Raw genomic sequence first — 121,896 nt, 5'->3', positions numbered from 1 at the left:
GGTGGAAGGTCTTGCCTTCAATTTGAAAAATGCAAAATCTACGAAGTGCAATAAAGTGAAGAGCAATAAAACAAGGCATGCCTGTATATGAGAGGAAAGAGAACGGTCACAAATAATATAGGAAATAATGTAAGATGTAATATCTTGTAAGTCAGGGAGTACTGTGGAAGGTGAGTGGGTAGGAACCAAGTTTGGCCTTGTGTGCCGGGGGAGATTTTTGGAGACGAGGGGAAGAGAGGACGAGTAGAAGTTGAATTGGCTGTATAAACTCAGTAATGTGGAAATGAGCAGGAAACAGAGAATGGAGACAGCCTTGATGTTAGAAAGTGAACACTAGGTGGGGCCTGGAAAAATGAGGTTCCAAAACCTTTTAGGTGGAACATGCTACTAAAATCGTGGGGTTTCCTCAAAACCCAACAGATAACCATTCAACGGCTAACATTTGCTGGGTGCTTAGCATGTTTTGAGTTGTGCTCTGAGTGTTGCATCATTGAATCTTCACAGAAATCCTGTGAATTGTGTAATCCTCATTTTAAAGATGAAGAGACTAAGGTTTATAGAGGTTAAACATCTTGCCCAGTATTAGCCCGGGTCCTCCAGAGAAACAGAACCAATGGGTTATATGTGTGTGTATTTACATATACATTACACATACAAACACACAGATAGATAGGTGGGGGGAGGGGCTGATTTACTTTAAGGCATTAGCTCATGCAGTTGTGGAGGCTGGCTAATGCAAAATCTGATGGGGTAGGCTGGCAGGCTGAAGACTCAGGGAAGAGTTGCAGTTTGAGTCCAAAGGCAATCTGCTGGCAGAATTCCTTCTTGTTCAGAGGTGTGTCTTTGTTCTATTCATGCCTTCAACTGCCTGGGTGAGCAACCCTCCCAACCTCCTACCCCACATGCATACACTACGGAGGACAACCTGCTTTACTCATTAAAATGTTTTAATTCCAAATAAAAGCATTCCTGTACAAACATCCAGAAAAAATCTGAACAAGTATATGAGCACTCTGTAGTCCAGTAAAGTTTACACATAAAATTAACCATCACAATGATTTAAAACACATCAGGTTATTCACAATGAATTTTATAAGGATACTGACAGCAAGGATGCATTTAGTAATCCAGAGAGCAAATAGTAGACAAATATTTTTTAAAGTTCACTATACTTACAATAACAGGGCTTTAAAATAAATGTTTACAAACATGCTGGTTTCTACAGTCTATATTATTTAATATTATTCTTCATATTAATAAAGTCCAGATATCAGCTGGGGCCTTACTCTGCCCCCTTGAGGTCTAGGCAAAAATGTATCAAAACCTCCTGGTACCCAGCCTGCAGAAGTTGAAAGCCTGGTTCATTCAATATTCCTGTTTATTTCCAATGCTTATAAACTCTCCTGGCCTCTTCTGCTTCTTGAGTTCTGCTATGTTGCCCAAACCTGTGGTTCTAGACTACAGTGACCCAAACATGAGACATGCTCTTTTCCGATTTCTACAACAACAAAAAACCCACACCAAAACTGAGTCTGGTAGAATTTACTGGAAACACTGGGTTGGGGAAGGTGTCACAACATTTAGCCTTTATCAATCCTGCCACCTTTCAATTTCCCTTTTCTTTCTACCTTTCACCCTCCCCTTTTCTGAGTGCCCCAAATTCCAATTTTTTTAACTCTTTTTTATGCAAAACAATTTTAGCACCCATCTCCACAGACTTTGTCACTGTTTTTTTTGTTTTTACTTTTTCCTTTGCAAGGGATAGAAATTTAGCTCAAAATAGCTAAGGGCAAAAGGACAATTTATTGGCTCATGGAGTTAATAATTGGACAGGTTTGTAGGAAGAGGGATTTAGCTGTACTCAGAAACCACTGAACCAGGGATTTAAATCTGCTTCTCTAATTACAGCCTGGCAACAATTCCATTCTTTTTTTTAATATATTTTTATTGATTCAGAGAGGGAGAGAGAGAGAAACATCAATGATGAGAATCATTGATTGGCTGCCTCCTGCACGCCCCCTACTGGGGATCGAGCCTGAAAACAGGCATATGCCCTTGACCGGAATCGCACCTGGGACCGTTAGGTCCGCAGGCCGACGCTTTATCCACTGAGCCACACCAGCTAGGGCCAAATCCATTCTTATCTTTCAGCTTTCAACTACTTGGGAGGGGCTTCCTTAACTTCCTTACAGTTTTGAAATTCAAAAGGCTGGGCAGAGGCTTCATGGCCCAATGTGCCCAGCGGTCCATCCCTGTACCCAGTGTCTATGGTGTGTCTGCGCCTGTAAAAACACAGCACCTCCCAGGGAGGCCAAATACTTGACGAGCAGGGGCTGTTTCCAGGAGAAATGAGGGAGTTCACCGTAGACATAATACTCTGCAACAGTTTTCGCTGTCCTTTAGTAAAACATGGGCTAACCATTTCTCTAATTTCCATACCAGCAGTTTGAACAGAGTGGCATTAGAGCACAGAGGAGGGGGCGATGACTACTGCATGCCAGGTAGCAGGAGAAATACTTCCACAGGGGCCTCTTGGGGTGAGCCTGTAGGATTGAATGTGATTTGTCATCAGGCCAAGAGGGGATTCCAGGGAGACAGACTTCCAGCAAATGGATAGGAATACGTCCTCTTCCAGACCTCCCTTTGTACAGCCTGAAAAAAACGTACTGGAAGCCATCAGAAAACAAAGGATAAAAATGTACTGTTAGTGCAAGGACAGGATCAATGATCTTGACGTGGACCGAACCACAGCCGCGTGAATAAGCCAGTGACTTAACCCCGGTACATCTTGACTTTCTCATCTGTTACATGAAGACGATAACTGCCCCCCTCAGAGGGCTCAAGTGACGATTAAGTGAGATAATCCCTTCGCCTATGCTTGTACGTTGTAAGCGCTCAAATAAATGCTGGCGATTGACATCAGCAATTATTTTATACTCAAAAATGCAGCCGGAAGGTTGAATTGGATGCTAAATGCCCGCTAGATTCCATCTAGTACCTAAAGTGAGTTACATACACTACCCATCGTTAGTGCAAAATACTTAAAAAACCACTCTTTTAGTAAACTTTATAACTTAAAGTAATATGCTTTTAGTTTTGTATTCCACTTCCTTTATAAAGTTCCCCTTGATTTATCACTTTTTGAGGTTAGTTAGGTACGTACAAAACCAGGAAGTACACTTAACGACGCTTCGACTCTACTCCGAGCTGAGATGGTGCCCAAACCTGAAGGAAGCGCTTCCCAGAGGCCTTCGCAGCGCGCAGCTGACCACCCAGGGGAGCCCTAGGGCTGCGGAGGAGAGGTGCTGGGGGAGCCGCGGCGATGGCGTGCTCGACCTCGGGCGCCGCGGATGGCGCCGCCAAGAGCGAGCGCGCCAAGCGAGGCCGGCGCGGTCCCCACCACCCGCTCCGCCTCCGAACCCCGCTTCGGACAAGCAGCGAGCCGCCTCGACAGCTCCCGGGCAGGTCAGGAGCCTCCTCACCGGCTCGAACCGTCTTCCCGGCTTCCCCCGCGGCGCCCCGTGACATCACTTCCTGTCGCCGGTGAACACGTGGGCGGAAGTGCACGTGCCCGCGGCCGCCGCTCCTGTCTGTCTCAAGGGTTACGTTCGTCCACGGGCTGCGCCGCCGCCTCCAGCCAGGCGCCGTTATGGGAGTCCCGGCATTCTTCCGCTGGCTCAGCCGCAAATACCCGTCCATCATCGTCAACTGCGTAGAAGAGAAGGTGAGGGGGGCCCGGCGACCGCCGCGGAAAACCGAGAGCCCTGGCGCGCCTAGGCCGCGGCCGTCGGGCCAGTCCCTGCCCCCGGGGTCCGCGCCGCCTCGTCTGCCCCGCGGGCAGTGGCGGCCCCACACGCGGTGGGGCACCGGCACTCGAGTGGGGGTTCCCGGCGAGCGGCCCGGACTGGGCGAGGGGCCGAGCGTGGCCTGCACCCGCCGGCGAGCGGCTCGTCCCTTGCCCGCTTTTTCCGGGACCGGAAGGCCCCGCCCACGGCTTTGTTTCCTCCCGGCCCCGCGCTGTTTGGGTTTCGGAAGTGGCTCCGAGGCTGCTGGGCCTCGTCGGGCCGGTCCGCTGAAGTTAGTTAGGGATGTGCTGGCTGATCCCAGCTTTTAACTACCGTGTAAAGTAGTCGCCGGCGGCGAGCTTTTTGTTATTTCTTGGCGGAGCCTGAAACGTGTTCTAGTGTGAGCGACCATTTGTCGATCCTGCCGTAAAAGCAGCACCTGAGAGCGTCTAGGGCAGTGGTTCTCAACCTTCTGGCCCTTTAAATACAGTTCTTCATGTTGTGACCCAACCATAACATTATTTTCGTTTATGCTACTTCATAACTGTAATGTTGCTACTGTTATGAATCGTAATGTAAAATATCTGATATGCAGGATGGTCTTAGGCGACCCCTGTGAAAGGGTCGTTCCACCGCCAAAGGGGTCGCGACCCACAGGTTGAGAACCGCTGGTCTAGTGCAAGGTAGGAAGGTCCCTTCCTCTAGGTGCCCCGCCTGCTGGCCAGCATGCTCGTGGACATTGCTATAATTCCTGAGAACACTTGAACGTTACACTTTTATTTCTAGTTAATGTGTGTGTGTAGACTTTTGTCTATTCTTGAGTTTTGTATTTCTTGTTATCGTGGTTTCATCTGAGTTCGATTTTGTACTCTTAATTAGCATTTGTCGATTTTGTACTCTTAATTAGCATTTGTGGATTGGGAAGGATGGGGTGGGGGTGCATATCATGTCCCCTACCCCTTCGTTTTTTGAGGGACGTGGCCGTCTGTCACTGTGACCTGATTCCCCCCCCTTAGGTTGGTGAGGTCTTGATTTTTGTTCAGCTCCTAACCAAGGAGGAACCGGAAGCCTTGTTTTGATGGCATTCTCAGTATTCCTTGAGTTTTTCTCAAAAAGAAACTGTTCAACTCAGTGCCTGCTTCCTTTGTTTTAAAACTTAACAAACTTCATTAACTTTAAGTTATCGCATTTTTACTCTCCAGTGATAACCACTTCTAAGTGTTTTGATTTTATTTCTAAATACTGTATCATGCTTATACCTGATGTATTGGTTTTGAATCTATCTTGAATTCTAGCTATGATGAAAGAGGTTTGGTCACTTATGCAGCCCCCCTTCCTCCACCCCAAACCCTCCTAATAATAGACATTTTTAAAAATATATATATTTTATTGATTTTTTACAGAGAGGAAGGGAGAGGGATAGAGAGTCAGAAACATCGATGAGAGAGAAACATCTATCAGCTAGCTGCCTTCTGCACACTCCCCACTGGGGATGTGCCTGCAACAAAGGTACATGCCCTTGACCGGAATCGAACTTGGGACCCTTGAGTCCGCAGGCCGATGCTCTATCCACTGAGCCAAACCGGCTAGGGCATAAAAGACATTTTTATTCATATTATTGGTAAACTTTATAACTTTTAAGTAATATGCTTTTATTTTTTTATTCTACCTCCTATATAAAATAACCCTTGATTTTTTTCACTTTTTGAGGTTAGGTATTACTTTTTCTAGCCCTGTCACCCGTACTAGTCATCCAAAGCTTGCTAGCTGTACTGTTGCCCTGTTGGCATCCAATATTAAATTGCCAGGGCTTTGGCTACATAGGCTTGTTTTAAACGACGAAAAATGAAAAATAGTATTGTTGATTACTGTCATTGTGCAAATTCAGCTTATGTACTGTGATTCTGTTTCTTTCCTTGAGCTACTTTTGTCTTTTTCTTGGTATTGCCGTCGTTCTCTTTTCTTCTTGACATGTATCCCCCTCAAAACTGTATTTTATCAGATAGTCTCTCAAATCCTCTTTCTTCTTAGAGACTTCTTCTTGAGGTCTTTATTTCTGTCATACTTGGTTATTTAGACTTCCTGGAAAGTTGCTTCTTCCTTTCCTCAGTTGGAGTTACTGTTTTCTGATCATCATTTTTCCAGGCTTAAATTCGACTTTGTTTTTTATTCTCAGTTGAATCTTCAAGAAAATCTGTGTGGGATGTGACTTTTCTGAATCCATTCTACCCTTGTACACACAAATGATCATTAGCTCGGCATAGAGTTTGAGTGAAAATTAGTTTCCCTCAAAACTTTGAAAGGCCGAAACCGGTTTGGCTCAGTGGCTAGAGCGTCGGCCTGCGGACTGAAAGGTCCCGGGTTCGGTTCCGGTCAGGGGCATGTGCCTTGGTTGCGGGCACATCCCCAGTGGGGAGTGTGCAGGAGGCAGCTGGTCGATGTTTCTCTCTCATCGATGTTTCTAGCTCTCTATCTCTCTCCTTTCCTCTCTGTAAAAACTCAATAAAATATATTTAAAAAAAAAAAAAAACTTTGAAAGCATTTTTCTTTGAACTGTTGTCACCCAATATTGTTAATGAGAAGTTTATGTTAATTTGGTTTATTTATTTAACACTACTTATGTAATGTTTACCACTTACCAGGCACTGTTCTAGGCACTTTACAAGTTAATTTATTAATTTGACTACATGACTACTATGTAATAATAATAATGAGAAACAAACACGGAGGGGTTACATAATATGCTCAAGCTCACTTGTCTAATACATGTCTGAGCCATTGTCAAAACCAGGAAGAACATGCTTTTAATTTCTATGTTCTGGTTTCATTCTTTTGTAGTTGATCTATTTTTCCTTTCTGAATTTTAAAAGATCTTTATTCTCGGTATTGTAAGTTTTCATGATTTTGTGCTTAAATGTAGATTTTTTTATTACTGCTAGTTCTTGGTTGACTCTCTTGAATTTAGAGACTTATGTTCTTCAGTTCTAGGAAATACTCTTTTTTAAAAAAATTGATTTCAGAGGGGAAGGGAGATAAGATAGATAGAAACATCAATGATGAAAGAGAATCATTGATCGGCTGCCTTCTACATGCCCCACCCCTGGGGATCGTGTCCACAACTGGGCATGTGCCCCTGCTGGGAATCGAACCTCGACCTTCTGGTTCATAGATGGGTGCTCAACCACTGAACCACATAGGCTGGGTTGGAATACTCTTTATTATGTATACTAGAGGCCTGGTGCATGAAATTCGTGCACTCGGGGAGGGGGTCCCTCAGCCTGGCCTGCACCCTCGCGCAGTCTGGGAGCCCAAGGGGGATGTCCAGCTGATGTCTTAGGCCCGTTCCCACTAAGCCAGCAGTTGAACATCCTTAGCGCTGCCGCAGAGGTGGGATAGGCTCCTGCCACTGCGCTCACCAGTCATGAGCCCAGCTTCTGGCTGAGCACACTGACCACCAGGGGGCAGCTCCTGTGTTGAGCGTCTGCTCCCTGGTGGTCAGTGTGTGTTATACCGGCTGGTTGTTTTGCTGTTTGGTCAATTTGCATATTAGGGTTTTATTATTATATATAAAAATTTGTGCGCTCGGGGGGGGGGGCAGAGGGGGTCCCTCAGCCAGGCCTGTGCCCTCTCACAGTCTGGGACCCCTCAGGAGATAACGACCTGTTGGCTTAGGCCTGCTCCCAGGTGGCAGAGGGCAGGCCCAATCCCTAGGTGCAGCCCCTGGTCGGGCTCAGAGCAGGGCCAATTGGGGAGTTGGGGCACCGCCCCTGGTCATGCACAGAGCAGGGCGGATCGGGAGGTTGCGATGCCGCCTCAGTCACACTCAGGGTAGGGCCGATTGGGCTGTTGGGGCACCGCCCCCTGCCACACTCAAGGCAGGGTTGATGGGGAGGTTGCGGCGCCACCCCTTGTCACGCACAGAGCAGGGCCAATCGGGGTTGGGGCACTGCCCCCTGTAACTCACAGAGCAGGGCCCATCAGGGGGGTTGGTGCTCCGTACCCTGTCACGCACAGAGCAGGGTTGAGCAGGGGGTTGGGGAGCTCCCCCCTGTCACGCACAGAGCAGGGCCCATCGGGGGTTGGGGAGCTCCCCCCTGTCACGCACAGAGCAGGGCTGATCAGGGGGTTGAGGAGCTCCCCCCTGTCACAGAGTAGGGCTGATAGGGGAGTTGGGGCACTGCCCCCTGTCACACACAGCAGGGCGGATCAGGGGGTTGGGGCACCGCACCCTGTCACACTCAGGGCAGGGCTGATGGGGAGGTTATGGCCCTACCCCGTCACACACAGAGCAGGGCCTGTGGGGGGTGGTTGGGGCGCCGCCCTCTATCATCCACAGAGCAGGGCCGATCAGGGGTTTGGGGCGCCGCCACTGTCACACTCAGGTCAGGGCTGATGGGGAGGTTATGGCTCTACCCCGTCACACACAGAGCAGGGCCGATCAGGGGGTAGCAGGGCCGATCAGGGGGTTGCGGCGCCGCACCCTGCCACACACAGAGCCGCAGGGTGATCGGGGTTGGGGAGCTCCCCCCTATCAGGCACAGAGCAGGGCTGATCAGGGGGTTGGGGCTCCTTCCCCTGTCACGAGCAGAGCAGGGCGGATAGGGAGGTTGTGGCCCCGCCCCCTGTCACACACAGAGCTGCAGGGCGATCAGGGGGTTTGGGCGCTGCCCCTGTCACGCTGATCCCGGTACCGGGAAGCCTCTCAGCTCCGCTGATCCCGGTGCTGGGAGGCATACTACCCTTTTACTATATAGGATAGAGGCCTGGTGCACGGGTGGGGGCCGGCTGGTTTGCCCTGAAGGGTGTCCTGGATCAGGGTGGGGGTCCCGCTTGGGTGCCTGGCCAGCCTGGATGAGGGGATGATGGCTGTTTGCAGCTGGTCACACCCCCTTCAGGGTGGGGGTCCCCACTGGGGTGCCTGGCCAGTCTGGGTGAGGGGCTGAGGGCTGTTTTCAGGCTGGCAGGTGACTGAAGCTCCCAACTGCTCCTTTTTTTCTTTTTTTTTTATTCTGGGCCAGCTTTAGCTCTGAGGCTTGGCTCCAGCTCTGAGGCCTCGGCTGCTGAAAGCAGGTATCTGGTTTGTTTGGGTTCTATAATCGAAACACTGTTTCAACTCCAGCTCTGAGATCCCGGCTGGCTGAAAGCAGGTTTCTGGAGTTTTATTTACTTTCTATATTTGTAACAATGTCTCAAACTGCAAGCTCAGAGGCCGGCAGCGGCAGGTGGGGAATGTTGGAGTCCTCCGTCACTGAAGCAAGCAAGCCTCATGTTCACTTCCAGCTGCCTGGCTGCCGGCTGCCATCTTGGCTGGCAGTTAATTTGAATATCGCCCTGATTAGCCAATGGGAAGGGTAGCGGAGGTATGGCTAATTACCATGTTTCTCTTTTATTAGATAGGATAGGGTAATTGACCTACCACAAACTGCACATATTTAAAGTATACAATTTAATATATTTGATATGTGTTATTCATGAAATCATTACCATAAACAAGAGAATGAACATCAATCACTTCTAAAACTTTCCTTCTGCCTCTGTTATTCCTCCCTATTGGGGTTCAGCCCCAGCAGGTCCAGGGATTCCCAAAGGTGTGGATGTAGTCGGCGAAGAAAGAATGACCCGGAGACTAGGTTCTCTAGCCAGGTTCTCTTTTTATTCTCCTATTACATCTGTATTTATGCCATTTGATCCTATAAGCATTATTCTGTAATCACATCATGGTATGTTTTGGGTAACCTTCTACAGTTCCTTGTTTCATTTCCATAGTTTCTTATCTGACCTTTGCCAAAAATCCCATCTCCATCTAGTTGTGTTGATTTTAATCCTATCCATTCTATTCCAAAGGTGTTATCTCCATTCCAGGGCCACTACTCTACTGTTCTGTTAAGCTACAAGGGAGTAACTGAAGGAGATTATCCTAAGTAAAGATTATGTAGCCTAAGCGTGATTGTTCATAGTTAAGGTGATTAACTACCTGCCTGGCACTTAGTTAAGGGGTTTTTACTGATTTATTCCCTTCGTTAGTCCTGTTAATTCCTAACTCCAGGGAAAAATCCCCACCTGGGGAAACATCCTTTCTCGGAGAGGTGACCCTGGTTAGAACACATAGCGCTAAGAAGGGGAGCAAACATATTCAGAACAGTATGCCATATGCACCAGGTCCCTTGAAACATACGCTGTGCAGATGTTTCTTCCCTGCAGCGACTGTGTCAAGCAGCAAGGATGGACCGCTTCTGGCACCTCCCTACCACCCATCCCTGCTGCCTATCTTTAGTCAACCACTGATTTATTTCTGACTCTATAGAAATAAGTTTTCATTTTCTACAATCTATACTAATAAAAGAGTAATATTCTAATTAGACCAGACGTTTTCTGGACGTCCTTCCGGACAAAGCCACGGTGGCAGGGGCCGAGGCAGAGGCAGTTAGGGGCAATCAGGCCAGCAGGAGAGGGCAGTTAGGGGCAATCAGGCCAGCAGGGGAGGGTAGTTAGGGGTGATCAGGCCAGCTGGGGAGCAGTTAGGGGCATCAAACTGGCAGGCAGAGGTGGTTAGGGGCGATCAGGCAGGCAGGCGAGCAGTTGGGAGCCAGTGGTCCTGGATTGCAAGACATCTCCTAAACCGGCAGTCATCTTCTAAGGGGTTCCAGATTGGAGAGGGTGCAGGCCGGGCTGAGGGACCCCCCCACCCCCCGCACAAATTTTGTGCACTGGGCCTCTAGTTTTATATAAATGAAATCATAAATTTACTTTTTTTAACCCAATTCACTTTGATTCGGAATAATTATATTGAAATTCACCCATGTTGTTACATGTATCAGTAGTTTTTTTCTTTCTATTTTTGAATAGTATGCTATGTTGTACCTATATCACATTTTGTTCATTCACGAGATTGATGAACATTTGGATTGTTTTCCAGTTGGGGGCTATTTACTATTAGAGTACAAGTTTTTGTGTGTACATATGCTTTCATTTCTTTAGGGCCGTGATTTTCAGCTGGTGTGCCACAGCATACTGGTGTGCCATAAGAATTTTTAAAACATTCAATTCCTGACTAGTCAGTCAGGGGCACTGACCTCTTTTCCCTTAAATCAGTGGTTCTCAACCTTCTGGCCCTTTCAATACAGTTCCTCATGTTGTGACCCAACCATAAAATTATTTTCGTTGCTACTTCATAACTGTAATGTTGCTACTGTTATGAATCGTAATGTAAATATCTGATATGCAGGATGGTCTTAGGTGATCCCTGTGAAAGGGCCGTTAGACCGCCAAAGGGGTTGCAACCCACAGGTTGAGAACCGCCGCCTTAAATTGTCAAGAAAATGACAACAGCCAACACAATATTAACTGTCTGGTGTGAATGAATCAAAAGTATACCTATTTTTTGTCAGATTGGCAAAAAATATATTTCTTGGTATGCCATAGAAATTTAGTAATTAGTTTATGTGTGCCATGAAATGAAAAAGGTTGAAAATACCTAAGAGTTAAATAATTAAATTGCATGGTAGGTGTGTGATTATTTAAAAAAACTTGCCAGACTATTTTCCAAAGTGGTTGTACCATTTACATTGCCACAAGCAGTGTATAAGAGGTGTAATTGTTCTACTTCTTTGCTTAGTGTTTAGTCTTTTTAGTTTTAGCCATTCCAGTGTATGATTTTAAATGGCATTTCCATAGTGACAAATTATGTTAAGCATTTTTTCAGTGCTTATTTGCCTTCCATGTATCTTCTTGAGTGAGGTGTCTATTCAGATCTTTTGCCTGTTTTTAAGTTGGGTTGTTTTATTGAGTTGTAGAGTTTCTTACATTTATATATCTTTTGCAAATATTTTCTCTCAATTTGTGTTTTGCCTTTTTACTTCTTAGTCATGCAAAAAAGAACAGAAGTTTTCAGTTTTGATAAAGTCTGATTAATTTTTCTTTTATAGTCCTGCTTTTTGTGTTGTATTAAGAAATATTTACCAAAGCCAAGATCACCAAGATTTCTGTATGTTTTCTTAGAGAGATATTTTATAGTTTTAGTTCATCAGATGGTCTGCTTTTAGTTTTTTAATATGATGAATTACATAGATTTTAAAATGTTAAACTCACCTTGCATTCCTTGGGTAAATCCCACTTGGTCATTGTGTGTTATTTTTTATATTGTGTTAGATTCAATTTGGTAAAATTTCCTTGAGAATTTTTACATTTATGTTCAAAAAGGATACTTCTTTGTCTAGTTTTGGTGTCAGAGTAATGTTGGCCTCAGATTTAGTTTCGAGGTGTATACCCTCTTCAAGTTTTCTGAAAGAATTTGTGTAGAATTGATAGTATTTCTTCCGTAAATATTAGTAGAATTCACTGGTGAGGCCATTTGGATCTTATGTTTTGGGGGAAGGTTTTAGCTACAAATTCAATTCCTTTAGTAGACATAGAGCTATTCAGATTATCTGTATCTTTTTGAATGAGCTTTTATAGTTTATATCTACACAGATTTTGTCCTTTCATCTAAGTAGTTAAATTTGTTGACATATAAAGTAGGTCATAGTATTTCTTCTTATCCTTTTAATGTGGGTAAAAAATGTAGGGATGTCACTTTTCTTACTCCTGACACTAATTTTTTCATTTCTCTTTTGTTTGTTATGTATATTGTTTTCCATTATTAGTCTGGACTGATCTCAAATAAGTAGCTTTGGTTTCATGGATTTTCTCTATTTTTCTGTTTTTATTTCATTGATTTCTGCTGTTATTTTTTATTACTTATTTCTATGCTTGCATCTTTCCTCTTTGTTTCTTAAGCTGAAAGTGGAAGTCATTGCTTTGGTACATTCCTTGCCTGATACAGGTGTGGACTGCCATAAACTGATTCATAGGTACTGTTTCAGCAACATGCCACAAATATTGTATTTTCATTCAGTAACAAATACATTCTAATACTCCCTTTGACTTCTTTGGCACATCAGTTATTTAAGTGCTAATTTTTAAATATTTGGGGGATTTTGCAGACTTTTTTTCAGTACTTAAAAAGTACTCATTCAACCATCAGTTTTTTCCCTTTGTATCCGTGACTCATACAGTCCATTCATTAGCTTTGTGATCTTGGGAAAATGACTTAAGCTGTCCTCAACTCTGAAGAGCAGGAACTTACTGCATTACACTGCACTACTTCCTATTGTCTCTATGTTCTGGTCATCTGTGTATGAAAGCTGAATTAAGGCAGAGTGTCACCTTGTTAGAGTGTGTGTGTTCTTGGAGTCAGTTTTTTTTACAGCTCTGCTCATGTTTACAAATGACCTTGGGAGAGCCACAAATAATTGACTTGGATTACAGAAAATTTTAATGAGTAGGTAAATTTGTAGATTTGGAATTTGTGAATAATGAAAATCAACTATATATGTACTACATACCACATAGGTCGTTATGTAGATTAAGTCAATACAAGTGAAAGGCTTCCAACAGTGCCTGGTAAAAGTGGGTATATTATTGTATCTAACTCTTGGCAATATTGCATAGTGTAGAATTTTGCACTGTTTTCATGTAGTGACATCCAGATTTCCTACCATGTTTTTTTTTCTCTCTTCTATTTCACTGAAACCTTTTTAAAGGACAGGCACTGCTTTCAAGGCTGGGAGGATACTAATGAATTGGGGGTTGTTTGGTTCCAGACCCTGCATTTTATTTTCTTCAATATGATTTTTTTTAAGCTGGCTACTGTATTTTTAAGGCAGTTTTATTGAGATATGGTTCACATATTATACAATTCATCCATTTAAAGTCTGTAATTCATTGTTTTTCCATGTATTCACTAATGTATACAATCATCACCACAGTCAATTTTTTAACATTTTCATCATCTCAAAAAGAAACCTGTACCTTTTAAGCTACCATTCCTCTATCCCCTGCCCCCACTTCCTCTATCCCTAAGTAACAACTAGTCTACTTTCTCTCTCTGATTTTCATATGAATGGAACCATATAAATGGTTTTGGGGGGCTGGCTTCTTTCACTTGAAAACATTAGGTTTTCAAGGTTACATCTATGTTGTATCCTGTATCAGTATTTCATTTTTTTAAATGACCAAATAATGTTTCATTGTATGGATATACCACGTTTGTTCATCCATTTGTGTGTTCATGGGTATGTATTTGGGTTGTTTTACCTTTTGACTATTATGAATAGTGCTGTTACCTTTATGTACAAGTTTGTGTGTGGACATGTTTTCATTTAATCGGGTATACCTAGGAGTGGAATTGCTGAATAACATGGTAACTCTATATTTAATTATTTGAGCAATTGCCGAACTATTTTCCAAAGTGGCTGGAACACTTTACGTTCCCACCAGATATATTTGAGGGCCAGTTGCTCCACATAAGTGCTCCCTCTTTTTTTAATTCTAATTGATCTTTATTGTTGAAAGTATTATAGATGTCCCCCTTTTCCCCCCCATTGATCCCTGCCCACTACCTCCCAAGGCCTTCACCCTACTATTGTCTGTGTTCATGATTTATGCATATATGCATATAAGTTCTTTGGTTAATCACTTCCAGTCCCCCACCAACACCCCCGACCCCCTGAGAATCCTCAGTCTGTTTTATGCTTCCATGTTTCTGGATCTGTTTTGTTTGTCAGTTTCTTTTGTTCCTTAGATTCCATATATAAGTGAGATCATGTGATATTTGTCTTTCTCTGACTGATTTATTTCGATTAGCATGATACTCTCCAGATTCCTCTATGTTGTCTCAAAGGGTAAGAGATCCTTCTTTTTTTACAGCTGCATAGTATTCCATTGTGTAAATGTTCCACAGACTTTTTATCCATTCATCTACTGTTGGGTACTTGGGCTGTTTCCAGATTTTAGCTATTGTAAATTTCACTGCTATGCACATACCAGTATTTTCTTTCTGACTGGCGTTTCAGGCTTTGTAGGATATATTTCTAGAAGTGGGGATCACTGGGTTAAATGGCAGTTTCATGTTTAATTTTTTGAGGAAACTCCATATTGTTTTCCATAGTGGTTGTACCAGTCTGCATTGCCACCAGCAGTGTTTTAGGGTTGCCTTTTCTCCACAACCTTACCAGCAACTTGTTGTTTGTTGATTTATTGATGGTAGCCATTCTGGCAAGTGTGAGGTGGTACCTCATTGTCATTTTCATTTGCATCTCTCTGATTAGTGATTTTGAGCATTTTTTCATGTCTCTTGGCCAGCACTACGTCTGCTTTGGAGAAGTGTCTATTTAGATCCTTTGCCTGTTTTTTAATTGGGTTATCTTCCTTTTGTTGAGTTATAGGAGTACTTTATATATTTTGGAAATTAGTCCTTATTAGATGTATGATTGGCAAATATGTGCTCCTATACACTGGGTTCCTTTTTCATCTTGATGCTGGTTTCTTTTGCTGTTTAGCAGAAGCTTTTTATTTTGATGTAGTCTCATTTGCTTATTTTTTTCTTTGTTTCTCTTGCCCTAAGTGTTGTATCCATGAAAATCTGCTACGTGAGATGTCTGATATTTTGCTACCTACATTTTCTTTTATGGTTTCACAACCTACATTAAAGTCTTTTATCCATTTTGAGTTTATTTTTGTGTACAGTGTAAGTTGGTGGTCTAGTTTCATTCTTTTTTTTTTTTTGCATGTACCTCTAATTATCCCAACACCATTTATTCAGGAGACAGTCTTTATTATCTTCTATGCTTTGGCTCCTTTGTCAAATATTAATTTAGCACAATTTTGTGGGTCGATTTCTGGGTTCTCTGTTCTGTCCCATTGATCTGTATGCTTGTTTTTGTGTCAGTACCAGGCTGTTTTAATTACAGTAGCTTTGTAGTATTGCTTGATATCCAGTATTGTGATTCCTCCTTCTGTCTAAAGATTGCTGCAGCTATTTGGGGTCTTTTTTGGTTCCATATAAATTTTTTGTGTATTTGGTCTAGGTCTGTAAAATATGCTGATTGTATTTTAATATGGATTGCATTTAACCTATGGATTGCTTTGGGCAATATGGACATTTCAATGATGTTGATTCTACCAATCCATGGATACGGTGCATTCTTCCACTTGTTTATATCTTTTGTCTTTTTTTTTTTTTTTCCCAATGTTCTGTAGTTTCTGAGTACAGGTCTTTTACCTCCTTTATTAAGTTTATTCCCTAAGTATCTTAATTTTTTTGTTATAGTGGTAAATGGGATTCTTTAGTTTCTTTTTCTGAGAGTTCATTATTGGTGTACAAAAATGGCATTGATTTCTGGGTGTTAATTTTGTATCTTGCTACATTGCCCAATTCATGTATTAAATCTAGTAGTTTTTTGGTGAAGTCTTTAGGGTTTTCTGTGTACAATATCATGTCGTCTGCGAATAATGACAGTTTTACTTCCTTCTTTCCAATTAGAATTCCTTTTATTTCTTCTTGTCTGATTGCTGTGCTAGGATTCCCAGTACTATCCTATATAATCCTATATAATAAAATCCTAATATGCAAATCAACAGAACGGTGGAACAACTGGTGGTTATGACGTGCACTGACCACCAGGGGGCAGACGCTCAACACAGGAGCTGCCCTCTAGTGGTCAGTGTGCTCCCACAGCCAACCTCCCATGGTACCTCCCCCTGGTCGACTGGCCCCAATGGGCCCTGATCGGGACTAGGCAAGGTGGTCCTGAACGGTCTAGATAGGCCCCGATTGCTGGCCAGGCCAAGGGACCCCCCCCCCACTCGTGCATGAATTCCTGCACTGGGCCTCCATTAAATCAATAAAGCAGGAAGATAAGGAAGATAAAGAAAAAAGTTTTTTTAAAAAAGTGAAGTGGCATTTGTCAACAGAGTTTAGTGCCTGCTCTTCTCTTGACTGCAGCTGACTGTTCTGCCAATTCTGGATTTTCCGGGAGGTACTTAAATGCTAACCACTGTCAGGAACTGTCCTCCTTTGTCTCTCAGTGACATGTTTGAAGCTTCAAGCGATCCACAGTCTGTGGGTCTTGGCTATGTGAAGGAGGGGTCAAACTGTACTCAAAGGTCGATTTGTTAGCCCCGTGGGGCCCAGGGATGGGTCAGCAAAGTTCTCCAGGTTCCCCAGGCTCCCCCTCTGTCTGCCTACATCTGCCAGCCACCTGTCAATCCTAATCATTCAAAATCTTTTTCTGAAAGGGCTCTAGGTGGAATTGGAAGTATAGACCCCTGGATCTCCAGTGAGTGGGAGGTGTTCAGATTTCAAGGAAAGTGGTATGTGTGTTTTCCTGTCCCAGAACTACTCCTCTGAGAATGTCTCAGAATATTTCCCTGCCCTTGGCTGGGTGGAGATCCTCATACCAGTCCATTGGGATCAGCTGGATACTGGGAGTTTCTATCAGCTCTCCTACCCTGAGTCTAGTAACTGACAGTTCCTGAGAATGTTCAAACTTGTAGGCTTGGCCTCTGCTGAGTCTCCTCTGCAAAGTTCAAGATGCAGGATGTGGCAGGCATAGCTCCTGAGGGTGAGACCAGCTGTATCACCTAGGGCAGGAGTTTTTCCTTTTTCTGAGCTGTGGCTTCTGGGAGGGGCAGTGCCTCAAGGAAAATGGCTGTTTTGATTTGGGGTGAATAACTGAATGCCCTTCTTCTAGGCCACCACTTTTCCACGTTTTCCCCCAGTGCTTCCCACCAAAGCCTCGGGTTTTCCCATCAAAGCCTTGGGTGAGTAGCTGCAAACGAAAATCCTGTGCTTTGGGTTAAAAAAAACAAAACACAAAACTTGAGGCTTTGTCTTCAACTAGCTCCCATCTACCAGCTCGGGTCTCCTGGATGTTATGTGGGCCACTGTTCTCAGCTCTGGTGCTCCTGGCTGTGGAGCCCAGCCTAGGTTCCGGGTCTTGATCTTTTCAGGGAAATAACACTCCTGTAGCCTAGAGATCCCTCCTCACTCTTTTTTTTTTTTTTAAATACCTCACTCTTGAAGCTGGGTCAGTCCCTCTCACTACCTCACCCTTCCTACCAGTCTCCAGGTAGTTTCTATCCTTCATGATATGTCTCCTCCTCGGCTGGATCTCAGTTGGTAATTCTGGGTGAATGTTCCCCAATTTATTTTTATTTCTAGTCTGGCCCTGGGAAGAGGTGCAAGATTCGACCTCTATCTTCTCCCCCTTCACGGGTAGTTTTTTGATTACTAATTCATCCTCTTCACTTCTTACAGTTTTATTCAAATTATCTCTTGAACTTATAGTTTGTATCTTCCTAGTAATTTGTCCATTTTGTCAAATAAATACAACATTTATTTATAATATTTCTTTATAATCCTTTCTGTTTCTGTAAGAATGGTAGTAATGTCCTCTCTTTTGTTTCTGATTCTAATAATTTGAATATTCTCTTTTTTTTTGGGGGGGGGGGGGTCAGACTGAGCAAAGGTTTGTCAATCTTTCCAAAGAACCAGCTTTTGGTTTCATATAATTTTCTCTTTATTGGCTTTTTTGTTATCTGTTTCATTAATTTCTGCTCTAAAGTTTATTGTTTCCTTCCTTCTCCTTGCTTTGTGTTTGCTCTTATTTTTCTAGTGTCTTAAGGTTGAAGGCTAGGTTTAAAGGACATCTAAAACCAAGTTCTTTAGTTTTGTATCTGACTTACAAAAGTGGAACCTCTCATACCAGTGGAAATTCAGGCATGATTCATGAATTTTCAAATGCTGCTGTTTAACAAAAATACATCTACCTAGGTATTAGTAACATAGTAGTTTCTGCCTCACATTTAATGAACCAGAAAGCCTTATAACGTTGACTGTAACAGTAGGTTGGTGAGAAATTCATTTTGGAGGTTTACCATATTTTTCCGTGTATAAGACGCTATTTTTTTATAGAATTGTTAGACTGAAAATCAAGGGGCATCTTATATACAGCAGTCAGCCCAGGATGGGTCCTCGTGTGTGCGTAGCTGCCCATACCTTGTCAGACAGGCTTCCTCCAATCACGAGCCTTATTGTTACTAACGGCAGCTGATGCCGCAATTGGAGGTGGAGGTGGAGAGTGCGCAGATGCAACAGGGACCAGAGCGTTCTGAGCCCATAAAGATGTCAAAAAATAGAAAGGTAAATACCGGTAAGCGATTGTCTTACTCTGCAAAATTCAAACTGAATGTAATCAGCTATGCAAAAGAGTATGGAACTAGAGCTGCAGAGAGACAATTTGAACCTCCTCCCACTGAGTGTATGATCAGACAGTGGAGAAAACAGGAAGAACAACTCCTTAAGATGCCAAAAAAGAAGAAGCCTTAAGAGGAAAACCAGCAAAATGTTTAAAATATTGATTTCTTTTTTTTTTAAAATATATTTTATTGATCTTTTACAGAGAGGAAGGGAGAGGGATAGAGAGTCAGAAACATCGATGGGAGAGAAACATCGATCAGCTGCCTCTAGCACACCTCCCACTGGGGATGTGCCCGCAACCAAGGTACATGCCCCCGACCGGAATCAAACCTGGGACCCTCTGGTCCACAGGCCGACGCCCTATCCACTGAGCCAAACTGGTTAGGGCTAAAATATTGATTTCTTAATTTTGGGTTTGAAAAGTGGGGGGCGTCTTATATGTGGGAAAATACGGTACTTAAAAACCTGTGGAGTTTTTTGTTTTTCCAATTCAGACTATTTATATATTTGAACCATCTTTACTTCTTTAAGTACCTTCTTTGTCTTGATCCCTTGGTATTTTTTTGCACAAATAGGAAATTTCACAGCTGCCTATTTGGAATATATATATCCCTCCTTCTTCCATGAAGTGGAGGAGGATTGGGCTTCCTGCTGGGCAGAACTACCTGGACTGCCAGCCTTCTGGGTAGGCATGCTCCCTGTTCCTCTGAGGAGCTGCTAGTCAGCCAGGGCACTTCATGGCCCTTCATTCTCAAACACTCATGTTCTTTGGGAATACCTGTCTCAAGTTGCCTTGTCCATGTGGAGCCGGAGAGGAGAGTGCAGAGATGGTCCACCTGGCTGTTCCTGCTGCTGGTGCTGATGGATCATCCAGAGGCTGTCTCTTGAGCCCCCTGCCTTAGCCTCCCATTTCTTGGCAGCAGAGCTTCTCTCTGCATGTTTTAGGCTGTGCTCCATCTTGTCAGATTCACTAGTTTTCCACATTTCAAGCCACAGAGGTTCTGGTTTTCTAGCGAATTTACACAGTTGGCAGGTGTGTGTTGGTTTGTTTAGTTTTGTGGTCTTGGAGTAGAAAGAGAAAACCGCAGTATGTGGAGTAGAAAGAGAAAACCGCAGTATGTGCTCACTTTATCATTTGGAAAACCCAAAGGATTTGTTATTTGAAATTAATTGGTATAGGGTTCAGAGTGGCTTTACTTTTAGCTATCCTTTGATTGATTAAAGATCTCTCCTTAACCCAGACACACTGGCATTGTTTTTAACTGGGCTCTTGAGTGAGTTTCTTTGTTGAGCATCAAAATCTTCTCAAAGAACTTCTAGATTTACATAATTAATGTATTGAATGTATTTATAGTACTTATGAAAGGAAAATATGTATAGCTTTCTTATTGGGAATGCCTGGAGCTCTTTGGTTTTTGTTGTTGTTGTTGTTTTTTTGTTTGTTTGTTTTTTAATTAAGACCCACCTTGCCCTCTTCTGTATATTATACTTTCTACTTAGTACAAGTAGAAGTTCTCATACAGCTACACTCAGCATTCATTGAAGAACTGTAATATGCCTAGTGCTGCACTAGGCATTAGGGCAGGGGTTAGTTAGCAAGTCAGTGACCTATTTTTATAAACAAAGTTTATTGGAATACAGCCATACCCATTTATATCCATATTACTTATGGCTGCTTTCAGTCTACAAAGGCATGAGTTGAGATCACATGGCCAACAAGTCTAAAATATTTGTTAACTGGCTTGCTGGGGTGCATAAAGAAAGTGGGTCTCCATTCTCCTAAGTGTAGTCTCTGGTGTGGGGAAAAGGAAAATGTGGAGTTTGGAGTATAGACAGTAGATGAAGAGGTAGAGAGCCTCCTACCTTTGTAGACTTTATTTTTGTTTGAGGGTCATAAGATTATCTTCTTCCATAGATGCCCCCCTCCACCAAAATTGACCTGCTTTCCTTATCATTTATCCTATTCACTGTTTCCTTTTTTTTCTACTTTGTTTTATTTATTTATTTATTCTTTAAATTAAATATTGTTCAGATTATTACAGTTGTTCCTCTCCCCCCCCCCCCCATAGCTCCCCTCCACCGGTTCCCACCACACCCTCTGCCCTTACCCGGCCCCCCCACCCCACCCCCGTCCTCATCCATAGGTGTATGGTTTTTGTCCAGTCTCTTCCCGTATCCCCCACACCCCTTTCCCCCCTGAGAATAGTCAGTCTACTCCCTTTCTGTGCCCCTGATTCTATTCTATTCACCAGTTTATTCTGTTCCATCAGATTATTTATTCACTTGATTTTTAGATTCACTTGTTGATACATGTGTATTTGTATCTTTACCTTTTTCTTCTTCCTCTTCTTAAAGGACACCTTTCAGCATTTCATATAATACTGGTTTGGTGGTGATAAACTCCTTTAGCTTTTTCTTATCTGTGAAGCTCTTTATCTGACCTTCAATTCTGAATGATAGCTTTGCTGGGTAAAGTAATCTTGGTTGTAGGTTTCTGCTATTCATCACTTTGAATATTTCTTGCCTTCTGGCCTGCATAGTTTCTGTTGAGAAGTCAGCTGACAATTGTATGGGTACTCCCTTGTAGGTAACTGACTGTTTTTCTCTTGTTGCTTTTAAGATTCTCTTTGTCTTTTGCTCTTGGCATTTTAATTATGATGTGTCTTGGTGTGGTCCTCTTTGGATTCCTTTTGTTTGGGGTTCTCTGCGCTTCCTGAACTTGTAAGGCTATTTCTTTAACCAGGTAGGGGAAGTTTTCTGTCATTATTTCTTCAAATAGGTTTTCAGTATCTTGCTCTCTCTCTTCTTCTGGCACCCCCAAATTCGGATGTTGGTACACTTGAAGTTGTCCTAGAGGCTCCTTACACTATCTTAATATTTTTGGATTCTTTTTTTCTTTTTGTTTTTCCGGTTGGGTGTTTTTTACTTCTTCGTATTTCAAATCTTTGACTTGATTCTTGCGATCCTGTAGTCTGCTGTTGGAACTCTATATAATATTCTTTATTTCAGTCAGTGCATGCTTAATTTCTAGTTGGTCCTTTTTCATAACCTCGAGGGCCTCACTAGATTTCTTGAGGTCTCACTAAATTTATCGGCGGTTTCTAGAAAATTCTTGAAAAACCTTAAAAGTGTGATTTTGAACTCTATACCCAATAGTTTGCTTTCCTCTGTTTCTGTCATTTGTGACCTGTTTCTTTGTCTCTACATTTTTTATGCTTCCCTGTGTTGATAGAATGGCTTTCTGTGCTAGGTGTCCTATAGGGCCCAGTGACTCAGCCTCCCCAATTACCTGATTTGGACACTCTCGGTGCACCCCCTTGTGGGCTTTGTACACAGTCTTGTTGTAGTTAAGCCTTGATTGTTGTAGGTATCACTGGGAAGAATTGACCTCCAGGCCAATTGGCTGTGAGAATCAGCTGTGTCTGCAGTAGGAGAACTTCTATGCTGGAGACACCCCTCTGGGGCAAGACTTGCTTCAGTTGGGCTTGATGCTCACTGAGTCTGCCCCCTGAGTGTGTCCCTTATGGGTCTGAGGAGTTGTAATCTGGATGGTCCCACTCTGACCACTGGGTACACTGGCTCTTGGATCTCTAAGGAGGTGCTAATTTAGCCTCTGTCTGAGGCTACCCAGCAGGAGCTATGGAGAGATCTGCAGATTCCTCTTCTTTGGGGTTTGGAGGTGCCCAGATGAGGCCCAGCTGTGAAGCAGTGCAAGCTGCTGTTGGGCCTTGGGCCTTCTTTTGGATGTTCTGGGTGTCTCTGACGCAGCTGCAGTTTGTTAGGTAATTTTCAGATTGCAAAGGGCCAGGCCTTTCATATGCAAAAGCCTCTGCGCAGAGCTTGGGTGGTGCGGAGTCTCAGGGGATCAACAGGGTGGAGCAAGCAGCTATGGGTCCTCAGTCCTACCCTAAGAGGCCCCACATCTCAGTGTCCCGGTAATCGCTGCAAGCACCTCTGAGAGAAAGCCGCCCTCAAGTTCCGACCAATGCCAGACAGCCCAGTTTCTCCCAGTATGAGTCTGGGTCCCCAGAGACACACCCGGAACTGGAGTTCAGAGCAGTCTGGAGCTTGAGACTCCCTCCCAATTGAAAGACAACCATATCCTCAGTTGACAGCCCTTTCCACGTGCGCCTCCATACCTCTGCACTTTACTTCCGCACCTCCTCTGAGTCTCAGTGTGCTTTTCTCTTTCCTTCTAGTTGTAGAATTCCCACTCAGCCAGCCTTCCTGTGGTTCCGGATGATGACCGTTTTGTCTTTTAGTTGTATTTTTGAAGTTGTTGTGAGAGGCAGCAATTTCTGGTGTTTACCTATGCCGCCATCTTGGTTTCTCCTAAGTTTTATTTTTTAATTATAATTCATATTCAGTTTTATTTTGTATTAGTTTCCCCTGTATCACATAGTGGTTAGACAACCATATACTTGCATTCACTGCTTCAGATCAAACCCCCTTTTTTGTGATTCATAGCATGTATGTGTAGAATACTGTCTGGTAGCTTCTTCCCTGGAATGCCCTTAAATCCTTTTTTCATATCCTTTATTTCCAATTATAAATATAAATTGAAGTCCAGTTTTGTTTGTATCCTTCTCAAAGATAACCATTGTTCTGACATTGGTGTTCATTCCTTGCTTTTCTCTGTGCTTTCATCGCTTATGTAGTCATCCCTGAACAATAGCTAATACTGTTTTGTCTATTTTATACTTTCTATACTTGGTATACTATCTGTTTTTTTCTGGAACTTGCTTTTTTGGCTCAGCAGTATAGTTGTGATTATCAACTAATGTTTATTAATACATGGGATTTTTTTGCTAATTAAATTGACTATTTTTTCAGCAGCTTTATTGAGATATAATGTATATATCATAAAGTTCACCTATTTAAAGTATCAAACTCAGTGGGGGTTTTTTAGTATATAGAGAGTTGAACACAATTGCCATTATTTAATTTTAGAACATTTTTTTCACTTCCAAAAGAAATATACCCATTTGCAGTCACTTCCTATTACCCTCACCCTTCCCTTGCACTCAGATTGAAGTCAGTCTATTTCTGTTTCTGGATTTGTTTTCTGGACTACATAAATGGGACCTTTCATGGGAGTTTTTGCCTAGCGTTTACTTGGCAGGGTGTTTCTGAGGTCTATCCGGGATGTAGTATGTATATGTTGAGCTTTAAAATTGTTCACATTTTTTCTTTTTGCTATTACAAATGATGCTTTATATGTAAGGGAAAACTTATTGTTTTAAATGATTTCTATTAGTAACAGTAAAAGTCTGATCTCATAGTCTTACCATTTGCTGAATCTCTGGAAGGAAAGGGCAAAGGAAATGTTCATTACAAAAATATGTCAGTGCCTCTAGTAGTAAATAAGGCACAGTCCTTACCTTTTGAAGAACTCACAGTGTGGTTGGATTAGAATGACAGATTAACTATAAAACCATGGGAGTGCTATAAGGGAATTAACAATAATGAGGAAGTGCAGAAGGAGGAGCAGTTAGTTTTGGGGAAGAAGTATACAAAGTGTTACAAAGTGAGTGACATTTGATCTCAGTCTAGACCAGCGGTTCTCAACCTGTGGGTCGCGACCCCTTTGGCAGTCCAAGGACCCTTTCACCGGGGTCGCCTAAGACCATCCTGCATATCAGATGTTTACATTACGATTGATAACAGTAGCAACATTACAGTTATGAAGTAGCAATGAAAATAATTTTATGGTTGGGTCACAACATGAGGAACTGTATTTAAAGGGCCAGAAGGTTGAGAACCACTGGTCTAGACCCTGGAAAATTAATAAGATTTTAGGAAGTGGGTGTTGGCAGAGAGGAAGAAGGAGAAGCAGTGTGCAAAGGCATTGAGAGGTGAAAGAGCATTTTCCAGGAACTTAGAAGAGAGAGAAGGTGGGCCAGATTGATGTTGTGGTAAGATAGGATAGTAGTAAGGGTCCAGGCTTATTGGTGTGCTCCTGCTACGGGAATCATTGGAATAATTAGGCAAGATTAAGACAGCCACATTTGGATTTTAGAAAGAAAACTGATAGTAGAGAAGAGTGGGCTGGAGATAGGAGAGTCTAGTGGTGGAGCAGTGCATACAAAAACTGTTCTGATCTTTTCTTTTCTTTTTCTTTTTTTGAGATTTTTAAAGCCAATTATTACTACCCAAGGCATTTTCCTTGGCAAATTCTGTAACAGAGATAACTCATTGGATTTCAGTGGCTTTAATGTTAAAGTATTATTTTATTTTTCTTTGTTTTTTAATATATTTTTATTGATTTTAGAGAGGAGGGGGGAGGGATAGAGAGTTAGGAAAACATCAGTGATGAGAATCATTGATCAGCTGCCTCCTGCACGCCCCCTACTGAGGATCGAGCCTGCAACCCAGGCATGTGCCGTTGGTCAGAATCGAACCTGGGACCCTTCATTCCGCAGGTCGACACTCTGTCCACTGAGCCAAACCAGCTAGGGCTGTTCTGATCTTTTAGGTGATGTTGGTAATGGCAATAGGAATGACAGAAGATAGAGAGGCATTTTTCAAATTAAATTGGCAGGATTTAGAGATGATGGTGAGGGAAAAGACTTCCAAGATGATTCCCCTGGTTTCTCACTTGGACAACTGAATGAGTTGAGAATTTGACAGATATCCCCCACATAATTACGATTAATTGGTTGTGTTGGAAGCTATCATTTCCTATAGATGAAATATCTGCTTCAGTTTGTTCTAGGGCAGTGATGGCGAACCTATGACACGTGTGTCAGAGGTGACACGCGAACTCATTTTTTTGGTTGATTTTTCTTTGTTAAATGGCATTTAAATATATAAAATAAATATCAAAAATATAAATCTCTTTGTTTTACTATGGTTGCAAATATCAAAAAATTTCTATATGTGACACGGCACCAGAGTTAAGTTAGGGTTTTTCAAAATGCTGACACGCCGAGCTCAAAAGGTTCACCATCACTGTTCTAGGGAGTAAAAGAACTTATTTTATAATATAATTCAGAAGTGAAACAGGTTCATACTGAGCCTAGGATGTATTGATTTAGACTTAAACAAACTACTATTATCACTTCCTCATAGCCCAAAGAATGCAATGGTGTAAAGGTTCCTGTTGATGCCAGTAAACCTAATCCAAATGATGTGGAGTTTGATAATCTGTATTTGGACATGAATGGAATCATCCATCCCTGTACTCATCCTGAAGACAAGTACGTAACCCATTTTTGTCACTGATATCACAAGTTACAGAGGAGTACTGTATTATATTACATTGTTTGCTTGTTATTATAGACCAGCACCAAAAAACGAAGATGAAATGATGGTTGCAATTTTTGAGTATATTGACAGACTTTTCAATATTGTAAGACCACGACGACTTCTCTACATGGCAATAGATGGAGTGGTGAGTACTAAAAAAATTAACTTAGATTCCTTCATTTTTGCTTTTGTTGTGTTCCCAATGTCTACAACGAAAGTCAGCTAAATAATGAAAAATGTTGACTCTGGTCAATTTGAAAAAGTCTCATCCTTCAATCATTCATTCACACATTTTTTGTGCCTGTTTTGTGCCAGGTACTGTGAGTTGCTGGGGATATTGATGACTGCCTTTGCTTTTGAAGGGCTTTCCACTAACGGGACAGACACATAAGTAAATGAGTGAGGTTAGTTACTAATTAATGAGCTTTATAGGCACTAAATAACATATGCAGGCTATTGAGGGAAGAGAGAGTCAGTGCTACTCAGGAAGTTAGGAGATAGAGAGGAGGTGACTTCTGTCCCACTTCTTGAGGGGCAAAGTATAATTGGATATTGGTGGGCAGTAGAGGTGAATGGATTGGATAGATATGGGGAAGGAGGACCTTCCAGATTTCTCAAATGTGCTAGGTAAACACACTTCCGTGCTATTGACCATACTGACACTGATGGGTGGTGACTGCAGGTGTTTTAGATTGGAAAGGGAAGTAGAGCAAATGACTTGAGTTCACCTTGCCTGCCACATTCAGAAGTTTGGATTTTATCCTATAGGCAGCAAGTAGCTATTGAAATGACTTAAGAGAGGAATAACTTAATAACAATACCAAGTAGCTTAGGTTATAAATGACTAGCAAACTACATAGCAGGGTTCAAGGAAAATTAAGGTAAATCATTACCCTAAATTTGTTTAGCCAGGAGCAAATAGATTTTCTTTCTTTTATATTTAGTAATCCTAGTGGCTATAATGCAATGATTTTGAAAATCCAGAAAGTTCTGTGAAGTTCTATTGACTCAGTGAAAAATCTTAGCTGCCTGATATCTTGTTAAGTTACAGTTAAAGTGGAGTAAAGAATAAAAGGAACAAGAATATGTCTTATTTGGAGCATATTTCAATTCATATTCAGCTAAATTTCTTGAAGAAAATTTTTAACTTTAGTGTGCCCTTACTGCTACATCAAGTATAAAACATGTGGCTATTTGTATGTGTATGTGAATGCACATATCTGCAGGATTTTTTTGGTAAATGTAGATCATAGAACTTGGTACTTGAAAGAAATTAGGTGATCTCATTTTACAGAAACGGGAATTATTTAAAGAGAACATAAAAAAACTTATTTTAGATATGGACAGGATACTTCAGAGTCCCAACCCCAGAACTCAGTTCAGTAATTTAAAACCTTACATTCCAGCTCACTTCATTCAAGCTTATTTGGTGATTTAAATTGCATTTGATTAAAGCCTTGTTCCCTTTTTAACTGTTGTACCTTACTGTAGATAGAGCAGTCGTTGTGAACCTCATTCTGGGAAATATAAAGTAGAAGTGCCATGGGGTCTTACAGACCCAAGAAGTAGTTTTCTTTTTTCTTTTTCTTTTTTTTTCTATTGCTCTTATGGGGCGTTGTGAATCCCATTTGGAGACCATCCTTTTTAGGTTTGGACATAGGGAAGGTCTTCCTGATTCTGCTTCTGTAGAAACTATCTTTGTTTGCTGGCTGGGTCTTTGAGTAAAATGAGCTTTCCTTGTGGAGAAACCATAACCCAGTGAAACTGATGTTAGGTTGTGGGTCCTGCTGAGTGTTAAGTGCTATGGCTTCATAGGATGTTTATCCATTTGAGCTCAGCTTTTCGGTTTTTGGTCCAACTTTTAAGTTCTCAGGTCTATTGTCTGTTATGGAAGGCCTAGAGGCCTGGTGCATGAAAATTCATGCACTGGAGTGGGCGGGGGGGGGGGGGGGTGGGGGGAGGAGTCCCTCAGTCCAGCTTGCCTCTTCTCACAGTCCAGGAGTCCTCAGGGGTGAGAGACGACCTGGCGATCAGGGGAAGGCGACACCCCCATCACACCTCTGCTGCTGCCACTGCCAGCAGCGCAAGCCTCGGTCGGTCCTGGTTACCTGAGCCTCGGCCCGGCCCTGGGAGCCTGGGGGGCGGCAGGGACTGGGGGACTTCATCTTGTGGCTGTGGGTGCCACCATCTTTGAGGGCATGGCAGTCAATTAGCATATTCCCTCCTTATTGGCTGTGGGCGCTGCCACCTTTGCAACAGCGTGAGAGTCAATTAGCATCTTCCCTCTTTATTAGATAGGATTGTTAGACATATTATCTTTTCCATCTTAGTGTACTACTTTTACAAGAACAACTGATTCAAAATAATGTAGATTTAGTTGTGAATATTTTGAATGGTATTATTTGAATATGAAATACATTTTTTCAGGCACCACGCGCTAAAATGAATCAACAGCGTTCTAGGAGGTTCAGAGCATCCAAAGAAGGAATGGAAGCAGCAGTAGAGAAGCAGCGAGTCAGGGAAGAAATACTGGCAAAAGGTAAAGAATATGCTCCTTGAAGTTGGATTTTTATAAGATGTATGGAGAAGGGGATAGGGTGACAGCGTTTTCTTATGAGTAGGCAGAGCTTTAATTTAATGAGGATCCCAGGATATGCAAGGAAGATTTATGTTCACTGTTGAAGAAAAGTAGTACATGGAACCCTTTACTGCCATTAATAAGCTTGTTCATTTCCACACTATAGTTAAAGGGAAACTTGGAAATAAAAGGAGGGAATTCTGATTTCATTGCCTTTCAGGGCACATGCAGCTCTTCAGCTAACTTTTTATAAAAAATATATGTTTTTATTGATTTCAGAGTGAGAGAGAAAGAGAGAGAGAGAGAGAGAGAGAAAGAAACCCTGATGAGAGAAATATCAATCAGCTGCCTCCTGCACTCTTCCTACTGGGAATTGAGCCCACAAACTGGGCATGTGCCCTGACTAGGAATCGGACTGGCGACCTCTGGTGCATGGAACGACATTCAACCAACTGAGCCGCATTGGCCAGGCTTCAGCTAACTTTTATACATCTGTAAAATAGAAATAAATTAAGAGTGTTTCTTTTTCCTCTGGGGATTGTTAGAAAGCTACATTTCTGGAAATATTTTCCTCATCAGTCTTGGTGGCCTGCTTATTGCTTCCCTTAAGAACTCAGAGGTCTGTATGAGGAAGCCTGGGAGAAACACTTTGAATTTAGATTGATACCAGATGCTGAGGCAATGAGGTACCCAGGGTTTTCCCATTTGAGGGGCGAGTAGAATGGAGGACAGTCATCTTTGTAGTCCCCCAAAGACTTGACATTCCTGATGGGAATATAGGTAGGAGTTGACTAAGTCTCAGAGAGCAAGAAGATCAGGAGTGCTGATGTCCACTGGGACTGGTTCTCTCCCAAGGCACCTGTGTATGAGATGGGAAGTGTTGTAGCAGGATCATTTGTTTGTTATTTTGTTACATAAGGCAGTATGCTAGACCAGGAAAGCCATAATTTATTGGCTGGAGAGAGTGTTCTTGGCAGTTAAAAAAATAAATATCGTAGTGTAGTCAGCTCAGGCCTGTAGCTATGATAAATTTTTACGTTATTTTGATTTGCTGGAAATATACAGGTATATATTTATTTGGCTGCAGCTTTTAATTAATACTCTAAAACTTGTTTGTATTTGCAACAGATTGTCTTTGATTTTAGACATGTCTCCTTTCTTGAAGATATTATGAAGAAGCTAATCAGTGATATAGAGGAAAAATGGGATTTTTTTAATGTCTAGTTGACAATTTTATTTCTTTTTTTTTTTTTAAATATATTTTATTGATTTTTTACAGAGAGGAAGGGAGAGAGATAGAGAGTTAGAAACATCGATGAGAGAGAAACATCGGTCAGCTGCCTCCTGCACATCTCCTACTGGGGAGGTGCCCGCAACCCAGGTACATGCCCTTGACCGGAATCAAACCTGGGACCTTTCAGTCCGCAAGCCGATGCTCCATCCACTGAGCCAAACCGGTTTGGCTACAATTTTATTTCTTATATAAAGCTGTGATAGAATCAGCATTTTAATTTGTTTTACTAAGGCACCTTTATTTAGAGAATATATCAGAATTAAAACTCCAAACCCCATGTGTGAGAGTATGTGAGAGAGAGAGCTGTTATAGAGGTCATTAGAAAGAACGTCAGCATTTTAATATTTTTATATAACAACATAGTATCTTTTGTTTACTGTATATTGTTTGACAGTCATTTTAAGCTTAATTTAAATTTCAGGGAGGAATCTTATTTTCCTCCCCAAAGGGAAAAATTGTTCCTCAGGTGACAATACTTCTCTTTCTTTTGTTCTTGAACTTTTTGCTATTGTTGTTCTGGCTTAATATTGAGTAATTTACCTCACTTTTTATGGGGAGAACAAAATATTGCCTCTTTTTCTTTAGGTGGCTTTCTTCCTCCAGAGGAAATAAAAGAAAGATTTGATAGCAACTGTATTACACCAGTAAGTAATCGCATACTTTGCTAGCTATTGCTGACTCTTAAGTGATCAGTTAATTTATTTTCTTCTATCATTTTAGGGAACTGAATTCATGGACAATCTTGCTAAATGTCTTCGCTATTACATAGCTGATCGTTTAAATAATGACCCTGGGTGGAAAAATTTGACAGTAAGTTTCATATTTTGGTTCTTTAGAAAGATTAGGGTGATCATTTGAGGCTGTACTTTGGTATGATTGATGTTATTTGTCCTCCCACCCCCAACAAATGCTAGTTGACTGTCCGAGGAAAGAAGTTTTCAGGGTTATTGGAAATGGGATGCCTTTCATGGCCCAGTTTTAAAAAGTTGAATTTTCTCTAAATGTCAGTTTTGTCCTTTTCTTATCACTATGAAGCCATAAAATGGGATTTATGATTTTAAAAATGTGTGTGTGTGTGTGTGTGTGTGTGTATACATGAAAGTAATTTTTAAATGAAAATTTCTTGAATTAAAATCAAATTATGGCCTCGCCATTGTGGCTCAGTTAGTTGAGACCTATCCCATGCACCGAAAAGTTGCCAATTTGATTCCTGCTCAGGGCACATGCCCAGGTTGCAGGTTTGATCCCCAATCTAGGTGCATGTGGGAAGCAACCAATCCATGTTTCTCTCACATCAATGTTTCTCTCATTCTCTCACTCTCTCTTGCTCTTTCCCTCTCTCTCCCTCTTTCCCTTCCTATTTTTAAAAATCAATTAAAAATAAAGAATACAATTACATCAAGGATTAAAGTTGTGGGCTCTGCCTTTAAATAATGTCTGTGGTCGCCCTAGCCAGTTTGGCTCAGTATATAGAGTGTTGGCCTGCAGACCAAAGGGTCCCGGGTTCGATTTCAGTCAATGGCATGTACCTTGGTTGCAGGCTTCCCCTGCCCAGGTCCTGGTCGAGGTGGGTGCAAGAGGCAACCAAACGATGCGTTTCTCTCACATCGATGTTTCTTTCTCTTTCCTTCTCTCTTCCACTCTCTTTAAAAGATCAATGGAAAAATATCCTCAAGTGAGGATTAACCAAGAAATAAAAAAAAAAGAAATAATAATAATAATGATGTCTCTGTTCTTTTACATATTTAAGTAAAATATAAATGAGTTTTTATGAAATTTCAGATTTACAAGTCCCCTACCCCCTATTAATTAGATATGGCAAATTGTATTTAATAGATATCTTTTATTGATTACTTCCTGGACTTACATGGCTCAGAGCTATGTCTTTGGATAGTGGTGAGAGTAGTAAAAACTTAAGAACTGATCAGATTTTCTAATGACTGAGTTTGACCCAAAATTTTCATTTTTGCTATTTCATGTAATAAGTTGATCAATGAAATAGTTTGGATGGTTTACACACACACAGACACACATTTTATTAAGAAAAATTTCCAATTAATATGCTATCTTATGAGTTATTTCCATTTATTTTTAAGATACTCAATTTGGTTAATTTTTGTTCTAGAAAATTAGGGATGAACTGAAAGTGTTAACTTTTTTTATAGGTTATTTTATCAGATGCTAGTGCTCCTGGTGAAGGAGAACATAAAATCATGGATTACATTAGAAGACAAAGAGGTAAAACTGATTTATAAATATTTTGTTATATGTTTTATTAGAAAGATAAGTCATTATATGAAAAGCATTTTGTAAAATACGACATTTCTCTGGTATAAAATGTATTTATATAAATATATGTTTTCCCCTCTTTAGCCCAGCCTAACCATGACCCAAACACTCATCATTGCCTATGTGGAGCAGATGGTAAGTTTCCTTTTTGGGATTTGATTCTCTTGGATTAAACCAAAGCAACTTGATAGGTTGGTGTATAATAGTTGATTACTCATTGGTGCCTAGAAATTCTAAAATGCCTTGCTTATTTTATGTTTGAGAGGGAGTGGAATTAGTTTTGAGCTGTTTAATCTGTAATTAATTTACCTATGTTTATATTTTACATCAAAACCTTTAATATTGCTGCACATAACTTTAAAGTGGAAAATTTTCAAGTGTTGACTGTGAGTGGTATTCTGAATTCTAGGCCCACGTATATCTGGAGGACATCTTGTTGGCTCAGGACTGCTAGGAAGTGTTAGGCTTTTTGGCTTTGCCATTTATTTGTGTGCCCCTTTGGGCTTTGCTTTGCTTTGGGCTTTACTTTTTTGATGATGTCTTGTGCCTTTCATTATGGTAAGGATCTTCTCAAAGTGCTCACTGTTCAGTTTGTTGTTGTTATTGATAGCTGATCTCATCATGCTCGGCCTTGCTACACACGAACCCAACTTTACCATTATTAGAGAAGAATTCAAACCAAACAAACCCAAACCCTGTGGTCTTTGTAATCAGTTTGGACACGAGGTCAAGGACTGTGAAGGTTTGCCAAGAGAAAAGAAGGGAAAGGTAAGAATTTGAAGTGATAGTTGCCTCATTTTTAAATTTTATTCAATAAAATATACATATTTTTTATTGTAATAAAATATAAAATGTTAACCAATTTAAGTGTACAATTCAATGAGAATAAATATACTTAGGTTGCCTCATTTTTAAGATGGATAGAGATTATGATTGATTAGTTTTTTACCTACTACTCTGTTACCCCTCACAGAGATGTATCTTTTAAAGATCTTTATTTAAATAGTTCTTGAGACATAGAAGCGTGGAACAGACTGATGAATCTCAGGGAAGGCAGGTGTGCGGGTTTGGGGGGAGAGAGATTAACCAAAGAATTATATGCATATAAGCATATGGGTGCAGACAATAGTGTGGGGAAGGCCTGGGCAGAGGGGTGGGGGGCAGTGTGGGTCATTGGGGGAGGAAAAGGGGGCATCTGTAATACTTTCAGCAATAAAAATGAATTTAAAAAATATTTTTACATCTTTTTTTATACTTTTTAATTACAGTTGACATTCAATATTTATCTTAGTTTCAGGTGTACAGCATAGTGGTTAGGCAATTATATAACTCATGAATTGATCCTCCAGATAATTCTACTACCCACTTGGCACCATACATAGTTATTACGGTATAATTGACTGTATACCCTATTCTGTACTTTCCATCCCCTATTTTCTAACTACCAGTTTGTATTTCTTAATCCCTAGATCTTTTCACTCAGCCCCCTAACCCCCTTTCATCTGGCAACCCTCAGTTTGTCCTCTGTATCTATGTTTATTTCTTTTGTTCTTTAGATCCCACATATAAGTGAAATCATATGGTATTTGTCTTTCTCTGTCTAATTCATTTCACTAGCATAATACCCTCTAGGTCAGCGGTTCTCAACCTGTGGGTCGCGAACTCTTTGGCGGTCGAACGACCCTTTCACAGGGGTCACCTAAGACCATCCTGCATATCAGATATTTACATTACGATTCATAACAATAGCAACATTACAGTTATGAAGTAGCAATGAAAATAATTTTATGGTTGGGTCACAACATGAGGAACTGTATTTAAAGGGCCAGAAGGTTGAGAACCACTGCTCTAGGTTCATCCATGTTGTTGAAAATGGTAAGATTTTATTCTTTTTTTATGGCCAAGTATTGCATATGTGTAGCACTTTATTGAATTATCTATTAATGGCACTTGGTTGCTTCCACATTTTGGCTATCCTATATAGTAAAAGCCTAATATGCTAAATGTCTGGTTGGCCATTTAGCTGTTAAACCAATCAAAGCGTAGTATGCTAAGGCCGCTCAACTGCTTGCTATGATGTGCACTGACCACCAGGGAACAGATCTCCGACTGGTAGGTTAGCTTGCTGCTGGGGTCCAGCCGATGGGGACTGAGTGAGATGGGCCGGACACACCCTGAAGCCCTCCCGCAGTCCCTCCCTGGCCCCAATCATTCACCTGTGGGGTCCCTTGGCCTGGCCTGCGCCCTGTTGCAATCCAGGACCCCTTGGGGGATGTCAGAGAGCTAGTTTCAGCCTAATCCCGCAGGCCAGGCCAAGGGACCCCAGTGATGCATGAATTCGTTCACTGGGCCTCTAGTTATAAATAATACTGCAGTGAACACTGGTGCATGTATTTTTTTGAATTAGTGTTTTGGATTTCTTCAGCTAAATACCCAGAAGTGGAATTGCTGGGCCATAAGGTAGTTCTACTTTAAAATATATATATATATAGCCCTGATTGGTTTGGTTCAGTGGATAGAACGTTGGGCCGTGAACTGAAAGGTCCCAGGTTTGATTCTGGTTGAGGGCATGTACCTTGGTTGCAGGCTCGATCCCCAGTAGGGGGCATGCAGGAGGCGGCTGACCCATGTTTCTCATCGATGTTTATAACTCTGTATCCCTCTCCCTTCCTCTCTGTAAAAAAAAAAGTCAATAAAAATATATTTAAAAATATATATATGTGTGTGTGTGTGTTTTATTGATTTTAGAGAGAGAGGAAGAGAGAAGGATAGGGAAATAGAAACATCGATCAGCTACTTCCTGCATTACTCCCGCCCCCCTCCCCTGGGGATTGAGCCTGCAACCCGGGCATGTGCCCTGACCGGGAATCAAACTGGGGACCTCTGGGTTCATGGGTCAGTGCTCAGTCACTGAGCCACATTGGCCAGGCAGTAGTGCTATTTTCATTTTTTTGAGGAGCCACCTTACTATAAGTACTTTCCATGGTAGGTGCATCAATTTGCAATTCAGCAAACTTTGCATGAAAGTTCCCCTTTCTCCACGTCCTGGCCAATATTTCTTTTTTGTTCTTAGTTGATTTATTGATGATAGCTATCCTGATAGGTGTGAGATGATAATCTCATTGTGGTTTTAATTTGTATTACTCTGGTGACATTTAACATCATTTCATATGTCTGTTGGTTATCTCTATGTCCTCTTTATTTTTTTAAATATATTTTATTGATTTTTTACAGAGAGGAAGGGAGAGAGATAGAGAGTCAGAAACATCGATGAGAGAGAGACATCGATCAGCCGCCTCCTGCACATCCCCCACCGGGGATGTGCCCGCAACCCAGGTACATGCCCTTGACCGGAATCGAACCTGGGACCTTTCAGTCCGCAGGCCGACGCTCTAGCCACTGAGCCAAACCGGTTTCGGCTGTGTCCTCTTTTGAGAAGTGTCTATTCATGTCCTTTGCCCATTTATTTTATTTTATTTTATTTTATTTTTTAAATACTTTTTCATTTTTTAATTACAGGTGACATACACTATTGTATTAGTTTCAGAGGTACACCCAATGATTTAGACATCATATAACTTACTAAGTGTTAATCCTGATAAATCTCATACCCATCTGAGACCATGCATAGTTATTAGAACATTATTGACTATATTCCCTATGCTGTATTTTACAGCCTCATGACTATTCTGTAACAACCAATTTGAACTTCTTAATCCCTCCACCTTTTTCACTCATCCTTCTCCTCCCCCCACCCCCGCCCTCAGTCTGGCAATGTCAAAACATTGTCTGAATCTGTGAGTCTGTTTCTGTTCTGCTTGTTTATTTGTTTTTTTAGGTTCAATTGTTGATTGCTATGTACTTACTGCCATTTTATTGTTCATATTATTTATCTTTTTTTTCTTCATAAAGAAGATCCTTTAACATCTCATGTAATACTGGTTTGGTGGTGATTCCTTTAGCTTTTTCTGGACTCTGTTCTGTTCCATTGATCTACGTGTCTTTTTATGCCAGCACAGTGTTGTTTTGATTGCTGTAGCCTTCTAGTGTAATTTGATATCAGGTAGCATGTTATCTCCAACTTTGTTCTTCTTTCCCAAGATTGTTGTGGCTATTTGTGTGTTTTTTGTGTTGTCTTTTTTTGTTGTTGTTTTTTTGGGGGTTTTTTTTGTGGTTCAGTGTTAAATTTAGGATTATTCTAGTTCTGTGAAAAATGCTGTTGGTATTTCTATATGGATTGTGTTAAATCTGTAGATGCTTTTTGTAGTATGGACATTTTAACAATGTTAATTCTACCTATTCATGAATACAGCATATGTTTCCATTTATTTTTATTTTCTTCAATCCCTTTCATTAATGTCTTGTAATTTTCTGAGTATAGATCTTTTACCTCCTTGGTTAAATATATTCTTTGGTATTTAATTTTCTTTTGATGCAACTGTGGATGGGATTGTTTTCTCAAATTCTGTTTCTGATAGTTCATTGTTGGTATACTAGAGGCCCAGTGCACAGATTCATGCACCGGTGGGGTCCCTCAGTCTGGCCTGCGGGGATCGGCCGAAACCGGCAGTCCTACACCCCCTCATCCTGGCCCTGCTGTACCTGCTGCCGCCACTGCTTGGTAGGCTCACTGCCGCTCTGCTGTGGTCTCCGTGTGCCTGTCCTAGGACGATACTGGTGCGCCCCTGATGGAGAAGCGGCCGCCGGCTTGCGTCCAATCAATCCCAATGCTGGTCCTGATGCCAGAGGAGGGAGGGGCGCGCAGGAGGAGTGTCCATGGGAGAGGCTTGTGCCACCACAGCTGCGCTTGCCTACCATGAGCCCAGCGTCTGGCACCTATTGGTCAGCTGAGTGGAATTCCCGCTTTGGGAGCTCACTGACCACCAGGGGGCAGACGCTCAACACAGGAGCTGCCCCCTAGTGGTCAGTGAACTCCCACAGCCAACCTCCCGCGCCCGGCCAACCTCCTGTGGTTTCTCCCCCCACACCCCGCCAGCTGGCAGGCCAACCTCCCGTGGTCCCTCCCCCAGGCTGGCCAACCTCCTGCAGTCCCTCCCCTGGCTGGCTGATCCCCCAAATCAGCCCCAATTGCTGGCCAGGCCAAGGGACCCCACCCATGCATGAATTCATGCACCAGGCCTCTAATATAGATATATAGATAGAAATGCAATTATTTCTGAATAATTTTGTATCCTATTTTATTGAATTTATTTAAGAGGAATTTTTTGGTGGAATTTTTAGTGTTCTCTCTATGTCATGTCATTTATAAGTAATGACAGTTTTCTTGTTTCAGTTTGGATGACTTTTTTTTTGTTTTGGTTACTGTGTCCAGCACTTCCAATACCTATCTATAATAATTAAAGTGTAATATGCAAATTGGCCAAATGGCTGAACAACAGAACGACTGTTCGGACGTCCTTCCAGACAACCTTCCAGAGGAAGCCAGGGCTGTGAGGGCTGAGGCAGCCTTGCACGAATTTTGTGCATATGGCCTCTCATGTTGAATAAAAGTGGTGGAAGTGGACAACTTGATCGTATGGGAAATGGCTTTAGTTTTTTCCTGTTGAGTGTGATGTTGGCTTTGGGTATATCATATGTGGCCTTTATTATGTTGAAATATGTTCCCACTATTCTCACTTTGCTGAGAATTTTTATCATAAATGAATGCTGGGTTTTGTCAAATGCTTTTTCTCCACCTAATTATATGATCAGATTTTAAGTTTTTAAGTAAATAAACATTTAAGAGCATGTACATACTCTTATATTATTTCCACTTTTTCTAACATATCTACATGAGACTTAGATCTTATAGGTAATGCATATTACACATGGTTTATTTGTAAGAGTTATTTTTTCAGTGGTTATGCTTCTTAAAAGGAACTACAAGTCAAATATATTAAACTTTTTGTTTTAGATATTAAAGTTACTCCTAGTTTCTACATGTTTTGGGTTATTTGATTATATCCAGTCCCTTCTAAAGGGGTTTTTGTTTTAATATATGGAAGCTTTTAAAAAGATATGCTGAGCCCTATCCAGTTTGGCTCAGTGGATAGAGCATCGGCCTGCAGACTGAAGGGTTCCAGGTTTGATTCCGGTCAAGGGCACATGCCTGGGTTGCAGGCTCAGTCCCCAGTGTGGGGCGTGCAGGCGGCAGCCAATCAATGATTCTCTCTCATCGATGTTTCTCTCTCTCTCCCCCTCTTCCTTCCTCTATGAAATCAATAAAAATATACTTAAAAAAAAAAAGATGCTGAGTGAAGAAAGGTAGGTAAGAAATATACTATATGTTTACAGAGAAAGATCTAGAGGACTTTACATCAAAATGCTAATATTGGTTGTGTGTGGGTAAGGAGTTGGCAAACTACAGCCCTAAATTGATTGCAGATTTGGCCTATGAGCTAAGAGTGATTTTTATACATTTAACGGGTTGCAAAAAACAAAAAAAATAACATAAAACAATATGGGAAAGAGACCATATATGACCCCTATAAGCTAAAGTATTTACTGTCCCCCTTCAAAAAAATCATTTGCTACTCCTTGGTGTAAGTGTGACTGGGATCATGGGTAATTTTTATTTTCAAAACTAGAGGCCCGGTGCACAAGATTCATGCACAGGGGTGGCGGGGAGGGTCCCTCAGCCCGGCCAGCGCCCTCTCGTAGTCCAGGAACCCCAGCTGGCTTAGCTAGCAGGCAGACATCCCTCTTGCAGTCTGGGGCTCTCACAGTCCGGGACCTCTCCTTATCGCCTGCCTGCAGCGGAGGCGGGAGAGGCTCCCACCACTGCCATTGGGCTCGCCAGCCATGAGCCCGGCTTCTGGCTGAGCGGTGCTTCCCTTGTGGGAGTGCACTGACCACTGGGGGCAGCTCCTGCATTGAGCGTCTGCCCCCTGGTGGTCAGTGCACATCATAGCGACTGGTCATTTCACCATTCGGTTGATTTGCATTTTACGCTTTTATTATTTAGGATGTTATGGTGAATTCTTTTTTTATTTTAAAAAATAGAGTATTAAAATGGGGATCTGCTTTTTAAAAAGCCATATTTATTTGATTGAAAATTTACAGAGTTTAGAGTGGACATGTTTAATCCTTGATCCCTTTCTTGTAGCACGATGAACTTGCAGATAGTCTTCCTTGCGCAGAGGGAGAGTTTATCTTCCTTCGTCTTAATGTTCTTCGTGAGGTATGTAGTCATAATCATTGGAATTGGTACTCTAAGAGAAGTGTGCCTTTAATAGCTTTAATGCCAATGTTCCTTTTTGGTTGTAGTATTTGGAAAGAGAGCTCACCATGGCCAGCCTTCCATTCACATTTGATGTTGAGAGGAGCATTGATGACTGGGTCTTCATGTGCTTCTTTGTGGGAAATGACTTTCTTCCTCATCTGCCATCGTTAGAAATTAGGTATGTGTGTTTTTGTGGGTTTTAAGACTTGCTTTAGCCTCCTTGCCTTTACAGTGCATACTAGTCCTAATGTATAATATTTGTTTCCTGGTGGCAGGGAAGGTGCAATTGATCGTTTGGTCAACATATACAAAAATGTGGTACACAAAACTGGGGTAAGTTTACTCTTGAATAATTTTAAAACAGAAGTATTTGCTTTTATAAGAAGGTCATTTTACATGTATTTTATTACTTACAGGGTTACCTAACAGAAAGTGGTTATGTCAATCTGCAAAGAGTACAGATGATCATGTTAGCAGTTGGTGAAGTTGAGGATAGCATTTTTAAAAAGAGAAAGGATGATGAGGTAAAGTGTTTCTATTGCAGTAGCTAAATTGCTCCTGTCTCTAATAGGCTGTGATGATCCTGTGATTGTACTTTAACCTCTTTGAGTGCATTGTTATATCATTATAGTGTATAGAACATCACTGTAATCATGAGTGGTAGTGCTTTCATTATTTTATAAAGGTTTTGATGCTTGCTTTGTGGAATTATATATATTGTACACTGTGAGTTGCATTGTAATTTTTTTTCTCTTCATATTCTTAAGATATAAATCTAAACACCTGTCTAATCAGTAGGATATTAAATGAGGGTTCTAAGGCTACAAGAATGCTGGGATTGAGCTGCCATGTTTATAGGAAATATTTATGCTCTGGAAGACAGGTTAAGAGCTAGGAACTTTGTACTCTGGTAGTAGAATGTAGGGGGTGTGATTTGGATTGCATCAGCCAAGGCAGAGGGTTGCAGCTTTGAGTAAGAAATTTAAACTTAAAAGAGAGAAATAAGGTGGGGAGGGTGGGTAGATGGGTGGGAAGAGATCAACCAAAGAACTTGTATGCATAACCCATTGACACAGACCATAGGGTGGTGCAGGCCTGGGGCCAAGTGTGTGGAGGCAGGCTAGAAGAGGTCAGTGGGGGAAATAAGGGCACATATGTAATACTTTCAACAATAAAGATTTTTTTAAAAGTGGGAAACAAAGCTCTTAGGAATTGATTACATCTGATAGTGTGGAGGGCTTAGGTGAGAAGTTTGGGGTTTTGACCTGGACAGTTGAGTTTGCTGGTGCCATTTACTGACATAGTAAGTACTGAGGGTAGAGCAGGTTAGGGTGGTGACAAGGTAGAAGTCAAATTTCATTTTGGAGATACTGAGTTTGAGTGATACCTCAAGCATTCAGGACACCTGAAAGGAGAAAAGCCCAGAAAGCAATTTGATTGATATGTGTAAAGCTCAGAGTAGAAGTTTTTTTTAAAGGAGATTTGAGAACCATTAGCGACTAGGAGGTACTTCAAGTCATGAGTGTGAACTTGAAATCCCTGGGAGCTTGTATGGAGTGAAAGTGCCTCCAACAGAAACCTCGAGACATGTGGGCATATAAGGAGAAAGAGGAGCCAGTTCTAGAGAGATAGGAGGAAATACCTGAAGAGAGGAGACAGATATGCACAGGCCCCTAGTCTGCAGCCAGGGGTTCAGAGGCCCTGGGGAGTGAGTGTGGAAGAGGGGCAGCAGCTTGGAGGCTGAGTGGGTTGTGGGGGAGGGGCAAGAGAGGCAAGCAGTGGGTAAAATGAGCAGATAATAGTAGCAGATAAGAGTGAAGGAAATCCTTTTGGAAACTGATTTTATAAAAAGTCATATGGCTATTTTAAGCAAATAGCAACATAATATTGCTATATTGCTTCATGATCTCCTAACATTACAACATGTCGTTGTATCTGACAAGATTTCATATTTTCTTCAATTTTGTATACTGTAGCTAGTGATCTCTTATTTTAGAATTTGGAGTACCATTTTAAGTAAAAGAGTGAGTGGATTGTAAGCAATCCAAAGCTTTTGGTATTTGGTAATCTTCTGTGATGGCAAGAAATTTTCATATGTAAAATTCAAATAACAGAACTAACTTTGTCTGGGATACCAAATGTCTACCGGGATATCAAATGTCTACCAGGACAGCCATTGTTAAATAAGTCTTCAACAATTATAGTGGCTCCACTTGACCTACTGCCATTTATGTTTTAAGAAAAAACTATATGTGGTGTGTACTGCTTGGTGTAAAAGCCTCATGTTACAACAGTCTTTTTATGTGGCTTTAGCAGACTTTACACTGTTAAATATTGGTGATATTTAGCATTAGGGCAGGTTATATGGGATTTGATAGATACCAGAGTGCTTCAGATTTAGTTAATAATGGTTTTCAGCAGCCTGACAAAAAGGACATTTTAAAACTTTGGGTCTTTTTGGTGTCATTGACATCATATGATATCCATCAGTATGGTTGGGCATGGGGGGGGGGGCGCGGAATTTATGAACTCTCAGAAATTCCATTTAAAAGTATATGGTGCTATGTATTTTTTTGGAAAGTGTGTCCACTTTTGACAGATTTCCAAAGGAGTTGATAGCACCCAGGTGGACCTATTGTGCATAGGTGTGACTACCACTCTTAGAAATAGGTATTTAACTGACTAGCAGAACAGATAGTAGAAGAGGCATGCATCAATATTTATTATTTAAATTGAGCAATTAGGTAAATGTGATGCTTTTTGTTTTATGAGCTTTGAGGTTTGCCCTTTAACCTTTTAACCTTAGAAATATTCTGTTTATTCATCAAATATTTATTAAGTGTTACCATGTGCCTGATAGTATTCGAGTGTTAACTGATACAACAAACAAAACAAAACAAAAAAACACAAAAATTTCTAACCCTGCAGTGCTGACATTCTTCTGGGGGAGATGAATGATAAGCACAAAAGCTTAAGTAAATTGTGTAATGTGTTAGGGATAACTGCCATGAAGAAAATTAAAGCAGGTGAGGAAATAGCTGGGAAGGTGGTGATAGGTAGCTTGCAATTCTAGAAAAGGTGGTTAGGGGGTGCCATGCCCACAGATGACTTTGAATAAAGACCTGAAGCCAAAACCGGTTTGGCTCAGCGGATAGAGCGTCGGCCTGCGGACTGAAAGGTCCCAGGTTCGATTCCGGTCAAGGGCATGTACCTGGGTTGCGGGCACATCCCCAGTGGGAGATGTGCAGGAGGCAGCTGATCGATGTTTCTCTCTCATCGATGTTTCTAACTCTCTATCTCTCTCCCTTCCTCTCTGTAAAAAATCAATAAAATATATTTAAAAAAAAAAAAAAAGACCTGAAGGATGGGAGGGAGTAAACCATGCAGACATTTGCAGGAAGAGCATTTCAGATGGAGGGAATAGCCAGTGGAAAGGCTCGGCAGAAGCATACCCAGATGTTCACAAAACTGCAAGGAGCCAGTGTGGCAGGAGCAGAGAAGAGATCGGAAAGATGATGGCAGGCCAGATCTGGCAGGACCCTACAGGTCATTATACGGACTTTAGCTTTCACTCTGGAGGGGTTTGAGTATAAAAGTGACAAGATTATCAAAGGGCCACTAGCTGTAATATTGAGACTCATTGTATGGAGGCAAAGATAGAAGCAGGAAGTCAGGTCCAAGGGAGCTAGTATAGTTGTAGTGGAGGTGACAAGAGCTAGTTGGATTCTGCATATTTTGAAGATAGAACCAATGGGATTGGCTAATGGGTTAAATGCTAGGTGTGAGAAAAAGCTATCAAGATTGAGTCCTAGGCATTTTGTCTGAGCAATTGAAAAATGGTCTGAGCAACTGATGAGCAAGCAACATCAACCCCAAACCCTATGCAGTTGAAATCACAGCTACATTTTGAAAACTTGATGATGCAGTCTGGACCCTTTCCTATGAGTTAAAATTGGCCCAGAATAAGCAGTGTGAACATCTGAATGTCCTTCCTTTAATTAAATTGACTTTTTAGAGTCCGGAGGTGTGGGTGGTGTTTGCATAGAGCCCACTTCTCTCTTTACCCACTGTGTCATATATGTTACAGAGTTAGAAATTGTCAAGCCCTTTTTAGGTAACAGAGGTTCGCTATTAAATTGTCTTCTCAATATTTTTAAACTGGCATCTTGATTATGAACTGACTTCAACTACAGCTTAAGAATTCTTTGTTTTTCTATTTGTATCTTCTCCACATTGGTAGCCTGTTCGCTCCAGGGTAGAGCCAGTAGTTTTTGTCATGAGTCTTTCATTCTTTCCTGGAATGATATAAAAACCATCTGAAAAAAATTAAGAGGAAAATTAAATTGTACCTAAATATAGAATGCTCTCTACCCATCTAAAGTTCTGATAAGCAGCACTTAAAACATATAGTCTATTACCTAGTTTAATTATGTACCTAGGTTTCTGGGGTCTTCCTTTAAAAACTTTAATTGTCTCTCAAATCATTCCTGGTAATGTTTAACTCTTACATTTTTGTGTAATTATTTGACAGAATATGTGGATTTTATACTTTTAGGACAGTTTTAGAAGACGACAGAAAGAAAAAAGAAAGAGAATGAAGGTGAGTTTTAATTAATATAATAAGATTGGCAATAGCATGACTTACAGTTTGGAAGGAAAATGTTTGTTACAATAGCTTTTTATTTCTTATCCAGTAAGGGTTGGATAGGGGCATAGTGCTCCCCCAGCTGCCTTCTTACCTGGAGAAAGAATGCTGGGGTTGAAAGTAAAGAAGTCCTTTTTCAAGCATCTGAAGGGATACAATTGATGGGCAGGAGGGGGTGGTTGGCATTTATCCTAATCAGGTATTGCTTTTGTAATAAAAACAGTTAACCTTTTGTATCCTCTTGAAAGTTAAATTTTGTCTACATCATTGTCAGGTTAGTATTCCCAGAACATGACACTCAAAACTTTGTTGTTTCTGTACTCAGAAATCACCAGTAACTCCTTAGTTTCCTCAGAATACAGTTTTATCTTCGTCTGGCATGCAGAGTGCACTATGATCTGGTCTAATTCTACCTGCCCAGCTTTTTCCCTTCTGCCTTCTTAATACACCATGTACCTCCAGACTCAGATCACTGCCTTCATTTGGTACCTTCAAATGTGACTCCCTCACATCTTACCTTTTCTACAAAGTCTGTATTTCTTCTGCTCATAGACTAGGTGGAGCAGTTCTTTTCGCTCTGGGGCTTCTTGCAGTGATATTTGTTTTCTTAATTGCATGCTTAACTTCTTTAGTTCTTGTTTTTCTTATCTTCCTTACTAGATTTTAAACTCATGGAGTTTAGGGACTGCCTTTTATTATTATACTAGAGGCCCAGTGCACAAAAATTTGTGCACTCGGTGGGGAGGGAGGTCCCTCAGCCCGGCCTGTGCACTCTTGCAGTCTGGGACCCCTCGGGAGATAACGACCTGCTGGCTTAGGCCTGCTCCCGGGTGGCAGAGGGCAGGCCCAATCCCTAGGTGCAGCCCCTGGTCGGGCTCAGAGCAGGGACGATTGGGGAGTTGGGGGCCGCCCTGTCATGCACAGAGCAGGGCGATCGGGAGGTTTTGATGCCACCCTCAGTCACACTCAGGGTAGGGCCAATTGGGGGGTTGGGGCACCGTCCCCTGTCACACTCAAGGCAGGGCCGATGGGGAGGTTATGGCTCTACCCCGTCACACACAGAGCAGGGCCCATGGGAGGGGGGGTGGGTTGGAGCGCCGCACCCTGTCACACACAGAGCAGGGCCGATCAGGGGGTTGGGGCGCCACACCCTGTCACACACAGAGCCGCAGGGCGATCAGGGGGCTGGGGAGCTCCCCCCTATCAGGCACAGAGCAGGTCTGATCAGGGGGTTGGGGCGCCTTCCCCTGTCACGAACAGAGCAGGGTGGATAGGGAGGTTGTGGCCCCGCCCCCTGTCACACACAGAGCCGCAGGGCGATCAGGGGGTTTGGGCACTGCCCCCTGTCACGCTGATCCCGGTGCTGGGAGGCATATTACCCTTTTACTATATAGGGTAGAGGCCTGGTGCATGGGTGGGTGCCGGCTGGTTTGCCCTGAAGGGTGTCCTGGATCAGGGTGGGGGTCCCCACTGGGGTGCCTGGCCAGCCTGAATGAGGGGCTGATGGCTGTTTGCAGCTGGTCACACACCCTCCAGTGTGGGGGTCCCCACTGGGAAGCCTGGCCAGTCTGGGTGAGGGGCTGAGGGCTGTTTTCAGGCTGGGACTGAAGCTCCCAACCACTCCTTTTTTTCTTTTCTTTTCTTTTTTTTTTATTCTGGGCCAGCTTTAGCTTTGAGGCTTGGCTCCAGCTCTTAGGCCTCCGCTGCTGAAAGTAGGTTTCTGGCCTTTGCTTACAATGTTGCGATCCTGCTGGCTGAAGCCGGGCGGACTTAAGCAGGTTTCTGGGGTTTTGTTTAGCTTCTATATTTGTTACATAGTTGCTTAGAGTTGCAGCTCAGAGGCCTGCAGCGGCAGGCGGGGAACGTTGGAGTCCTCTGTCACTGAAGCAAGCAAGCCTCATGTTAGTTTCAAGCTGCCTGGCTGCCGGCCGCCATCTTGGCTGGCAGTTAATTTGCATATTTCCCTGATTAGCCAATGGGAAGGGTAGCGGTCGTACACCAATTACCATGTTTCTCTTTTATTAGATAGGATTTTGTTGGAATTGAGCAATTTCAGGAATTTAGAAAAGAAAACCAGTAGAGTTGTTTAATATTGCAAGTAGGTTCAAAATCACTTAGAATGGCAGGGGCATATTTATTTTCTACCCTCTATATAATTATTTTCTTTCAGTCAGTGTCTATTTAAAAAATCTCTCTTGTATCAGTCAGCCATGATTGTTAACTTTTACTGCTTTAGTCATAGCTCTAATTAATTGGAAAGTGAATTAATTCTAGGAAAGTGAAGAGTAAATAAAAGTTGTATTTCTAAGTATAAATCAAACTCTTGACTTGTTTTTTTTATCTTATTAGTTATACTTAATTTGCCTAGAATTTTGTCTTGAATGTGTTCTGAAATTGTAAGTAAACATAATAGATTAGCCTAATTAGCTGGGATAGATTCTCTGTATATATCAGAACAGTGAGTTATTTGTACTTTCAGAGTTGTTAAATATTGCAGACTATTATTTATAGGGTAAGTTTCAATCAGATCCAAGTGTCAACAACTATGTAATGTGAATGGAAATCCATTTTCACTTTTTAAGTGCTTACAGTGGGGACTCTATTTTGTTGCCCTCTTTTCTTCCTGTCATCTGTGTTGTCATTTAATTTTAATTTCTACATTTATTTCCATTTATGTTAGAGAGATCAACCAGCTTTCACTCCTGGTGGAATATTAACTCCTCATGCCTTGGGTTCAAGAAATTCAGGTTCTCAAGTAGCCAATAATCCGAGACAAGCAGCCTATGAAATGAGGATGCAGAATAACTCTGTAAGTGACCTACTCTTATGTGGCATTGAAGAGTGGTGACTATCACATGTCCCTTGAGTTGTGTGTAAATTTTATCACTTACCCTAGAGTTGTTTTATAGTTTTTCCTATTTCTTTTACCTTAAGATATTTTTAATTATGTTAAGTTTATTTTTATCAATATGAAAATATCTAAATAATATGAAAGAAAGAAAATGGATAAAGTATAGATAGCTCAGTGGTTGCAGTGATTTAAATGGGACCAAGGTACTAGGTGGTGATGGTGCTGGAAGCATCACTTGGACATGCAAACGTCTCATAGCTAGAGCAAGAGAGATGGGTGGGTTTTGCTGCCTATTTCCCCTTTCCTTCCAGGGATCAGTCAGGGTCATTTTGGAGAATAGTATTCCTCAATTTTTCGAATACTATAGATACTCTTTACTGCCTAAACTCTTACTCTCCAACTCAGCTCTGTGTAATAGTAGCAACAGACCATGGGCTCAGAGCACATGGGCATGGCAGCAATAGGAGTGAGGAAACAGACTACCAACCAACATTCACAGATGGCAGATAAAGTTATTGCTTATTTTGGACTAGTAGGCATGAGAGAAAGAGTGTGTTATAGAGAAGGCAAGATAGTATGTAAGGTTTGGTATCGTATGTAAATCATTGCTTTGATATATCCAAGGAAACAGCCTAAGTTTGGATGTTTAGATTTCATTATTCTGATAGTTATTGTATTGATGCTCAAATCCCTTATTACAGGGCAATCCTATGAGGAGAATGTTTGCCATATCAGGAGACTGATTGGATTTGTCTTGCCATAAATTCACACCTCAAAGTTTTAAGGACCTTACATTTGAAATTTGAGAACTGAGATTTTGCACCTCTTGAGAGAAGCAGCCTAGGTTTCTGTTGTGTATTTTGTTGTTTAATTTTTGTTTTCTGGTCTTATTCCTTACACCATTAACAGAATGGGATATGGAGGGTCAGTGAAAGGGATTGCAATGAGACACGTGAGTCAAACAGAAAAAACTGATGTTCATTATTTAAGATTATAAGGGACTACAGTCCCCTCAGAGGAACTGAGAGTGACAAGTATTCTCAATCAATGGCTGATAGAATATTTTTCTCTGAATCTCAGGCAGTCAAGTAGGTTTAACCTTTGCCAGCTGTGGTGCTTTGAGAAGGATTCCAAAACTATATTCAGACTCTACAGGACTAGATCCATTAGTGATTAATATCTGACATGGAAATAGGAGTGGAGAGATTGGTGATTATTTGATCCTGTCTTAATTCCTCTTGACACAATTGTTTCTATTGGAGTCTTTGCATGGAGGGATTTTCATCTTGAATGTTCCAAGTTTAAGAAAATTATGAAGTGAAATTATGAAATTTCTTTAAAATCATGAAGTTTATTTGAAGGGAGCCTTTAAGATTATGTTTTATTTTTTCTAAATGTTTGGGCGTGTTAGTCTCAGTTGACTGGTGTCTACTGATGGTCTGCCTTGTTAATGTTCTATTAGATAGGTTTGTTTCCTCATAAATATGGTTTTATTCGTGGCTTTATTTATATTATGTAAATATGCTTTTTTTGGTTTTTTTAAAATATATTTTATTGATTTTTTACAGAGAGGAAGGGAGAGAGATAGAGAGTTAGAAACATCAATGAGAGAGAAACATCGATCAGCTGCCTCCTGCACATCTCCCACTGGGGATGTGCCCTCAACCCAGGTACATACCCTTGACCGGAATCGAACCTGGGACCTCTCAGTCCGCATGCCGACGCTCTATCCACTGAGCCAAACCGGTTTCGGCATAAATATGTTTTTAAATGTTGCATTCAGAAGTGTGGTTTCATTATATCTGTGACCAGTTTCAGTTTAGTAAGTTTGATTGCAAAAATAGCTTTTTCAAAAGAAATTTGAGGTGGTATGAATCTGGTATGTTTAGGAAAGAATACTTTTTTAAAAATATGTATTTTTATTGATTTCAGAGAGGAAGGGAGATGGACAGAGAGATAGAAACATCAGTGATGAGAGAGAATCATTGATCAGCTGCCTCCTGCACGCCCCCTACTGGGGATGGAGCCCACAGCCCAGGCATGTGCCCTTGACTGGAATCGAACCTGAGACCCTTCAGTCTGCAGGCCGACGCTCTATCCACTGAGCCAAACTGGCTATAGGGGTAGGAAAGAATACTTTCACTAGTAGAGCTAGAGCAGAAAGGAGAGCAGCAGAGATTTAGTATTAAAGAAGAACAAGCACCTTTTTTTTTTTGAAGGTATATTATTTTTATCTAAAGATAGAGTTTAATGTTGTTTGTCAATTTGGGAAAGTTTGCTTTTTACAACAACTCTGTACTTAGACAGTTGACAGGAACATCATTCTTATAATTTGATCCAAATGGATTAGTGTTGGGTTTAAAAAATAATGATCACTTAATTAATGGTAACTACTTGGTGCCAGCAGGCAGTATGTTATTGGTCTTTCACATGTATTGTTTTATTTAATCCTTGCAATAACCTGTAAAGAGATAGAACATTATCATCCCCATTTGAAGCAGAGCCTGACAGAGGTTAAATAAATTGCTCAGGGCCATACATTCAGTAAAGATTGGATTTGGTATTTCAAACTCAGATCTGTCTGACTAAAAATACCCATCTCATTTTCCAAGTACAACAGTTCCTTCCTGAATTTATTGTTATTGGTGTATTTTTTTAATAGTATTGGCCATATAGTATCATGATAAAATTGATATTACACATTTTAAAAAGGGAAGTGTTATATACTCTATGAAATATAATCTTACTTTGTGGTAACTTTTCTTGGCCTATTTTATGAACTGCCTTTATACTAAGGTTTTATTTATAGTATTAACAGAGCCTCCTTAGTCCTGGCAGGGTAGCTCAGTTGATTGGAGCATTGTCTCCATACACCAAGGTTGCAGGTTCAATTCCTGGTCAGGGCACATACAAGAATCAACCAATGAATGCATAAATAAGTTGAACAACAAATTGATCTCTCTCTCCTTTTCTCTTTCCCTCTCTCCCTCCCTCTCTTTCTCCCTCACCCCCCCCCTCTTCCTTTCTCCTTCTCTCTCTCCCCCTGCCTTTCTTCCTCTACTTTAAAATCAATAAATTAAAAAAGAGACTCAGTTCTCATTTTAAAAATAATTTAATTTACTTGAAATATCTAGTATACTGTGAATAACAGAAGAATACCTTTACCATGGAAATCTTTTCTGCCACTTATGTTTTTGGTCATTTAACACACAACGTAAAGTTGCAGAAGATTATAATTTTTAAATTAAATATTAAGATACTTTAGGGTGCTACTGTGTTCATTGAGTTAGGTATAGAAGAAGATAAAACTGATAATACTTTAAAGTGGTATCTAACTCTGAAATAAAATCTACATTTTTCTAAGATGACTAGTAGATTTTTATTTGTGCATTGAATTTTAAAACAGTATATATAGCCGAAACCGGTTTGGCTCAGTGGATAGAGCGTCGGCCTGCGGACTGAAAGGTCCCGGGTTCGATTCCGGTCAAGGGCATGTACCTGGGTTGTGGGCACTTCCCCGGTGGGGGATGTGCAGGAGGCAGCTGATCGATGTTTCTCTCTCATCGGTGTTTCTAACTCTCTATCTCTCTCTCTTCCTCTCTGTAAAAAATCAATAAAATATATTTTAAAAAAATAAAATAAAATAAAACAGTATATATAAAATAATTTAACAGTTACCTGACAGAGTCTTATTATTAAACTAGAGGCCCAATGCACCAAATTCATGCAAGAATAGGCCTTCATAGCCTCGGCCACCATCGCAGCCCCGACTCCAACCGGAACGTTATCCGGATGGTCATCTGCCGTTAGCCTGTTTCGGTCGATTTGCATATTATGCTTTTATTATTATAGACGGTTGCTTTTCAGAGTGGTTGTACTAGTTAGAACATTTTATTTAACTTTATTCTCACCAGTATTTTTTTTTTTTAGTATTGACTTTTTAATGTGTTATTTATTTGTTATGAATTTATGTACATATATGTTTTTTCCATTTACAACTTTGTTATGTAATCAGTGGAATGTGATCATAACTTTGTAGCATGAGGGGACCACCAAAGAAAAAAATATTCCTCTTAGAATTTTAAAAGTGCATAAAATTAAATTTTTATTTTGAAGCGGTTTTTATCCTAAGAATGTTCAGGGTTTTTTTGTTTTTTGGTGTAAGCGTAAGCTTGGTACAATATTACTTGTTTGGGGGGAGGTGAAGTAGGCCAAGATTGGTGTTTGTATTTTCTAAATATATTTACCATATCTATTTGATAACTTAAAGAAAAAGTGGTATCATGAAACATGGTGGTAACAGTTTGATGTGAATTCTTATGTGAAGTGAATAATTAAATCCTGTCTCTGTAATGCTCTAATTGTCTGCAGAGTCCTTCAGTATCTCCTAATACAAGTTTCACTTCTGATGGTTCCCCATCTCCGTTAGGAGGAATGAAGCGAAAAGCAGATGACAGTGACAGTGAACCTGAGCCAGAGGATAATGTCAGGTGAAGATATTATTTGATTGCATTTTGTTAGCAAATTGCTGAAATAGATGTGGTATAATTAATGCTATTTAGCTTAGAGCAGCAGTGCCTGCAGATGCTTGCCTGTGATCTTTTTATCCACAGTAATTAATGTGAAGGTTTAAACTAGTCAGTAAATTCCAGAGAGATATATAAGCTACTATTGCTGTTAAAACTAAGTATCTAGATTAGTATGCGTGCAGGTTTTCGTCCTCCAAACCACTTTTCCCTCTGAGACCAAGCACTTGGTCGGCTAGACATGAGGTGTTTAGCTCTGACTATGTGATCTGAATGTTACCAGTTTGAGATTAAATTTTCAAGCTGCTTAACCTACTAAGTTCAGTTACACTTGGATACCTTAGTGTAGTTTGCTTTAATCTTCTCATTTGAAAAGGTTATTCCTCAAAATGAAATACACAAACGACATTTGGTTAAGAAATAAATGTATATTTTTTAAAACCACAAACTTGCATATGCACAATTATATTTCATGGCAGAGAAGTGTCCCTTTAGCTGTTTAAAATTTATAATAGGAAACTTTGATTATTTAATTTATCCAGAAGTTTTTGGTCATTATATAGTAAGTTTAACAGCCTCTGTGTAATTAAATCCAGGTTTGCAGCCTAGGCTCCAAGTATAAAAGACCAACAATCTCAATAATTGAAACTCATTATGAATTTAGCAAAATGATAAATTTCAAAGTTAAACAAACAATAGTGGTCCACAGCTCATACTGCTTTTATGGGACATGATTGGTATGTTTGTATTTATGATAAGAAACTTTTATAAGTGTCATGTATGATACTGCATTTTTCTAATATTCTTTGATATTAGATTCTGAGATCTGGGGTGACTTGTACTGGAACGTTTACCTGATCTGAGTTTTTATTCTCTGATTCTATAACTCTGGACTTTCTTCTTAGAGTGCTTTTTGTTTTACTGTGTAGCCATCATGTTTAATACCAGCGTAATATTTAACTTGATTTACTTAGCACTTTATTGTTTAATCCTGTTGCTGAGGATAATCAAGGTAGAAATGCTTCTATCAAGAAATGTTTGGCCCTAGCCAGTTTGGCTCAATGGATAGAGCATTGACCCTCGCACTGAGCGGTCCACCGTTTGATTCCCGAGCATGCAGGAGGCAACCAATCAATGTGTCTCTCTCACATCAATGTTTCTCTGTCTCTCCCTCTCCCACTCTCTCTAAAAATCAATGGGAACATATCCTCAGGTAAGGATTAATAACAACAAAAAGAAATATTTGGAGTTTTTAGCATTTATTTCATTGATATTTCCTGTAAATAATGGTAATCCACATTATGGATAGTAGATATTTCTCCTACTGATATTCTATGAATACTTTGTGAGAACTTAAAATTGATATGGTGTATTCTGAAACACGACTGCAATTTGTAAGATCTGGTACATGGTAGAAAATAGCTCTTAAATGAAGAATCATTTTGATGTTCTTGATCTGTGCTGGTGTAGGGTTTTTTTTTTGTGTGTGTGTGTTTTTAAAGTTTTTTTTGGGGGGGGGGGCTTTTTTAAAATATGTTTTTATTGATTTTAGAGAGGAAGAGAGAGAGGGGGAGAGAGAGATGGAAACATCAATGATGAGAGAGAATCATTGATTGGCATGTGCCCTTGACTGGAATTGAACCCAACGCTTCAGTCCACAGGTCGATGCTCTATCCACTGAGCCAAACCAGCTAGGGCTTTTTTGGCTTTTTTTTGTGTTTCTTCAATAAAATGTTTAAATCTCTCAAAGTATGAGAAATGAGTACTTAAAAAAACATATGCTTTGGGTTAAAATAGGGGTTTTTACATTACTTTTTTTGGTGATTAGCGATAATTTAGTGAATCGATTGACTTGCTTCTCGGTAGTAGAACGTACATACATACCTTAAGCCAACAGCACCTCTTATCTGAAAGGGGTAAGGTGGCCCAAGGATAGAGTAGGTATACATATAATTTCTGCTTGGTTCCCAGAAATGGTTTTTATAAACCACTTTTTGCCTTTTAAAAAATGAATCGTGCTAGTCATTTCCTAAAAAGTAATTTGACTGTTTGGGTACAGTTTAAATATGTTTTAAACTGCAGAACTTGATCAATATAAAATTTCAGTATTTGAATTTAAAATGTAGTTTTAGAATTGTCCCACAATCTAAAACTACATGTAAAACAGTATGAAAATTTGAGCAAACAGGTGTTATTAAAGTAGTTTAATAAATGGTTGTTCTTTTTTTAAATGTAGTTTTATAATGGTATGACTAGTTTGTGTTTGGTTTTTGATGTTTAGCTATCTTTAAGTTGATAATAAATCCTGGGAAAGTGGACTTTTTAGAAATAACTAAGTGAAGTTGTGCTGCATTACTGTTAAACTCATTTACGTTTCACCTGGATATTAAATATACATTGATTTGGCCAATAAATTGGTAGATAATTACTGAAAGTATATTTAGTCGATGTAAACTGGCTTTGACTGGTTTGTAGGCTATGGGAAGCTGGTTGGAAACAGCGGTACTACAAGAACAAATTTGATGTTGACGCGGCTGATGAGAAATTTCGTCGTAAAGTTGTACAATCTTATGTTGAAGGGCTCTGCTGGGTTCTTCGATATTATTACCAGGTACAAAAAGAATATTTTTCTCTAAAATATTATAATAGTGTATATTATTGAGATATATTCTGAAATTAAGCCCATTCTTCCTTTTTTAAGTTTCCTATTTAGAAGTTCATAACCTTAAATAATACTTGTTTGTAAAGTTCCTTAAATGTTAGTATATAAACAAAGCTAATTTGGGTTTCATTAAAGGATTTTAGCATTAAATTGTGTGATAGAGTATACTTTGGCTTTCATGTGATTAAAGTTTGGTGTGTTTTTTTTTAAAAAAATAACTGAATAACTACTAATCACTAAATGATTGAACAAAGGAAAACTGGAAAATGCTAGTAAGAATTTGAAAGGAATTTGCATGATATAATTGCCTCCATGTAATGTAGTGATGTTACATGAAGTGCATTCTAATTGGAGTAATCTCCATCTGACTGAAAACCTTCAATAATGGAGATGTCAGACTGGTGAGAGATTATGTAAACATAGGGGATATAATACTGTTAGATAATATATGGCTTTATACTCTGAGAATGAAGCAAGTTAAGTTTGGTGTGACCTGGGAGTAGATGAAGTTTGTTGGTAAGTAGGAAGTAATTTAATGCACTAAACAGTAATATAGTATTGATCGTGAAATATTCTAATTTCATGTTTTACTCCTACCTTTAACACGTTAAATGCCCTGTCAGTCACCGGTGACTGACACTATACTTTCCATTTCGAAGACAAAACAGGCTGGGCTCTTAAAGTGTTAAGATTTTAATTTATTAGGCACAGAGTCAAACACCAGGAAGACTCCTCATTACTTGCTTTTGTTTTCTTTTCAATGGGTATACTTAAGTATTTTTATGGTAAAGAGAAAGTCACATGAAAATATAGGGAATTGTAAAATGAAACTTTTGGCTGTTTTACTCTCAACCTCTGTTTCAGTGATGTTCCTTACCCACCCAAATAGGCTCAAGTAAGTGTAAGCTGCATCTGCTCTTCATTATATTTGATAATGGCAGCTCTAGAGTTGTAGAGAAATGCCTTGAAACACATTTAAGGCTAAAAATCATAACCATATTGTGTCTAAATACAAATTTTGGTGTTAATTCATTATTAAAGACTAGAGCCCCGGTGCATGTATTCATGCACATTAAGAGGAAATTAATTAGAAGAAATATTTTAGAGGCCAGAGGGGGACCACAGGACCAGGGCGTGTCTGGCCCGTCTCGCCCAGTCCCGATAGGCCGGACCCCAACAGCAAGCTAATCTACCAGCTGGAGTGTCTGCTCCCTGGTGGTCTATGCATGTCATAGCAAATGGTCGAATGGTCAGAGGGACAACTAGCATAGGCTTTTAAATATTTATAGATGCTTTGCAGAAAGTTCAGATTTAATCAAAATAACTTTTAGGACTTGTGGGAAAAAATTAATATATGGAATATATACTAGAAGTTGTGTGTTAATATTCTAATTTTTGTTTGTATTTGTGACTATCATTAACATAGATTTTTGTTTTTGTTTTGTCATTAATGATTTGAGGGCTGTGCTTCCTGGAAGTGGTATTACCCGTTCCATTATGCACCATTTGCTTCAGACTTTGAAGGTATTGCGGACTTGCCTTCTGATTTTGAGAAGGGCACTAAACCGGTAAGCTTAATTATTTAGAGCCATTAAATTCATAGAATTTTGGCTTAGATAAAAATTGTGTAGCTTATCTGAAACTTTTTTCTTTCTTGCAGTTTAAACCACTGGAACAACTTATGGGAGTTTTTCCAGCTGCAAGTGGTAACTTTCTACCTCCATCATGGCGAAAGCTCATGAGTGATCCAGTGAGTCTTAGCATTTTGAGTGTGTTGGTAACTGGGTTTTTGTCATAGGTTTTACTAATATTAGTCACAGTTGGTTTTGCATTTTAGTTGAAACAGTAAAGTATAGAAACAAAGTAAAAGTATGTGAGTTCTACTATATATTTTTCATTACTTTTTCCACCTCTTGTTTCCTTGGCATCAGTACCCCACTCAGTAAATAAAATTGACTTGTGTTTTGGAGAAATTATTTTTTAAATTACTTTATTATTATCATCATTATTTTAAATTTATATTTATTGTTGAAAGTGTTACAGATGTCCCCTTTTTTTCCCCATTGACCCCTCCACCACTGCCCCCCAGGCACCCAGGCCTTCACCACACTGTAGAACTTAGAACAAGTTGTTTTGTTCTGAGTCTGTTTTGACTTATTCCAGCCCTTTATGGTGGCTACAAGAGCTCAGAAGACTGACCTACCTGAAATCACCTCTGAGCTTGTTTTGTGTGCTGGCTAAAAAGAATGAGACCAAGCTGGGAAGGAGGAGTTGTTGCAGTCAATAACTCTTCGCTCACTGTCTTGGGTCCACAGTTGTCAGCTCTACAGTTCTATAATAATGCTTTTTTTCATCATTTAAAAAAATATTGTTAATTTTGTTTTACTAGACCTAGAATTAATCACCTGATATCTTAACGGTTTTTTGAAAGGAATGAAACCTCATTTTCTCATCAGGCTTGATAACTTGAATGAAAATTATAACAAATGCCTGTATAACAGCAGCATGTAACTTTCGTTTTGAATCTTTACTTTTCTTCTTGATATAGGATTCCAGTATAATTGACTTTTACCCTGAAGATTTTGCTATTGATTTGAATGGAAAGAAATATGCGTGGCAAGGTAAAATTTAGATATTATTTCTTTTTGTTAAAATAATCTTAACTTTTTGGTAAAACTGTGAGAAACATGATTTATAGAATGGAAGAATTACTGTAAAAGAAAGATAAATATTGTAAGAATTATATGTGAAAATTTAGTGTCTTTTCATTTAACCTGGGATTAGCAATGATTAATGGTAGTTTTAATAGCAACATTCTGATAAACAGTAAATTGGGTTGAAATACCCAATTAATCATCTTATCTTTCATCTCCTTTGTGGTTAATTTATTGGACTTGGGACTTGCTCCTTCCAGTTAGTAGTAGCTCATTGACACCTTGTTAGGTTGTTGAGAGAGAGTGTCTGTGGAGACTGACTTGTACGCCATTGAAACATTTGAAAAAGGTATTAAAAATTTGGTTAAATACTTGGCATTAATCATTACTTAAAATTTACTTCTTATATATTAATTTCTCATTCCTTTGTTCACATAATTTATAAGACTCCTATATAATAAGAGGGTAATATGCAAATTGACCCTGGATCAACCAGTCACTATGACGTGCACTGACCACCAGGGAGCAGACGCTCAACCTAGGAGCTGCCCTCTGGTGGTCAGTGTGCTCCCACAGGAGGAGCTCTGCTCAGCCACAAGCCATGCTGATGGCTGCGAGCGCAGTGGTGGTGGCAGGAGCCTCTCCTGCCTCCTCTGCAGCACTAAGGATGTCCAACTGCGGCTTAAGCAGTCAGTTGGACATCCCCCGAGGGCTGCCAGAGGGATGCCTGACTGCCAGCTTATCCTGGTCCCCCGGGGAGCAGGCCTAAGCCGGTATGTAGACATCCCCCAAGGGGTCCCGGACTGCAAGAGGGTGTAGGTTGTGCTGAGGGACCCCCCCCCCCCCCCCCAGTGCATGAATTTTTGTGCACCGGGCCTCTAGTGGCAATATAAAATTTGTACTAAATTCAAGATGCTACTTAACACTCATAAAGTGTGTGATGACTAATTGTAAAACACAATAAAGAGTTTTTCACACGGTAAGCCCGTTTCATCAAATCATTTTAACCTCCCTTCCACCATACATTTTTCTAGGATGATAAGCATGTTTGGTAAATCATGTTTTCTCTCTTTTAATTTGGTTGTACCCTGTGGTATAGATGACCAGTAAAATGACTCAAAGAGAGTTGTGGGGCAAAGGGAAATAAATAATAATTTACAATTTAAAATTGTTATATTTTGCCCTAGCCAGTTTGGCTCAGTGGGTAAAGTGTTGGCCTATGGACTGAAAGGTCCCAGGTTCGATTGTGGTCAAGGATACATGCCTGGGTTGCAGGCTCAATCCCCAGCAGGAGATAGCAGATCAATGATTCTCTTTCATCATTGATGTTTCTATCTCTCTCCCTCTCCCTTCCTCTCTGAAATTAATAAAAATATATTTTAAAAAATAGGATATTATATTTTGAGATTTTTTTAGGTTTGATTTGTACTTTATGTCATAATGGAAATTTCATATTACTATTATGAAATTATAATGGAAAATGCAACCCATTGATTAGGGTTAAGTGCTCCCTGGTCATATTTTGTTGTATGCAAATGGATTGGGGCATTAGATGGTTTTTGAAGATGCTTTGTGGAGGGAGAGGAAGGATAGGAGAATATGAGGGGGTAAAGTAAAAATATATGTAAATATATTTGTTTTAAATAAGTCCTTATGTGGGTTTATTAAATATAAGTAAATATATAAGCATGCAGGTGACTTGATGATTATATCATCTATATATATAAAGAGCCAGGGGCCGTCACATCCGAAACAACCAAACGGACGACCAAACAGGCTGAGTGGGGCGACAGAGCTGGCCGGGGGGGGTTAGTAAGGGACGACCAAACGACTGAACAGCAGGCTGCGTGGGGCGACCAGGCTGGCAGAGGGGTTAGTAAGGGACAACCAAATGACTGAACAGCAGGCTGTGTGGGGCGACCAGGCCGGCAGAGGGGGCAGTGAGGGGCAACCAGGCCAGAGGAATGGGGCAGTTGGGGGCGACCAGGCCAGCAGGGGGGAGTGTGAGGGGTGACCAAGCCGGCGAGGGGGGGTGGCAGTTGGGGTGACCAGGCTGGCAGAGGAGGCCAGTGAGAGGCAACCAGGCTGGCAGGGGGGCCAGTTAGGGGCAATCAGGCAGGCAGGCAGGCAGGTGAGCAGTTAGGAGCCAGTGGTCCTAGATAGTGAGAGGGATGTCCCCCGAGGGGTCCCGGATTGGAGAGAGTGCAGGCTGGGCTGAGGGGACAACCCCCCCCCACCCCCCCCCATGAATGAATTTTGTGCACCAGTCTATATATATAAAATTTTGTGCACCAGTCTATATATATAAAAGCCTAAGTGACTGTTACGACCAGATTACCGGCCATTAGCTATGATGCCACAGTGACCACCAGGGAGCAGACACTCAATGCAGGAGCTGCCCCCTAGTGGTCATTGTGCTCCCACAGCCAATCTCCCACGGCCGGCCAACCTCCCGCAGCTTCTCCTCCCAGCCGGCCAACCTCCCGTGGTCCCTCTTCCTGGCCAGCCCCGATGGGCCCTGATCACTGGTCAGGCCGAGGGGACACCCCCCCCCCACTTGTGCACGAATTCGTGCACTGGGCCTTTAGTTGTAGTATAAATTGTCAAGAGGAAAAGTAAAGCAATGCACAGTGATTACAGTTTCTCCATATCCTTGCCAACACTTGTTAGTTCTGGTTTTTTGATAACTGCTATGCTAATTGGTGTGAATTGGTATCACACTGTTTTTTACTTTCATTTTCTTAATGATTATTGATAGTGGGCATTGTTTTCATGTACTTATTGGCTATTTCTATGTCTTCTTTAGAAAAACATTTACTCACGTCTTTATCCCGTTTTTGAATTGGGTTTTTGTTATATGAATGCTTTACATATTCTGGATACTAATCTATTACATGATTTGCATATATTTTCTTACATTCTGTGGGTTGTCTTTTCACTCTGTTGATAGTGTCCTTTTGATGCATAAAAGTTTTCAAAAATACTTTTCTTTTTTTAATGAGAGTGCAAGGGAGAGGGAGAGAGAAAATAAACATCCATTTGAGAGGGAAACACAGATTGACTGCCTCCTGCACGTCCCCCACTGGGGATCGAGCCTGCAACCCAGGCATGTGTGCTTGACCGATATCGAACCTAGGACCCTTCAGTCTGTAGGCCAACGCTTTGTCCACTGAGCCAAACCGGCTAGGACCTTTCTGAGTATTTTAGTTGTTATGATCTCTTTTTTTTACAAAAGAAGAAACTAAGTCCTAGAAAAATGAAAGGCTAAGCTCACACCCTTGGGAGTTTAACTGGCTTGCCCAAGCACTTCCTACTATAAGTAAGGCTAGAACATAGACTGATATCCAGGGGACCTCTTGTTCATTTAATTCAAAAATTTTATCATCAGAGAGTTAAGATTTAGCAGATGTGGTTTTTTCATATGAGCCATTTTAAGGGTGGAAAATATAAAGGATCTTTTCTTATACCACAAAGTGGAAAGTATTTACACCTTAATTTGGCGAATAGAGTTCAGTTCCAAATGTTTTGATATTAGCAGGGACACCCCACTAGAAATGTTTATTGGTGAATCTGTGATTCTAATAGCCCGGGTGGCTGGTGTACATTTGTCTCCCCAGGTGTTGCTCTGTTGCCATTTGTGGATGAGCGCAGGCTGCGAGCTGCCCTTGAAGAGGTATACCCAGACCTCACTCCAGAAGAGAGTAAGAATTATACTTTCACTTGCTCAGCACTGAGTCTGTGTAATGTAGACTTTACATTTTCTTATAAAGTTTGACCCCTTTTTTTCATTTGTCAAATTTCCCATAAATGGGACATAAATCATTTATTTTACCTCTTTTTAACAAAAGTTAACTTTGCCTTGTAAAATTTATTATCCATAAATTGAATAATAAATAAAAAATTTTAAGTCACAAATATTTATTAAATTTGTAAGAAAACATCATTTTAAGACTATCCTTTAACTTTGTGTGTTGCAAGAGTATTGTTAATTTCCTTTCTCTCCTTTTTTCCTATCATCTTTCCCAAATAACAATAACTTTTCTTAAATGGTTAGATTGAAACAAAAGCATTTGCCCTCAGAGTGCTAACTTTAAAATGTTATTTTGCACAAAAAGAGGTATTTTGTCATATTACTGACAGTTAAAAGTATTGGGAAATTGCAGAGCTGAGCTCTACTGAAAAGTTGATTTAGTATCAGTATAATAAACCTATTGAAATAATTTCTCTATCAATCTTCCTTAGAATACCCTTGTTATTACATGATATAATTTGTGTTTCCTCAGGGAGTATTTATTTCTTACAGTAAAAATATTGGTTCTTTGTAAATAAGAAACTTTGTCCCTTATCTTATAATACTATATTCAGATATCTCTTAGTGCTAATTTTTTCTGATAGTCATTGATATTTGAAACCTTATTGCCAAAGAGTTGGTATTTTTTCTCTAGAGATCACACATGCAGGTTTTATTGCTTTTAAATTATTTTTTATAAACTTATAATTAAGTTTTTAAAATATAGGTGCTTCTTATTTCATTCTCATAAATATTGCTCTTGCAGATGTAATTGTTTAATCTTCATTCTTTTCTTACTTTGTCCCCAGCTAGAAGAAACAGTCTTGGAGGTGATGTCTTATTTGTAGGGAAACATCATCAACTCCATGACTTCATCTCAGAGCTATACCAGACAGGTTCCACAGAGGTATGGTCTCTTTTTCAGTCATGGAGTGTTTTTAGACAGTATATTTATTTGGTTAATTAATCAGGAATGCATTTTTAAGATTTTGGTAAAATATAAACAGAATTACTATTTTAACCATTCTTAAGTGTATAATTCTGTGGCATTAAGACCACACACAATATTGTGCAACCATCACCAGTATCCATTTTCAGAACATTTTCATTTTTCCAATTAGAGATTCTGCACCCATTAAACAATATTAATAAACAGTACCTTCCCATTCTTCACTTCCCCAGCCTCTGGTAACCTCTCTTACTTTTTATCTCTATGTTACCTACGTATTCTTGGTACCTCACATAAATGGAGTTATATTTGTTCTTTTGTGTCTAACTCTTTTGTGTCTTAACACTTAGCACGTTTTCAGGGTTCATCCATGTTGTAGCATGTGTCACAGTTTTACTCCTTTTATGGCCGAATAATATCCATTGTATGTATACACGATGTTCTGCTTATCAATTCATCTGTTGATGAGAACTTAAGTTGTTTCCATCTTTTGGGTCTTAAGAATAATGCTACTATGATTTTGGTGTAGAAGTACATGTTTGAGTTCCTGCTTTTCGTTCTTTTGGGGTATATAATCAGGAATGCATTTTTCCACAGCCAGTGGATGTACCACCTGAATTATGTCATGGGATTCAAGGAAAGTTTTCTTTGGATGAAGAAGCCATTCTTCCAGATCAGTAAGCTTTCATTTGTGTATAATTGGTATGACTGGGACAAAGTTTAGTTAGAATTTTTACCTTGTTCCTTGAATGTGTTATTTTCTACAAATAGAAAAATGAAACAACAGAAAACTTGTTGGACTAAAAAAAACGACTTGGAGTCAAAGCCCAGCTCTGACATAATAGCTGTGCCACTTTGTGTAGGGAGTCCAGGGGTTCTTTAAACCCTTTCAGGAGAGCCACGAGGTCAAAACTATTTTCACAATAATACGGAGACATTATGGTGTTATTTACTATTGTTTTTCTTTCTCTCTTGAATGTGCACTGGAATTTTCCAGAGGCTACATGTAGTGTGTTACCTTAAGAGATTGAATTCGAAGCATATAAGAGAAATCAGCTATAATATAGATATTTAAAAAACAATGATCTCATTTATTTTTTATTTGCTTTGTAAAATAGGTGTTTTTCATGAAAAATGTTATTTAACTTAAATGTAATAGGTGTATTATTGGTATCTTTAAATTAGTAATTTTTAATTTCTTAGTTTTAATTTTAATAGATAAATATTGACAGATATAACCAACATAAAAACTGTTTGAGAGTCATCAGTTTTTAAGAATGTAAAGGGGTCCTGGGATCAGAATTTGAGAACTGCTGCTCAAGGAATAGAATTTGCTGGTCATAGAGTATACATATCTTCATTTTTTTCTATATAATATTTGGTGGTCTTTTAACATGATTACATTGTTTTATAATCTCAAAGGCAATTTGTGAGAGATCTTGTTACTCTATGTTCTTGCAAGATCCTTGAAATTGTCACAACCTTAATTTTTGTCACTCTGATGGATACTTCTTGGCATCTTGTCATGTTTACAGTTTCATTTCTCTGATTAGTGAGAATGAAGCCATATATTTGGTTTTCCTCATGTATAAAATACCTGTTCTCTTTTTCTATTTATTTTTCTGTTCCCCAATTCCCCCTTTTGGTTTGTACATATTCTTTACAAATTATGATATAAGCCCTTTGCCCATAATTGTTTTCTGTTGATGAGATTACAAGCTAAGGAGATAGGTTTCTTTTTTAAAGATATAAATTATTATATTTTAGTTGTTGGTGTTTTTTAATGATTTCTCTTTCTTAAAGCCTAAGAAACATAGCAACATCTTATTTCCACTTATCTGAAAGGCTACACTTTACAAATAGATGCTTTTTCTCTTGTTTCTCCTTAGAGTAGTATGTTCTCCTGTTCCCATGTTACGGGATCTGACACAGAACACTGCAATCAGGTAAGTTTTCCAAAATTCATGGCATTTTGAACTTGCAAATAAGTTTAAGAAGACTTCCGATTCACAAGGAAATGGCAGCTATTATTCCACCAATGCTTTGAGACTGAAGAAGTCCCTGTGTTGCAGGCTTCAGAGCAGAGCCTCTTGACTTTAAATTACATACATTGTTAAGGTTACTGATTTAACAAGCTTGTTTCTCTGCTTTCTAGTTTCCCCTGACAACCTCTAATTCTCCCTGGATTAGCAAGTGGGAGGAGATAGAAAGTAGGAATTTCTAGGAGCAGCTTGCTGTATACGAGCAAACAAAGATCTGTATACCAGAGGCCCATACTGCTTTGCTTTGAAATAACAGACAATTTTAAAAACTATTGTATACTTTATTTTGATTAAGATGAGATAGGATGAATTTGTGGTGATTTCAATCAAAATTTATTTTAAACTCTTAATTTCTGCTTATTTATAAACTTATTTATACCTTATTTCTTCGGTGACAGGATTTTTCTATTGAGTAAAATAATGTAAAGTGTAATATGACTATTTAGAATAAAGATCTACCAACTTAATGATTTCTATAATCTGTAATAATAAAAGCGTAATATGCTAATTAGTCCAGACATCCTTCCTTCCAGACAAAGCCACAGCAGGGGCTAAGGCAGAGGCAGAGGTGGCAGAGGCCCCCCCCACCCCACACCCGCCCCGGCCACAGCAGCGGTGGGCGGGGGCTGGGGCCAAGGCCCTTGGACGAATTTCGTGCATTGGGCCTCTAGTTATTATATATAATCAATAATCTTGATGGCAGGGTTTATGTTGTCATTTTCTTCAGTCTTTAGACGAGAGTAAAGCAAACACATCCTAGCAGTTAAAGGATTTTGTAAAAACTTCTTAAATCTTCCTTTCCCACTCATTCTTACTATTTCTCTCTCAGGAAATATTTTAGATTTCTCATTGTGAAGTATAGGCATGTTTATTTTCCTATCTTTAATGGATTTAGGTAGCATACTAGAAAGGCTTTTATTTAAAGAAAACCATTGAATATGGAAAATCTTCCATATTATTAGTTGCTTTAGACATACACATAATTTGTCCTGACTCTGTCTTTGGGCCCTTTTATTAAAGGTGGACTTTAGAATTGTAACTGTGTTCCTGTACCCATTACAAGCAGTCTGGCCCCACAGATCCGGTGTGGACACTGTGCTAGCCCTTGGGGTCTCTGGCTTGCCACAGAGCTTCAGGCCAGTTAATCCCATCAGCTCTCTCTTTGGATTGTCCTATGTTTGCTTGTGTTTCTCAGTTTCTGTGCATGTTTTCAAGGGCCTTCCTACTCAACTTTCTAATTAGGATAGAGATATTGCCCAAGGGAAGCGTTACAAAATTGACAGATCCTGGAGTTTTTGTTTGTATGATGATGATGTTGGTTGGTGGTTTTTGATCCTGAAAGAGCCTTTGGTATTATTTGGTGTTCACAAGAGTATTAAATTTATAAAACAAATCTCAGACTCAGGTGCGTTTACGCGAGTTCTTCCCATCACATTATGTCTTATCTTTAGTGTTGAGAAAGTATACTATAGAGATTATTGAGGTGTCTCAAAAGTCATAGAAGGACCTATAGAGAATATGGTTAACTATAATCTAGAAGATTTTTTCCCAGTTCTGATTTCATAAATCATTCAACCTATTAGCAGCCTAATTTTGAATAGAACTAAGCCATCTTTCTCCTCCACCATTGTAATTTGACATAGTTTATTTTTAGAGTAATTCTTTGTAAACTTTAAATGTATAAATCCTGCATATAATTTTAAATTACAGAAAAGTTATTTTCCTGGTGTAATTTTATATTCCTCTGGAGTAGATACACAGATATATGCACACACATCTTTGTTTACCTCAGACTCATGTTCCAAACTAACTTCTTTGTCCTTTGCCCCTCACCGGTTCTCCTGGCTGCTTTGTTCTTTCTGTCCCTGGACGTCCTGTTTCCCATTGCCCAGGCTTTGGAGCTTCTTATAAGTTTAGCTTCTCATGTTATATTACTCCCTATATCTGCACCACTATTCCGTAATATGTTTTTCTTTTCACAGTGAGCCTGTTTTGTGCTTCTCTCCTGGATTACTGTAGTGATCTCCCAGCTGGTTTATTTGATTCCACCTTCCTTCCCACTGAATCTCTTGGCATTTGACATAAAGCTTATTTTTCTAGACGTCTACTGCCCTTTGGAAAACTTTGGTTATGATGTAGTGCCGTTAGAATTACACTCTTGCTTCTTCAAGGCCAGCCATCATTTGGCAAAGCTATAGTTCTGTGCCTGAACCCCCACAGTTCCTCAAGGACACCTTCTCCTTACCCAGGCTGGTCCTTTCAGTATCCCATCAACCTCTGTGCCTTCTTCCATTATTTGGAATGCTCTTTCCTTTTCTAGCCTACCCTCCATTACTTTTCTTCTCTTTTAAAGGTAATCTATAATTTATATAATCTTTGTATATTCTTTTCATCACTAGCATTGTCAGATCTTAGCACAGTTCTAAACTTAGGTAAAAGTTCAGTTGTTCATAGTGTTGGAACCAGTGTTTACCAAAGTCTTCTAAGAGCCCAGACTGCCCTGGCCAGGTGGTTCAGTTGGTTGGAACTTTGTCCTGTATACCAAAAGGTTGCTGGTTTGATTCCTGGTCAGGGCACACACTTAGGTTGCAGGTTCGATCCCCAGACGGGGTGCGTACAGGAGGCTACTGATGGATGTTTCTCTCTCTCTCTCTCTCTCTAAAATCAATGAAAACATATCCTTGGGCGAGGATTAAAAAAAAAAAGAAGCCCAAATTTACTTTTTCAGAGGAGTGTTTCTCAAACTTTTTCACCTTTGAATGGATCAGCCAAGGTATAGAACGTTTTATATCAACAGGGAGGTTTTTTTTAAAAAATGTGAATGTGTGTAAAGATGTTCCTTTTTATTATAACCACTAAAAATTCATGCATTTGGTGGGGGGGGGCGGCGGAGGGGGTCCCTCAGCCTGGCCTGCACCCTCTCGCAGTCTGAGAGCCCTCGGGGGATGTCAGACTGACAGCTTAGGAGCGGACCTAAGCCGGCATTCGGACATCCTTAGTGCTGCCATGGAGGCAGGAGAGGCTTCTGCCACTGCTGCTGCGCTCACCAGCCATGAGCCCAGCTTCTGGCTGAGTGGTGCTTCCTCTGTGGTCAGTGGACATCATAATGACCGTTTGTTCCACCATTCGGTCGATTTGCATATTAGCCTTTTATTATGTAGGATTACTGTAATGATCTTAAGGCTTGTAGTTGGCAAGCAGATAGTTTGAAATCCAAAGCCTGAAAGAAGTAGAGTACATGCAATCAGTAACAGACTTAATGGTTGAAACACTTGGGAGGGTTTAACTTTCACTGCTTGTAGTACTTTATAGGACACTGAACTGCTTAACCTCTTCAGGTAGAATGTCAGAAAAGATGTCTTAAGTCCTATATAAACTTAAGTGTTTTAAAATGTTAAGTATCCTATATAATAAAAGGGTAATATGCAAATTGACCCTTAGAGTAGGAAGACCAGTCACTATGATGCGACCTGACCACCAGGGGGCAGACCTCAACACAGGAACTGAAACCCTGGTGGTCAGTGCACTCCCACAGGGGGAGCTCCACTCAGCCACAAGCTGGGCTGTTAGCTGCGAGCCCAGCAGTGGTGGCAGGAGCTGAGGGACCCCCACGAGTGCATGAATTTTTGTGCACCAGGCCTCTAGTATGAATCATAAAATTTTCTCATCATAAAATCATAAAATGTACAAGGAAAAGGTAGAGGAAAAATTAAACTTGATATTGAGTTTTCTGCTTTCTTTGTGAAGTGTGCTAGCACTCTCAAACAATACAATTTTCTAAGGATAATTCTTAAAATGAACTGAATTGGAAGAAGGTGTTGTACATTCTATTCCTTTTCCATTGAGACTTGGCTACACTACTACAGTATTTTCTTCTTATAAATAGCTTTAAAGTGCTGCTTGTGGTACAAGTAAAACCACTGTTCAGTTTTCTTTCAAACATACTTAGCTTTTAAATTTATATTTATTTGTCCTTGCTGTGTTTATGAAGACAGGTGATGAAAATAATAGGTTATCTGCCAAGGAAGGGATCCATTATGCTACTCCTGGGTCAGAGCTGGTCTGGTGGATAGAGTCTTATACTGGGTATGTCAGCATTTTCCCACCTGGAACAAATGGTTAAAAATACTTCTCCTGTTTAGCGAATTAGATGAAACAGTATAAATCAAAGCACAAATCTCTTAGTTCAGTAGCCTGCTGAGTCCTTAAGCTGTTCTGTTAACTCATTTCCTCCCTGACAGTGCTTCTGTCTTATCTCGGTTTTACTGCTTTCCCTCCCCTGGTAAACTCTCCATTATTAATCACTTCTGTTTCTGGTAGTGGAAATTTGTCAAGGCCTGATCTGGATTGTTTCCCCTTTATGATTTCCAGTATTTTTATTTCTGTATTTTATTAAATAAGATAACTTTTATTATTTTTAATCCTCTACCTATAAGAATTTGAGTTACATAAATCTGAAAAACTCAGGAATTTCCAAAATTTGGATGAAATGAAAGTTACTCTGGTTTTTGCTTAATGGGTTCCTGCCTTTACGAGGTTTATTCAAGTTGTGGCTTATATTATCACATTGGAAAAGTGCAGTTGAGTTGTGCTCTAGCTTCTTTTGTTATTTAGTTATTTCTAAAAACAATTCTTAGTATATGTTTTTGGAAACAAATTAAAATACTAAAATCTCTTAATAAGTAAAAGGTTAACTCATTTTAGAAAAGAGTAAGTCTTCAAACTGTTCTCAAAGATCCAATGGAAAAGAATGCTTTCCTCTTTGAGATCATGAATAGTGTCCATTGTCCCTTCAGTAGGGACCTCCACGCTTAGGTTCAGATACTCCTTTTCTGTCTCCTAGTGGTTTGTACCATGTTAAGTATATAAATCACTCTGTTAAGTACGATTATGAGAAGAACTAAGGAAGATCTTGGAGATAGTTTTCCTATTAGCTTGGAAATATTTCTCCTTATTGAGCATGAATAAAGGAATTTTAAAAACAATTTTATTGAGGAATAATTGGCATACAGTAAAGTGCACATATGCACATATTTGCCAGATAAAAGGATCTGTTTTCCCCAAGCATTAGTTTCAGCTATCTTATTAAATCTCTTGTCATAACCATTGTCCTTCAGAAGAGATTATCCCTGTGGCCTTGGGATTATCTCTTCTCCCTGATAGCTTGTTACTTTGGCTGTCTCCTTCATTTTCTTAGTCTCAGCTGTTTTTGTGCATGACTGCAGATCTTCAGCTTGAGCCCTCACCTGAATGTACTCTTTTTTTTTTTTTTTATTTTAGCATTTCTTTTTTTTTTTTTATTGCTTAAAGTATTACAAAGGGTATTACATATGTGTCAAAAATATGGAATGCTTCACGAATTTGCGTGTCATCCTTGCGCAGGGGCCATGCTAATCTTCTCTGTATCGTTCCAATTTTTTAGTATATGTGCTGCTGAAGTGAGCACCTGAATGTACTCTTTATTTCATTTCCAGCCCTGCTTGCCCAACATTCCCACCTCAAGCACATGTTGACGCTCCTTTTGGTTCTTTCCCCCTGCTCTCACACACTGCTGCTGGCTGGTTCTTTCTGAATTGCATCTTTGATTGCGTTTACTTCCTTACTGACATCTTGAAGTAGCTTCACGTCATAGTCAGAACAAGCCCTTCACAACAATATCCCAGTTCAACCATCCTGTCTTACTGCCCACTCTGTTCACATACTTTGGCACTCCAATCCAGCCCTTCACAACTGGGGTCCCATCTGAGAATTCAGTCGGAGAACTTACAGCCTCTGTTGCATGTAATGAGTCGGTTTGTGTCCTGTGCCTTTAGAATGATACGAGTTATGTATCTTGGAAGAATTGAGGCTGTAGTCACTCAAAATCATTTTTGAGGGCTTACTTCTCTCCCAGATCCCTATTAAGAAGGCTGTGCCAATTAAACTGAACTACTCCTTGGTCCTGGGACCCCTTTCAATGTCGTTGTTCCATTATTTCCTCCGCCATCCTATCACCATAACCTTTTGGATGATGATGTTTTCCTTGGTCTCCTTACTCTACCCGCTTACACACATGCTATTACCCACACTCACAAAGACTTGTGTGGGGGAGATGTGTGCACACACATGCTTTGACTCCAAGCCTGTTGTTGCCTTTTTCACTTTATTCCTTATAAAACTAATTAGACATTTCCTATTTATTAGAAGAAGAGGCAAGCTCAATGCGTTTATACCTCCACTTCCACCATGAGACTATGTAAAAGTTGCTTGGGCTGACAAGTCCTGCTGACACAGAAATAACTGCTTTGAGATACTTTACTTATAAATCTTGCCTTATTACCAATTTTCTTTTTACTTTGTGTTTGCAAAGCACTAATGAGACCAAATACTTAACTGTTTTCTCTATCACTCTCTTAAACTTTTAACACTGCCTGTTCTGACTTGCCCTGCCTATGCCACCTTGCCCAATAGAAAACATTTGTGATAAAGACAGTTACTAGTGAAAAGTGAGTTGTAAGAGGAACAGATAGAGTAAATGAAGCCCAGCTGTTCTTGCACTCATGGCATTTTTATGATAAACGAAGCTATTTTTGTGTACTTAAAATATAATTAAATTGTACTGCAAGAAAAGTTTATAACAGATGGATCCTAATTATTTATTTTTTAATACTTTTTAATTTTTTTTTTTTTTTTTTAGTTTCAGAGAGAAAAAGGGAGAGAGGGATAGAAACATCAATGATGAGAGAGAATCATTAATCAGCTGCCTCCTGCACACCTCCTACTGGGGATTGAGCCTCAACCCAGGCATGTGTCCTGACCGGAAATACAACCATGATCTCCTGGTTCACAGGTCGATGCTCAACCACTGACCCACACCGGCCAGGTCGGTCCTAATAATTTTAAGTGCCAGTATTTGAAGAGAAAAAAAATTAGTTATATAAAATGTCAACCAGTGCCCTAGCTGGTTTGGCTCAGTGGATGGAGCGTCGGCCTGTGGACTGAAGGGTCCCAGGTTCGATTCCGGCCAAGGGCACATGCCTGAGTTGGGGGGTTGATCCCCAGTAGGGGGCGTGCAGGAGGCAGCCAATCAATGATTCTTTCTTACCACTGATGTTTCTATCTCTCCCTCTCCCTTCCTCTCTGAAATCAATAAAGAAATATATATACTTTTAAAAAAAATGTCAACCAGTGCCCTAGCTTGTTTGGCTCAGTGGATGGAGCATCAGCCTGCAGACTGAAGGGTCCCACGTTCAATTCCAGTCGTGGGCACATGTCTGGGTTGCAAGCTTAATCCCCAGGTGGGGGGCGTGCAGGAGGCAGCCAATCAGTGATTCTCTCTCATCATTGATGTTTTTATCTCTCCCTCTCCTTTCCTCTCTGAAATCAGTAAAAATATTTTATTGCGGACCAGTAGTTTTATTGCTAGCTTTACCCAGTGGCCAGATAAGTTTCTATTGAACGAGTACAAAAAAATGTTTTACATAAATGTTAAAGGAACACTTTAAAATTAAATACCCGTTGCATTTTGAAGTTATTTACTACATGTTTTTACAAGCTAATATTTTCTTAAAGTATGATACTTTGTAAAACACTGTATAATTTGAAGCGAGAATTCTTGTGATCAGTCCACAATGTGTTAATTCAATAAATCAATAAATCAGTAAATCAAATGTCAACCAATTCATTAAAACCTTTTAAACTGTAATTTGTAATCATTGGAGGAATTTTGGAAAATATTAAAAAACACAAAGAAAGAAAGGAGATGGTTGATTATGCAGAGAATATCACTGGTGACCCTTTGCTAAATATATGTCTAGTCCCTTGTAAATATATATTTTCCCGTGTCATTATTCTATTAGTAAAATGTTTAAAATACCAACGAAGTATTTTTAGGAAGAAGCATAGTTTCTATTATTCATGCACTTTAAGTTTTACAGTTTTTTCACCTGATGAATACTGTTATAAGCATCCTTAAGTATAAATCAGACACACATCCAGGATCCCAGAGAGGCATTGCTTTGTCAGAAGGACAACTATTATACTTACCAGCCTTTGAATGGACTCATATACATACCACCAGAGAGGAAGTTTGACCCAGCTTATTATACTCAAAGTTGGACTGTACAGCCTTATAAAAGTCTTTGCATAATTTTCAAATGTGACTGTTTCATTATAAAATACCCATTAGTAGAACAGAATACAGGGTTCGACTGGAAAGCTTAGTGTCACCCCTTTCCTTGCCACTCCTCCCAAATATTTGTGTGTATTTTTTTATTTTATAAACCAGAGGCCCGGTGCATGACATTCGTGCACTGGGGGTGGGGGAGAGGGGTGCAGGGCCTCAGCCTGGCCTGTGCCCTCTGGCAGTGCAGGAGCCCTCAGGGGATGTCCAACTGACATCACCCCTGGGAAGCGGGCCTAAGCTGGCAGTTGGACATCCTTAATACTGCTGTGGAGGTGGGAGAGGCTCCTGCCACCGCCACTATGCTTGCCAGCTGTGAGCCCTGCTCAGGGCTTCTGGCTGAGCATTGCTCCCCCTGTGGTAGCGCACTGACCACCAGGGGACAGCTCCTGCGTTGAGCGTCTGGCCCCTCGTGGTCAGTGTGCATCATAGTGACCAGTCATTCCCCCGTTTGGTTGATTTGCATATTATCCTTTAATTATATAGGATGTTTCTATTGATGTTCGTATCTTTTCCTATTGCAACAAGACCTGATTTTCCTTAAAATGCTAGAGGGAGAGTCTTTGCCAGGGACTGAACAAAATGGAAGATTTTTTTGAGTTGAGGCCATGTCTACTAAAGATCTGTGATCACCCACAGTTAGCTAGAATTTCCCACAGAAAGTTACATGAAGGCTAAGAATTAGCAACAGTTTGGTGAAGATATTTATTGACTACAATAATTTTTGAAGACGTGAATTTTAGTTATTCTGTTTAAACATGAGAAGTATCTCAGTTTATATGGTGGTTAAATCAGGCTAATCACTAAATTGTATATTGTTCTTTTCTAGTATTAATTTTAAAGACCCACAGTTTGCCGAAGATTACATTTTTAAAGCTGTAATGCTTCCGGGAGCAAGGTAACAACAACGCAGTTATAAAATATAAACTATCTAGATTTGTTTTTTTATGAACATTGTTTATCCCTGTAACTCTTGTATTTTCAAATGGTCAGAAAACCAGCACCGGTACTGAAACCTGGTGACTGGGAAAAATCCAGCAATGGACGGCAGTGGAAGCCCCAGCTTGGCTTTAATCGGGACCGGCGGCCTGTCCACCTGGATCAGGCAGCATTCAGGACTTTGGGGTGAGTGTTAGGCTTCTGTCATTTGTATATTTTGCTTTTTCTGACCCAGCCACAAAGCACTAAGTCAGTATTTATGCCACAGATACTTTATGAGACTATTCAGTACAACTTTTTTGCAGATATTTTAATGACTTTCATCCGTCCCTGTTTTTCTTCTGTTTTTAAATTCACTGCTCTTTCTTTGGTTTATGTATTACTTTGTGTTGTTTGAGAATTCCACTGTTTTCTCTTTTAAAATTTTGCTATTGTTCTGATAGTTATTTCAAGAGAATAAAACAATCTTTCTATTTTTAAGAAAGTTTTAGCTGAATTAATGACAGAATCCCTTTAAAGTGTTAAGCAGGACGTGAATACACAAAGCCACCAGTTTCCTAGATTTTTGCTTAACCATTATTTGAACAGCAGTGCCTCATTGTTGTTGAATTTTCATTTCTTTGTCTGTTAGATTCTCTCTTAACATGTCTACTGGTAACGTATTTCCTCTTCTGTGAATTTCTGATTTTTATACTGTGCCCTTAAGAGCTATTTAATTGTCTTTTTCCTAGTTACTGAGGGAACTCCATATAGAGAGGGAGACCTTAAAACAATAACAGGTGACAAGATGGGATAAAAAGAACAACAGGCTGGGGGAAACATTAATGAGCTATTGTTTATGAATTAATGATAACTCATAAATAGATATTTTCAATACGTTGGAAAACCTTAAGATTGAAAATACGATTTAGACATTAGGTCACCATCAGCATGTACTTAATACAATGAATAGTAAGGCGCAGTGAATGTGGCATAGTAAGTGGTTAAGAGCATGATTTCAGATCCTAAATGTCTGGGCTCAAATGCTTTTTCTACCACTTGATATTTTTTTACAAGTTACTGAACCAGTCTATGCCTTTGTTACCTATATGTAAAATGGGAATAATAATTATACCTACTTTATAAAGTTGTAGTGAGGATTAAGCTAATGTTTAGCAAATGCTTAGAATAGATCTCAACACTGGAAATGTTAGCTGTTGTGGTTGATTGTTTTAGAAGCCTTTATTCCTAATAATAGAAGAAATGCAAATTTAAAATAATATTTTTTTTAAATATAGATTTTTATTAATTTCAGAGAGGGAGGGAGGGGGAGCGAGAGATAGAAACATCAATGATGAGAGGGAATCATTCATCGGCTGCTTTTTGTACGTCCCACACGGGGGATTGAGCCTGCAACCCAGGCATGTGCCCTGACTGGGAATCGAGCTATGACCTCCTGGTTCATAGGTCGATGCTCAATCACTGAGCCATGCTGGCTGGGCTAAAATATTCTTAAGATATCTTTTTGCATTATTTCAACTGTTTTCTAAAGCAACATAGTAGTACCTCTAAGTAGAGTACTGAGTTCTGAAGATGCTCTTAACTTAGATACAAGTTTCTAATTTTTGGAATTTATCCTGAGAAAATAATTGTAGAGGAGCATAAAGTTACATGCCTAATTACCTCCAGAGCCTTGTTATCTGTAATGCTAGTACTAAATGAGAGGAATGGTTTAGTAAAATATGAGACATGAACATTGGAAAGTATTCTGTAGATATATATATCTACAGAATATATGTGTTCAGATATATATGTTACAGTTCTGAACACTGTGAAAGATATAGGGAAATGTTTGATATATTAAATTGGAAAAGAAAAAAGCATGATATAGAGTAGAGTAGTGTATACTGTCGGCCCTCTGTATCCACAGGTTTCATATTCATGTATTCAACCAACTTGGGATCAAAAATATTGTGGAGGTTAAGCTTCCAAAATTCCACAAGCAAAACTTTGAATTTGCCCCATGTTAAGTACTACACCTGAGTCCATGTGAATGAAGTGATCATAGGCATACCCTGGTATAGCTTATGTGAAAATACAGGTTATATACAGATATTAGACCATTTTATATAAGGGACTTCTTGGATTTTGGTGTCCCCAAGTGGTCCTAGTCCCAATCCCCCAAGTACGAAGAGACAACTGTACACTGATAGAGCACAATTGAAATACAATGCAAAAAAAGAATAAACTAATTTTTGCTTACAGTAATTAATAAATGTTTAAATGATTATCCATTAAGAATCTTGGTGGGGGAAATGAACATCTGCTGTCACATTAATATCAGCTACTATTTTGAACTTGGTTAATAATCTTTTAAATCTGTGTTATCTTAATTAGATCTTATTGTAAAGAGATGGCAACTAGCACTTGTTTAATTTGTGTCAGCTGTGATGTGATGGATATCTCTTGATATAATTTTTTTATTCTGGTTGGGTGGGTTCTTTTACAGCCATGTTATGCCAAGAGGCTCAGGAACTGGCATCTACAGCAATGCTGCGCCACCACCTGTAAATTATCAGGGAAACTTATACAGGCCGCTGTTGAGAGGACAAGCCCAGATTCCAAAACTTATGTCAAGTAAGTTTTTACTAGTTGGTTATTTTACATGCTAAATTGAATATTACACAAAGGTTGGTTGCTAAATCTTCATTGCTAAAAAAATAGATTCATTGTATCCATGCAGAAATAGTGGTCTTAAAAATATACAAAAAACATACAATTTAGAAGGATTATAAGAGAATACTTCATGTAGTCTTAAGATATTTTTACTGTATATAAATAGTTAATTGAATGTATGAGTTGGATTTCTTATTTTCATGTATAAATCTTTTGAGTGAGCTTATGCAAAAAGATATGTGGATGCATTGCTGTTTATTAATACAAGTAGTGAGGCAAATTACATCACATGCAATAGATATGTAATTAACAACCACTTAATTGAAAGAAACCAGTGTCCCTTTCTTGAACAAATTGTATCTCAGAACCACCAAATATGAAGTTAGGCATTGCTTTGGTAGGAATATGCCTTTAATACCGTGGTTCTGAGAAGACTTTGGTTTTTTCCTGACCCCTTATAACTTGTTTCGAGGACAGAAGTGGTTCAGAAATGGTAACCATGAAAATAATTACATGGCATTTGGATTGCAGTGGAATAGGGGCAAAATAGTTAAATGTTAGGCTTCATAAATTTTGCATTAATTTTAAATTGTATTCCCATTTAATGTTATTTTTGAGCTCCGTGGCTGTGTGCTGCCTTATCAAGAAAGTCTTATTAAGTCATGTGTCATTTTCAAAACCACTTTCTTCATGAAGCCCTTTCTTCTTCATTCCTGGTTGTCTGCTTGCTACCTAACCAGATATCATCAACCTCTGAGCCACACTGGCCAGGCCTAGGTTGCTTTTATAACTTGGCTATTGTAAACAGTGTTACAATGAACTTAAGAGTACGTATGTCTATTCAAATTATTTTCATTTTAATCAGATAAATACCCAGAAGTGGAATTGCTGGGTCATACAGTAGCTCTATTTTTAATATTTTGAAGAATCATCATACTGTTTTCCATAGTGACTATTCTAGTTTACAATCCCACCAACAGTGCACAGTGATTCCCGTTTCTCCACATCCTCATCAGCACTTGTTATTTGTTGTCTTTTTGATATCTCATTCTGACAGGTGTGAGGTGATAGCTCATTGTAGTTTTAATTTTCATTTCCCTGACTATTTGTGATTTGAGCATCTTTAATTTTTTTAATTTAAATTCTTTATTGTTGAAAGTATTACATATGTCTCCTTTTCCCCCCATTGACCTCTCCCTGGCCGCTCCCATCCCCCAGCACATATTTGAGCATCTTTTAATGTGCCTGTTGACCATGTGTATGTCTTCTTTGAAGAAATGTCTATTGTTTGGTTTTTGATGTAAAATTGATGAGTTCTTTATATATTTTGGGTATTAACCCCTTATAGGATAAATCATTTTTTGCAAATTTCATTTCTCATTCAGTTTTGTTGATGGTTTCCTTCACTGTGTAAAAGCGTTTTAGTTTGATGTTCTCATTTGTTTATTTTTGCTTTTGTTGTCTTTGCCTGAGGAGACATCCAAAAAAATATTGCTAAGACTGATGTCAGAAAGTTTACTGCCTTTGTTTTCTTCTAGGAGTTTTATGGTTTCATGTCTTATATTTAAGTCTTTAATCCATTTTGTGTTCATTTTTGTATAAGGTATAAGGAAATGGTCTAGTTTGTTTTTTTGGTTTTTTTTCATCTATCTGTCCAGTATTTCCACCACCGTTTAAGAGACTGTCTTTATCTCATTGTATTTTCTTGCCTCTGTTGTCTCATGCTATAGTCTTAATATCTTTTTAATGACTGTAGACTTTAAAATCAATTCCTGGTATTAGTAATGTGTACTGTTCCTTTTTTCTTCTTGAATAGTGTTGTGAGGGCCTATTTAACATTGTTGGTTTCATTTTTTGTGTTTTTTTTTCATTGAACTAACTTTTAGCTTTGTGGGCATTCCCCCCCCCCCCCCAATTGTATGTTGGTTTTCTATTTATTTCTGCTTTTGTCTTCCTTATTCACTTCTAGTTTCCTTGGAATTAAATTGCTATTCTTTTTCTGATTTTTGGAGATGGAAACTTAACGTAATTTATTTGCAGTCTTTCATATCTAATATATATGCACTTGAGTGCTATGAATTTCACTTTAGCTTCATGTCATATATATTCCTTTTATTTTGTGTCATATATTCTTGTCATTCAGTTCATAATATTCCTGATTTCCACTTTCAGAATTATATACACACTAGAGGCCTGGCACATGAAATTTCTGCACAGGTACAGTCCCTAGGCATGGCCTGCTATTAGGGCCATCTTCCCTGGCTGCCAGCAGCCAGCCCCGCCCCCCACCACCATCCACCCCCTGTTCCCCGTTTGCCATCAGGGTATTGGAGCCTGCCGGCTGGGGGGGAGGGACTGAGATGTTGGCCATTCCCGACTGGCGGGGTGGGGCCCTTAGCCTGGTGCCACCCGTGTCCACCGCCACCCACCCCCGATTCCTCTTTCGCCATCGGGTGATCAGAGCCTTCCAGCCAGGGGGTGAGACCGAGAGGTTAGCCGTTCCCGCCCGCTTGCTGGCCACGTCCCCTGCCATCACCCAGCTCTAGTTCCCCATTTTCCATTCCCCATTGGGCAATTGGAGCCTGCTGCTGGGGGAAGGACTGAGAGTTTGGCCGGCTGGGGGCTGGGGGCAGCTCCTGTGTTGAGCATCTGCACCCTGGTGGTCAGCGCGTGTCATAGCAACCGGTTGTTCCGCCGTTCGGTCGATTTGCATATTACCCTTTTATTATATAGGACTAGAGGCCCGGTGCACAAAAATTTATGCACTCTGGGGGGAGGAGGAATCCCTCAGCCCAGCCTGTGCCCTCTCGCAGTCTGGGACCCCTCGGGAGATAACGACCTGCTGGCTTAGGCCTGCTCCCGGGTGGCAGAGGGCAGGCCCAATCCCTAGGTGCAGCCCCTGGTCGGGCTCAGAGCAGGGCCGATTGGGGAGTTGGGGCGCCGCCCCCTGTCATGCACAGAGCAGGGCGAATCGGGAGGTTGCGATGCCACCCTCAGTCACGCTCAGGGTAGGGCTGATTGGGGGGGTGGGGCACCGCCCCCTGTCACACTCAAGGCATGGTCAATGGGGAGTTTGCGGCACCACCCCCTGTCACGCACAGAGCAGGGCCAATCAGGGGGTTGGGGCGCTGCCCCCTGTCACTCACAGAGCAGGGCCCATCAGGGGGGTTAGGGCTCCGTATCCTGTCACACACAGAGCAGGGCAGATCAGGGGGTTGGTGCGCCACACCCTGTCATACTCAGGGCAGGGCCGATGGGGAGGTTATGGCTCTACCTCATCACCCACAGAGCAGGGCCGATCAGGGGGTTGGGGCGCCTACCCTGTCACACACAGAGCAGGGCCGATCAGGGGGTTGGGGCGCTGCACCCTGTCACACACAGAGCCGCAGGGTGATCAGGGGGTTGGGGTGCCTTCCCCTGTCACGAACAGAGCAGGGCGGATAGGGATGTTGTGGCCCCGCACCCTGTCACACACAGAGCCACAGGGCGATCAGGGGGTTTGGGTGCTGCCCCCTGTCACGTTGATCCCGGTGCCGGGAGGCCTTGCAGCTCTGCTGATCCCGGTGCTGGGAGGCATATTACCCTTTTACTATATAGGATAGAGGCCTGGTGCACAGATGGGAGCCGGCTGGTTTGCCCTGAAGGGTGTCCTGGATCAGGGTTGGGGGTCCTGCTTGGGTGCCTGGCCAGCCTGGGTGAGGGGCTGGCTGATGGCTGTTTGCAGCTGGTCACACACCCTTCAGGGTGTGTTTACCTTCTATATTTGTAACAGTGTTTCAAACTGCAAGCTCAGAGGCCTGCAGCGGCAGGCGGGGAACATTGGAGTCCTCCGTCACTGAAGCAAGCAAGCCTCATGTTCGCTTCAAGCTGCCTGGCTGCCAGTCGCCATCTTGGCTGGCAGTTAATTTGCATATCACCCTGATTAGCCAATGGGAAGGGTAGCGGATGTACAGCTAATTACCATGTTTCTCTTTTATTAGATAGGATGGGTTATCTAGGAGTATATTGCTTAAATTTTAAACATATATGCTTCTAATAATATTTTTAACATTTTTTTGTGTTGTTTTTTTTTTTTTTTTACTTAAATGTAAACTATACAAATAGTATTGCTGGATGAAAAGTTATGTTGAATTTCTGAACTTTTGGTTAATATCACCACATTAATCTCCAGATAAGAGCATACCCATTTATATTTCCTGTAGCAATAGATGACAATTTCTAATATCCTAACTCCCACCAATATCAGGTGTTATCATTTTTTAAAAGTTCTTGCTAATTTGATAAGCAAGGAAGAATATCTTCATTTTGAAGCATGATTTTTTTAAAAATTGCTGCTTTGATCACATTTTTACTAATCAGTTTTTTTTTCATAAATTGCATGTTCTTATTAATTTGTGTGCAAGTTTTTCTCTGTATTTGTAGGAGCATTTAAAGTATCATTTTAAGCAGAAGAGTGCAGTTAAACCTCCTTTCTAGAACCACAGTTCTATTGGTTATGGAAGATACTTGATGGTGGTTCTGATTAGGGAGAGATAATTAATGAAAGTCAGAAGTTGTCTGTGGCCAAGTGGATTCAGAGTGGAGAAGGAATCTGAAGGGTTGGATAATTGAATGTGATAAGTGAGGGAGAGAGAAGTTTCAAATGAGGCTCATGTGTGCACTGTGGATAGCTGAGTGACTAATGAGGCCTTTAACAGAATTTGGAAACCCAGGAGGATGAAGAAATACAAAAAAATATGATGAATCTGATTTTTGTAGAGGTTAAAGTCATCTGCTAGAAGTTAAATTTGTGTCCATTACTTGCTCAAGAGAGAAGATGAGTGGGGAGAAAATTGGGAATTATCTGCATATAAACCAGAAATATAAAAGTTCAAGAAAGATGTCTGGCCAGTGTGGCTCAGTAGTTGAGCATCAACCTATGAACCAGGAGGTCATGGTTCAATTCCCGGTCAAGGCACATGCCCAGGTTGCGGGCTCGATCCTCCTTGTGGGGCATGCAGGAGGCAGCCAATCAGGGATTCTCCCTCATCATTGATCTCTCTCCTGTCCTCTCTGAAATCAATAAAAATATATTTTAAAAAGTAGTTCAAGAAAGATTTAGATAGATCAATGAATTTTAATTGTCCTCGGTTATAAGAGAACCTAGAAAAACTTGGGGTTTTGAGGTTGAACTTTCTAGAAGGTAAGGATGTAATACATAACACAGATTATTCCCTGGTAACCTTTGTAGGAGATGTGTTGGATAAATAATTGGCCTAATCTGGAATGGTCATTGCTGGATAGTAAATGGTCACAGTTGAATGGTATGCCCAGACAAATGACTGCTTTCAAGAAAGTAAATTCCATGTTCTGTGATTTCCCCTCCTTCTCCCCCCATACTCTTTATACATAGTTCAGCATATGATTTGACTTTTGTTTTCTTTACTGTCTTTAAGACTTTTCTGGCATATTTTTTCATGGTCTATTGTGACCTCTAGATTTCATATTTATGCAGACAGAACTATCTGTCCTTCAGTCCATCTATCTCTTCATCCTTACCTCTCTGTCTTTATCTTATTTTAATTTTTATCTGATCCCTTATATTTATGATTTGTTGAATACTCAATCTTCTAGGGTAGTGCTACCATTTTAAAAAGAGCAGTGATTTCAAATATTTTAACCAAGATCTTTTTTTCTTCTCCCTATGAATCCCTGTTTGTCAAGATGCTTACTACCAAAGTGTAAACATGTGTTAAGTATACTTATTTTCCCTTCCTGTCTTCATTAGATATTTATATATATATAAAAGCCTAATATGCAAAATGTCCCCTCGGTAGTTCAACTGACTGGGAGTTCAATCACTCGCAATGACGTGCGCTGACCACCAGGGACAGCGTGGAACAAAGGACGGCCACAGCTGGCAGCCAGGGAAGGGAGGCCCTGGCTGGCAGCTGATAGGGACCCTACCTGTGCACAAATTTCGTGCACTGGGCCTCTAGTGTGTAATAATGTTAATTCTAAACTTTCAAAACGTTGAAAGTTTTAAAATCTCTAATCCTGTCTTCTTGAAAACCCCTAAGCCTCTGAGCCTCCTGATTGAGGAGGTGGTTCTTCTTTGGTCCTTCTGAAATAAAATAACACGAAGAAGCATCTCAGCCAGCAAGTGCGTGTGAAACTTGGAGTAGCATAGTGTAGTGGGAGTGTTTAAGAGAACTTATCCTGTAGCTTTCACTCTGTCTCTTAATAGCCTGTGATCTTAAGCAGGTTTTTGTCTGTAATCCTGTTTCCTCATTTCTTTTTTTCTTTTCTTTTTTTTAAATATATTTTATTGATTTTTTTACAGAGAGGAAGGGAGAGGGATAGAGAGTTAGAAACATCGATAAAAGAGAAACATCCATCAGCTGTCTCCTGCACACTCTCTACTGGGGATGTTCCCGCATCCAAAGTACATGCCTCATTTCTTTTTTTTCTTTTTTTTTTTTTAAAAGTTTTACATCTTTTTTTTTTTTTTTTTAATATATTTTATTGAGTTTTTACAGAGAGGAAAGGAGAGAGATAGAGAGAAACATCGATGAGAGAGAAACATCGACCAGCTGCCTCCTGTACACTCCCCACTGGGGATGTGCCCGCAACCCAGGTACATGCCCTTGACCGGAATCGAACCCGGGACCCTTCAGTCCGCAGGCCGACGCTCTATCCACTGAGCCAAACCGGTTTCGGCGTGCCTCATTTCTTAAATGATGCAGAAAATACCCATCTCACAGAATATTCACAATAACTGTGTTTACATTATTAAGCACTTGAAGCAGTACCTGGTACATAATAAGTACTATGAAAATATTAAGTCTGATTTCTTTTTATATAATTTTGAACTTTAAAATTTGGTCAGAAAGAATTTTAGTGGAATTAACATTTAAACCATTTTATCAGTCTTGTAAAATGTTTTTAGTATAGCTGTCTTTTAAATATATATATTTTTATTGATTTCAGAGAGGAAGGGAGGAGAGAGAGATTAGAAACATCAATGATTAGAGAGTCATTGATTGGCTGCTTCCTACAGGCTCCCTGTTGGAGATCAAGCCCCACCATCCGGTCATGTGCCCTGACTGGGAATTGAACCATGACCTCCTGGTTCATAGGTTGACTCTCAACCCCTGAGCCAAGCAAGCTGGTCGGGTGCTATTTTCTTTAATTACACACAAGAAGGGCCATTTGGTCATACTGCCAACTCTGTCAAGTGTCTGCTGGAGGTGTTTTTTACTATTGGTCTTTGATTTGTGTTTGATGTGTAGTTTTTGGCTGATGAGTAATTGTCCGGTTTTTGATCATTTCTTGGAGTGAAGTGCAACCCTGAGTACTCAGTAAGTATGAATAGAGCATTTTTGTTTCTATAACCCGAAGAACCTAATATATCACTTCTCTTAATTTCAGACTGTAAACTTGTCAATTAGCCCCATTTGAAATGTGATTTTTGATTAGGGCAATCAGTAAGTATGGAATTTTTCTGCGATTGTCATGCTGTTTAGGTAAATTGCCACTTGAGTTATTGACAAAGTCTTGGTTTGTGTGGTCTTAGAAGCTCTAGAAAAGGGATACGTTTTTAAAGACCAAAGGAAAAATTAACTGTCATTTTTCTTCTATTGCCTATACATTTCTGAAGTGCAATTCACTATCTCAGAATTTTTTTCTCTCCCTCTCAAATGGATCTTTCTCATAGAGCTATGCAAATGAATGATAGTAATTTTTTTACCTTGTACTTACTACTTACGGACTAGGAAATGTTTCTTCTTCATAAATACTTAAGGGTTGTATATGTTTTGCTCAGGACCACATGAGGAGATTTGTTTAAAGGTAGCCTTGAAGTTTGTCTTTGATTCTTTTTAATTTTTTGGACTGAAAGCAAGAGATGTTTTAATAATTCTGTGACACAGTTTTTAAAGTCTTGCAAAATATATTTAGGTTTTAATAAAGAACTATATTTCTATTGCATGTACAGAATCTATTTATATGAAAAACAAAATTGTTCTGGAAGTGAGAAATAATAAAAGCAAAATAGAGGGGGAAGTACCTGGCATACCTGGTAGAAGTGATGGACTGAGAATTTGTGCCATATTTCTGGGCACTTATAGGTGTACTAGAGGCCTGGTGCATGAATTGCACGGGTGGGGTCCCCTTGGCCTGGCCGGCAAATGAGGCCTATTGGAGGGCTGGCCGGTGGTGTGGGAGGGAAGGGAAGGGGGGACGTGGGGAGGTTGGCTGGCAAGGGGCCATGGGAGGTTAGCTGGGGGGATTGGGGGGAGGGCCACAGTAGATTGGCTAGCTGGGAGGGAGGGGCCGCAGGAGGTTGGCTGTGGGAGCTCACTGACCACCAGGAGGCAGTTCCTGCATTGAGCATTTTTCCCCTGGTGGTCAGTATGCGTCACAGTGACTGGTCAACCAGTTGTTCGGTCATAACGGTCATTTAAGGCTTTTATATAGATAGATAGGTAAACTATTGAAAGGCTTCTTCTTTTACCCGGTTGGCATGGCTCAGCGGTTGAGCATCGACCTATGAACCAGGAGTTCATGGTTCAATTCCCGGTCAAGGCACATGCCCAGGTTGTGGGCTCGATCCTCCTTGTGGGGTATGCAGGAGGCAGCCAATCAGGGACTCTCTCTCATCATTGATCTCTCTCCTGTCCTCTCTGAAATCAATAAAAATATTTTTTTTAAAAAAAAAACAGTTTCCCCTTTCAAAAAAAAGCATTTATACTTAATGAACTTTATATTCCACTTCCGCTTATAAATATTGGCGTGCTTAACCTAACATGTAGCATATTTGAATCTAATGACTATGTCTTTCTGATGGTGGTAACATTCCCTCTACTTCTACTGTTCCTAGGAAAAGATATACAAGCTTTTTTTAATCTTCATTCAGTTTTAAATTTTTGTGATTGAGATCCTGTATGGGAGTTTCTTTAAGTACCATGGAGATTATGTTAATCACCTCAATTTAACCACTCAACAATACCAGAATGGTATTCTTTAGCAATACCATTTATAAAGAAACACCCTGGAACCAGAGTCAAGGAATTAAGTTTTAACGGTAAAGGGGGCATGTTTTCACACAGACCACAGTGATTCTGGCACGTGAAGTACAGCATTAGACGGGAGTCTGAATGAAATTCACTGTATTTCTTGACTTTTGTTATTTCAGCTAATTTTATATATGTAACACACTAAAAATACTTCCTAATTTTCACTAACCTAATTTTTGTACAATTTTGAATAGACCAAAGGACTTCAAGTTTAACAAAGTAATTATCAGAAAAAATAGCCCAAATGTTGATTTTATTTTCAATAAATTGCTTTCTCATACATAGTTAACTCATTGAAAAGTGTATAATGTGTTAAGGTAAATATGTCTTGAGTTTTTCCTTAGAAATAAACCGCATAGATAATGGTTGTCTTCTAGGTTTTACCTTCTGTAATTATGATTTACTCATAGTGTACAGTCTGTAGTAGTGACTTGGAAGTTATTCTGGATCTAGACTAGTGATCCTTCTTGCCCTGTTTTGTGTGGGTTCTGTGGTGATTAACTTGCTGAGTTCCCATTCAGGTTTTGAATATAAAGTGACCACTGTGAAACCTCCTCAGCATTGCTTCTCAGTTTGACTGCTACTAGTTTGGTTTTTAAGACATTCAAAAGGGACTTAATTCAAATTAACTGGAGATGCCACCTCTCCTTCAGTTAGAGTAGGATTCTTCTTGGAAATAATGATGATGAAGGCTTTTCCGTTCCTTTCCAAGAGAGACATATGGTGGGTTTGGCTCCGTGGACCTAGGGCCAGCAGGTTATGGAGCTGCAGATGCTGCTTGTCACGGCTGCTCCCCCCGGTGTAGCTTGTCCATTTAGGACACTTGTTTCAGGCTAGCATTGTCAGGGAGCTGAGGTAGGAGGAAGCCCGGGGCAGAAATAGCCAGTTGTCTCACACTGGAATTATTGTGAGCAGCCAGGTACTTTACTTTGTTCCATATTCTCCTTTGCAGGAGCTTTTTAAAACACAATTTCACTTTTCTTTCTTTCTGTTTTTGTTTTAAGTAAACCCAGATTGCATTTGGGGGTGGGGGTTCTAAATCTAAAGAAAGATAAGATTTCATTTCTTCTTTCCTTCAAGAAAGTAATTTTGAAAAGCGTGTTTCTAGTTTGTGTTTCCATTAAACTGTGAGCCTGAATACATTACGGTAAGCCTTGTTGCCCTTGGGTCTCAAGAGTCTGGAGGAGGTTACTGTCCTTACAAGTGAACTCATTAGACAACTCCTGGAACCAGCTGTTTTAATTAGCTCACACACAGACCCTGCTGAAGGGTGCCGAGGTGACTGCAAGACTGGAGACCAGAGTGCCGGTTGGTTGATACCAACCTACTGAGCTACTAACCTCTCCTGCTGACCAGTGTTATGGAGTGTTCCTTTAATCCCACTTATATTGAGGAGAGTAGCCATTTAATTGTTTCTTATAGCTAGATGTTGCTAGTTCAGATTGGTGTTAGGGAAAGAGGTTTGACTGTCAGAAAACAATGGAAAAGTGGGTGGTCCCTTTATTAACGCATATTTCTGGCCCATGCTAGAGAGATTGTGTGCTCTCCGCTCTATGTTATGATAGCTAGGTAAGTCAGGCTTCCTTTTCAGTTTACACATTTACAAGGCAAATTTCAGGATTTCTATTAAAGTTACTATACATTAAATTTGTATTTGTGGGGGAAAACCTAATCCATTCCTTTACCATAGCATTTAAAATATAAATGTAAAAAATACATGTATATCTTTACACACACATACATAGCGAGAGAGAGCAATGTGTGAATTTAATGACCAAAGTTAGTAAAACTGCGTTTTGTTACTGAAGGAAAAATAACAAAATGAATTTACTGACCCTGTTTAATATCTTTTTACATTTCCAGTCTGTGTAAATATGCTAGTTTACTCAGTTTATATTGTCTCAGATTTTCGCAAGAGTTAATTATAAAATATGTGAGTAGCTAAATAGTGATTACTTATTTTAAAAAAAAACAAAAACACAAAAAACTGTTTAACTCTTCCCTGTTTATTTTTCAGATATGAGGCCCCAGGATTCCTGGCGAGGGCCTCCTCCCCTTTTCCAGCAGCAAAGATTTGACAGGTAATAATAAAGCAAACATCACTTTTAAATATCTTTTCGCTTCAACATGTGAGGTTTCTGTTTTGAAATATACTTTCTTCCCCTAAACAGTTTCTCTTGTGCCTGTTCTTTAGGAAAATAGATGGTTAACACATTGAAGTAAAAGGCTCATGTTTATATACTTTCCTACTTTTCTTGGTCCTTGGCCTTTATTTTATTGAAGCTTTTGAGGTGCCCTGGAAAATGCAACTCAGAGAGCTTAAAATTGTATTAGGTTTTGGTAAGGCTAAACAAATTTCTTTTTAGAAGGGTTGTGCAGCTTAATGAGGCATAACTAATGGTGTTCCACTTTTATCATTTCTGGGCTGGTAATGCAGCACAGTACAGACCAACCATTGATTCTTGCTGCAAACCTCTTCAAGTCCTAATCAGCTTCTTTGGTACAACTTTTTCAGGGCTGACAAGCCTATTGTAGGGCAGTGTCACTGTAGGTCAGTAGTTATTAGTTGCCACTGAAAACAGTTTCTTTAACTACTTAAGACTGAACTGAATTAAACGCAGAAGGGACTCAGAAGAGGATTATGGGATCTGCAGTCTAATAAGTACCATGGACTAGGAAGAATGTGACATGGTTTAATAACAAGGGATGTTTGACATGTGTTTTTTCATTGATAAGTTGTGTGCTTCTCAGTCAGGTGGTCTCTACATGACAAGACAACCAGGCATGTTATGAATAATTATATTAACAGCTGTAGGATAATTATATTAACAGCTATAGTATAATTTTTAAAAGGACAGTTTTAAAATTTATCATTTCATGCTGGTGTGCTGCCTCAGTTAGTGCTAAAACGAATTAAGCTCTGTCATAGTAAGGCTTCCTTCTTTGCCTTCCTAATTCTAATCTGTTTTGTTTCCCTTTCCATTAGCGTTTTAGCAGTCTGATCTGTTCACATCTAAAATGAAAAGTGTTTTGTTATGAACAGGGTTATAAATGCTACACCCCTTTTAAGAAAACTAAAGACTAAAAGACTCTAAAACTTCATTATTTTCTTCAAAAAGATAAATCATGTTATTCAATTGTTTATTAATAGTATCAACTACTTATTGCAAGCTGCATTTTAAATTTAAGACAACTGATAATACCTGTATTTGTTTTGTTTTCAATATAATTGCTCAAAGCACACTGGATGTACTATTTCAATATCCTCAGAGTTGTACTATTTCCAAACAAATTAAATGAGTAAAGGGTAAATTTTTTCTAAATTACATAGTAGCACATAAGAGCTGATCTCTTTTTAAATAACTGTCTTTCTGAATTACTTTTGTCAAGTTTGATTTTAAGACTTGGTTTCCTAACTTTGTTTCTTTCCTCTTTCTCATATTATTAATAATTGCTAACATTTATCATCTGCTTACAAAAATGTCAGCACTGTGCTAACATGCTCTTAAAATCATGCCTTCATTTATTCCTCCTAGCAACCCTTTAACGATGCTGTTATTTTTATAGAGGAGGAAAAGAATGAATTCACACAGTTCAGTAGCTTACTTAAGGTCTTCCTTCTGTACTGTTCTTTACTAAGAAATTTTTCACTTGAACAAAGCTCATCAGAATACTTACTCTGAGCATATTACAGTAAAGCCATAGGAACTTCAAGGGATGTAAAGGATCTCCTTCCACTTCTGAGGCATACTTCCTTTCCCAGTAGCTTTTCTTTCTTCTACACATTAAACATTTTCCTCAGGTTATTACCATTGTCCTGATGTCCGTCAGATTTTTTGTTTTTTCTGTCCTAGCCAAGTATTGGTATTATCCTTACTAACTTTGTGAACTCAGCAGATTAAGGACAAGTTTTGTGGGGCATTTTTGGTTTAGCTTTAGTCAGAAACTTCAAACCAGGCCTTAAAACAAAACTTTGATATGAGCATAATACAGTTCTGTTTTATGTCTTAAACCATGGTCATTTAAGAAATAAATACATCATTTATTCATAAAGAGAGTTTGGATTCAGTCATCCTAAAACTTCATTAGCTTAATAGCAAATACAGTCTGTCACTCATTGTGGTAGCACTTGTCATTCTTATCCTTCCAACCTTAGGAGACAGAGGGGAAAGTATAAACTCATGTCACTTTGACTTTGCCAAGATGTCACAAGTAGTAAACAGTAGAAATTCTTACTAGAACAAGGTACTGATCCTTAGTTCAGTGCTTCTCCATTGCACTATTTTGAATGTTTGCTTGTGAACCCTATGGAAAAGAAAATTTTCAGTGTACACATTTTTTTAAGCCACTTTTTTAAATTATTTCCTACTTTGAGATAGTATTTATAATTCATATATTCATTTCACTGAAAAATACAACAGGAACACACACACACCCCTTGCCTCCCCACACAAAAACAACCTAATGATACACGCAGAGATGTCCAGCATTCTGCATCACTTGAGTTCCGCCCCATTATTTATGTTCTTGCCAATGGAGGCTTGTCTTTTCTAGCCATATTTTAAGTGGCCATTTAGTCTTTTACTTACGGGTGTTAAGTTTAGTCATGCAAAAGCTTTAAAAACTCTGATTGCCATTTGTATAAATTAAAAACATCCAAATTGGAGTCATTACTTCACATTGCCAGCGACTTTGCAAAGCAGTAATTAGGTACTTAAGAATATTGCTGCCATCTCTGATGTGAAATTGTTGCCTCAATCAGTAGCTAGTAATTTTTAAAAGTTAAAGTATGTTAGCCTCAACACTTCTATCTCATATTTAATATGTATTTTCCAAGGCAAATTTCAGTTTGTATTTATCAATTAATATAATTAGTATAGAAATATGATAAAGCTTGTGGAAAATAAAAACCTTTCTGCCAGTAAAGGGCAAAAACAAAGAACATGCCTCTGTGCCCCTCTTACCTTGTTCATTCTGTTTAATTTTAATTAAATTATTTTATAAAACTTATCTTTGTCAACATTTTAATTAGTAATTCCAAACAAAAAGGAGAACTTTGTTTTTAAACTGTGCTTTGTTCTTAACCTATTTTTAAGACAAAATAATATAAAATTACATTTATATAATGTTATGCGATTCTTACTAACAGATTTACCTGTAACTCAGTTGAGTGATTTTTATCATTGTAAAACTAAGAACAGTTGATTACAGTTACTACAATGTGTGAGTTGCATTTTTGGTGTGTGTGTTTTGCATTAATGGCCCAGTTTTGATGAGCCTCTTTGGTCACAGCAGAAACCTTACCCCCTCACTCTGCAGAGACCAGAAGAGACCATTCCTGTCTCTGCACATGGAGCTATTACTACTAAACAGATGAAGCATCCTTGCTAAAATACATTTGTGTTCATAATGAACCCAAAAAATAATTAAAGGCCCTGAATATATGCATATTCTTTCTGAAAAGTAGATTTATTTTATTTGGATTCACTTATAGCAAGAGCGAGCCCTGGTTTCAACACTAACTGTCAAGAATAGCATTGACCTTTTTAGAGTTCTTCAGAGAGCTGTTCTTTAAGCTATCACACAAAAATAATCATCTTTGGTGTTTTAAAAAAAATAAAGCAAGTCCAAGAGAAGGGAGGAGATTGGGGGGTAGAGAGGATTGATTTAGGCTTGAATAGCTGTGAGAAGAATGCATTATCCAATGAGCCCAACTTTGGGCTTTTTCCCCTAAGACCCAGGAGGTAAAATTCATATGCTGATATAGTTATAAGCTTATTCCAGGTTGTCAGTGCTTTAGCAAGTTTAAAGTTTATTGTAATTCCTCCTAACATCTTTAATGGTCCAAAGCTTCTTAATGTTAAAATATACTGGAGAATATTGCTTTTGTTTATTTTTTATTTTGCTTTTGTTCTATAAAATTGAAGTTGAGGAAAATGTCTCAAGGCGAAAGTTTTAAATGGTGATTGCCTTTGGAAAGATGTCTTTGCTACATTGTGAATTAATTAAAATTATGATTTCATACATCATACCTGTGGCTTTGTATCTGCAAAGTTAAAATAGGCACTTGAAGACAATTAAAACATTTCTTTTGACTAGTAATCTGGGCCGGCAAACTGGGTTATAAAAGCTGTTGAATTTGTGTTCCCATGTAAACTGTACACCAAATGCCAGTCAGCCCATGCCAATTAGTGCTCATGTTGCTAGGTCACCATGGTCAATTGAGAGCTGCATCAATAGAACTTGAAAAGGTTTCCTCCCGATCAGACCTTCTGACATATTGAGCAGAATAATGGATGGGAAAAAACAGCCAAGTCCCCTACCCTGGATTCAAAATACTCAGCAGTAAGAATTCATTTGCAACCTGCAATTAACTAGAAAGAATGGACTCCAAGAATGAGTCTGGACATTTTTAAAAATAAAGCCTCATTCTTTATAGCATCTTAAATGTAGCCAACTTGGAGATCTTGGTCCAGATCTTTACATGACTAAAAAGGAAATTTCACAATTGTAAATGAACAGAATATTTTTTTAAAAGTCAGGCCTTTCTGAATCACTTAAGTTTTAAACACTCTTTAATAAATGCTGATACTTTATGAAACATTAGACTATACTGGATATGGGGGATACAAAGGCCACTTTGATACCATATATCCCATATGACAAGTGCAGCAAAATTGGATTGCAAAAATGATACATGCTTGACTTGTAATGCACACATGATGCTTTTCCACAGAGGTGTTGGGGCTGAACCTCTACTGCCATGGAACCGGATGCTCCAGAACCAAAATGCAGGCTTTCAGCCAAACCAGTACCAGATGCTAGCCGGGCCTGGCGGGTATCCACCCAGACGCGATGATCGTGGAGGGAGACAGGTGATACGGCGTGGGCTGTGGGACGAAAAACATACTGTGTACTTAGCCATGCCTCTCAGGGCTCCATATTTTCGTTAAAACATTTCTGGATAAGATATTGATAGATTCGCTTAGCTCAGTGGTTCTCAACCTTCCTAATGCCGCAACCCTTTAATACAGTTCCTCATGTTGTGGTGACCCCCAACCATAAAATTACTTTCGTTGCTTCTTCATAACTGTAATTTTGCTACTGTTCTGAATTGTAATGTAAATATCTGATATGCAGGATGTATTTTCATTGTTACAAATTGAACATAATTAAAGCATAGTGATTAATCACAAAAACAATATGTAATTATATATTCAATATGTGTTTTCCGATGGTCTTAGGCGACCCCTGTGAAAGGGTTGTTTGACCCCAAAAGGGGTCACGATCCACAGGTTGAGAACCGCTGGCTTAGCTGAACTTGGGTCCCTCATTAAAAATGTATATTAGGCAAGTATCTGCCTCACTAAGTAAATTATACCTTGAAGATGCTGAACAGTTTTCCAGAGCAAAAGCTCTTTTAATCATAGCAATCAGTGACCTTTAGCACAAATGTGGTCAGTTACCAGAAACCTTATTTATCCTTTAAGGATATTGCTTTTTGTTTTACTACAAATTAAGTCTCTCATAATAGATGATAATTTCCTAGAAAAATGAAAGCAGGAATCTATCTTTTCAACTGTATATTTATCTTAGAAGTCTTAGGTCTTGATGTATCTGTTCTCTCTCCTCATGGAAAAAATCTCTCCTTCATAAAAAAATGTTCCACATATTTTTCTACCAAATGTAAACACCTATACATTGGATGAGTGTAATAATTCCTAGATACCTTTAGTAGATGTAAGCTTCATTTTATTTGTCCCCCAGCCATTTGATACCCTGTCCAGTATTTACATGCTCTGTCATCAAATTCTTTTTTTTTTGTCATGAAATTCTTGCCAGATAACAGGATCAGAGTGTTGTGGCTCAGAGTGTGTGCGGTTTGTGGAGTTTGGCACCTTTGGTGATGCAAAGGGATTTCAAATTGCTTACCTGATGTTGCCTACAGGCGTTTTGCAATGCTTCGAATATTAATTTTATAACTCAAGGTCTTACTATGTGTCCCCTTATTCTGATAGCTAAGAAAAGTCTTTTTTACACTGTTTCTTAGTGTCTCTTCACTTTACAAGAAAACAATCATCTTAATTGTCTTTAGAGAGAATTTTATTAGCTTATTAGACTCAGTTTGTAGAATTTTACTTTGAAAATCTGTAAATACCATATCATAGATTGAGACTAGATAATCTAAATAATGAGTATTATTGAAACAGGGACATACTTACAACTAGAAGACATCTTAGAGAATGTCTAGTCCACTCACCTCATTTTCCCAGTCAGAAACTGAAACCCTAAACACTTGCAGTTTGACAGCAAAGCTGGGAACTTCTGAACCCAGTTCATTTCTTTCCTGCCTCCTTCCGAGGAGGAGATCTCCCTTTTTAAGGAGCTCTCTGCTATCACAGGAGGTGGAATTCTTATTCACTTAGGACAGGGGTGGGGAACCTTTCTTCTGCCAAGGGCCATTTGGATATTTATAACATCATTCTCAGGCCATACAGAATTATCAGCTTAAAAACTAGCCTGCTATATTTGGTCAAACATTTAATTAACTCACCCCTAATGCCTTGGCAGGGCCAGGCCAAGTGATTTTGCGAGCCCTATGTGGTCCTCGGGCCAGACGTTCCCTACCCCTGACAGGAGATCAAAACCACTTGGTTAATTTATAAATCTTTTAGTATCTCCTTTTTCTCAGTCTCTTTCCCACTGATGTTTTTTTTAATATTTTTTTTATTGATTTTTTACAGAGAGGAAGGGAGAGAGATAGAGAGTTAGAAACATCGATGAGAGAGAAACATCGATCAGCTGCCTCCTGCACATCTCTCACTGGGGATATGCCTGCAACCCAGGTACATGCCCTTGACCGGAATCGAACCTGGGACCTTTCAGTCCGCAGGCCGACGCTCTATCCACTGAGCCAAACCAGTTTTGGCCCCACTGATTTTTATTTAAAAAAAAAAAAATGTTTTGAAGCACTATTGAATTATAGTGAAATTTAGATGACTACAAGGCCTTAGCCTACAGTGTGTCTTTCAAGATCTACAGAAATATTATTTACAAACATACCTAGGAGATATTAGGAATGTTCCTAGTAATTATGTAATAACCTAATATGTTACTTAGTGCTCTACTATTTATAGCTTTAAAAAAAATCAAAACCACCATAAAATTCATAGGTATTTAGGCCTTCACTGACTTATTACCTTGGTTAAGCAAATTGACTTTCCTAGTGTAAATCTATCTAAAGATGAAGCTTACATCTACTACCTGACCACAGTATGGCCTGCTGGGGATGGTAGGGAAGATTGAGAACTTAAAGGGTTTTACACAAACACTTAACTCTGTATAGTTCATTTGTGTAGATTGTAAGGAATTTTTAAATTGTTTGATAAGGCTTGTTTGGTCAGTTGTCAGTAATAGCATTTGTGCTATTACTGATGTCCCACTTTGCAACAAGCTTGGTATAAATGAAGAACCTTCTATGTGATAGACCTTTAAGACATGTTTACCTTCTTTATGATTTATTTTTCCATATAGCTGAAAAATTATTTTTTTTGCAGGGGTGTTAATCCAGAAAATAAACTCTTTCTTTTGCTTATTTTCAGGGATATCCCAGAGAAGGAAGGAAGTACCCTTTGCCACCACCCTCAGGAAGATACAATTGGAATTAGGCTTTTGTAAAGCTTTCCCAAATCCTTTCATCATTCTACAATTTTATGCTATTTGTGGAAAGATTTCTTTCTCAAGTAGTAGTTTTTAAGAAAACTGCAGTACTTTGTGTATTTCTTTTAACTGTATATTTCTACTGATCTGATCTCACTGTTTTATGTTGCTTTCCAAAGATGTGTGTTGCATAATACAGTGGATCTGAATTTATTATTGCTTGTAAAACATTTTGATGGAATAGGAATACTGGTTTTTCATTATGGTTAAAAATCAAACCAGCTGTGGATTTCAAAACACAGTGTATTCTAGATCATCTAAGATCCATGCTGATTTTTAATGCACAAGAATTAGGTATGAACTCTTAAGCTGGAACCCTCAGCCAATTAGAGTATATATTGTTCGGTATTTCTTTGGAAACATTTCATTAATGTACTTGTCTTACGGAAATTTCTGGACTTTAGTAAAAACAAACAAAATTTTAAAATTCTGGTTTCTTGTGTTCTTATTCTTTTAGAGTATTTCAACTTTGAAAATCTTGGCCACGCATGTTGGTTTTTCTAAAATTAGTTTTTCAGAAAATAGTTCATTTCTACCAATTAGATGTCAAAAGAAAATCAGTTAAGAATAGATGTTAACATGATATGCTCAGCAAGACCACCCAACCAACGCATATGTTAGTATGTCTGTCAGCTCCTGATTTGGTAACTATAAAATCTTTGTGAGAATAGGTTATTTACATTTTACAAATTTCATGTAGACTCCTGTATCAATTTTAAGGACTTTAAAAAATTTAAGAAAAGTTGGAAAGTGAGAAGTTTAATTTATAGGTAAATAGTGTATGCTCCTTAGCATATTTTTTTGGCGTTACTTCTTAATAGATTCCAATTTGTACTCATTTTTTTCCTTGCTACCAAGCACACTATAATTCCTTAAATTAATGCTTGGAGTTTACATACAACACTTCCATATGCGTTTTAATTTGATCGCCACAACAAATTCAAATACATTTAAAGATTCTTGCTGCTGTGTTTCCTTCTTTCCATTCTAGCCTAAGGTTGTAAAATAAGATTTCTCTTTGACCTGCTGACTTAGGATATTTTTGCTTTAATATTCAACTAAAGCACAGTTGTTAATCTTATTCTATGTGTTAAAAATCTCACCTTAATCTTAAAGAAGAAGGTATTTTGAAGCTATTGGGTTCATTGCTGGTGATGGGTGAATAGAGCAGGATCCTTTACTGTTGAGACAAAGTTTCTCAACTGGGAATTAACACAACCATTATGTATTCCCTTCACAATTCCCTTCACATTAAAATGATAGTAATGCCTTCCATTAAATTTCTCTTCCAGATATTAAAAACATATAGCCAGTTAAATCAAGCATTGCATATTCCAAAGGAGCTTATATAAATGTCCTATTGTGTGTATCTTCATAGGTACCCAAAGCTCACACACTTCTACAGAACCTGTATTTTCTCCAACCTTCAGTTTTGGTTTAGTTTAGCATTGTTTCAAGCTATCGTGTGTGTCTGTAAAATAATTCCGTTTGGACTTGGCTTTTCCACAATTATAGGTAACTATTCAAAACAAATTAAATTTTAAAATTAATATGTATAGTGTCCTTTTGAAGACGCCTAAGCAAAAAGCCTGATGGAAAAGTTGAGGCTGGATTCCCCCTAACAGGTGGAGTGCCCTGAAGGACATCTGCCAATAGCTGAACCCTCACTTTCAGCCTCCCCCATTCCTTCACCCTGGCATCCTCTCTCCTCATTCTACCGCCATCTCTCCCCAACTTGTCCCCATCTTTGAGTGTTTCAGAAAACGTCCTGTTACTTCAACAAGCGAAAGCTTTTGAGAACGTTAAATGCAGTGTTTAAAGCCATAAACATTCCCCTCCACATTCAGATGTAAATAAAGTTAACAGACCAATTTTAAATAATTAACTGTACTCCATTATGTTACCTTTTAGTAAGGCAAAGTTTTTGAGAGTCTTTAAAGATTCTTAAAGACCTTAGAACCTGGAAAGGGCCTGACTTTATTGTGGCGCTAAGGGCCCTTACTGAGCAGTGGTCCTCCCTTTACGTCAAGATCAAATGAGGTAATGCACATTAAAGCACAAAGCCATCTACAAATGACTATTAAATTGCCATTTAGCGTTACAAAGGCAAATTGGGTGTAATGACCGGTAGGTTAACTTTAGTTCGATGACGCGGGACAAGGAGGGGGTTGGGTGGCAGCACGCTGGGGGTGTGGCTGGAGGTCCCAAGTGCGCGTTGTCGGTTGGATGCTTTGGAGGTCGGGGGCACCCCCAGCAGGGCACGGCGACTTCGCAGCGGGATGGTGGTGGCGCCCGGGAGCTGTGAGCCTGGTGCGGTGGGAACAGAGGTGCGGCTCTTCAGAAATAAGGTCCTGGTTTGCGGGCCCGGTCACCCTCCCGGCCGGGCTGGGAAGCCCACGGACTCGGCGCACGTGGGGCGCGTGCCCCAAGCCCTGGCTCCGATTCCTCCCTCCGCGGACCCGCCGGTCCGACGTCCCGCCGCAGCCCCGGGAGCCCGGCGGGGAGCCTGGTGGGCGCCGGAAAGCTCAGATCTCCGACCCTTGGGGTGGTCGTGTGTCCCGGCCGCCACCAGGCCCAAGCAGGACATTGCAGCATCACCTCTCGGCTTCCGGGACTCAGCGCCGCAGTTTCTCCATCTAACTGGTTTCATCTCAGCTCCCGGCACGAATGCACCGAAACCTGAAAGGGAAGAGCGGAGATTGTCCTCCCTTCCGAGGCTGCTGTGTTAAGTTCTTAGTCTGAACATAACCGAATTTAGCTGTGCTTAAAAATCGAATTGTGTGCATTCTCCGGAGAATTCACTAGGATTCTTTATTCCCAGCCGGCAGAGCGGCTGCCTGGCTCCATCGCGCTCGTCGGACGCTTCTTTCCTGCCCACTCCAGGGAGGGTCGTGGGGCGGAGGTCCCGCCAGACTGCTCCTGGCGATTGACTGCTCTACTACTTCTAACCAGGAAAGAAGTCACTACACTAATAGAATAACAAGCAGCCCATTCTTGATGAATTTCCCCTCCACTCAGGGTTCAATTGAACGCTTTGCTTGCGCTGCTTGTTTCCCAAAACCATATTAAATAAGGCCAAGAGAGAACACGCTTTGATTTTTGTGTGAAAATCAAATATAGCTACTCACTACTGCAAAATAGTTTGCACAACTTAGAGGTAAGCAAATTTAGTGGTTAAAGTCGTATTAGAGAAGTCACTCAAACAATTGCTGAAACTAGGTTGCATGGCATTTAAAACAAAATCGCCTTTCACTCAATGGCAGGTAAACCTTCCAAGTAAAAAACAAACGAACCCCCAAAACCTCTCCAATAAGCTTCCATTACCTCCTAACTTAAAAACAATGACATCAAAGTGATCTTGAAATCACAGTTCTCTCTACGTACTGGAGAGCCAGTTCCTGACCCGAGAATATAGTCTTTTGAGTCTTCTCATCAGTTCTCACTAGCAGTAAAAAGCTATTTATTTTCTTAATAAAATCTATCCTAGATTTCTGTCTCATTGGTTTTGGGCATAGCAAGTGGCAGTATTTTTAAAAATCGAAGTGAAATCATTTAGATGCAGGTTTTTATCCGCACATGGTAGTATTGTGTTACACAGTTGAGCAATATCATCCTCACTTTGAACTGTATGTGAAGTGTATGTTGCCACCATAAATTTCTCTTAACGCACAAATTCGTACCTAAAAATGCAATCTTTGGTTTCTTAAGTGATTGTGGTCCACAAATTTATTCTAAAAGTCTTTCTAAATCATCAGGATTCAACGAAGCTAACAAAGCAAGTGTTTGGAAGCTGCCTGCCCTTAGTGAGCAGGATTGAGTCTGATTTGCTTTAAACTGAAAGTAAACAGTCGCCAGCAGAATGAGTTTGAACACAACATCAGTTGATAAAAGTCTGATTGATTACTTGTTCTGAGCAAAGCCTTAAATAGAAGACAACTGGGTTACACCCCCACCCTTCCATATACAAAACACCGTTCCTGTTCACTTCAACACTGCACACACTCACACACATAACACTTGCATTTACATCCCAACACAGATTACAGAGAAGTACCTGCAATCCCTGCGGTTGTTCCTCCGTGCAATTTGATTCTGGGTTTTGATTCCTGTGTCTCAATTAGAAAAGATAAGTTAGATTCTCATAAAACTCCCAAAACAGTTAGGAGAATGTCCCATGTGCAGCTAGCATTTCTGAAATCGAGTTCGGCTGTGGCCTCTGCTAAACTTCCAAGGGGCTTTGTTCCACTCAGACCTTCCCTCTTGGTCCTGAAGACACTTATCCTCCTCTCCAGTTAATGAGTTTCACCTAGTCTGGCTGTTCTGGTTTTTACAAAAGATCTGCAAAGCACTAATTGCAAAAGGAAAAAAGTTCTTGTTTTGCATTAATCAGAATGTGGAGTTCTAGAGTAAACATGCTTTTTAATTTTCATGTTTCAAGAATCAAGCCTTATCCTCACTTCAGGATGTGCGCACACACATAAGCTCAGTAGTTTTTGGGTGTAGAATGTGAAGCCCTCTGCAGCAATTACTGTGGCTTGGGTCCTTTCCTACTTAACAGAAAGCTGAAAGGAAGAGATATGCCTGTACCAAATACACTTTCAGAAAATATTGTATAAAGAGGCTGTTTCTTCTTAATGATCTTTTGATATAAAGTTCACTTAGTCTAAGGGATTCTTTGTTCCAGAAATAAATTATAAAGGAAAAAACTGTCCATGAAGATTTATTTTCTAATGTTATGTTACTTGGAGCCCTTAGTCCAGCGGTTCTCAACCTGTGGGTCGCGACCCCTTTGGCGGTCGAACGACCCTTTCACAGGGGTCGCCTAAGATCATCCTGCATATCAGATATTTACATGACGATTCATAACAGTAGCAACATTACAGTTATGAAGTAGCAACGAAAATAATTTTATGGTTGGGTCACAACATGAGGAACTGTATTTAAAGGGCCAGAAGGTTGAGAACCACTGCCTTAGTCCATAAGCTACTGTTTCTGTTGCATTTGGGGCTGTTTCCATACATTTAAATATATATATATATCAAACGATGTAAATGAAGTAAATTTTTTGAATTCTGGTACTATGAGGGAATCAAAGCACATCAGAAATAGTTATGCTTGCTTAGTTAACATTTTGAAAGGCAATTCCATCAACATGCAAAAACCCAAATTGGGAGAATTTTTTTGTAAGCATATTGCACCATTTCATACTATTTTTTGTTTAAATTATTTATTTTTATGTAAGATGTTTTAAAAATTCTCATTTTCCAAAAATGCATTCACGGCCCCTTGATAAAGGCTGGTTCCCTTGCTGCTTTAGTATTTTTTTTTTTCATCTGTGAAAATGTCTGGCGTTTATTGTTATTTACTATACAAAATATAGTTTAGAAAAAGTGCACGTTTAACTGCTAAAACACCTTCCTAAGGATTCACTTTGCACATTCAGAAAAAACGAAAACAAAATGAAGTGAAATAAAATGTTTCAACCTCACACTGTAGTTCTTCACACGTAGAAGAGGTCTGGGTTCCTTGGTAACTGTTTCGATCATTTATAAATCATGCTTTACCCATGTTATGTCTTTTAATTTTCATTAATGTTATAAGTTCATGGTTTTTTAGCTTTCTTTTAGTATTTTTACTCCAACACCAGTTATTCCAATGATACGTTAATTGAGATGTATTGTAACATCATGTCAACTATTATAAAAAACAAAACAAAACCTATATAACTCAGCGAAAAAGAAATGACCACTTGACTTTCACAAGAAAGCACTTAAGTTTCTTTTGTTATATTTAAATATCCATTGAACATAGGAAATATAAATTGGCATATTAAAGAGTAAATACATTTGTACAATAAAACACCAACAAAATCGGTGTGCAACCCCTGTTAAGTTCTAATATGATGGAAAAATTATACAAATTTTAGTTACTTATTCTTTACATCCTGGCTACAATTCAATAAGTTACCTTACTCTCTTCCTTCTTCTTGGCATGCTTAGAAATATAAATTGATATCAATTTTAGCAATTGTGTTTGCTTTCCCTAGCATTTAATCAAGGTATTCAAAATCAGACAAGCAAATATCTTAGAAAGAGTAAGTAATATGTCTACAGAAGAATGAGTGTATTTATTTTATCAGTTGATTTGGGGAGACCAGATTCCATATAAAAAATAGTTTACAGCCCTCCACGATGAACCGCATGGCTGGAGGTGGGAAGGGGCGTCTTGTTTTAGGGTAATACGCAAACACTCAATTGCCAAATAATGATCAAAACATTTTAAAATCAGCATTAAATTTAAAAAGCTCTATCAATCCATATAAGCAGTATTTTGATTGCTTTTATTCCATTTAATAATTCCTCTGCAATAATGTTTCTATGTGCATGATCCACCAATTTACTTTCCAACATTAATGAAATTGCACTTAAGGGGGGGGGGGGTGCTCTTCAAAAATTAATCTCCCAAGGTAAGTTCCACTTTCAAAAAGATTCATTGTTAAAGCTGGGTTGATTTTTAGAACTACAAACACCAACAAAGTCTCCAACACTTAAAACTCAAGAGAGCTTTGGCTAGGAATGTGGTGGGTGTGGACTCAGCCAGCTTTTCGCATCATTTGGAACTTCTGGAAGGAGGAGATCGCCACCGCAGAGCCTCCTGGCATGTCACATCATTCGGTCCTGGGGCGGCTGCTGTCTCCCGCCCGCAGCAGCGGTTCCGGGACGGCCCCCCTCCGTGACCCGTGTGTGCGTTTCCGTAGCCGCGGGCACAGAAGTCCGCGTGGGCACGTCTCCTCCATCCATCCTCGCCACGTCCTGCAAAGCCCGCCGGCCTCGGGCAGGACCCCGCCCAGGGCGCCCGCGCGGTCACCACGTCCGGCCATAGAGCAGGTTGGCCCCGAGCACGCCGCCGCCGCCGCCGCCGTAGTCCGCCGCGGCCGCGTCCAGGGCCGCCAGGCCGCCCCCGGGGCCGTGCAGCGCGGGCGGGCTGGGCGACAGCTCCTCCAGTTCGGGCGCGGGCGTCGGGGCGGGCGGCTGCGGGCCGGCCTGGCCGGGCGTCGGCGGGCCCGGGGCCCCGTTCTGGCACGGTTTGCCGTCCTTGACCAGCACGGGCACGGCCACGCGGCGCGGGGACGGCGGCAGCGGCGGCGGCGGGGCCAGGCCGCCGTCCTGCTGCAGCTGCTGCGCCGCCTTGTCCTTGGCCTGGCGCTTCATCTTGTAGCGGTGGTTCTGGAACCAGATCTTGACCTGCGTGGGCGTCAGGTGGATCATGCCGGCCAGGTGCTCGCGCTCGGGCGCCGACAGGTACTTCTGCTGCTTGAAGCGCCGCTCCAGCTCGTAGACCTGCGCCTGCGAGAAGAGCACGCGGCGCTTCCTGCGCGGCGCCGCCACCGCCGCCGCCGCGTGCAAGGGCGCCAGCGACTTGGCCGCGTCCGCGATGCCCGCCAGCGGCCCCATGCCGGCCACGTTCACGCCCGCCGACGGCCCCATGAACCTGGAAACTGGGGAGGGGCCCGAAGGGGAAGCCGGGTGAGCGCGAGGCCGGCTGCACGCCCCCCGCCCGCCCCCTCCCGCCCCCTCCCGCGCGCCCCGAGCCCGGAGCCCAGGACCCGCGGCCCCCCGCGCGCCCGGACCCCGGCCCCCACGCGCCCCGCGCCGCGGCGGGGAGAGCCCGCGCCGTCCGCCCGTCCTCGGTCCCGCGCTCCGGGCCCCGCTCACTTGACGAGTAGCGCGGGTCCGGGTTGGCTCCGTACCAGCCGGCGGCCCCCGCGGCCGCGCCGCCCCGCATGCCGTCGGCGTAGGCGGGCAGCTCGCCCATGGCGCCCAGGCCGCCGTTGCAGTAGCCGCCCACGGCGCCGGGCGGGAACTGCGAGACGCCCGCCGGCATGTGGTAGGTGGCGGCCGCCGCCGCTGCCGCCGCCGCCGCCGCCGCCGCGTTGTGCCCGGCCATGGGGTGCGGCTGCAGGCCCTGCGAGGGGGGACCCGGCGGCGCGCGGTAGGCGGCGGCCGCGGCCCCCAGGGGCGCCCCCAGGCCGGGCGGCGCGCCGTCCATGGCGCCGCTGAACTTCTTGTAGGTCTCCTCGATGGGGCTCAGGATGTCGGACACGGAGAAGGGCGTCGTCTGCTTGGGGCTCAACGACATGGCTCGGCGGGCCGCCGGGTGGGGGGCCCCGGGGCGGGCGCGGGCGGGAGGCCGCGGCCGCGGAGCCGGCGAGGAGCAGTCGGAGGCGCCGCGAGCCCCCGGAGCTGCGGGTCTGGGGTTTGTTTTAGTCCCGCGCCAGGTTGACGACAGACTCGGGGGGCGGAGCAACAGCCCCAACGAGCAAACAATGGTCATTGGCATCTTTTTCTCTCGCCCCTTCTCCCCCTTCCCCATCACCGAGGCAAAAAGGGGAAAGGGGGCAGTTGGATGTCTCTTGACGAGAGCACCCCCCCCTTTGCTTTGTGCGTGCTCCCGCCTCTGCCCTGGCAGTCACCCCAGCTCCCCAGCACCAGAATTAGACACCCCGAGGCCGGCGTCCAGGCTGAAGGCGAAGGACGTCGAGCTTCGCCCGTGCAGACTCCTGATTCCCTAAAGTGACTTCGTAGCCGAGTCCGGTATACTTGGGGACGGGAGATTTGGTGCTAAATTGGGGTGGGGGCGTGCAGGGCTCGCGTCGTCCTTTCCAGCTACCCGCCCCCCCCCCCCAAGACGCCCTCACTCGCAGCATCATCTACTCGTCTTTAAGTGTTAAAAAAAAGGGGGAGGGGGGGAAGCTCTTGGGTTCCAGCATAAGAGCGCATGAAGAGAAGGGGTACAATGACCGTCCTTTGCCATTGTAGGGTTCCTAATTTATGCATCTCCTGACCCTTCGGCATCATTCTGTGGGCAACCAAACGGGCACTTCTAAATTAGCTCCAAGTATCCGAATCCAAAGAAGAGAGAAAACACAGAGAGACACCCACAAACACTCAGATGCTAACTTGTAAGTATTCTGTTTTTACTCGGTGGGGATGGAGGTTGAGGTTGGTTAAGGCAAAGAGGGTAACTTGTATTTGTTAAAATGTTACAAGTTCAGTTTGCACCTGTAAAGTTCTTTACAGCTTCCTGCAGTTCCCTTCTCTCTCTCTCTCTCTCTCTCTCTCTCTCTCTCTCTCTCTCTCTCTCTCTCTCTCCCCCTCCCTCCCCTCTCTTCTCTTTCTCTCTCTCCTCTCCCTCTCCCTTCTTCTCTCTCTCTTTCTCTCTCGCTCTCACTTGCTCTCTCTCTCTCTCTCTCTCTCTCTCTCTGTCTCTCGCCTCCCCCCTCTCCCCCCCCCTCTCTCTTCCATCTTCCCTCTCTCCCTCTCTCTCTCATTCTTAGGGATTATTTTCCTATCACTCCCATGATCAAAAAGAAGAGGGGAAAAAAAACCCCAAAGTACAAATATTTCCAACTGTTCATAATGTGTCTTTTTTTATTATTGTTGGGAAAATATAACCTGTTCAAGGAAAAAATATAAAATGGATGCAGAAATCAAGTGAATATGGTAGTTTCTCTTTAAAAACAAACACGTTATCATCATTTCATTTGCAAATATACCTGCATAGCAAAGAATTTAGACATTGTAAACTCTCCATCAAATGCAGAACACGATAAGACAAAAGAAGTGTGCACTGCATATCGACTAAAGTTTGAAGATAATCTTACAGTTAAAAATAATGACAAAAGGAAAATGACATTGCAGTTTTTAAGTTTTTCTGGAGACTGGGGCAGGAGAAAGAAAAGGAACAAGGAAAGTGCTTTTTAAAGCAAGATTTTATTGTTTAAAAACGAAAAGGATATATGTACGCCAGTCATTTCAGTATAACCTAACAGTACAAGTCTTGAAGGCAGGACAGTGCTAGCTAATCCTTTTCCTGTTCCATTTCAGCCCTTTGGGTGAAATGCCCTCCAAGATTTTGTTTTTGTTGTTTTAATCATTGTTTCATTCTTCCTTTGTACTTCAAAGAATCTGCTCTTGGGTTTTGGGGGTGGGACTAGTATGGTCACCTCTGGGAAGAATGTATCCACAAGGCAAGTGTGAAGAGAAGTACTTTAAAATACTAAAAGGACAAAACACAAGATTACATGAATTGTTTGCAGTCATCAATTATTGACTTAGCAAGATTAGTATTGCTTCAACTTTAACATGATGCTATTTTTACAGGTCTTTCCTGATCTTGAAACACTTGGGGCTAGTTCTTCATTCTCGCCTGCACTGGAATTGCCTACTTTTTTTTTTTTTTCCATTAGTGATACGCAAAGAAGCATTTACGTGTGTATTTAAGTGGTTGCTGGGATCCTGAAAACTGTAGTTTGAGTTTTAAGTTTTGGTTTAATTCAGTATTGTTTACTTGTGCTAGCTTAAATAAAAAGCAGTAGAAAGTCAGTCAGTTCAAACTGTCCTCAGTGACACCTGAGTAAGTAAAAGTGGTGGTTGTATCATCTGTGGATATACACATCTCTTGCAAACCAGTATATTTTATTTTTCAAGTTCAAGCATGTTTCAGAAGTGAAACCCAAGATCATAATCTTCAAGTTGATTAGTTATCCAAATTGAAAACATGTTTATAATTACAGTCCCCTCCCCCAGACTATTGTTATTTACTGTGTTTTCAGGCTATGCATTTTATCTCATGCAGTTTTTTGTGTTCTTTTTTGTTGGTTTTCTTTTGTTTTTTAATAGGACTTCAGGATAGAAGCTCACGTAAGTGGTATTAACATACCACAAGTTGTTGCTTACTTTGTTTTTCAACACGATGGGCTGTGCTACAGGTACATTACACCTGAAAGGTTCCCATCTTTAAATCAAACAGCACTTTATCGTATCTGGAGGCTCTCTGCAGAGAGTCACTTTCTGACTGCTGGGGAACCTTACAGCCTAAATGGTACTCCTTGGCTGCTGAGCAGTTCCGGGGGGAGGGGGGGGGTCCACAATGTTTAATATTTCTCCCTCTCAATTATTTGTTTCTTGTTCCAGAAATTATATACTTCCATGCTGGACTTTTTGGATGTGTGCAGATGATTCCAAAAATAGATGTAGTCTGGAGCAGCGGTCGCCAACCTTTCGGACCTCACGGACCACCAGTGATCTGTGGACCACCGGTTGGCGACCGCTGGTTTGGAGGATGCCTGTGTACATTTATATAAACAAGTTAAAATCCAATTAATGTTTCATCACAGCTTTTCATCAAATGGGTTTCATCAAATTATTATCTGCTGAAATTATGGATAGAAGTTTATAGTCAGTAGATTATCGAATACTATTGACGAAATTGGATTCCATAGGAAATGTCTTCCTAAGGAGTGTTTTCTTTCCTCTTAAAAACAAGGAAAGAACACACTCAGAAGAAAAAGCAAATGCTGTCAAAGGGAATACAGTGAGAAGAGATGTCCCTACCACCCTGTCTTCCATCCTCCCAGTCTCCCTCCTCAGAGGCACCCGCACCTCTGTTACCTGTTTCTTCTGGGATGTCCTATACATCTGGAAACCTACCATTTTACACAAAAGGTGTACATGTTCTATATTGTTTGGTACCTTTTTATAGTTCAGGTTTTTGCAATTTCACACAGCACACTTACCTCTGAAAACCTAAATGGGCTCTGCAGATACGGGAAATTTTCATGAACAAAAAGATTCAGTAGGATTTCTTGGCTTTATGACAAAAATGTGGTATCTGTTGAAAATTTCTGATGGGTTAGTTAACCTTAGGGCCAAAGATATTTGGCAGAATAATTCTGCACTAGGAGCCTTCCCTAGAGTTGGGATTTGCTGTCGAAGCTCAGAGAAGGGCCTGAGGACTTAATGGGAAGTGTTTTTCTGGGGTGGCAAACAGATTTCTAATGTGTAATGAATTTATTTATAAAGACAAACTGTATTTGAAAATATAACTTTCTGCTTGATACTAAAGAAGATAGGTACCTTTTAGAAATGAGAAACTTGAAACATTTGTAATTAGTTTAAAAGAGTTGTGTAATTAACAAAATCTTCATTTTTTGAAGTAGCTTTAAATTATCATCTGTGCATTTGGGAAGGAATAAAGAAATATGTCAGGGTACTGGTGTTTTGTACCAAATTTTAAGGTTCGAAAGAGGAAATGAAATTGCTATAGAGATGAAACACAGATTAATTATTTTTAATATTTTTGCTAATTTCACCAGTGTCTAAAATCTGGTTCTTAGTTCTTTTCTGTCCTAAAGTCTTTTTGTTTGAACATTCACTTCAATTACTTTTGAATCTCTTTATGATAATTTTACATGTGTATTTATATGACTTTGTTATTTCTATGTGACACAGTCATCCTTTCATATTTTTATCACAAAATGCAATTCTTGTAATTTAACTCCTATAAAAACTCTTAATTCATCCTTTTCTGAGATTCAGATATTTTAGGTTGAAAATAGTGTATTAGTTTATTTGACCAGTTATTATTTTAAATTAACATGATTATTAATGCAATGTGAGAATGAATGGTAGGTGTCAAAGACATTATTGTTGTTGAAGTCATTATAATAATGAAGTTCAATTAAATGATTCCTAAAAAACAAGAACTAGAAGGCTCCCACCCTCTCTAGGGTCCAGCTGTAATACTAGTTTTTACAGTCACAGAGAATAACATTAGGCTATACCAGACATGTAAACTATTAAAATTTCCTAGTATGTTACAACTCTCTCACCCTAGGATTGTGAGTTTGAACTAGAAATTTAATTTTTGTTTTTAAAATTATTTTTACATGACATGGAAAATAATGGCAATGTTTTGAACAAATTTACTTGTACACCTTGCTTACACAGAGTTTAAAACTTTTTAGAATATAATGGCATTTTAATTGAGCAATGTCTTTGATGGTTTTTATATGTTTTATAATGTCATTAAATGGCTCTTTTATAGAAAAAAATCCTTCAAATTAGAAGCAAAGCCATATTTTCATGTATTATTTTGTATGAGGAGCTAGTCATTCTAAAAGTTCTACCATATCTCTACACCAAGCATGTCAAACTCGCAGCCGGCAGGCCACATGCAATTTGACATGCTTGCTCTACACATACCTGATAAGAGTGAATCATATAGCTTTTAAAAAAATACATATTTTAAAAATGTTTCTGATATGCTCTCAGTTTTTCCAAATCTAAGAGGATCAGTTAATTTAATGTAAAGTCTTTTTCTCTCCTACAGTTCCCATTAAAGATGTACCACCTTATATTTACAAATTAATTTGTAATTATCAAGGAGGTATCAGTATTTACACCTGAATCAGGAAATTGGGTTATATTTATTGATATCTCTTACTTAAAAGAGAAACTCCAATTTTTGATAGTTGGATACATTGATTATTTGCTGCATTTATTAATAAACTTTTACCTGTAAAAATAAATAACTATGGCCCAGCTGGTATTGCTCAGTGGTTGAGCATTGACTTATGAATCAGGAGGTCACAGTTCAATTCCTGGTCAGGGCACATGCCCAGGTTTCAGGCTCCATTCCCAATAGGGGAGTGCAGGAGGCAGCAGATGAATGATTCTCATCATTGATGTTTCTATCTCTCTCTCCCTCTCCCTTCCTCTCTCTGAAGTCAATAAAAATATATTTTACAAAAGAACTATGACAAGATTAGAGAATAATTTGACCTATTCTGTCCTTTATTGTTTTGTGCAATGCTAACATTGAGGAGATATTTGACAGGTATTTACTGTATATGTCTCTGCATTTCAGGTTGAGAATTGTGCTTGAAGCAGTAGGCTAGTGTTCACCTCATACATCAATATCAGTTTTGGTAGATTTTTTTAAATTTTCTTTGTTTTGATAGATTTTAAGCAATTCAATTATTGAATCAGTATTTGGCATTAAAAAGCTTAACATGAAATAACTTAGTCTATTTTATGTGGACATTATATATCATAAGGAGAGCCTAACTGATAAAAGTTCTCTCATCAGGTTTTCCTAATGAGTCTTAAACCACAACTAACCTGTCAGATGGGTTTGATATTACTAATAATCACTTCAAGATATCCAGTTTATGCCCAGTTGGGGCGGCTCAGTGGTTGAGCATCTACCTATGAACCAGGAGGTCATGGTTCGGTTCCCGGTAAGGGCACATGCCTGGGTTGCAGGCTCAGTCCCCACTGTGGGCATGCAGGAGGCAGCCAGCCAATCAGTGATTCTCTTCATCATTGAGTTTTCTGTCTCTCCTTCTCCCTTCCCTCTCTGAAATCAATAAAAATATTTTTAAAAAAATATCCAGTTTGTAAAGTAAACTAATAATGGAATCTGACTTGTCAGTAAATCAAGTGTTTATTAAGTTTTTGAAAATGAAGTTCTACATTTAAAAGGTAGTTTGATTTTGTCACTATATAGGGAATTGCTTTTAGAAATAATGGAAATTTCACAGAAGTTTCATAAACCACAGCTATTAGTATTGAACCAAAAATGCCAAGCTAGAGAAATAAGAGTTGCTTGAGAAAATCAGTACCAGCCCTAATGAAAGCAGCTTATCATTGGTATACAATATATCTTTTAAAGATATAATTATCTGATAGAAGAAATATACACCATTTGGAGATCATCCCTTCCAAAATAAAAAGCATATATATCCAAAATACATTTTAAAATAAAATGAACTTAACCTTAAGAGAAAAAAAATGGCACACCTGACTGAGTGAAAGATTTTTTAAAATTACACACTTAAAAAAAGAGAAATTTAGAATTGTTTAAAGTTTATTTTTTAATGGAATAACTAAACCTTGAACTGTGAAAGGTCTATTAAGGTGGAATCCTATATATTAAAAGGCTAATATGCAAATTGTTCCCTAGACTGGGAGTTCAGCCAGGGGGCGGAGCTGGCCCGCCAACTGCCCATGGCCCCTCCCACCAACTGGCCCAGCCCCAATCGCCCCAATCGGGGTGGGCCAGCCAGACCCCACTTGTGCACAAATTTGTGCACTGGACCTTATGTTATACATAAATTGTTCTAGGAATTCGATAATGGAATATTTTACAAGGTAATTATATTCATATGTTCTTTATATGCTTACTAATGGAACCAAGTACTCTGAAAGATCTGAATGAAAACTATTACACAAATGAAGTTTTATTTTTCTATAGTCTGGTGTATATGATGATTTCTTCTAGAGTTGATTTTATTAAATGCAGTATTTCTTTAGGATAATCAGTGATAGTGCATATATGATTGAGCTACCATTGTAAGCAAAATTGATGGCAGACTGCCTTGATGCAGCTTTTACCAACAATTTGCAGAGATGAAAAGGGTGATGGAAATGGTGGTTTAGGAATTGCTTTCTGAGGACACTGGAGGATTGAAAAGAAACCTGGGGTTTCAGCGATCTCTGAAATCATTTTCACATAAAGCCTAGATTTAGTATGTACATGTGTTGTTAAGTGCTTTGCTCATGGAAAAAAAATATTTAAGTGGAATAAAGAGATTATTTGGTCATGGATCATAAATGATCAAATTGGAGTTTCAGAAAGAGGAATTAAGGATGCTCTTAACATTCAGTATTCCAAATGTGGTTGTGTCGCACTACATAGGCAATAAATGAACATAGGTAAATATTTATGAAAACCAAGGAAGTCTAATTATGAAATGTCCTTCACTTTCTATGTATAAATTGCCACATTTCTGTGTGTTCAAGCAAGTTAGTTGTATCTCTCTCACATAGATATTTTGACATAGAGGCTGATGAGGAACTTAATGAAGCAAAAAAAATTATACATTTAATCTTCCTCTACCTTGGTTCATAAAGGATATGAGGCAGTTTATAAATAAATGTATTTGTGTACTTTAAACACTTAGTAAGTCCTGGCCAGTGTGGCTCAGTGGTTGAGCATTGACCCAGGAACCAAGAGGTCGCCAGTCGATTCCCAGTCAGGGCATATGCCCAGGTTGTGGGCTCGACCCCAGTAAGGGGTGTGTACAGGAGACAGTCGATGGATGATGTTTCTCTCTTGTCGATGTTTCTCTCTCTATATCCATCTCCCTTCTTCTCTCTAAAAATCAATAAAAACGTATTAAAAAACAACAACACAGGATTAGGACCTCATAAATAAGGACTTTACAAGAGTAGAAAGTTAAGATAGGAGTAAAAAAAAGTCAACTATTCAGACCACAAAGCCTACCAAGTTCTGATAGTTGAGCCTCAAATTTGGCTCTAAGAATCCTAATGGTTAATTTGAAAAAGTGGGTTACACTTCCTATATTTTTTGGAAGGAAAAACCCTCTGGTTTCTTGGAGAAAGACGAACACTTGGCTCTAAAAGAAATGTCTCATGGGGGTGGGGGTGGGGTTCATATAGTGCGCACTGAATGTAAAATTCTGTAGCGGCTGAAGTTTCCTAAAGTTGGCTCATTATAGTGGCTATTCCTCAAAAAATGTGAGACCTCCATACCAAATCAGGCAACTCTGAGGGGTGGGAGCAAAATGATAGGGTCCAGGTAGTTATCTTCTATTCCAGAAGCAAACTGCATACATTTCCAAGAAGACTTCATAAAAGCCACCTTATTATTCTACAGTCTGGTTATTAGAAAGTTCTTCTACTGAGGTTAAATATATCACTGTAATTGCAGTTCCTTGTTCAGTCCTTTGATGTCAAACTATAAAGTGTAGTCACATCCCATAAAGCTCTCTAAATATAAAAAAGATACCGTATCATGTTATTCTACTAGTTTTCTACTTTTCATACAAAAAAATCCCCCAGAATGAAAAGATCCGGAATGAACATACACAATTCTATGAACCAAGAATTTATCAAGTGATTACCATATACTTAAGGGTGTCCTGAGTGCTTTAGAAAATTGAGAAGGGAGCCCCTTGATAACAGAGAGAGGAAGTTTATTCTTGGCATCCACATGCTGATCTTGAAACAGTACTTTACAATAAATGTTTTTATTGATTTTACAGAGAGAGGAAGGGGGAGAGAGAGAGAAACGATTTCACACTCCACTTCTCATTTTGGACCAGTCACATTGCAAGTGCTTAGTAGTGGTTTGTATTAAGAATTGTAGCTCTGGCCCTAGCTGGTTTGGCTCAGTGGATAGAGTGTTGGCCTGTGGACTGAAGGGTCTTGGGATTGATTCCGGTCAAGGGCACATGCCAGGGTTGTGGGCTCAGTCCCCAGTAGGGGGCGTGTAGGAGGTAGCCAATCAATGATTCCCTCTCATCATTGATGTTTCTCTCTCTCCCTCTCCCTTCCTCTCTGAAATAAAAAACAAATAAATAAATAAAAAGTAGCCCTAACCTGTTTGGCTCAGTTGATAGAGCATCGGTCTGCAGACTGAAGGGTCCCAGGTTCAATTCCGGTCAAGGGCATGTACCGTGGTTGCGGGCACATCCCCAGTAGGGGGTGTGCAGGAGGCAGCTGATCGATGTTTCTCTCTCATCGATGTTCCTAACTCTCTATCCTTCTCTCTTCCTCTCTGTAAAAAATCAATAAAATATATTTTTAAAAAATAAAAATAAAAAAACTTAAAAAGTAGCTCTGGAGTAGAAATCAGAAAATTGTGGCCTCCAGGCCAAATTGAATATTGCACCTGTTTTTGTAGGGCCCAGGAGCTAGGAATGGTTGTCACATTGTTAAATGGTTGAAAAAAATGAATAATAATATTTTGTGATATGAAAATTATGTGAAATTAAAATTTCAGTGTTCATAGATAAAGTTTTATTGAACATAGCCACACTACTTCCTCGGGGTCAGAGTTGAGTAGTTTCAACAGAGACCTAAAACATTGCCTATAGCCCTTTCACCCTCTGCTAGAGTAGGAGTAAAAGTCACCCTCACAGATACCCACCCCCACAGCTGTCTCTAGAAGTAATCACTATTATTAAGGGTTTTCTGTGTGTTTTTTTCCAGACCTGTTTTTCTATGTGTGTCCATATAAATACAGATTTTCTGTAGTTATATTTCCTTATCTAGAACAGCTATTCACTCTTTAAAAAAATATAATGGTATCATCCTATATAATAAAAGGTTAATATGCAAATTGTCTACTCGACCAGGAGTTCAACCAGGGAGCAAGGCCGGCCAATCAACCACCCGTGGCCCCTCCCCCTGGCTGGCCTCACTCCCATCAGCCCCCCACCCTGATCCGGGGTGGGGCTGGCTGGACCCCACCCATGCACTGGGCCTCTAGTTTCATATATTGATTTCCTTGCTTTGCTTAACTATAGGGTGTCCCCCCCCGCCCCCCCCCCCCCCCCGCAAAACGTATACACATTTAACAGCTGATAGCTCAATTAATGTTTCTTTCTTTTCAGATTTAACCCATCGGAATTGATAATTATTCAAAGTGTGCATACATTTTCTTGGGACACCCTGTATATTTTATATAAGTTTTCACATCAATGCCTATACATATGCTGCTTGTAGTACAAATGTGTGTTACCATGGTAATACACACAGATGTTCATCATTCTAATAATCACATGTTATTCCACGATATCATTTTACTATACATTATTTAATTAATCCCCTATTAATGAGTTTAGGTCCTTCCCTTCCCCTTCCCCTTCACCTTCCCTTTCCCTTTCCCTTTTTTTTCCCTTCTGTTTCTATTCTCTCTTCCTCTCTCTTTCTCTCTCTCCCTTTATCTTTCTATTACAAACAGTGTTTGCAGTGAACATACATACAGATCTTTATGTACTGGTCCACATATTTCTGCAGGATAGATTTTGTAGAAGTAAAATTGGAACAAAGGGTAAGTTTATTATACATTTTGGTAGAGGTTTGCAAATTACCCTCCGAAAAGACTGTATCAATGTTAGCAGTATATGATGTACCTTTTTCTCCCCACATGTCTCCCCAGTATAGATAATCATTAAATTTACCAGTCTAGTTTAGTTTGACATACATACTTTAGTATCTCTTTAATATTCTTCCATTTACTGAAACACTATTGCTTGTTTAAAAAACCAAAAAGAAAATATTAACCAAGAAATATAACCACTTAAGCATGCAAGCTAGAAATTTTAGTGTAGGACTCTGATATATTTGCATTTTCATCCTTGTTATTTTTCTTTTAGAGGAATATGGCATAGTAAAAAGCAATTATGCTTTATAATTAAAACTTCAGCTGAAAACTAATACAAAATAATACTGAATGTAAACTGTAGTTGAAAACAGTTTTTAAAAAGACATCACTTGAATCCTGCTATACTAACCTGTAAAATTTGTTGGCAAACTTTATGTAATCTTTTGGGAATCTGTTTTCTGTAACAATGTTACGGTTAGATTAAATAAGGTTTAAGTAATAGATGAAATCACCTATCGTTGCTGTTCCATAAAAATGTTTGCTTTATTTATCGCTTCCTTTCTTTTGCTCTCGCTCACTGCTTTCTTTCTGCACAAACAAAAGGACATATTCTCTAAAATACCATGCTGTATTGCTGAACTTGCTGACCCACACATGTCTAAGGGGACAGCTGTGGGGATGGATCTGGACTTGTGGAGAGAAAGATTTATTGTTTTGAGGACCGAGTCTTTTCAACATCCCCTGACACCTTTCCTTCACTTAATTTCCTCTTGTTCCATGACATTCTAAATCCAAAATGTTAAATAATATTACTCTCCCTTTGGGAAATACATGAATCTTCAAGCCTAAAGTAAGTACCTTCCTCTTTCCTTTTGGAAGAAAATCAACTGGATAATTCTGGAATCAACCAAACAGATCTTTCTTTCCTCTCCTCTCCTCCCCTCTCCTCCCCTCCCCTCCCCTCCCCTCCCCTCCCCTCCCCTCCCCTCCCCTTCTCTCCCCTCCCCCTCCCCCTCCCCCTCTCTCTCTCTTTCTTTCTTTCCTTCTTTCTTTCTGCTATACAATCTTTTTTTATTAAGTTATTACATATGTGTCCTTATCCCCACATTATCCCCTATCCCCCCCCACTCATGCCCTCACCCCCCTGTTGTCCATGTCCATTGGTTAAGCCTATATGCATGCATATAAGTCCTTTGGTTGATCTCTCCCCCTTACCCCCACCCTCCCCTACCTTCCCTCCGAGGCCCAACGATCCGATTGATGCCTCTCTGTCTCTGGATCTGTCCTTGTTCATCAGATTATGTTGTTCATTATATTCCATAAATGAGTGAAATCATGTATTTTTTCTTTTGTTGACTGTCTTATTTCACTTAGCATAATGCTCTCCAGTTCCATCCATGCTGTTGCAAATGGTAAGAACTACTTTTTTTCAGCAGCGTAGTATTCCATTGTGTAGATGTACCACAGTTTTTTAATCAACTCATCTGCTGATGGGCACTTAGTCTGTTTCCAAATCTTAGCTATGGTGAATTGTGCTGCTATGAACATAGGGGTGCATATATCCTTTCTGATTGGTGTTTCTGGTTTCTTGGGCAGAGACATTTCTTATGCCGATAATTTGTTAGCCTTTATTTTTTTTTTATTAAATCTTTATTGTTCAGATTATTACAGTTGTTCCTTACCCCCCCTCCCCCCGCCATAGCTCCCCTCCACCCGGTTCCCCTCCCACGCTCCGCCCTCACCCGCCCCTGCACTGTCCTCATCCATAGGTGCACGATTTTTGTCCAGTCTCTTCCCGCATCCCCCACATCCCTCTCCCCCCCAAGAATAGTCAGTCCACTCCCTTTCTATGCCCCTGATTCTATTATAATCACCAGTTTATTCTGTTCATCAGATTATTTATTCACTTGATTTTTAGATTCACTGTTGATAGATGTGTTGTTGTTCATAATTTGTATCTTTACCTTTTTCTTCTTCTTCCTCATCTTAAAGGATACCTTTCAGCATTTCCTATAATACTGGCTTGGTGGTGATGAACCCCTTTAGCTTTTCCTTATCTGTGAAGTTCTTTATCTGACCTTCAATTCTGAATGATAGCTTTGCTGGATAAAGTAATCTTGGTTGTAGGTTCTTGCTATTCATCACTTTGAATATTTCTTGCCACTCTCTTCTGGCCTGCAAAGTTTCTGTTGAGAAATCAGCTGACAGTCGTATGGGTACTCCCTTGTAGGTAATTGACTGTCTTTCTCTTGCTGCTTTTAAGATTCTCTCTTTGTGCCAAAACCGGTTTGACTCAGTGGATAGAGCGTCGGCCTGCGGACTGAAAGGTCCCAGGTTCGATTCTGGTCAAGAGCATGTACCTGGGTTGCGGGCACATCCCCAGTGGGAGATGTGCAGGAGGCAGCTGATCGATGTTTCTCTCTCATCGATGTTTCTAACTCTCTATCTCTCTCCCTTCCTCTCTGTAAAAAATCAATAAAATATATTAAAAAAAAAGATTCTTTTTCTTTTGCTCTTGGCATTTTAATTATGATGTGTTTTTGGTGTGGTCCTTCTTTGGATTCCTTTTGTTTGGGGTTCTCTGCGCTTCCTGGACTTGTAAGCCTATCTCTTTCACCAGGTAGGGGAAGTTTTCTGTCATTATTTCTTCAAATAGGGTTTCAATATCTTGCTCTCTCTCTTTTTCTGGCACCCCTGTAATCTGGATGTTGGTACACTTAAGGCTGTCCTAGAGGCTCCTTACACTATCTTTGTATTTTTGGATTCTTTTTTCATTTTGCTTTTCCGGTTGGGTGTTTTTTGCTTCTTCATATTTCAAATCGTTGACTTGATTCTTGCAATCCTCTGGTCTGCTGTTGGGAGTCTGTATAATATTCTTTATTTCAGTCAGTGTATGCTTAATTTCTAGTTGGTCCTTTATCACAACCTCGAGGGTCTCACTAGATTTCTTGAGGGTCTCATTAAGTTTATCGGCAGTTTCTAGAAAATTCTTGAAAAACCTTAAAAGTGTGGTTTTGAACTCTATATCCAGTCGTTTGCTTTCCTCCATTTCTGTCATTTGTGACCTGTTTCTTTGTCTCCGCATTTTTTATGCTTCCCTGTGTTGATAGAGTGGCTTTCTGTGCTAGGTGTTCTATAGGGCCCAGTGGCTCAGCCTCCCCAATTACCTGAGATAGACACTCTTGGTGAACCCCTTTATGGACTTTGTGCACAGTCTTCTTGTAGTTGAGCCTTGATTGTTGTAGGTATCACTGGGAGGGATTGACCTCCAGGCCAATTGGCTGTGAGAATCAGCTGTGTCTGCAGTGGGAGAACTTCTGTGCTAGAGACACCCCTCTGGGACAAGACTTGCTTCAGTGGGGCTTTGGTGCTCACTGAGTCTGCCCCCTGAGTGTGTCCTTTATGGATCCGAGGAGCTGCAATCTGGATGATCCCACTCTGACCACCGGCACACTGGTTCCTGGATCTCTAAGGAGGTGCTAATCTAGCCTCTGCCTGAGGCTACCCAGCAGAAGCTAGCTGTGAAGCAATGCAAGTTGCCATGGGGCCTTGGGCCAGCTGCAGTTTGTTAAGTAATTTTCAGATTGCAAAGGGCTGGGCCTTTCATATGCAAAAGCCTCCATGCACAGCTTGGGCGGGGTGGGGTCCCAGGGGATCAACAGGGCGGAGCGAGCAGTTATGGCTGCTCTCAGTCCTGCCCTTAGAGGCCCGGCTTCTCAGTGTCCCGGCAATCGCTGCGAGCACCTCCGAGAGAAAGCTGCCCTCGAGTTCCAACCAATGCCAGACAGTCCCGTTTCTCCCGTATGAGTCTGGGTCCCCAGAGACTCGCCCGGAACTGGAGCTCAGAGCTTGAGACTCCCTCCTGATTGAAAAAGAGAACCGTGTCCTCAGCCGCCAGCCCTCTCCGCATGCACCTCCGCACCTTTTTATTTTACTTCCGCACTGCACCTCCTCTGAGTCTCGGTATGCTTTTCTCTTTCCTTCTAGTTGTAGAATTTCCACTCAGCCAGCCTTCCTGTGGTTCTGGATGATGTCCGTTCCGTCTTTTAGTTGTATTTTTGAAGTGGTTGTGCGAGGCAGCAAACTCCGGTGTTTACCTATGCCACCATCTTGGTTTCTCTAGCCTTTATCTTATAAAGAGGAGAGTGATGACTTTCAACCCTTTACATGTTGGAGTTGAAATGTGCTGAGCACTAAGTAGCCACTAAATAAACTGCTTATTAGACAGCAGAATTTTGTGTATTTGTTTAAGGACTTCTTTGTTGTTGTTGTTCTGGGAGTTGCCAGCTTACATAAAAACAGTTATAAAAAATTAAAGCTGTCTTTAAATAGTTAGAAAGTTATAATGTAAAAGAGAGATTAGCTTTGTTCTTGATGGCCTCAAAAGATCTATTAGTGGAAATTTTATATATGTAGATTGATCTTAAGATTTTAATTCAATATAAGAACCTTCTAGCAAAATTCTTCAAAAGTGTTGGACATGTAGGTGGTAGTTTATGAACTTGAAAATCCATCTCTAATTGTGAATTGGTTTGGGAAAGCACCGAGTCTCCCCTACTCCCCAGGATGAGAATGCGAAAGAGGGGACCGAGTGGCACCTCCTTGGGTATTAAGGTAAAGGGTGAACTGTGTTGGATGGAAGGTGGCTCTGGGTAACCTCCAATGTGGAGATTCTTTGATTCTTCAGACAATGTGTCCTTTAAACTTTCCTAAGGAGAAAAAGTCCACTTCTCTCCCAGACTTTTGTCTAAATAGAGTTTAAATCCATTTACACACATAATGGTGGTGGCCTTTGAGGAAACTGACATGGTGTCCTGAACCCCATTCCAAGTTTGCAGCTAAGGGTTAGGCATGAGCTCCTCCGAAGCAGAAGACTGAATATGTTACCAGCCTGGCCCCTAGCAATGCACCTCAGTGAGACCCCAGTGGGCAAGTGTGCATGTATACGTAGTGCTGGGCTGTTGTGACATTGCTTGTAAGTGTGTCTGTGACACAGGAAAGAGAATATGCCGTGTGCGCAAGCTCCTGTAAGTGACTTTCCCCTTTTGCAGGAACTCATGTGCAGGGAAGAGATCAAGACATTTTAAGATTTATGTCCATTGCTGGAAATTGCTGTATGTAGTAAGCTTGCTGACAATACAAGGCTTGTGTGTGGTATGGCTGCTTTATACTGCTTTTGCACTAAAAGCTTTATTGCTAATGATAAAACCGGGAAAGACTCTTGTTACCTGTTTTACATCTTACCGTTTAATTTCTAAGAAACATTTATATCCCCAAAGGTTAAAAAAATAAACCAAGTTTTTAAAAGTTGTTTTCAAGGGATAAGACATTATTTTTAAATAATGTTTCTGAATTTTATAATTCCTGGTTTCTGAACTCTATATAATTCATTGTTTCCCCCCCTCTAATCAAGATGTATTTACAAATATATTTTTACTAGAGGCCCGGCCGGTGATTAGGGCCAATCGGGGCCTTCCTTCATTCCGCGCCGCCCCCTAGTGGTCAGTGCACATCATAGCAGTTGGTCAAACTCCCGAGGGGACAATTTGCATATTAGCCTTTTTTTTATATAGGCTGTGTTCCAGGAACCCATTATACTGACTTCAATGAACTTATTAAAGAGCTGAGCCCAGAAAATTTGGGTTTTACACAAGTTACAAGTGATATTAGTGGCACAGTTGATAGGTTTTAAAGTGACCCTTTCTGATCCTTTCATAATGTTTTACAGATTTTAAATTAAGATATAATATCCACACATTAAAGTTCACTTTAGTGAGCTTTGACAAATGCAAACAGTGATGTAACCACCATTACAATAAAAGTATGGAATATTTCCATTAACCTAGAAAATTCAATTGCGCCTTTTAAAATTTTATTTTTTACGGTTAGGTCTGTGATTCATTTCCAGTCATTTGTTTTGTGAGTTTGTAAGGCAGTATGGATCTAGTTATTTTACTTTTTAAATTAATTTCTCTCTCTCCCCCTTCCTCCTTCCATTTGTGAGTGAGTATCCGATTCTTCTAGAACCAGTTGTTGAGGTGCCTTTTTGTTTGTGGAAAATCAATTCATCATACACATATATATCTAAAATTTCTGAGCTCTCACTTCTGTTCCATTGATTTATATGTCTGTAATTCTCACAAATTTAAAGTTCACTGATGTGGTTAAGACCAAATACTTACTGCCATGATTATCTCAGCACTTAAGCTGTGACATGCTGAAAAGTACAAAGCAAAACTCCATGGATGTGTGTATTCTTTTTACTTTTAAAAATGGCTTAGGCAACTATAACTCATTGGCATTTATATTTTGGAGCTAAAATGCAGAGATTACATTTGGATTAACATGTTGGTACTTATATTCTGAAACTAATTATGTGCCAGTATAATGAAATGAAAATGTTAACATGTCATGTGAAAAAATTTCAGATATCATGATGAAACCGTTGATGCAATCCTGGTTTCATAATTACTTTCTATTTTCTAGAAAATCTGTTTCAATATTAAAATTATTCAAGAGTAAAGCATTACTAAGAAAGTTGAGAAATTTCTTTCCCTGAACTCCCAATAAAAGTCTCTTAGTTTTTTGGTGTCACTTCATCTTGCTTGGCCTGAGTTTGGGTTGCAAGAGTGTACTTTGAGACTTGGGGAACCCCACCTTCTCCCTTGCCTCCATCCAAAGCCAGACTTCTTTGGTTCCGTACACAAGAGCTGTAGTCCAGTAGCTATTCTGTGTCTAACGTACTTCAGCTGTAGGTAGATTTTGTCTCTATTGTTGGGATGGTAGGGGTACAGGGAGTAAGGGATGGAGCATCAGTCACTAAAAATTGTCCTCCTCCCTGCACCTCAGGGGCCTTCAGTTTTGAATTAGTCACTTGGTCCTGGGGATAACCATGGCTGTGGATGGGAGAGAAATGAGAGGGAAGTTTTTCTACTGTGACCCAGAGAACCCTGATCTATTCTCTCTCTTCCAAAGCGCACATGGCTGATCACCAAATTCCTGAGAGTTGCAGCTGGGCTTAGAGATAGGGACAGTCACTACGCCTGCGAAGGGTCACCCTAGATTGTCTTCACTGTGCTGTGGGGTTTCCTGCTTGCCAGAGCCCTGGCTCCCTCTCTTCCAAAGGCACCCTCAGCCTGCAGAGGGTGCCTCTGAGGGCCTGTGCCCCAATAAGCGTCCACAGCTCCCAGAAGGCAAGCCATTGCCCCTTTCTTCATGTCATTTCCCTTCCTCCCTGATGAAGTGAGTAGTCCTCCTGCCCATCCCCGCTCCTAGGTCAGAGCACAACTCGTTAAGCCAGCCTTGGGGGAGGGGGGTCACAGAGTCCTCAGCACTTTGTAACACTCCCTCCCCCACCCCAGTGTTGCAGTGTACCATTTCATCTTCCTTTTTTCGAGGGCATTATAGCCAGGAATAACTGGCTGGGTGGTGCTACCTGAAAATGTTTCTAAGCTTTCTGAGTCAGCACCCACCCTCATTGGGCTCTTGGTACCTTAGTTATGGGGACTGCTATATTGGAGGACACCTCCCTGTAGCCTTAACGACCCAACCATTGGCGCAGCAGCCAGCTGGAGCCAGAGGAGAAGCTGGTTTGACCTGCAGGCGTCATCACTCCACTTTCCAAATTTCAGTCTCTTAGGGAGGCACCTGCGCAAATGATCCCAGGGCCTTTGGTCATGCCTCCCTTGCCCTCTTTTCCAAGGCATGACTCCTAGCATCAGCCATTTTAAAAATTGGTCTGTAGTCTTCTCGATTCATTTATGCATTTTTAAAAGCGTACATGGGGTTATAAATAAAGACTGTAGTCTTCTGTATTTACTCCCGTGTTGATGGCATGTTGACACTCCCAGCTGCATGACATTTTATTGTATAATTATAGTGTGGTTTACTTCACCACACTCTTATTGACTGATAGTCATGTTGCTCCAATTTCTAGATATTGTGACCATCCGTATTTGTGCATCTTTGTACACCTGAATGATGATTTACTTAGGATGTATCCTTAGAAGTGGAATTGATGGACTTTATATATTTTGATGCACACTACCTTTTAGAAAAGCAGCACCACCTATGCTCCCCCAAGAAGTACATAAGAATCACCTTTTCCCTACACTCTCACCAGCATTGAGTTTTATCTTTTCACCTCTCTTAGACCATACCCATACCAGGAGAAACAGTATTTTATGGTTTCAGTTTGCATCTCTTTGACTATTAGTGGGGTGGAGTATCATTTCATATACTTGATAGTCATTTGAATTTTTCTATAAATTGCCTGTTCATACCTTTTTTTCTACTGCAGTGTTCATATTTTCCATATTGATTTATAAGAGTTCTTTCCTTATATAGTAAAGACATTAACTGTTTGTCTTATTGTGTGTATATTGCAGTTTTGCCAAATAAACTTTCAAATTTTTATGTAGTCAAATGTGTTGGCATTTTCTCCATTGTGGCTTCTGTTTTTTCACTTTTTTTTTTTAACTGAAAGATTATAAAAATATTTAAATGTATTTACTGCTCTAGTGATTTTAAAAAAATCTTCTAAGCTTAGAGAATCTGTTTTATGAAGGGAAGAAATATTATAGGCTGACTCTACATGCTGAATGGTGAAGGGTGACATGAAATCACTTCTTGATGGGTCTGTTGAAAAGAATCTTATGAGCACCATAGATATTGAGTAGAACCAAGAGCTCAGTTTGATGACATTTGTTGTGTCTATTCAGTTGTTTACAGAATTGCCCCAAATATTTCATATGTAAATGAAAAGTAGAACTTATAATTTTCTTGTTAAGTTGAACAAATCTTTTGTTTCCAGCCTTGACCAAATATATAACCATCTTTATCATTTTTAAGCTACTAACCAGTTGGCCTGGATTTTTCTGTGTAAGGGGAAAGAAGACTGACTAAGCAATATGTTATTAATTACTATTGTAGTCACTCTGAGAAATAGAATGGGCATCCTGTCAAAATTTGTTTCAGATACTGAGATTGATGA

At 40.2% G+C, this 121,896-nt stretch overlaps 2 protein-coding genes across 2 annotated transcripts; one reads left to right on the top strand and one right to left on the bottom strand.

Moving 5' to 3' along the window:
- Positions 1–3,536: 3,536 nt before the first annotated feature.
- XRN2 (5'-3' exoribonuclease 2) lies at positions 3,537–94,568 on the top strand. The gene is made up of 30 exons (XM_081097205.1): positions 3,537–3,724; positions 25,936–26,063; positions 26,146–26,257; positions 28,540–28,651; positions 30,570–30,628; positions 30,705–30,794; positions 32,150–32,222; positions 32,358–32,408; positions 32,884–33,041; positions 39,379–39,453; positions 39,540–39,673; positions 39,771–39,828; positions 39,912–40,019; positions 44,051–44,095; positions 46,821–46,949; positions 51,363–51,481; positions 53,993–54,128; positions 55,640–55,747; positions 55,840–55,929; positions 56,728–56,800; positions 60,451–60,534; positions 61,433–61,530; positions 62,170–62,249; positions 63,462–63,518; positions 72,605–72,673; positions 72,769–72,900; positions 75,203–75,330; positions 86,443–86,506; positions 91,162–91,300; positions 94,028–94,568. The coding sequence occupies exons 1-30, from the start codon at positions 3,650–3,652 to the stop codon at positions 94,091–94,093; spliced, it is 2,850 nt and encodes a 949-aa protein (XP_080953331.1). The 5' UTR covers positions 3,537–3,649; the 3' UTR covers positions 94,094–94,568.
- A 6,440-nt stretch (positions 94,569–101,008) lies between these two features.
- On the bottom strand, positions 101,009–102,284 carry NKX2-4 (NK2 homeobox 4; the record flags this gene model as incomplete). The annotated part of the gene is made up of 2 exons (XM_081097641.1): positions 101,009–101,643; positions 101,861–102,284. 2 exons carry the CDS (start codon positions 102,282–102,284, stop codon positions 101,009–101,011), a joined length of 1,059 nt encoding a protein of 352 aa, XP_080953767.1.
- Between the last annotated feature and the right edge of the window lie 19,612 nt (positions 102,285–121,896).

This window comes from Myotis nattereri, assembly GCF_964212035.1.
Source record: "Myotis nattereri genome assembly, chromosome: 8".
Classification (NCBI taxonomy): domain Eukaryota; kingdom Metazoa; phylum Chordata; class Mammalia; order Chiroptera; family Vespertilionidae; genus Myotis; species Myotis nattereri.
Note: the sequence above shows the minus strand (reverse complement) of the source record. Positions and strands in the feature narration are given on the sequence as shown.

Bases quoted from the DNA above. Each gene is read 5' to 3' on its own strand.
- XRN2 (XM_081097205.1), top strand. From the start codon at position 3,650: ATGGGAGTCCCGGCATTCTTCCGCTGGCTCAGCCGCAAATACCCGTCC. The intron at 56,801-60,450 runs GTAAAATTTAGA...TTGTCTCCCCAG, and splicing joins AAAGAAATATGCGTGGCAAG to GTGTTGCTCTGTTGCCATTT. The intron at 91,301-94,027 runs GTGATACGGCGT...GCTTATTTTCAG, and splicing joins ATGATCGTGGAGGGAGACAG to GGATATCCCAGAGAAGGAAG.